This window comes from Gadus morhua, chromosome 22, assembly GCF_902167405.1.
Source record: "Gadus morhua chromosome 22, gadMor3.0, whole genome shotgun sequence".
Classification (NCBI taxonomy): domain Eukaryota; kingdom Metazoa; phylum Chordata; class Actinopteri; order Gadiformes; family Gadidae; genus Gadus; species Gadus morhua.
This window is the reverse complement of record NC_044069.1, coordinates 18,923,528-19,063,728: the sequence shown is the minus strand read 5'-3', so window position 1 is coordinate 19,063,728 and position 140,201 is coordinate 18,923,528. Positions and strand designations below refer to the sequence as shown.

The 140,201-nt window shown below is 46.3% G+C and overlaps 5 protein-coding genes, 1 long non-coding RNA gene and 21 other non-coding genes across 31 annotated transcripts; 26 read left to right on the top strand and 1 right to left on the bottom strand.

Moving 5' to 3' along the window:
- Nucleotides 1-722: 722 nt before the first annotated feature.
- On the top strand, nucleotides 723-794 carry trnap-cgg (transfer RNA proline (anticodon CGG)). The gene has a single exon. It is a non-coding gene; the product is annotated as a tRNA-Pro (tRNA).
- Nucleotides 795-1,843: 1,049 nt separating this feature from the next.
- Nucleotides 1,844-1,915, top strand: trnap-cgg (transfer RNA proline (anticodon CGG)). Its single transcript has one exon. It is a non-coding gene; the product is annotated as a tRNA-Pro (tRNA).
- Nucleotides 1,916-2,970: 1,055 nt separating this feature from the next.
- Nucleotides 2,971-3,042, top strand: trnap-cgg (transfer RNA proline (anticodon CGG)). The gene has a single exon. It is a non-coding gene; the product is annotated as a tRNA-Pro (tRNA).
- Nucleotides 3,043-4,097: 1,055 nt separating this feature from the next.
- On the top strand, nucleotides 4,098-4,169 carry trnap-cgg (transfer RNA proline (anticodon CGG)). The gene has a single exon. It is a non-coding gene; the product is annotated as a tRNA-Pro (tRNA).
- A 1,055-nt stretch (nucleotides 4,170-5,224) lies between these two features.
- Nucleotides 5,225-5,296, top strand: trnap-cgg (transfer RNA proline (anticodon CGG)). Its single transcript has one exon. It is a non-coding gene; the product is annotated as a tRNA-Pro (tRNA).
- Nucleotides 5,297-6,351: 1,055 nt separating this feature from the next.
- Nucleotides 6,352-6,423, top strand: trnap-cgg (transfer RNA proline (anticodon CGG)). The gene has a single exon. It is a non-coding gene; the product is annotated as a tRNA-Pro (tRNA).
- Nucleotides 6,424-7,478: 1,055 nt separating this feature from the next.
- On the top strand, nucleotides 7,479-7,550 carry trnap-cgg (transfer RNA proline (anticodon CGG)). The gene has a single exon. It is a non-coding gene; the product is annotated as a tRNA-Pro (tRNA).
- A 1,055-nt stretch (nucleotides 7,551-8,605) lies between these two features.
- trnap-cgg (transfer RNA proline (anticodon CGG)) lies at nucleotides 8,606-8,676 on the top strand. The gene has a single exon. It is a non-coding gene; the product is annotated as a tRNA-Pro (tRNA).
- Nucleotides 8,677-9,723: 1,047 nt separating this feature from the next.
- Nucleotides 9,724-9,795, top strand: trnap-cgg (transfer RNA proline (anticodon CGG)). The gene has a single exon. It is a non-coding gene; the product is annotated as a tRNA-Pro (tRNA).
- A 1,055-nt stretch (nucleotides 9,796-10,850) lies between these two features.
- trnap-cgg (transfer RNA proline (anticodon CGG)) lies at nucleotides 10,851-10,922 on the top strand. Its single transcript has one exon. It is a non-coding gene; the product is annotated as a tRNA-Pro (tRNA).
- Nucleotides 10,923-11,977: 1,055 nt separating this feature from the next.
- trnap-cgg (transfer RNA proline (anticodon CGG)) lies at nucleotides 11,978-12,048 on the top strand. The gene has a single exon. It is a non-coding gene; the product is annotated as a tRNA-Pro (tRNA).
- A 1,047-nt stretch (nucleotides 12,049-13,095) lies between these two features.
- On the top strand, nucleotides 13,096-13,167 carry trnap-cgg (transfer RNA proline (anticodon CGG)). Its single transcript has one exon. It is a non-coding gene; the product is annotated as a tRNA-Pro (tRNA).
- Nucleotides 13,168-14,222: 1,055 nt separating this feature from the next.
- trnap-cgg (transfer RNA proline (anticodon CGG)) lies at nucleotides 14,223-14,294 on the top strand. Its single transcript has one exon. It is a non-coding gene; the product is annotated as a tRNA-Pro (tRNA).
- A 1,054-nt stretch (nucleotides 14,295-15,348) lies between these two features.
- On the top strand, nucleotides 15,349-15,420 carry trnap-cgg (transfer RNA proline (anticodon CGG)). The gene has a single exon. It is a non-coding gene; the product is annotated as a tRNA-Pro (tRNA).
- A 1,055-nt stretch (nucleotides 15,421-16,475) lies between these two features.
- Nucleotides 16,476-16,547, top strand: trnap-cgg (transfer RNA proline (anticodon CGG)). Its single transcript has one exon. It is a non-coding gene; the product is annotated as a tRNA-Pro (tRNA).
- Nucleotides 16,548-17,602: 1,055 nt separating this feature from the next.
- trnap-ggg (transfer RNA proline (anticodon GGG)) lies at nucleotides 17,603-17,672 on the top strand. Its single transcript has one exon. It is a non-coding gene; the product is annotated as a tRNA-Pro (tRNA).
- A 1,054-nt stretch (nucleotides 17,673-18,726) lies between these two features.
- On the top strand, nucleotides 18,727-18,798 carry trnap-cgg (transfer RNA proline (anticodon CGG)). Its single transcript has one exon. It is a non-coding gene; the product is annotated as a tRNA-Pro (tRNA).
- Nucleotides 18,799-19,841: 1,043 nt separating this feature from the next.
- On the top strand, nucleotides 19,842-19,913 carry trnap-cgg (transfer RNA proline (anticodon CGG)). Its single transcript has one exon. It is a non-coding gene; the product is annotated as a tRNA-Pro (tRNA).
- Nucleotides 19,914-20,969: 1,056 nt separating this feature from the next.
- trnap-cgg (transfer RNA proline (anticodon CGG)) lies at nucleotides 20,970-21,041 on the top strand. Its single transcript has one exon. It is a non-coding gene; the product is annotated as a tRNA-Pro (tRNA).
- Nucleotides 21,042-22,122: 1,081 nt separating this feature from the next.
- Nucleotides 22,123-22,194, top strand: trnap-cgg (transfer RNA proline (anticodon CGG)). Its single transcript has one exon. It is a non-coding gene; the product is annotated as a tRNA-Pro (tRNA).
- A 1,055-nt stretch (nucleotides 22,195-23,249) lies between these two features.
- Nucleotides 23,250-23,321, top strand: trnak-cuu (transfer RNA lysine (anticodon CUU)). The gene has a single exon. It is a non-coding gene; the product is annotated as a tRNA-Lys (tRNA).
- Nucleotides 23,322-39,783: 16,462 nt separating this feature from the next.
- lrrc3b (leucine rich repeat containing 3B) lies at nucleotides 39,784-48,558 on the top strand. Of its 2 annotated transcripts, XM_030348024.1 has the most exons (3): nucleotides 39,784-40,227; nucleotides 43,761-43,970; nucleotides 44,309-48,558. In XM_030348024.1, exon 3 carries the CDS (start codon nucleotides 44,481-44,483, stop codon nucleotides 45,279-45,281), a length of 801 nt encoding a protein of 266 aa, XP_030203884.1. In that variant the 5' UTR covers nucleotides 39,784-40,227; nucleotides 43,761-43,970; nucleotides 44,309-44,480; the 3' UTR covers nucleotides 45,282-48,558. The 2 variants fall into 2 exon arrangements, with proteins under 2 accessions (XP_030203884.1, XP_030203883.1); XM_030348023.1 differs by lacking the exon at nucleotides 43,761-43,970 and having other exon boundaries at nucleotides 39,794-40,227.
- Nucleotides 48,559-57,655: 9,097 nt separating this feature from the next.
- On the top strand, nucleotides 57,656-83,604 carry LOC115535665 (septin-7). Of its 2 annotated transcripts, XM_030347065.1 has the most exons (15): nucleotides 57,656-57,805; nucleotides 59,285-59,286; nucleotides 61,577-61,679; nucleotides 66,613-66,719; nucleotides 73,029-73,129; nucleotides 73,462-73,596; nucleotides 74,502-74,619; nucleotides 76,003-76,095; nucleotides 76,507-76,603; nucleotides 78,786-78,837; nucleotides 79,081-79,206; nucleotides 79,968-79,988; nucleotides 80,612-80,747; nucleotides 81,486-81,631; nucleotides 82,863-83,604. In XM_030347065.1, the coding sequence occupies exons 1-15, from the start codon at nucleotides 57,745-57,747 to the stop codon at nucleotides 82,897-82,899; spliced, it is 1,335 nt and encodes a 444-aa protein (XP_030202925.1). In that variant the 5' UTR covers nucleotides 57,656-57,744; the 3' UTR covers nucleotides 82,900-83,604. The 2 variants fall into 2 exon arrangements, with proteins under 2 accessions (XP_030202925.1, XP_030202926.1); XM_030347066.1 differs by lacking the exon at nucleotides 79,968-79,988.
- Nucleotides 83,605-88,879: 5,275 nt separating this feature from the next.
- Nucleotides 88,880-105,096, top strand: eepd1 (endonuclease/exonuclease/phosphatase family domain containing 1). Its single transcript, XM_030347551.1, has 7 exons — nucleotides 88,880-90,282; nucleotides 96,663-96,714; nucleotides 100,669-100,779; nucleotides 102,749-102,877; nucleotides 103,781-103,916; nucleotides 104,260-104,454; nucleotides 104,582-105,096. The coding sequence occupies exons 1-7, from the start codon at nucleotides 89,429-89,431 to the stop codon at nucleotides 104,776-104,778; spliced, it is 1,674 nt and encodes a 557-aa protein (XP_030203411.1). The 5' UTR covers nucleotides 88,880-89,428; the 3' UTR covers nucleotides 104,779-105,096.
- Nucleotides 105,097-107,349: 2,253 nt separating this feature from the next.
- On the bottom strand, nucleotides 107,350-117,447 carry matcap2 (microtubule associated tyrosine carboxypeptidase 2). Its single transcript, XM_030347624.1, has 7 exons — nucleotides 117,186-117,447; nucleotides 114,948-115,837; nucleotides 112,782-112,925; nucleotides 111,035-111,167; nucleotides 110,610-110,915; nucleotides 109,419-109,516; nucleotides 107,350-108,391 (listed from the first exon to the last, which is right to left on the bottom strand). Exons 1-7 carry the CDS (start codon nucleotides 117,208-117,210, stop codon nucleotides 108,233-108,235), a joined length of 1,755 nt encoding a protein of 584 aa, XP_030203484.1. The 5' UTR covers nucleotides 117,211-117,447; the 3' UTR covers nucleotides 107,350-108,232.
- On the top strand, nucleotides 112,359-114,898 carry LOC115535984 (uncharacterized). The gene is made up of 3 exons (XR_003974591.1): nucleotides 112,359-112,808; nucleotides 112,902-112,954; nucleotides 114,152-114,898. It is a non-coding gene; the product is annotated as an uncharacterized LOC115535984 (long non-coding RNA).
- Nucleotides 117,448-117,928: 481 nt separating the features above from the next.
- On the top strand, nucleotides 117,929-138,388 carry anln (anillin, actin binding protein). 3 transcript variants are annotated; one of them, XM_030347277.1, is made up of 24 exons: nucleotides 117,929-118,077; nucleotides 119,406-119,556; nucleotides 119,881-120,516; nucleotides 120,857-121,131; nucleotides 122,132-122,465; nucleotides 122,627-122,820; nucleotides 123,007-123,114; nucleotides 123,200-123,287; nucleotides 123,632-123,963; nucleotides 124,460-124,596; nucleotides 124,936-125,086; nucleotides 127,033-127,168; nucleotides 127,277-127,474; nucleotides 127,701-127,827; nucleotides 128,670-128,718; nucleotides 128,798-128,851; nucleotides 129,267-129,299; nucleotides 129,446-129,464; nucleotides 130,945-131,057; nucleotides 132,107-132,160; nucleotides 132,710-132,799; nucleotides 133,627-133,734; nucleotides 136,909-137,081; nucleotides 137,322-138,388. In XM_030347277.1, exons 1-24 carry the CDS (start codon nucleotides 118,060-118,062, stop codon nucleotides 137,434-137,436), a joined length of 3,693 nt encoding a protein of 1,230 aa, XP_030203137.1. In that variant the 5' UTR covers nucleotides 117,929-118,059; the 3' UTR covers nucleotides 137,437-138,388. The 3 variants fall into 3 exon arrangements, with proteins under 3 accessions (XP_030203137.1, XP_030203136.1, XP_030203138.1); XM_030347276.1 differs by having other exon boundaries at nucleotides 123,629-123,963; XM_030347278.1 differs by lacking the exon at nucleotides 132,107-132,160 and having other exon boundaries at nucleotides 123,629-123,963.
- The last annotated feature ends 1,813 nt before the right edge of the window (nucleotides 138,389-140,201 follow it).

Here is a 140,201-nt window from a genome sequence, read left to right as displayed (position 1 = left end):
TTCTGCAATGTTGAAATACTCAAACTGTTCACTGGCAATTTACCAACCACAACGTACATTTAGACGCCTTAAAAGCACACTAAGGTTGCTCAACTTTGACTACTGCTTATTATCTAGCATTGATTCTCATTTACATAATTCACTCCAAAATTGGTAAGGGGCAATGACAGATCAACAAAATGAGACCTTCTGTAGGTCTTCAAGGAATGTTGTAGTTTGTTTGAGGGGATTCTATGTATTGAAGCGACACATTGTCAGTCGACGGTATTGCCTTTTGAGAAAAGCTTTTCAAAATGCTCCTTGGATGCAGGTTATCGACAGGCTGTGGTAGGATTTAAACCCACGCCTCCTAATCGAATGGAGCCCTCATCCAGTGCTTTAGATCACTGGGCCACACTACCAGAAATATCATTCTTTCTTAATTGCCTTTCAAAATGATGCTTCAATGCAAAGGGTTGAAAGCCCTTGCAAAGGCTTTGAAAAAGCGCCTCCTCGAACTGGAGCCTAAATTCAGCATCTTGGACAACTCGGCAACACTGTATCATATGACATCTGTACCTATTTTTGCATTACAAAATCTGAATTTATGGCAGTCCAAATGAAGAATGAATATTGTAAGTTGGTGGCATTGAGTTTGAACTAAACAATTGCTCTGAAACTGTTGCACCCCTGCTTATCGTTTGACCAACTGCTGAAATTGACTTATCTCTTTAAGATACAGTGGCTCGTTGGTCTAGGGGTATGATTCTCGCTTCGGGTGCGAGAGGTCCCGGGTTCAAATCCCGGACGAGCCCGTACATTTGAGCCAACTACCTCATGACCATGGATTGCTCCAACCTTTCTTGAAATGAAGTTAGAAATAATTGAAATCACTTAAACCAAGGAGTTTCCTTCGCAAGAATATATTTGACCTAGGTCAGACTTGGGACAATTCTGTATTCATGAAGTACTACAAGCATAGGTTTTGTGTTGTAATTGTTAGCACTCCTGCCTTTGAGTCCAGTGATCAGAGTTCAAATCTCATTGGAGGCATGTAGAGTTTACATTCTTCCTAACAAAACGTTATTCTGAGTAACCATCGTTTCTCTGACAAAATTTCAACAGTGTACCAGAAAAATACATTCTGCAATGTTGAAATACTCAAACTGTTCACTGGCAATTTACCAACCACAACGTACATTTAGACGCCTTAAAAGCACACTAAGGTTGCTCAACTTTGACTACTGCTTATTATCTAGCATTGATTCTCATTTATATAATTCACTCCAAATTTGGTAAGAGGCAATGAAGGATAAACAAAATGAGACCTTGTGTAGGTCTTCAAGGAATGTTGTAGTTTGTTTGAGGGGATTCTATGTATTGAAGCGAAAAATTGTCGGTCGACGGTATTGCCTTTTGAGAAAAGCTTTTCAAAATGCTCCTTGGATGCAGGTTATCGACAGGCTGTGGTAGGATTTAAACCCACGCCTCCTAATCGAATGGAGCCCTCATCCAGTGCTTTAGATCACTGGGCCACACTACCAGAAATATCATTCTTTCTTAATTGCCTTTCAAAATGATGATTCAATGCAAAGGGTTGAAAGCCCTTGCAAAGGCTTTGAAAAAGCGCCTCCTCGAACTGGAGCCTAAATTCAGCATCTTGGACAACTCGGCAACACTATATCATAGGACATCTGTAACTATTTTTGCATTACAAAATCTGAATTTAAGGCAGTCCAAATGAAGAATGAATATTGTAAGTTGGTGGCATTGAGTTTGAACTAAACAATTGCTCTGAAACTGTTGCACCCCTGCTTATCGTTTGACCAACTGATGAAATTGACTAATCATTTTAAGATACAGTGGCTCGTTGGTCTAGGGGTATGATTCTCGCTTCGGGTGCGAGTGGTCCCGGGTTCAAATCCGGGACGAGCCCGTACATTTGAGCCAGCTACCTCATGACCATGGATTGCTCCAACCTTTCTTGAAATGAAGTTAGAAATAATTGAAATCACTTAAACCAAGGAGTTTCTTTTGCAAGTTAGTGAATATATTTGCCCTAGGTCAGACTTGGGAGAATTCTGTATTCATAAAGTACTACAAGCATAGGTTTTGTGTTGTAATTGTTAGCACTCCTGCCTTTGAGTCCAGTGATCAGAGTTCAAATCTCATTGGAGGCATGTAGAGTTTACATTCTTCCTAACAAAACGTTATTCTGAGTAACCATCGTCTCTCTGACAAAATGTCAACAGTGTACCAGAAAAATACATTCTGCAATTTTGAAATACTCAAACTGTTCACTGGCAATTTATTAACTACAAAGTACATTTAGATGCCTTAAAAGCACACTAAGGTTGTTCAACTTTGACTACTGCTTATTATCTAGCATTGATTCTCATTTACATAATTCACTCCAAAATTGGTAAGAGGCAATGGCAGATAAAAAAAATGAGACCTTCTGTAGGTCTTCAAGGATTGTTGTAGTTTGTTTGAGGGGATTCTATGTATTGAAGCGACACATTGTCAGTCGACGGTATTGCCTTTTGAGAAAAGCTTTTCAAAATGCTCCTTGGATGCAGGTTATCGACAGGCTGTGGTACGATTTAAACCCACGCCTCCTAATCGAATGGAGCCCTCATCCAGTGCTTTAGATCACTGGGCCACACTACCAGAAATATCATTCTTTCTTAATTGCCTTTCAAAATGATGCTTCAATGCAAAGGGTTGAAAGCCCTTGCAAAGGCTTTGAAAAAGCGCCTCCTCGAACTGGAGAATAAATTCAGCATCTTGGACAACTCGTCAACACTATATCATATGACATCTGTAACTATTTTTGCATTACAAAATCTGAATTTAAGGCAGTCCAAATGAAGAATGAATATTGTAAGTTGGTGGCATTGAGTTTGAACTAAACAATTGCTCTGAAACTGTTGCACCCCTGCTTATCGTTTGACCAACTGCTGAAACTGACTTATCATTTTAAGATACAGTGGCTCGTTGGTCTAGGGGTATGATTATCGCTTCGGGTGCGAGAGGTCCCGGGTTCAAATCCCGGACGAGCCCGTACATTTGAGCCAACTAGCTCATGACCATGGATTGCTCCAACCTTTCTTGAAATGAAGTTAGAAATAATTGAAATCACTTAAACCAAGGAGTTTCCTTCGCAAGTTAGTGAATATATTTGCCCTAGGTCAGACTTGGGACAATTCTGTATTCATGAAGTACTACAAGCATAGGTTTTGTGTTGTAATTGTTAGCACTCCTGCCTTTGAGTCCAGTGATCAGAGTTCAAATCTCATTGGAGGCATGTATGGTTTACATTCTTCCTAACAAAACATTATTCTGAGTAACCATCGTTTCTCTGACAAAATTTCAACAGTGTACCAGAAAAATACATTCTGCAATGTTGAAATACTCAAACTGTTCACTGGCAATTTACCAACCACAACGTACATTTAGACGCCTTAAAAGCACACTAAGGTTGCTCAACTTTGACTACTGCTTATTATCTAGCATTGATTCTCATTTACATAATTCACTCCAAATTTGGTAAGAGGCAATGAAGGATAAACAAAATGAGACCTTGTGTAGGTCTTCAAGGAATGTTGTAGTTTGTTTGAGGGGATTCTATGTATTGAAGCGAAAAATTGTCGGTCGACGGTATTGCCTTTTGAGAAAAGCTTTTCAGAATGCTCCTTGGATGCAGGTTATCGACAGGCTGTGGTAGGATTTAAACCCACGCCTCCTAATCGAATTGAGCCCTCATCCAGTGCTTTAGATCACTGGGCCACACTACCAGAAATATCATTCTTTCTTAATTGCCTTTCAAAATGATGCTTCAATGCAAAGGGTTGAAAGCCCTTGCAAAGGCTTTGAAAAAGCGCCTCCTCGAACTGGAGCCTAAATTCAGCATCTTGGACAACTCGGCAACACTATATCATAGGACATCTGTAACTATTTTTGCATTACAAAATCTGAATTAAAGGCAGTCCAAATGAAGAATGAATATTGTAAGTTGGTGGCATTGAGTTTGAACTAAACAATTGCTCTGAAACTGTTGCACCCCTGCTTATCGTTTGACCAACTCCTGAAACTGACTTATCATTTTAAGATACAGTGGCTCGTTGGTCTAGGGGTATGATTCTCGCTTCGGGTGTGAGAGGTCCCGGGTTCAAATCCCGGACGAGCCCGTACATTTGAGCCAACTAGCTCATGACCATGGATTGCTCCAACCTTTCTTGAAATGAAGTTAGAAATAATTGAAATCACTTAAACCAAGGAGTTTCCTTCGCAAGTTAGTGAATATATTTGCCCTAGGTCAGACTTGGGACAATTCTGTATTCATGAAGTACTACAAGCATAGGTTTTGTGTTGTAATTGTTAGCACTCCTGCCTTTGAGTCCAGTAATCAGAGTTCAAATCTCATTGGAGGCATGTATGGTTTACATTCTTCCTAACAAAACATTATTCTGAGTAACCATCGTTTCTCTGACAAAATTTCAACAGTGTACCAGAAAAATACATTCTGCAATGTTGAAATACTCAAACTGTTCACTGGCAATTTACCAACCACAACGTACATTTAGACGCCTTAAAAGCACACTAAGGTTGCTCAACTTTGACTACTGCTTATTATCTAGCATTGATTCTCATTTACATAATTCACTCCAAATTTGGTAAGAGGCAATGAAGGATAAACAAATTGAGACCTTGTGTAGGTCTTCAAGGAATGTTGTAGTTTGTTTGAGGGGATTCTATGCATTGAAGCGAAAAATTGTCGGTCGACGGTATTGCCTTTTGAGAAAAGCTTTTCAGAATGCTCCTTGGATGCAGGTTATCGACAGGCTGTGGTACGATTTAAACCCACGCCTCCTAATCGAATGGAGCCCTCATCCAGTGCTTTAGATCACTGGGCCACACTACCAGAAATATCATTCTTTCTTAATTGCCTTTCAAAATGATGCTTCAATGCAAAGGGTTGAAGGCCCTTGCAAAGGCTTTGAAAAAGCGCCTCCTCGAACTGGAGCCTAAATTCAGTATCTTGGACAACTCGGCAACACTATATCATAGGACATCTGTAACTATTTTTGCATTACAAAATCTGAATTTAAGGCAGTCCAAATGAAGAATGAATATTGTAAGTTGGTGGCATTGAGTTTGAACTAAACAATTGCTCTGAAACTGTTGCACCCCTGCTTATCGTTTGACCAACTGCTGAAACTGACTTATCATTTTAAGATACAGTGGCTCGTTGGTCTAGGGGTATGATTCTTGCTTCGGGTGCGAGAGGTCCCGGGTTCAACTCCCGGACGAGCCCGTACATTTGAGCCAATTACCTCATGACCATGGATTGCTCCAACCTTTCTTGAAATGAAGTTAGAAATAATTGAAATCACTTAAACCAAGGAGTTTCCTTCGCAAGTTAGTGAATATATTTGCCCTAGGTCAGACTTGGGACAATTCTGTATTCATGAAGTACTACAAGCATAGGTTTTGTGTTGTAATTGTTAGCACTCCTGCCTTTGAGTCCAGTGATCAGAGTTCAAATCTCATTGGAGGCATGTAGAGTTTACATTCTTCCTAACAAAACGTTATTCTGAGTAACCATCGTTTCTCTGACAAAATTTCAACAGTGTACCAGAAAAATACATTCTGCAATGTTGATATACTCAAACTGTTCACTGGCAATTTACCAACCACAACGTACATTTAGACGCCTTAAAAGCACACTAAGGTTGTTCAACTTTGACTACTGCTTATTATCTAGCATTGATTCTCATTTACATAATTCACTCCAAATTTGGTAAGAGGCAATGACAGATAAACAAAATGAGACCTTCTGTAGGTCTTCAAGGAATGTTGTAGTTTGTTTGAGGTGATTCTATATATTGAAGCGACACATTGTCAGTCGACGGTATTGCCTTTTGAGAAAAGCTTTTCAAAATGCTCCTTGGATGCAGGTTATCGACAGGCTGTGGTAGGATTTAAACCCACGCCTCCTAATCGAATGGAGCCCTCATCCAGTGCTTTAGATCACTGGGCCACACTACCAGAAATATCATTCTTTCTTAATTGCCTTTCAAAATGATGCTTCAATGCAAAGGGTTGAAAGCCCTTGCAAAGGCTTTGAAAAAGCGCCTCCTCGAACTGGAGCCTAAATTCAGCATCTTGGACAACTCGGCAACACTATATCATAGGACATCTGTAACTATTTTTGCATTACAAAATCTGAATTTAAGGCAGTCCAAATGAAGAATGAATATTGTAAGTTGGTGGCATTGAGTTTGAACTAAACAATTGCTCTGAAACTGTTGCACCCCTGCTTATCGTTTGACCAACTGCTGAAACTGACTTATCAATTTTAGATACAGTGGTTCGTTGGTCTAGGTGTATGATTCTCGCTTCGGGTGCGAGAGGTCCCGGGTTCAAATCCCGGACGAGCCCGTACATTTGAGGCAAGTAGCTCATGACCATGGATTGCTCCAACCTTTCTTGAAATGAAGTTAGAAATAATTGAAATCACTTAAACAAAGGAGTTTCCTTCGCAAGTTAGTGAATATATTTGCCCTAGGTCAGACTTGGGACAATTCTGTATCCATGAAGTATTTCAAGCATAGGTTTTGTGTTGTAATTGTTAGCACTCCTGCCTTTGAGTCCAGTAATCAGAGTTCAAATCTCATTGGAGGCATGTATGGTTTACATTCTTCCTAACAAAACATTATTCTGAGTAACCATCGTTTCTCTGACAAAATTTCAACAGTGTACCAGAAAAATACATTCTGCAATGTTGAAATACTCAAACTGTTCACTGGCAATTTACCAACCACAACGTACATTTAGACGCCTTAAAAGCACACTAAGGTTGCTCAACTTTGACTACTGCTTATTATCTAGCATTGATTCTCATTTACATAATTCACTCCAAATTTGGTAAGAGGCAATGAAGGATAAACAAAATGAGACCTTGTGTAGGTCTTCAAGGAATGTTGTAGTTTGTTTGAGGGGATTCTATGTATTGAAGCGAAAAATTGTCGGTCGACGGTATTGCCTTTTGAGAAAAGCTTTTCAGAATGCTCCTTGGATGCAGGTTATCGACAGGCTGTGGTACGATTTAAACCCACGCCTCCTAATCGAATGGAGCCCTCATCCAGTGCTTTAGATCACTGGGCCACACTACCAGAAATATCATTCTTTCTTAATTGCCTTTCAAAATGATGCTTCAATGCAAAGGGTTGAAAGCCCTTGCAAAGGCTTTGAAAAAGCGCCTCCTCGAACTGGAGCCTAAATTCAGCATCTTGGACAACTCGGCAACACTATATCATAGGACATCTGTAACTATTTTTGCATTACAAAATCTGAATTTAAGGCAGTCCAAATGAAGAATGAATATTGTAAGTTGGTGGCATTGAGTTTGAACTAAACAATTGCTCTGAAACTGTTGCACCCCTGCTTATCGTTTGACCAACTGCTGAAACTGACTTATCAATTTTAGATACAGTGGCTCGTTGGTCTAGGGGTATGATTCTCGCTTCGGGTGCGAGAGGTCCCGGGTTCAAATCCCGGACGAGCCCGTACATTTGAGCCAACTAGCTCATGACCATGGATTCCTCCAACCTTTCTTGAAATGAAGTTAGAAATAATTGAAATCACTTAAACATAGGAGTTTCCTTCGCAAGTTAGTGAATATATTTGCCCCAGGTCAGACTTGGGAAAATTCTGTATTCATGAAGTACTACAAGCATAGGTTTTGTGTTGTAATTGTTAGCACTCCTGCCTTTGAGTCCAGTAATCAGAGTTCAAATCTCATTGGAGGCATGTATGGTTTACATTCTTCCTAACAAAACATTATTCTGAGTAACCATCGTTTCTCTGACAAAATTTCAACAGTGTACCAGAAAAATACATTCTGCAATGTTGAAATACTCAAACTGTTCACTGGCAATTTACCAACCACAACGTACATTTAGACGCCTTAAAAGCACACTAAGGTTGCTCAACTTTGACTACTGCTTATTATCTAGCATTGATTCTCATTTACATAATTCACTCCAAATTTGGTAAGAGGCAATGACAGATAAACAAAATGAGACCTTCTGTAGGTCTTCAAGGAATGTTGTAGTTTGTTTGAGGTGATTCTATGTATTGAAGCGACACATTGTCAGTCGACGGTATTGCCTTTTGAGAAAAGCATTTCAAAATGCTCCTTAGATGCAGGTTATCGACAGGCTGTGGTAGGATTTAAACCCACGCCTCCTAATCGAATGGAGCCCTCATCCAGTGCTTTAGATCACTGGGCCACACTACCAGAAATATCATTCTTTCTTAATTGCCTTTCAAAATGATGCTTCAATGCAAAGGGTTGAAAGCCCTTGCAAAGGCTTTGAAAAAGCGCCTCCTCGAACTGGAACCTAAATTCAGCATCTTGGACAACTCGGCAACACTATATCGTAGGACATCTGTAACTATTTTTGCATTACAAAATCTGAATTTAAGGCAGTCCAAATGAGGAATGAATATTGTAAGTTGGTGGCATTGAGTTTGAACTAAACAATTGCTCTGAAACTGTTGCACCCCTGCTTATCGTTTGACCAACTGCTGAAACTGACTTATCATTTTAAGATACAGTGGCTCGTTGGTCTAGGGGTATGATTCTCCCTTCGGGTGTGAGAGGTCCCGGGTTCAAATCCGGACGAGCCCGTACATTTGAGCTAACTAGCTCATGACCATCCAACCTTTCTTGATATGAAGTTAGAATTAATTGAAATCACTTAAACCAAGGAGTTTCCCTCGCAAGTTAGTGAATATATTTGCCCTAGGTCAGACTTGGGACAATTCTGTATTCATGAAGTACTACAAGCATAGGTTTTGTGTTGTAATTGTTAGCACTCCTGCCTTTGAGTCCAGTGATCAGAGTTCAAATCTCATTGGAGGCATGTAGAGTTTACATTCTTCCTAACAAAACGTTATTCTGAGTAACCATCGTTTCTCTGACAAAATTTCAACAGTGTACCAGAAAAATACATTCTGCAATGTTGATATACTCAAACTGTTCACTGGCAATTTATTAACCACAACGTGCATTTAGACGCCTTAAAAGCACACTAAGGTTGTTCAACTTTGACTACTGCTTATTATCTAGCATTGATTCTCATTTACATAATTCACTCCAAATTTGGTAAGAGGCAATGACAGATAAACAAAATGAGACCTTCTGTAGGTCTTCAAGGAATGTTGTAGTTTGTTTGAGGTGATTCTATATATTGAAGCGACACATTGTCAGTCGACGGTATTGCCTTTTGAGAAAAGCTTTTCAAAATGCTCCTTGGATGCAGGTTATCGACAGGCTGTGGTAGGATTTAAACCCACGCCTCCTAATCGAATGGAGCCCTCATCCAGTGCTTTAGATCACTGGGCCACACTACCAGAAATATCATTCTTTCTTAATTGCCTTTCAAAATGATGCTTCAATGCAAAGGGTTGAAAGCCCTTGCAAAGGCTTTGAAAAAGCGCCTCCTCGAACTGGAGCCTAAATTCAGCATCTTGGACAACTCGGCAACACTATATCATATGACATCTGTAGCTATTTTTGCATTACAAAATCTGAATTTAAGGCAGTCCAAATGAAGAATGAATATTGTAAGTTGGTGGCATTGAGTTTGAACTAAACAATTGCTCTGAAACTGTTGCACCCCTGCTTATCGTTTGACAAACTGCTGAAATTGACTTATCATTTTAAGATACAGTGGCTCGTTGGTCTAGGGGTATGATTCTCGCTTCGGGTGCGAGAGGTCCCGGGTTCAAATCCCGGACGAGCCCGTACATTTGAGCCAACTAGCTCATGACCATGGATTGCTCCAACCTTTCTTGAAATGAAGTTAGAAATAATTGAAATTACTTAAACGAAGGAGTTTCCTTCGCAAGTTAGAGAATATATTTGCCCTAGGTCAGACTTGGGACAATTCTGTATTCATGAAGTACTACACACATAGGTTTTGTGTTGTAATTGTTAGCACTCCTGCCTTTGAGTCCAGTAATCAGAGTTCAAATCTCATTGGAGGCATGTATGGTTTACATTCTTCCTAACAAAACGTTATTCTGAGTAACCATCATCTCTCTGACAAAATGTCAACAGTGTACCAGAAAAATACATTCTGCAATGTTGAAATACTCAAACTGTTCACTGGCAATTTACCAACCACAACGTACATTTAGACGCCTTAAAAGCACACTAAGGTTGCTCAACTTTGACTACTGCTTATTATCTAGCATTGATTCTCATTTACATAATTCACTCCAAATTTGGTAAGAGGCAATGAAGGATAAACAAAATGAGACCTTGTGTAGGTCTTCAAGGAATGTTGTAGTTTGTTTGAGGGGATTCTATGTATTGAAGCGAAAAATTGTCGGTCGACGGTATTGCCTTTTGAGAAAAGCTTTTCAGAATGCTCCTTGGATGCAGGTTATCGACAGGCTGTGGTACGATTTAAACCCACGCCTCCTAATCGAATGGAGCCCTCATCCAGTGCTTTAGATCACTGGGCCACACTACCAGAAATATCATTCTTTCTTAATTGCCTTTCAAAATGATGCTTCAATGCAAAGGGTTGAAAGCCCTTGCAAAGGCTTTGAAAAAGCGCCTCCTCGAACTGGAGCCTAAATTCAGCATCTTGGACAACTCGGCAACACTATATCATAGGACATCTGTAACTATTTTTGCATTACAAAATCTGAATTTAAGGCAGTCCAAATGAAGAATGAATATTGTAAGTTGGTGGCATTGAGTTTGAACTAAACAATTGCTCTGAAACTGTTGCACCCCTGCTTATCGTTTGACCAACTGCTGAAACTGACTTATCAATTTTAGATACAGTGGCTCGTTGGTCTAGGGGTATGATTCTCGCTTCGGGTGCGAGAGGTCCGGGGTTCAAATCCCGGACGAGCCCGTACATTTGAGCCAACTAGCTCATGACCATGGATTCCTCCAACCTTTCTTGAAATGAAGTTAGAAATAATTGAAATCACTTAAACATAGGAGTTTCCTTCGCAAGTTAGTGAATATATTTGCCCCAGGTCAGACTTGGGAAAATTCTGTATTCATGAAGTACTACAAGCATAGGTTTTGTGTTGTAATTGTTAGCACTCCTGCCTTTGAGTCCAGTAATCAGAGTTCAAATCTCATTGGAGGCATGTATGGTTTACATTCTTCCTAGCAAAACATTATTCTGAGTAACCATCGTTTCTCTGACAAAATTTCAACAGTGTACCAGAAAAATACATTCTGCAATGTTGAAATACTCAAACTGTTCACTGGCAATTTACCAACCACAACGTACATTTAGACGCCTTATAAGCACACTAAGGTTGCTCAACTTTGACTACTGCTTATTATCTAGCATTGATTCTCATTTACATAATTCACTCCAAATTTGGTAAGAGGCAATGACAGATAAACAAAATGAGACCTTCTGTAGGTCTTCAAGGAATGTTGTAGTTTGTTTGAGGTGATTCTATGTATTGAAGCGACACATTGTCAGTCGACGGTATTGCCTTTTGAGAAAAGCTTTTCAAAATGCTCCTTAGATGCAGGTTATCGACAGGCTGTGGTAGGATTTAAACCCACGCCTCCTAATCGAATGGAGCCCTCATCCAGTGCTTTAGATCACTGGGCCACACTACCAGAAATATCATTCTTTCTTAATTGCCTTTCAAAATGATGCTTCAATGCAAAGGGTTGAAAGCCCTTGCAAAGGCTTTGAAAAAGCGCCTCCTCGAACTGGAACCTAAATTCAGCATCTTGGACAACTCGGCAACACTATATCGTAGGACATCTGTAACTATTTTTGCATTACAAAATCTGAATTTAAGGCAGTCCAAATGAGGAATGAATATTGTAAGTTGGTGGCATTGAGTTTGAACTAAACAATTGCTCTGAAACTGTTGCACCCCTGCTTATCGTTTGACCAACTGCTGAAACTGACTTATCATTTTAAGATACAGTGGCTCGTTGGTCTAGGGGTATGATTCTCCCTTCGGGTGTGAGAGGTCCCGGGTTCAAATCCGGACGAGCCCGTACATTTGAGCTAACTAGCTCATGACCATCCAACCTTTCTTGATATGAAGTTAGAATTAATTGAAATCACTTAAACCAAGGAGTTTCCTTCGCAAGTTAGTGAATATATTTGCCCTAGGTCAGACTTGGGACAATTCTGTATTCATGAAGTACTACAAGCATAGGTTTTGTGTTGTAATTGTTAGCACTCCTGCCTTTGAGTCCAGTGATCAGAGTTCAAATCTCATTGGAGGCATGTAGAGTTTACATTCTTCCTAACAAAACGTTATTCTGAGTAACCATCGTTTCTCTGACAAAATTTCAACAGTGTACCAGAAAAATACATTCTGCAATGTTGATATACTCAAACTGTTCACTGGCAATTTATTAACCACAACGTGCATTTAGACGCCTTAAAAGCACACTAAGGTTGTTCAACTTTGACTACTGCTTATTATCTAGCATTGATTCTCATTTACATAATTCACTCCAAATTTGGTAAGAGGCAATGACAGATAAACAAAATGAGACCTTCTGTAGGTCTTCAAGGAATGTTGTAGTTTGTTTGAGGTGATTCTATATATTGAAGCGACACATTGTCAGTCGACGGTATTGCCTTTTGAGAAAAGCTTTTCAAAATGCTCCTTGGATGCAGGTTATCGACAGGCTGTGGTAGGATTTAAACCCACGCCTCCTAATCGAATGGAGCCCTCATCCAGTGCTTTAGATCACTGGGCCACACTACCAGAAATATCATTCTTTCTTAATTGCCTTTCAAAATGATGCTTCAATGCAAAGGGTTGAAAGCCCTTGCAAAGGCTTTGAAAAAGCGCCTCCTCGAACTGGAGCCTAAATTCAGCATCTTGGACAACTCGGCAACACTATATCATATGACATCTGTAGCTATTTTTGCATTACAAAATCTGAATTTAAGGCAGTCCAAATGAAGAATGAATATTGTAAGTTGGTGGCATTGAGTTTGAACTAAACAATTGCTCTGAAACTGTTGCACCCCTGCTTATCGTTTGACAAACTGCTGAAATTGACTTATCATTTTAAGATACAGTGGCTCGTTGGTCTAGGGGTATGATTCTCGCTTCGGGTGCGAGAGGTCCCGGGTTCAAATCCCGGACGAGCCCGTACATTTGAGCTAACTAGCTCATGACCATGGATTGCTCCAACCTTTCTTGAAATGAAGTTAGAAATAATTGAAATTACTTAAACAAAGGAGTTTCCTTCGCAAGTTAGAGAATATATTTGCCCTAGGTCAGACTTGGGACAATTCTGTATTCATGAAGTACTACACACATAGGTTTTGTGTTGTAATTGTTAGCACTCCTGCCTTTGAGTCCAGTAATCAGAGTTCAAATCTCATTGGAGGCATGTATGGTTTACATTCTTCCTAACAAAACGTTATTCTGAGTAACCATCATCTCTCTGACAAAATGTCAACAGTGTACCAGAAAAATACATTCTGCAATGTTGAAATACTCAAACTGTTCACTGGCAATTTATTAACCACAAAGTACATTTAGACGCCTTAAAAGCACACTAAGGTTGTTCAACTTTGTCTACTGCTTATTATCTAGCATTGATTCTCATTTACATAATTCACTCCAAATTTGGTAAGAGGCAATGACAGATAAACAAAATGAGACCTTCTGTAGGTCTTCAAGGAATGTTGTAGTTTGTTTGAGGGGATTCTATGTATTGAAGGGACACATTGTCAGTCGACGGTATTGCCTTTTGAGAAAAGCTTTTCAAAATGCTCCTTAGATGCAGGTTATCGACAGGCTGTGGTACGATTTAAACCCACGCCTCCTAATCGAATGGAGCCCTCATCCAGTGCTTTAGATCACTGGGCCACACTACCAGAAATATCATTCTTTCTTAATTGCCTTTCAAAATGATGCTTCAATGCAAAGGGTTGAAAGCCCTTGCAAAGGCTTTGAAAAAGCGCCTCCTCGAACTGGAGCCTAAATTCAGCATCTTGGACAACTCGGCAACACTATATCATATGACATCTGTAACTATTTTTGCATTACAAAATCTGAATTTAAGGCAGTCCAAATGAAGAATGAATATTGTAAGTTGGTGGCATTGAGTTTGAACTAAACAATTGCTATGAAACTGTTGCACCCCTGCTTATCGTTTGACCAACTGCTGAAATTGACTTATCGTTTTAAGATACAGTGGCTCGTTGGTCTAGGGGTATGATTCTTGCTTCGGGTGCGAGAGGTCCCGGGTTCAAATCCCGGACGAGCTCGTACATTTGAGCCAACTACCTCATGACCATGGATTGCTCCAACCTTTCTTGAAATGAAGTTAGAAATAATTGAAATCACTTAAACCAAGGAGTTTCCTTCGCAAGTTAGTGAATATATTTGACCTAGGTCAGACTTGGGACAATTCTGTATTCATGAAGTACTACAAGCATAGGTTTTGTGTTGTAATTGTTAGCACTCCTGCCTTTGAGTCCAGTGATCAGAGTTCAATCTCATTGGAGGCATGTAGAGTTTACATTCTTCCTAACAAAACGTTATTCTGAGTAACCATCGTTTCTCTGACAAAATTTCAACAGTGTACCAGAAAAATACATTCTGCAATGTTGATATACTCAAACTGTTCACTGGCAATTTATTAACCACAACGTACATTTAGACGCCTTAAAAGCACACTAAGGTTGTTCAACTTTGACTACTGCTTATTATCTAGCATTGATTCTCATTTACATAATTCACTCCAAATTTGGTAAGAGGCAATGACAGATAAACAAAATGAGACCTTCTGTAGGTCTTCAAGGAATGTTGTAGTTTGTTTGAGGTGATTCTATGTATTGAAGCGACACATTGTCAGTCGACGGAATTGCCTTTTGAGAAAAGCTTTTCAAAATGCTCCTTGGATGCAGGTTATCGACAGGCTGTGGTAGGATTTAAACCCACGCCTCCTAATCGAATGGAGCCCTCATCCAGTGCTTTAGATCACTGGGCCACACTACCAGAAATATCATTCTTTCTTAATTGCCTTTCAAAATGATGCTTCAATGCAAAGGGTTGAAAGCCCTTGCAAAGGCTTTGAAAAAGCGCCTCCTCGAACTGGAACCTAAAATCAGCATCTTGGACAACTCGGCAACACTATATCGTAGGACATCTGTAACTATTTTTGCATTACAAAATCTGAATTTAAGGCAGTCCAAATGAGGAATGAATATTGTAAGTTGGTGGCATTGAGTTTGAACTAAACAATTGCTCTGAAACTGTTGCACCCCTGCTTATCGTTTGACCAACTGCTGAAATTGAATTATCATTTTAAGATACAGTGGCTCGTTGGTCTAGGGGTATGATTCTCGCTTCGGGTGCGAGAGGTCCCGGGTTCAAATCCCGGACGAGCCCGTACATTTGAGCCAACTACCTCATGACCATGGATTGCTCCAACCTTTCTTGAAATGAAGTTAGAAATAATTGAAATCACTTAAACCATGGAGTGTCCTTCGCAAGTTAGTGAATATATTTGACCTAGGTCAGACTTGGGACAATTCTGTATTCATGAAGTACTACAAGCATTGTTTTTGTGTTGTAATTGTTAGCACTCCTGCCTTTGAGTCCAGTGATTAGAGTTCAAATCTCATTGGAGGCATGTAGAGTTTACATTCTTCCTAACAAAACATTATTCTGAGTAACCATCGTTTCTCTGACAAAATTTCAACAGTGTACCAGAAAAATACATTCTGCAATGTTGAAATACTCAAACTGGTCACTGGCAATTTACCAACCACAACGTACATTTAGACGCCTTAAAAGCACACTAAGGTTGCTCAACTTTGACTACTGCTTATTATCTAGGATTGATTCTCATTTACATAATTCACTCCAAATTTGGTAAGAGGCAATGACAGATAAACAAAATGAGACCTTCTGTAGGTCTTCAAGGAATGTTGTAGTTTGTTTGAGGTGATTCTATGTATTGAAGCGACACATTGTCAGTCGACGGTATTGCCTTTTGAGAAAAGCTTTTCAAAATGCTCCTTGGATGCAGGTTATCGACAGGCTGTGGTAGGATTTAAACCCACGCCTCCTAATCGAATGGAGCCCTCATCCAGTGCTTTAGATCACTGGGCCACACTACCAGAAATATCATTCTTTCTTAATTGCCTTTCAAAATGATGCTTCAATGCAAAGGGTTGAAAGCCCTTGCAAAGGCTTTGAAAAAGCGCCTCCTCGAACTGGAACCTAAAATCAGCATCTTGGACAACTCGGCAACACTATATCGTAGGACATCTGTAACTATTTTTGCATTACAAAATCTGAATTTAAGGCAGTCCAAATGAGGAATGAATATTGTAAGTTGGTGGCATTGAGTTTGAACTAAACAATTGCTCTGAAACTGTTGCACCCCTGCTTATCGTTTGACCAACTGCTGAAATTGACTTATCATTTTAAGATACAGTGGCTCGTTGGTCTAGGGGTATGATTCTCGCTTCGGGTGCGAGAGGTCCCGGGTTCAAATCCCGGACGAGCCCGTACATTTGAGCCAACTACCTCATGACCATGGATTGCTCCAACCTTTCTTGAAATGAAGTTAGAAATAATTGAAATCACTTAAACCATGGAGTGTCCTTCGCAAGTTAGTGAATATATTTGACCTAGGTCAGACTTGGGACAATTCTGTATTCATGAAGTACTACAAGCATTGTTTTTGTGTTGTAATTGTTAGCACTCCTGCCTTTGAGTCCAGTGATTAGAGTTCAAATCTCATTGGAGGCATGTAGAGTTTACATTCTTCCTAACAAAACATTATTCTGAGTAACCATCGTTTCTCTGACAAAATTTCAACAGTGTACCAGAAAAATACATTCTGCAATGTTGAAATACTCAAACTGGTCACTGGCAATTTACCAACCACAACGTACATTTAGACGCCTTAAAAGCACACTAAGGTTGCTCAACTTTGACTACTGCTTATTATCTAGGATTGATTCTCATTTACATAATTCACTCCAAATTTGGTAAGAGGCAATGAAGGATAAACAAAATGAGACCTTGTGTAGGTCTTCAAGGAATGTTGTAGTTTGTTTGAGGGGATTCTACGTATTGAAGCGAAAAATTGTCGGTCGACGGTATTGCCTTTTGAGAAAAGCTTTTCAAAATGCTTCTTGGATGCAGGTTATCGACAGGCTGTGGTAGGATTTAAACCCACGCCTCCTAATCGAATGGAGCCCTCATCCAGTGCTTTAGATCACTGGGCCACACTACCAGAAATATCATTCTTTCTTAATTGCCTTTCAAAATGATGCTTCAATGCAAAGGGTTGAAAGCCCTTGCAAAGGCTTTGAAAAAGCGCCTCCTCGAACTGGAACCTAAATTCAGCATCTTGGACAACTCGGCAACACTATATCGTAGGACATCTGTAACTATTTTTGCATCACAAAATCTGAATTTAAGGCAGTCCAAATGAAGAATGAATATTGTAAGTTGGTGGCATTGAGTTTGAACTAAACAATTGCTCTGAAACTGTTGCACCCCTGCTTATCGTTTGACCAACTGCTGAAATTGACTTATCATATTAAGATACAGTGGCTCGTTGGTCTAGGGGTATGATTCTCGTTGGGTGCGAGAGGTCCCGGGTTCAAATCCCGGACGAGCCCGTACATTTGAGCCAACTACCTCATGACCATGGATTGCTCCAACCTTTCTTGAAATGAAGTTAGAAATAATTGAAATCACTTAAACCAAGGAGTTTCCTTCGCAAGTTAGTGAATATATTTGACCTAGGTCAGACTTGGGACAATTCTGTATTCATGAAGTACTACAAGCTTAGGTTTTGTGTTGTAATTGTTAGCACTCCTGCCTTTGAGTCCAGTGATCAGAGTTCAATCTCATTGGAGGCATGTAGAGTTTACATTCTTCCTAACAAAACGTTATTCTGAGTAACCATCGTTTCTCTGACAAAATTTCAACAGTGTACCAGAAAAATACATTCTGCAATGTTGATATACTCAAACTGTTCACTGGCAATTTATTAACCACAACGTACATTTAGACGCCTTAAAAGCACACTAAGGTTGTTCAACTTTGACTACTGCTTATTATCTAGCATTGATTCTCATTTACATAATTCACTCCAAATTTGGTAAGAGGCAATGACAGATAAACAAAATGAGACCTTCTGTAGGTCTTCAAGGAATGTTGTAGTTTGTTTGAGGTGATTCTATGTATTGAAGCGACACATTGTCAGTCGACGGTATTGCCTTTTGAGAAAAGCTTTTCAAAATGCTCCTTGGATGCAGGTTATCGACAGGCTGTGGTAGGATTCAAACCCACGCCTCCTTATCGAATGGAGCCCTCATCCAGTGCTTTAGATCACTGGGCCACACTACCAGAAATATCATTCTTTCTTAATTGCCTTTCAAAATGATGCTTCAATGCAAAGGGTTGAAAGCCCTTGCAAAGGCTTTGAAAAAGCGCCTCCTCGAACTGGAACCTAAATTCAGCATCTTGGACAACTCGGCAACACTATATCGTAGGACATCTGTAACTATTTTTGCATTACAAAATCTGAATTTAAGGCAGTCCAAATGAGGAATGAATATTGTAAGTTGGTGGCATTGAGTTTGAACTAAACAATTGCTCTGAAACTGTTGCACCCCTGCTTATCGTTTGACCAACTGCTGAAATTGACCTATAATTTTAAGAAACAGTGGCTCGTTGGTCTAGGGGTATGATTCTCGCTTCGGGTGCGAGAGGTCCCGGGTTCAAATCCCGGACGAGCCCGTACATTTGAGCCAACTACCTCATGACCATGGATTGCTCCAACCTTTCTTGAAATGAAGTTAGAAATAATTGAAAGCACTTAAACCAAGGAGTGTCCTTCGCAAGTTAGTGAATATATTTGACCTAGGTCAGACTTGGGACAATTCTGTATTCATGAAGTACTACAAGCACTGGTTTTGTGTTGTAATTGTTAGCACTCCTGCCTTTGAGTCCAGTGATTAGAGTTCAAATCTAATTGGAGGCATGTAGAGTTTACATTCTTCCTAACAAAACATTATTCTGAGTAACCATCGTTTCTCTGACAAAATTTCAACAGTGTACCAGAAAAATACATTCTGCAATGTTGAAATACTCAAACTGGTCACTGGCAATTTACCAGCCACAACGTACATTTAGACGCCTTAAAAGCACACTAAGGTTGCTCAACTTTGACTACTGCTTATTATCTAGGATTGATTCTCATTTACATAATTCACTCCAAATTTGGTAAGAGGCAATGACAGATAAACAAATTGAGACCTTCTGTAGGTCTCTAGTTTGTTTGAGGTGATTCTATATATTGAAGCGACACATTGTCAGTCGACGGTATTGCCTTTTGAGAAAAGCTTTTCAAAATGCTCCTTGGATGCAGGTTATCGACAGGCTGTGGTAGGATTTAAACCCACGCCTCCTAATCGAATGGAGCCCTCATCCAGTGCTTTAGATCACTGGGCCACACTACCAGAAATATCATTCTTTCTTAATTGCCTTTCAAAATGATGCTTCAATGCAAAGGGTTGAAAGCCCTTGCAAAGGCTTTGAAAAAGCGCCTCCTCGAACTGGAACCTAAATTCAGCATCTTGGACAACTCGGCAACACTATATCGTAGGACATCTGTAACTATTTTTGCATTACAAAATCTGAATTTAAGGCAGTCCAAATGAAAAATGAATATTGTAAGTTGGTGGCATTGAGTTTGAACTAAACAATTGCTCTGAAACTGTTGCACCCCTGCTTATCGTTTGAACAACTGCTGAAATTGACTTATCATATTAAGATACAGTGGCTCGTTGGTCTAGGGGTATGATTCTCGCTTCGGGTGCGAGAGGTCCCGGGTTCAAATCCGGGACGAGCCCGTACATTTGAGCCAACTACCTCATGACAATGGATTGCTCCAACCTTTCTTGAAATGAAGTTAGAAATAATTGAAATCACTTAAACCAAGGAGTTTCCTTTGCAAGTTAGTGAATATATTTGACCTAGGTCAGACTTGGGACAATTCTGTATTCATGAAGTACTACAAGCATTGTTTTTGTGTTGTAATTGTTAGCACTCCTGCCTTTGAGTCCAGTGATCAGAGTTTAGATCTCATTGGAGGCATGTAGAGTTTACATTCTTCCTAACAAAACATTATTCTGAGTAACCATCGTTTCTCTGACAAAATTTCAACAGTGTACCAGAAAAATACATGCTGCAATGTTGAAATACTCAAACTGGTCACTGGCAATTTACCAACCACAACGTACATTTAGACGCCTTAAAAGCACACTAAGGTTGCTCAACTTTGACTACTGCTTATTATCTAGCATTGATTCTCATTTACATAATTCACTCCAAATTTGGTAAGAGGCAATGAAGGATAAACAAAATGAGACCTTGTGTAGGTCTTCAAGGAATGTTGTAGTTTGTTTGAGGGGATTCTATGTATTGAAGCGAAAAATTGTCGGTCGACGGTATTGCCTTTTGAGAAAAGCTTTTCAAAATGCTTCTTGGATGCAGGTTATCGACAGGCTGTGGTAGGATTTAAACCCACGCCTCCTAATCGAATGGAGCCCTCATCCAGTGCTTTAGATCACTGGGCCACACTACCAGAAATATCATTCTTTCTTAATTGCCTTTCAAAATGATGCTCCAATGCAAAGGGTTGAAAGCCCTTGCAAAGGCTTTGAAAAAGCGCCTCCTCGAACTGGAGCCTAAATTCAGCATCTTGGACAACTCGGCAACACTATATCATAGGACATCTGTAACTAATTTTTGCATTACAAAATCTGAATTTAAGGCAGTCCAAATGAAGAATGAATATTGTAAGTTGGTGGCATTGAGTTTGAACTAAACAATTGCTCTGAAACTGTTGCACCCCTGCTTATCGTTTGACCAACTGCTTAAATTGACTTATCATTTTAATATACAGTGGCTCGTTGGTCTAGGGGTATGATTCTCGCTTCGGGTGCGAGAGGTCCCGGGTTCAAATCCCGGACGAGCCCGTACATTTGAGCCAACTACCTCATGACCATGGATTTCTCCAACCTTTCTTGAAATGAAGTAGAAATTATTGAAATCACTTCAACCAAGGAGTTTCCTTCGCAAGTTAGTGAATATATTTGCCCTAGGTCAGACTTGGGACAATTCTGTATTCATGAAGTATTCTGTATTCATGAACAAGCATAGTTTATGTGTTGTAATTGTTAGCACTCCTGCCTTTGAGTCCAGTGATCAGAGTCCAGTGATCAGAGTTCAAATCTCATTGGAGGCATGTAGAGTTTACATTCTTCCTAACAAAACGTTATTCTGAGTAACCATCGTCTCTCTGACAAAATGTCAACAGTGTACCAGAAAAATACATTCTGCAATGTTGAAATACTCAAACTGTTCACTGGCAATTTATTAACCACAAAGTACATTTAGACGCCTTAAAAGCACACTAAGGTTGTTCAACTTTGACTACTGCTTATTATCTAGCATTGATTCTCATTTACATAATTCACTCCAAATTTGGTAAGAGGCAATGACAGATAAACAAAATGAGACCTTCTGTAGGTCTTCAAGGAATGTTGTAGTTTGTTTGAGGGGATTCTATGTATTGAAGCGACACATTGTCAGTCGACGGTATTGCCTTTTGAGAAAAGCTTTTCAAAATGCTCCTTGGATGCAGGTTATCGACAGGCTGTGGTAGGATTTAAACCCACGCCTCCTAATCGAATGGAGCCCTCATCCAGTGCTTTAGATCACTGGGCCACACTACCAGAAATATCATTCTTTCTTAATTGCCTTTCAAAATGATGCTTCAATGCAAAGGGTTGAAAGCCCTTGCAAAGGCTTTGAAAAAGCGCCTCCTCGAACTGGAAGCCTAAATTCAGCATCTTGGACAACTCGGCAACACTATATCATAGGACATCTGTAACTATTTTTGCATTACAAAATCTGAATTTAAGGCAGTCCAAATGAAGAATGAATATTGTAAGTTGGTGGCATTGAGTTTGAACTAAACAATTGCTCTGAAACTGTTGCACCCCTGCTTATCGTTTGACCAACTGCTGAAATTGACCTATAATATTAAGAAACAGTGGCTCGTTGGTCTAGGGGTATGATTCTCGCTTCGGGTGCGAGAGGTGCCGGGTTCAAATCTCGGACGAGCCCGTACATTTGAGCCAACTACCTCATGACCATGGATTGCTCCAACCTTTCTTGAAATGAAGTTAGAAATAATTGAAATCACTTAAACCAAGGAGTTTCCTTCGCAAGTTAGTGAATATATTTGACCTAGGTCAGACTTGGGACAATTCTGTATTCATGAAGTACTACAAGCATTGGTTTTGTGTTGTAATTGTTAGCACTCCTGCCTTTGAGTCCAGTGATTAGAGTTCAAATCTCATTGGAGGCATGTAGAGTTTACATTCTTCCTAACAAAACATTATTCTGAGTAACCATCGTTTCTCTGACAAAATTTCAACAGTGTACCAGAAAAATACATTCTGCAATGTTGAAATACTCAAACTGGTCACTGGCAATTTACCAACCACAACGTACATTTAGACGCCTTAAAAGCACACTAAGGTTGCTCAACTTTGACTACTGCTTATTATCTAGCATTGATTCTCATTTACATAATTCACTCCAAATTTGGTAAGAGGCAATGAAGGATAAACAAAATGAGACCTCGTGTAGGTCTTCAAGGAATGTTGTAGTTTGTTTGAGGGGATTCTATGTATTGAAGCGAAAAATTGTCGGTCGACGGTATTGCCTTTTGAGAAAAGCTTTTCAAAATGCTTCTTGGATGCAGGTTATCGACAGGCTGTGGTAGGATTTAAACCCACGCCTCCTAATCGAATGGAGCCCTCATCCAGTGCTTTAGATCACTGGGCCACACTACCAGAAATATCATTCTTTCTTAATTGCCTTTCAAAATGATGCTTCAATGCAAAGGGTTGAAAGCCCTTGCAAAGGCTTTGAAAAAGCGCCTCCTCGAACTGGAACCTAAATTCAGCATCTTGGACAACTCGGCAACACTATATCGTAGGACATCTGTAACTATTTTTGCATTACAAAATCTGAATTTAAGGCAGTCCAAATGAAGAATGAATATTGTAAGTTGGTGGCATTGAGTTTGAACTAAACAATTGCTCTGAAACTGTTGCACCCCTGCTTATCGTTTGACCAACTGCTGAAATTGACTTATCATATTAAGATACAGTGGCTTGTTGGTCTAGGGGTATGATTCTCGCTTCTTGTGCGAGAGGTCCCGGGTTCAAATCCCGGACGAGCCCGTACATTTGAGCCAACTACCTCATGACCATGGATTGCTCCAACCTTTCTTGAAATGAAGTTAGAAATAATTGAAATCACTTAAATCAAGGAGTTTCCTTCGCAAGTTAGTGAATATATTTGACCTATGTCAGACTTGGGACAATTCTGTATTCATGAAGTACTACAAGCATTGTTTTTGTGTTGTAATTGTTAGCACTCCTGCCTTTGAGTCCAGTGATCAGAGTTCAAATCTCATTGGAGGCATGTAGAGTTTACATTCTTCCTAACAAAACATTATTCTGAGTAACCATCGTTTCTCTGACAAAATTTCAACAGTGTACCAGAAAAATACATGCTGCAATGTTGAAATACTCAAACTGGTCACTGGCAATTTACCAACCACAACGTACATTTAGACGCCTTAAAAGCACACTAAGGTTGCTCAACTTTGACTACTGCTTATTATCTAGCATTGATTCTCATTTACATAATTCACTCCAAATTTGGTAAGAGGCAATGAAGGATAAACAAAATGAGACCTTGTGTAGGTCTTCAAGGAATGTTGTAGTTTGTTTGAGGGGATTCTATGTATTGAAGCGAAAAATTGTCGGTCGACGGTATTGCCTTTTGAGAAAAGCTTTTCAAAATGCTTCTTGGATGCAGGTTATCGACAGGCTGTGGTAGGATTTAAACCCACGCCTCCTAATCGAATGGAGCCCTCATCCAGTGCTTTAGATCACTGGGCCACACTACCAGAAATATCATTCTTTCTTAATTGCCTTTCAAAATGATGCTCCAATGCAAAGGGTTGAAAGCCCTTGCAAAGGCTTTGAAAAAGCGCCTCCTCGAACTGGAGCCTAAATTCAGCATCTTGGACAACTCGGCAACACTATATCATAGGACATCTGTGACTATTTTTGCATTACAAAATCAGAATTCAAGGCAGTCCAAGTGAAGAATGAATATTGTAAGTTTGTGGCATTGAGTTTGAACCAAACAATTGTTCTGAAACTGTTGCACCCCTGCTTATCGTTTGACCAATTTCAGAAATTGACTTATCAAACTAAGAATTAGTGGCTCGTTGGTCTAGGGGTCTGATTCTCGCTGCGGGTGCGAGGTCCCGGGTTCAAATCACGGACGAGTCCTTGCATTTGTGCAAAGTACCTCAAGGCCATGGATTGCTCCAACCTTTCTTGAAATGCTGATGGACTCACATTGAAATCAATTGAGATGATTACACACTAGAGTGTTATACTTCTCAAATGCTACACAGGATTCTTACTTATCGCAACGTACACTCAGACGCCTTAGAAGCACATTCAGTTAAGTCACATATTCAACTTTGACTACTGCTAGCGTTGATTCTCATTTTCATAATTAGATGCGAATGAAAGATAAATAACCTAAGACCTTGTCTACGTTTTCAAGGAATGACTTTGAGCGAGACATTGACAGTCGACAGCATTAACTTTTGAGAATTGTGTTGCAAACTGCTTCATGAATGGAGGTGATTTTTGGATGTGCAGGGATTTGAAGCCACGCCTCCGAAGAAACTGGAGCCTTAAACCAGCACCTTGGGACGCTCGGCCACACTACCAAAAATAGCGTCCATTCTGAATGGCCAAAATGACTAAAATAACTATTTTTGCATTACAAAATAAGACTTTAATGCAGTCCTACTGAAGAAAGAATAATTTAAGTTGGTGGCAATAAATTGTAACTGTATCTATATATATCTATATCTATATATCTATATCTATATATCTATATATCTATCTATATATCTATATATATATATATATGTATCTATATATATATATCTATATCTATATATATATCTATATCTATATATATATCTATATATATATCTATATATATATAGATATATATATGTGTGTGTGTGTATAGCCATTACTGGGGCTATTCAAGTCTGTGATTTTTCAGAATAGCTGAATTGCTGATTCGATTAAATCAAATTGATTAACTTAATTTATATAGTTTTTTTTCCATTGATAGAAACCACTAAGAAAAGCTTTTCAAAATGCTTCTTGGATGCAGGTTATCGACAGGCTGTGGTAGGATTTAAACCCACGCCTCCTAATCGAATGGAGCCCTCATCCAGCGCTTTAGATCACTGGGCCACACTACCAGAAATTTCATTCTTTCTTAATTGCCTTTCAAAATGATGCTCCAATGCAAAGGGTTGAAAGCCCTTGCAAAGGCTTTGAAAAAGCGCCTCCTTGAACTGGAGCCTAAATTCAGCATCTTGGACAACTCGGCAACACTATATCATAGGACATCTGTAACTATTTTTGTATTACAAAATCTGAATTTAAGGCAGTCCAAATGAAGAATGAATATTGTAAGTTGGTGGCATTGAGTTTGAACTAAACAATTGCTCTGAAACTGTTGCACCCCTGCTTATCGTTTGACCAACTGCTGAAATTGACTTATCATTTTAAGATACAGTGGCTCGTTGGTCTAGGGGTATGATTCTCGCTTCGGGTGCGAGAGGTCCCGGGGTCAAATCCCCGGGACCAGAAACCACTATTTAACCTAAACATTGCTGCAATATATGACCCATACAACGGGTCTTCAGTTTTCTAAGGCTGGTCTTTGTTAATATTTAAATCCCCTCTGCCCTTTCTCTCCCTCTTCTTCCTCATGCCATCATCCAACAGAATGGCTCCCCATTGATCTGGGACTCACTCTCACCTTTAGCCCGCCCTTCCCTTGGGCCCCCCCCTCTGGGTACCCCCCTCATAACGTATCATAGACCTCTGATGGCTATTGGAGTTGATGACTTTGATACATATCACCCCCCCTCCACCACCCCACCTCTTTTTTCCTACCCTTTTTTAACCACCATTGCCATCCAATTACGAGACATCCAAGAGAAATCATGCTCACCATGGCAACAGAGCCAGCAAGCATTCCCTTTGATATCCCCCTGTCCCGCTGGATAGAGGGTTTATCACTAGCTTCTAAAATTAGAGATTCCTTTTTCTATGGATGTGCGTGTGTGTGTGTGTGTGTGTGTGTGTGTGTGTGTGTGTGTGTGTGTGTGTGTGTGTGTGTGTGCGCATGTGCCTGTGTGTGTGTGCATGCCTTCATGTGCCTTCGTGTGTGTGCATGGTCACGTTCATGTGTGCGTTCCTGTTCATGTGTGTGAGTGAGAGAGCGTGGTCTCCAAAGGGGTCTTCTCCATGAAGAAGCTCCCAGAGCCCCTGTATGACTCCCCCACCCCCCTCCCAGTAAACCATGTACACCCAGGGCACCGGCCAGTTTGATCAGCTTGATGCCAGGAGGACGAGGAGCGTGCATGCTAAAAAGGCCACAGCTCAGTGATGGTTTGTTTGCCTTTTTGCGGAGAACACACTTCAAACACACACGGAGCCGTCAGAGATCAGGCTCATTGTTTGTGCCACATTGAGCTCTGATCACACATCCACTGCCCGCACTAGCCAGGCTCCATGCCAAAGGTCTGTCCCTTCTGTGGGCTTTGAGGATAGACAGGCCGGTGTAGATGCTCCAACCTTTAGTGACCAAGGGTATTTACAAGATTTTGCAAAAATCATGCAACTTCAAATTCATGCAAAAATACTTTAGACTTGATGTGGTTGTGTTGCCTTGATTATGTCTTGACATTTCTTGTGTGTGTGTGTGTGTGTGTGTGTGTGTGTGTGTGTGTGTGTGTGTGTGTGTGTGTGTGTGTGTGTGTGTGTGTGTGTGTATGTGTGTTCATGCGTGCGTGCGTGCGTGTGTGTGTGTCTGTGTGTCTGTGTGCGTGTGCGTGTCCGTGTGTGTGCATGCAGGGTTATGCTTTAGTGACTAATATCCCGACTGCCATTGCAGTGCTTTGGAAATGTCCCAGAGCTAACCCACCATCCAAAAAACGAGGTGTAAGTTTAGACTTGTCTGGCTCAATTACTGTACAAGACATTTCAATTTGCACATGCATTTACAGAAAGGTCTCTGCTAAGCTGATTTGAGGGAAAAAAGAAAACAAGGTCTATAACTGTGCCTGTGAACCTTTAGTTCTGAAATGATTGATTGCTTCATGACTGCTCCATCTGTGTGTTTGTAGTGTGTGCTCCGCAAAAAGACAAACAAACCATCAATGAGCCATGGCCTTCTGGTGCACTAGCTCCCCCTCCTAACCTGAGCTTCTGGTTCTCAAAACGTCTGATTCTCTTCTGGGATGGTCCGCCTGAGGACTCTGTGTTTGTACTTATAGTGTTAGTTATAGTGCTGTCAAATCCTATATCAACCTAAATATACCCTAGGCTATTGCAACCTTTGTTTCGCCACTTCTTTTCTTGCATGAGAAAGGCTGTGCCAGTTTAAACCATAAAATGTCCCTGCATAATGATGAATAAATATGATTAATTACTAAACAAATACCCCAAAACCATTTATACTCACATAATAACATTCCAGTGCTCCCATTCCCCCCGAAAAGAGGCGTTGAAAGAGAGAGAGCACAGCGACTTGAGTTTGATTTGCAGTAAAAGCAGAGGAGGTAAACAATAATGTCATTTGTCAATTCCAATCCATCCAAGGATAGCAGAATAATAGTAAAACTAAAATCCTGCCTTAAACTTAGTCAGGTTCAACTTTAATGGCATGAATTATCGCTTTACCAACATTAAGCATTCATTGTAAGTGCATAATCTTTGCACACAGACTTCAGTGCGGCCGAAGGACTTCAAAATGATGAAGAGGGAAGTTATTTGAAGAGCTAACAGCACTACACCAATTAGCTGAGCTGTTAATAAAAGAAGAGGATTCTCCCCTTGTTATGTTGTCATCTGCAGGTTTTGGGAGCTCCCATTTTATATCAAATATATAATAAATATAGTGCTTTTATATAATCATCCTCCATACAAATTCCCCAGAAAATGGAGACATAAATTGGCCTAAGGGCTCACTTTCTTTATTTGATTCATTTTATTAATGAATTAATTAATTGAATAGATTTCAACAAACAATGGAATTCATAGGCCAAACAAACTGAGGGGCTGGTATATTGGGCTTATGAAAATACTGTTTTCTGCCCTGCAAAATGTTATCTTTGATTGATCATATCTCCGGAATACTACAGTCTTTTTTCTTTCCTTTTCATGAAAGTTATAGTCTCTGGAGTTCTGGTGATTTGGTTTTGATGCCATCTGGGACTTCCCTGGACTGAGAGTACACACACAAGTATATAATATAGAGAGAGCCCACTGGTCCATCTACATTACATACATGTGTATGTGTGTGTTTGTGTATGTGTGTCTGCGTGTGTCTGTGTGTGTGTCTGTGTTCACTCGCACACACACACACACACACACACACACACACACACACACACACACACACACACACACACACACACACACATACACACACACACACACACACACGTATGTTATAGAGAACCCACTGGTCCATCTACATTACATACATGTGTATGTGTGTGTGTGTGTGTGTGTGTGTGTAGGTGTGTAGGTGTGTGTGTGTGTGTGTCTGTGTTCTCTCACACACACACACACACACGTATGTTACAGAGAGCCCACTGGTTCAGCTGTATTATATACGTGTGTGTTTCCTCTCAGCGGGTCACACCATGTGTTTTGAAGGGACATACGATGTTGCACATACCTACCTGGCCCATCACCGGTCTGCTGTTTCCTCCTCCAGCCGCTGTCATCACCCAGAGACATGAGGGACATGCGGCACCCATCTAGATTGGTGCTGCTATAATGGATACGACGGTGGGTCCACTGCCCACAGGACCATGATCACATGCTCATTGGTGCCGGGACTCTAACCAACCCTCATTAGATTGATTGTCGTGACACGCTCAGTGTTTTTCATTGCCATAGATCCTAACTAACCAGCAACCATCAGAAGAGCCACGTCACTAGAGGTCAGAGGTGAAGCTGTGTTAGTGTATCTGCCATATTATTAATTGATGATATGATTATCAATGCAGTGCTTCAAGGCAGGGGGCGGATGCATGGTGGTGTTCTCTTGTGAGTCAGATTGCTGCGAGAAGAGTCCCCTCTTACGGAAGATGGAAATGAAGAGCATGGTTTCTATAAGTGAACTTGAAGAATTATTGATAATATTGATTGATAATAACAGATGGTTATATGGTCCCTTCTAGCCTTACATAGATGAGGTGTAAATGAAGGAGCTTTAACCATTATTTGGACCTATGACAATATGAGAGGCTATGATGAAGGCAATATCGGCAATTTGCTCAGCAATTCTCCATGCAGGCCACATTTTAACAAACATTAGAGGCAGGCTGGTGTCTTTTCTTGTTTTTCTTTCTGCTAAAAATACATTTGTTAAAGTATTGTGTAAAGATAGACAGCAGGTGAAAGGAGTCTTCTCTGCTAAAAACCTGCCTTATGTCTCAGAACACATTATACTACACGGACACGTTGGAGTTTGCTATGGTCAGCAGACCCTTGGGACCAGGAAGGCCATCCTAGTTTAGCTGTCAAGAACCAATGAGGCAGAGGTGGTTAACCAGGTCCTTACTCGTTCACCTCGGCCTGACTGTGGCTGACCAAAGATGTAGGATCTTACTTTATATGCATGATACTCATCCATCAAATAAGGGATCGTACTGTCGTTTTGGAAACCCAAAAAATAAGGCCTCCAGACTGGAGACCATGCTAAGCTATAAAGGTCAGGGTCTAGCCCCATGACGACCACGGGTCACCATGAGGACCAGGGGTCACCATGAGGACCTCCTCCTCACCCAGACCACCATTGGAGTGGATTAGGTTTATTTACTAATACATTGCCACTCTAATATACAGTTGACTAGAGTTACAAAACATTAATCCTCTGACGTCATCTTTTCGTGTCACTAAACTAGCCCCATTTCTGAATCTCAGTAATTGTACGCAAGCAGTGTCGAAGACTTTGGAATGAATTGAAATGCAAGAAGGTTCTGTTTTTCCTTTTCCAATTGCACATTTTCAATTAAAGGTGCTGTAGGTAATATTGAAGAGCTATTATTTGGGTTCAATCTTCAGTAAAGGCAGAGCCATCTGTCAACTGTTATGGAGTGGAATGTGCTGTGGAAATATCTGGAGCGCGTCCACCGGCCTCTGAATGAAACCTTTTGGATTTGAGACCATGTCTTACCAAGCAGGTGTCATCTCTTGAAACACATGGGGAGGGAGGGAGCAGAGTGGGAGGAGCTCCTTCAGTAGGAGACACAGCATTCCACTGAGGACACCATTCCACCACTTTAAATGTGTTTTCAAGGTTACCTGGGAAGATATTATCGCTGCAAACACATTTGCGGTTGTAGCAGAAAGAATGTTTGACCACATTAAGATTTCCAATGCAATGAATCAGATATCCATTTTAACATTGAAAATCAAAATGTACAGGGGAGCAATGGTGTCTTGAGTGAAACCCTATTTTGTTCAGTTTTCTACTCCACATAATTGAGTTAGCGACGCAGAAGTAATTTGCTCTTTTCTCAGTTGGGTTGCGTGTTATGCCACTAGTTAGCAATTAGCTCTGCCCACACAGTGTTAATTGTTCATTGGTAATGAATAGGATGCTGTTGGTATGTTGCCAACATGGCTTTACAAAAATAGAGAGACACAAGGGAGACCCATGAAGATGTTGTTCCCCCCGAATCATCTCTCTCTGATTGCAGACGGAGGTCTTAGTTAAACAATGAGGAGCAATGATGGCGTTAAGAGGGAGGAAGGAACAGCAGAAGGCCGGGTTTAAGATACTGTGCTCTGTATGATTAATAATAATAATAATAATTCATTGAATTTATTTAGCGCTTTTCTAGACACTCAAAGACGCCTACAGTGAAGGGGGGGGGGGGGGGGGGGGGACCTCACTAACCACCACCAGTATGTAGCACCCATTTGGGTGATGCACGGCAGCCAATCGGCGCCAGAACGCTCACCACACACCAGCTTGAGGTGTGTATGTCTAATGCTAGGATGTACATATGCAACGCTACATACATTTCATATCATTGCATCACCCAAGTGGGTGCTACATATTGGTGGTGGTTAGTGAGGTCCCCCTTCACTTTAGGCGTCTTTGAGTGTTATTAATTATTATTATTCTTCATGTTTAACCTCTGTTTTCCTTTTATTCCTAGTCTGTTTTACATAGTTTTGAATGATGACTATATGCTCTGTAAGGTGACCTTGGGTGTCTTGAAAGGCGCCTCTAAATTAAATGTATTATTATTATTATTATTATTATATGTTTATCATATATCTGTATATTGAGATATTATGATATGCTATACATCCAATTATTTGAACACAGAGCCCACCCATTGGATCCTAACTGGAGATGTTAGTTATGAGTGCGTGTAGTACTGTTTTTTCAGGAGGTTCAACAGATATAGTTGTTAGTATGGGTAGTACTGGTTTGGGGGGGGGGGGGGGGGGGGGGCAGCCAGACTCCACCTCACCTCCGCACAGCTCCTTGTTGCGGGCAGACTCAATAGGAAATGGCTGCTGGAGCGTAGGCGGATGAAAAGCGTTTTTTCTCAACCTCATAATCCAAATGCCTTTTGAACGACTGTGACTCTCAGTTCTGAGGTGAAAGGCCTACGCTTCGACCGGTTTGAAGAGTCGTTGAGTACATTAAAGCAGCAATAAAGAAATGGCTGTGAGTACCCCTGGACTACTGTACTGCTGCAGAGGGCAGAAGGTGGGGTACGTTTTCCTGGACTGCTGAACGACGACAAAGCACATTCCTAGTGCCCACGAGTTCTCCACCGCTGCGCTCATCCATGTTGGTGGGGGTAGCCTTTTTGGCTCAGCTGTAGCATTGAAGCCAGATGATATATCTTCCACCCGATTGCAATGTGTGCGAATAATGTTTCACAGATCTATGCAACCATCTTTTCAATGGTTCGTTATAATGGAATCATGAGTAAAGAGAATAATAGATCTATGCGTGAAACATATTCAAACATATGTCCCTTGTCATATGGGGCCGGAGGAGCCAATGAAAAAACAATCTGCTCTCGTTTGCATTCAGTCTACCATGTATGGGATTCTTTTTAACCAGGTAGTTCATTAAATACACTACTAATCCTAATTTCCTGTTTGGGATTCGTTCCCAGCCAGGGTTTATTTCAGGCCTTCTACGTGTTAATGGACTGGAAATGAAGAGGAAGGTGTTCCTTAACAGTTAGGCTAAATATATTTGGGGTACTTTTGCTGTGAACGGAGAGACATCAGTGCTCTGGAGCAGAAATGGTTGATCCTGTCTCCTTTGTCCTTAGTGGCTGCCTGCATGTGAATGGATTCTCTTAAAGGTCGCTACACCATTCATTTCATTCTGGTTCATGGATGTTGGTAAAATCGAGTTGTTTTAACAAAAGCCCTGCTTCTAACCTAAAACATCCAAACAGAACGTTTTTGTGTGTGAGTGTGTTTGTGTGTGTGTGTGTGTGTGTGTGTGTGTGTGTGTGTGTGTGTGTGTGTGTGTGTGTGTGTGTGTGTGTGTGTGTGTGTGTGTGTGTGTGTGTGTGTGTGTGTGTGTGTGTGTGTTCTACCACTTGTATTAAGTGTAATTGGCTGCCGTGGCTATGCCCTATTCTGAGGTGTATAAAAGACATGAATGAATGGAGGAGTTAATGAATGGATCATGATTCTTTCAAACACACACAAACAGACAGACACAGGCACAGTCAAACATACACACACATACGCACACACACACACACACACACACACACACACACACACACACACACACACACACACACACACACACACACACACACACACACACACACACACACTCACTGAAACAAAGCGGTTGCGATCAAAAGCTGCTCTCTCTGGGCTCGTCAAACCACATCAATCGCCTGCGCTGCCATGTCCATCGACCCCTACTCTGCTCACCAGCTCCATCAGACCAGGGCCCTTATGGCGCGGTTCCACCAGCGGGTGCGCTTAGGCCCAGTACGACTAGGTCCGGTAGTGTAGGTGCGGATAGGCGCAGCTCAGTGACGGCTCGCGTTTCCACCGCCGACAGTAACCTTATGGTAGGGCGGGGTTTAAGCCGGATGGCGATAGCCGCAGGAGCTACGTAAGCATCATAGCAGACCAACAGAGTGTAGCCTGCTAAGAAATCCAATAAAAAAGAAGAACGTGACACATCAAACAAAGAGCAACGATGTAGGATGTCCAAGAAGGACGACAAACTTTTGCGTGACATTTTCTTCAATAAACGAAGCTTTCGCTGTGGTCCAGAAATACCTTGCGGGTAGGCCCTACTGTGTTTGTTTATTATTTTCCCCCTGTTGCACAGAAGTGACGATTCTTTCGAATAATCAACGGACGGCGTGTGGCGCCCCTCGAACTTCTTGGCACCCTTTAGACCCCTTGGTACCCCAACGGAGGAGCACTGAGAGATAAGTACAGCTAATCACGTACGGACCCCGCCCACTTTTGGCGGTGGAAACATGAACCGTTCCGCACCTATTCATACCAAACCGTTCCGCACCCGCCAGTGGAAACGAGCCATTAGTGTCCATCGACCCCAGGGCCCTCTTTGGCTTTGGGCCCCTCGTCTTCCCCGCTACAGGAGCCGCTTATTAGATGTGGCTACAATCTGACTGTAGTTGATATGGGTCTTGTTGGTCCTATTTGATAACATAGTTTATATCCCGCCGTCTGCTAATTGATCTCTCTTCGGGAGGACTCACCTGGTGTTCTCAGTGTTGTTATCTTTATTGGATACAGAAGAGCATTGTTATTTTTACACAATGTATCATTTATTATTCATTGTACAACGATACTTTTTACTAATTATTACACCTTTTGTAGGTACATTTTCCTTAAAGGGGACATAGTATGAAAACAACACTTTTCCTGGGATTTGGGTTGTTTTGGGTCTCTGGTGCTCCCACACGCATACAAACTTTGAAATAAGTGTGGTCATGTTCTTTTGAGTGAGATATGCATTTCTGAAAGTACCCCGCCTACAGTTACCAAACGAGCGTGTCAGTTTCGGCTCCCCCTCCTACGTAGGAAGGGGCCACAGTTGAATATTACCTCCCACTTCCCTACTCCCCTCCAATCAGAGCATAGCTAAGATTTTGTGGGGGGAACACGGCGGCAGCCCTGCAGCTCAGCTCCGGGAGAACAATCCCAGGAGGAGTCATGGAGGAGAAAGGGATTCATCGGCAGTCCGGCAGCTCCGGAGGTGTACTCCGGGAGCTGAACTGCCGCTGAAGCTTTCCGGCTTCTCCGGTGGGTGTAGCCTCCTCTGGTAGCTGAACTGCCGCCGAAGCTGGCAGGTCCGGCGGCGGCGGGGGTAGGTCTTAGCGGCAGTCCTGCAGCTCCGGCGCGGGGAGCTCGGCGGCAAGTCCGGCAGCTCAGCTCCCGGAGTACAATCCCTTTCTCCTCCATGTCGCGGTTCATGGACTCCAGAGAGTCAAGGCCAAGTTCTTTTCCCCCAATTCTTCTCAACCATGGCCGAGATATCCCCCACTACGAATCTTTACTTGTTGTGGAAGTGCCAGATACGTCAGACTCAGTCTTTATGATTCATAATATCATCCGAGGCGCACATAGCTTTTGGCCATGATATTAGATATAATAATATATAAATTCCCATACATAATATTATTATTATTATATTATATTGTATGATATAGATATAGAGCTCCAGGAGTCTGCAAACGGCAACAATCCCTTCTCCTCCATGCTGTGGTTCAGTCTTACAGCTCATTGGTCAATGGGCAGCAGCTCATTTGCATTAAAGCTACAGACACCAGAAACAGCGCATTCTGAAGGGACTGAAACAGAGGGGAATAGGCATGATTCTTTTTCCTAAAAGCTATTGCCTGCAAACAGCTTCAAAAACAGGTTTTCTGGAACTTAAATACTATGTTTACTTTCTGGGAAAACGCCATAATATGTCTCCTTTAAGGAATAAAATATTGTACTTAAAGGTATTATGCATCAGGGTATTAAGATATTACAGTTTTTCATAAAGGAATTATTGTTTAAGTAGTAAAGGAACACACTAAGGGGCAGGGCTGGATTAACACTTTCTGAGGCCCGGGGCTAATTACCCGGGTGAGGCCCTTCATATCATGATGTTCTGACGCATGACCTCACACAAACCCACTGACACATCAGCGTACACAGTAGGCCTACCAATCTATGACAGACTATTTAAAGTGAACTGGTAATATGATTTCAATTCAATTAAATTAATTTCAATTCAAGGGTAGCTTTATTATAATTGCAGTAGTGTTGACAAAGCTGACAGAATGAGGATGGGGAAACAAAATGTATCTGAATTGGCCTACTTGAAAATGTAGGAAAAAAGAAAGTATGAAATTGGTGATTTGGTGACTTTGGCAAATCATTACAGAAAAAGTAATAGGCCCTACAATGCATTTGCTATCAAGTACAGCAAGTTAGGCCCAGACAACATAAATGAACAGTTTTTTGAAAGTTACTTAATTTATAGAAATGCATCCTGTTTTTGTAAACTCATCAAAAACTATAAAACAATGTAGGGCCTATTGTAGGCTATTAAAGGTCCCATGACATGAAAATCTCACTTTGTGAGGTTTTCTAACATAAATATGAGTTCCCCTAGCCTGCCTATGGTCCCCCAGTGGCTAAAACTTGCGTTTGGTGTAAAACTAGCACTAGCTGTTCTGCTCGCCTTTGAAAAAACGGAGGCTCAAGCGCGCTGATTTGGAATGTCTGTTCTTCATGACGTCATCAGGAATCTCAGCTCCTCCCCTTACTCTGCCTGGCCCGCCCAGAGACGTTGGCCCGCCAATGAGACTCGACCGTGCGAGCGCCACATGTGTGTGTGTGTGTGAATACACACACTGTAACGCAAGTGTTTCTTGTCGGTTCTTTGACGTGTCTTGTGTTTCCACAACGAGACTGTCGTGGGGGTTATCTGAGCCATGGTTGAGAAGGAATTGGGGGAAAGGAACTTTGGTTGGACTCGCTGAAGTACATGAACTGCGACATGCCGCCGGTTGCCGCGAGGCACCATCGCCCGGCAGCGGGCAGCCGGCAGCAGGCAGCGCGCGGTTCAGTCGACTTCAGGTTGATGTGAAAGTGGAAGAACCAGAGACGTCGCCGAACCCGACAAAGTTGTTTGTGATTCATAATATCGTCTGGAGGCGCACACAATATGTTATATGATATAGATATCTATGTATTATATGATATTATTTAGATATAGAGCTCCAGGACTGTAACGCAAGTGTTGTACACTTCCTTGTTATTTGGATAACCGTTCTGCTGTTGGTGTGATGGCGCATAACAAGTCGGACTCTCGTCTCTGGTATTTCTACAACGAGACTCGTATTGGGGGTTATCTCAGCCAAGGTTGAGAATTAATTGGGGGGAAGGAACTTTGGCTTTGACTCAAGAACATGAACCACGACATGGAGGAGAAAGGGATCGTTGCCGGGCAGCGCTTATGCACCTCCGCCTCCGGCGGTGGTCCCTCAGCGGGGCTCAAGCGGGAGACATTCGCCGCCAACAATCCCTTTCTCCTCGATGTCGTGGTTCATGTTCTTGAGGGAGTCAAAGCCAAAGTTCCTTCCCCCCAATTCATTCTCAACCTGCGACGTCTCTGGTTCTTCCACTTTCACACCTTTGGCCCGGCATTTTCGCTCGTTTTTTTAAAAAAAAATTATGGATTTTTGTCATTTGACCTTCAGCGACCGGAGGCCCCCCTAGCGGCGAGGCCTGGGGCTACAGCCCGGTCAGCCCATTCGTTAGACACGGCCCTGCTAAGGGGTGGTATAATTATTAACCAGAAATGCTCAGGACCACAATTGTGAACAACCAAACAGGTAAGCCATTAGCAGGTGGTGTTGTTCATGATCAGGGAACTCACAATGTCATCAGCTTCAGTTTCAATCCCAACAAATCACCTGCTGAGGCTATTTTCTTTATTCTGATAGTTATGACCACTGATGGCTAATACAGTATATTATACATATTGATTAACGCTTGTAATGCTCCATGTTTCCAGGAACATCAGTTGAACAGGATCTTTGAGCGGGAACAATGAAAGGAGAGCTCTTATTCCATCATGCACAATTTGATTTGTAGGAGTGCCCAGTCTTCAAACTTGCTGATGCATCCGTTTAAGAGGAAGTTATTGCTATTAGATTCTAGAGTCGAATAAACGAAAGAAGCTCTGGGGAATATGTGCATGAATAAAAATGGGGAAATGTGCAAACAAGGTGAACACACGTAAGATTGTTTATCCAGTATCTTTGTATTATTATTATTATTTATTTTTTTATTACTGAATGTCACTTTAACCATTAGAATGGCCTGATACCTGGTAGAATTCCAAAGCCATTGAAACGTTGAACCTTGGTATAGACCTGCCTCTTCAACAGATGGTTATTATGCTGCTGCCTCTTCAAAAGGCTCAGATACAAGGCTTGTCTAATGCCTACTGCATGAAGGGTCAATTAGTATAATACTTTAGCATTATCTAAACGTCTATTAGAAGCCATTAACCATGGGATCAATATGCATTTCCTGCATTTGTACCTTCTTAAATAAATGCTGAAAGGGAATGCACACCAGCAAAGGCAAACTAAGAGCTAATGCAGCCTCTCTGATTCCAGGATAAGAGCTGATTCATGAATTGATAACCATGACTTTGACAAACAACACAACTCTACAATTACAAATGAAAACCCAGAAAACAGTCAGTGTATTTAATGTTGCATATTTGTCGCAGGTGAGTAAGAAAATAAGGTTACTTATGTTATTTAGTTAAAAAATAAAGTCAAATTCACAAAATGCTTCACAAAAGTACAATTCAAAAATAAATAAGACAGTAAAAAGAAACGACAAGAAACCTTTTCGTGCGTTCCACAGTGTTTACTAAACATCAGACGTCTAGGTGGACACGCCCACTCGTGATTTCACAAAAATACAGGAAAAGGCAGACTGTCAAACGGCTTGTAATGGCTAATCAAACTCACACCTGGTGGCACAATGTCACCCCTTTAAAGCAGAGATCTATGGAAAAAAATAGTCACACTAAATCCTTTGAATCTCATACCAACACCAGTCACGTTCACACATTCAGATTCCACCGTGGAGCAAAAATTGTAAATGAAATAATGTAAAAAAAAACATTAAATGCGCATCATCACAGAGCGAATTCCAGTGAACCTTTTTTACTTGATGTCGTCATGGCAACCAACCATGAGTAGATGCGCCCTCAGATGTGAAAGTCCATAAGTGACTGTCCAACATCTGAACTGGCGCTAACCTGCTCGCTGGCCCCCACATTGGATGGGGGCCCAATGTTTATGTTACGGAAACATTTTCATACCGAGCGAGAAGGTATTCGCCGGTGTTGCAAAACTACATTATGGTACCAGGTTGGACCATGAGGAGAGCCATTAAGGTACCAGGTTGGACCATGGGAGGAGAGGCATTAAGGTACCAGGTTGGACCATGAGGAGAGCCATCAAGGTACCAGGTTGGACCATGAGGAGAACCATTAAGGTACCAGGTTGGACAATGAGGAGAGCCATTAAGGTACCAGGTTGGACCATGAGGAGAGCCAATAAGGTACCAGGTTGGACCATGGGAAGGGACGCATTATGGTACCAGGTTGGACTAGGGGAGGAGAGGCATTATGGTACCAGGTTGGACCATGAGGAGAGCCACTAAGGTACCAGGTTGGACCATGGGAAGGGATGCATTATGTTACCAGGTTGGACTAGGGGAGGAGAGGCATTAAGGTACCAGGTTGGACCATGGGAGGAGAGGCATTATGGTACCAGGTTGGACCAGGGGGAGGAGAGGCATTATGGTACCAGGTTGGACTAGGGGAGGAGAGGCATTAAGGTACCAGGTTGGACCATGGGAGGAGAGGCATTATGGTACCAGGTTGGACCAGGGGGAGGAGAGGCATTATGGTACCAGGTTGGACTAGGGGAGGAGAGGCATTAAGGTACCAGGTTGGACCATGGGAGGAGAGGCATTATGGTACCAGGTTGGACCAGGGGGAGGAGAGGCATTATGGTACCAGGTTGGACCATGGGAGGAGAGGCATTATGGTACCAGGTTGGACCATGGGAGGGGAGGCATTATGGTACCAGGTTGAACTAGGGGAGGGGAGGCATTATGGAACCAGGTTGAACTAGGGGAGGGGAGGCATTATGGTACCAGGTTGGACCATGCGAGGGGAGCCATTATGGTACCGGTCCGTTCAGGCTGCGACCTGATTGGTCCTGGATGTCACATCGTGACGTCAGAGAACGCAGCTCACACTTCAGTACTTCTTGTGTCAAAGGTGAAGCTTTGAAGTATGAACTCTGGCACTAAAGTTGTAGATGCCACATGCCATATATCTTCATTAAAGAGCCATGAGAGCAGGTCTCTTGTTACCCCCCCTTGAAGAAAAGTGTATTTTGAATGGTGCCATGACCACGCTATTTATAGACAGCTCGACCTTCCCTTGGTGACATAGTTCACCACAACACGGGACCACATTCTAAATAATAACGCTTGGTTTATTTTCTCAAAGAAAAAAACAAACAGTAGGTCCATATGTAGTACTGTTGCTCTATTAACGGCAGTGGGTGTGTTCCGGTGAGAAAGCGGCCATGCCTTTTAACGGTTCATTCATTTTCGCGGGTATCAGCTGCGCGCGCTGCCGTCGTCGGTGAGCAGAGCACGCGCCCGTCTGAACCCCTCCCCGGTCCTCAGAGCCGCTCTGACTGTGGTCCAGGAGGGACGTGGTCCGCCGTGTCTGGAGGGACGTGGTCCACGGTGTCTTGGGGACCTGGTCCGCCGTGTCTTGGTGGTCCACCGTGAGCCCGGCTCCCTGTCTGAGAGGCTGCCCTTCGGAGATGTAACTGCACTGTTTCTGTCCGTGTCGTCGCAGGTAAGATCGCCTGTTGCTCGTCCACCGCCGCCGCTCGGTGCCCGTGTTCACGTCGCCAAGCAGAGTTCCATTACGTTATGCTATGTTATGTTCTGCTCGATGGTTTAATAGCCCCAGGTTGGTTTCTCGTTGAGCCGGGTTCTCCGGTGTGTTGTGTTGTGTCTCATTGTTTGTAGGTTAATGTTGGCTGCTCCCCACCTTCCTCCTCCTCAGCGTTACATGTGTCGACGGTTCGCTGAAACCTTTCCATGGAAAACCCTAATCCCCGTTGTTCTATGATTCTACATTTATGCATCTAATCAGGACCAACACTAATGCCGGGTCCACCTGATGGATATAATTCCACATTTATACACCTAGATCAGGATCAGCACTAAGGCCAGGTCCACCTGATGGAGGAAATACCTTCTTAATTACACACTTGTGGAATTTAGGAGGCATATCTTTCCAATGCATGATTGTAAATTGAAATGTTTTTTCATACATCATATGTATGTATATGTAGAATAATATATACAATACAATATATATATATATATATATATATATATATATATATATATATATATATATATATATATATATATATATATATATATATATATATATATATATATATATACATATATTGTATTCGACGGTTGAGCCCTAGCTGAAGGACTGCTCTGGACAAAGTCCCTGTAGCCGTCGTTGTAGGTTAGGACTCACTAAGGCTCCAACAGCTGTCCCTGGTCACACTGTGGGCCCGGTCAGGGGCCCCTGAGAGGAGTCCCTCACTACATGTCTGGCCCCAACTAATTATATATTTTTGTAAAGATGTATTTTTGAATTAATTAATCGGGCAGTGGACATGCGTGATGGAGTGGGATTGATAAGAAGCTATGGGTGATTGAGCAGAGGAAATGCTGCAACGGACCACAGGCAGGAATCAAACCCGGAACGCAGAGATCAGGATTGTACCGTACTGGTACATGCTCTATACCCGTTGTAATATAATGATATTATATAACAATCAGTAATTGAACAAGTTTCAATCAAACAACATTTTCTAAAGAGCATCTAGCCCTCATGATATGATGATCTTTAAACGGTCGGATCTCAAACAGAGGTCCATTATAACCTCACGCTCTCCTTCTTGGATAAGTATCAGCCACAGGTGATTTGCTTTAAATCTTTCGTAGCTCATGATAACAGAGTGGTATATATCCCAAAGTACAAGACGCTATCCTCTCCTGATAAGGAAACAAGCGTTAAGTTACTGGCTACGTTGCCTCTTCTGTCTATTGGCTCCGCACATTGGTCAGTAATAAACACACAACCATAATATAATCAAAAGCTAATTGCTAGAAATATTTTGTGAAAGTCTCTAAATTTCCTTTAGCCCTAAAATCCTTTCCAGAAAATTCACGTTTGATACCATACCAGCCCATGTATTACAATAGCAGCAAAGGGGTACAGTTCATTATTGCTTTGTTATGGTAGCTTTGAAGTTGCCATGCATGCTTTTTTTTTAGGTATAGGTATTGGATTGCAGGCCTACTTTGAACAGTTTAGTCACACACTGGCATATATGTTAATAATCTTACAGCATTGGTTGTGTCTTCAGAGGCTAGCCTTGGCCACTACTTTCCAGGTAAAAGTAAAAGAAGCAAGCTAATGCAGCATCTCTGACTATAGGATGAATACTGAATTGTAAAAATACGCTCAACAAACTCCAACATAGTAACATTGCTGTTTGTGTCATCAAGGTTGATTTGATTTGTAAAGCAGTAATACAATGACAGTTTAACTGTAGGCCTTCCAAGACCCCTTTAGGAGTCAGCATAACACACACAGGGATTACTAACCCCCAATAGCACATGCAAACTTCAGGAAGATGACTTGACTGGACTGGATGCCTGGACTCTCCTCATGGTTAACCGGCCAGAACCCCATCACCATTTTAATAATATGTGCATGTATTTACCTGTATGTCAATTGTGGCACCCATTGCACTCCTGACCATCCCTGGAAGAAGGGATCCCCTACTATGCGTTTCTTCTAAAGATTTCTTCCTTGCTAATTTCAAGGGAGTTTTTTCTTGCCCTTGTGAGGGCTTGGGTAAAGGGGGTGTCATAAATATTTGGCCTGTTAAGCCCTTTGAGACTGTAATGGTGATTAAGGGCTATACAAATAAAATTGAATTGAATTGAATGAACCCTGAAATCAAATATAATGAAAGATGTTAAAATGTTAAAGAATGGCTGCTATTATAGTGCAAATTGATAAGTTCATTTAGTATCAAACAAATGTTCCCAAACCTCTAAGAACAACAGCTCACCTGTGAACCATCTGCAGGTACCTTCTCCACCCATGCTACGATACGAGCTAGGCTACCTACGGAACCCTGGCCCTCTACCATACGAGCTAGCCTACCTAGGGTACCCTGGCCCTCTACCATACGAGCTAGCCTACCTAGGGTACCCTGGCCCTCTACCATACGAGCTAGCCTACCTAGGGTACCCTGGCCCTCTAGCATACTAGCTAGCCTACGTACCTAGGGTACCCTGGCCCTCTCCGATCTGGTGCATGATTCATCCCAGTGAATAAACAGCTCATGAGGCCTTGAAGGAGCTTTCCACAGGCAGCCCTCTATGATTGGGAGGTTTCCTCCAGCGATTGCCAAGATTTTAATTGCGCAGGCGTTTCTGATTGCAGGTCATGTTTCTTCACTTACAAATCAAATGGACGCACTTCAAGGGATGTATCTTAGGTCAGGACTTTGGAATGGCTCAAAATAGCGACACTGTTTCTGGTATTTTCTTAATAGCAAGTATGTTGTTAGTATACAAATAATGCTGATAAGTATAAGACGATTGTACAGATATTCCTGACATTTAATGTAGAACGAGTAAACCTACTCAAGAGGCACAACGGTCAGGGAATGGATGGGAATTATCTATCATTTCATCTGCGTAACAAAAGTGATTCTAAAGCCTTCATCTGTTGTCTGTTCAACTGGTCACTTTGACTCCATTATTAAAGTGGAACTGTTAGCTGTTTGCTGTCTACTTGTGGTGGTAAAACGTTTCACTTAATTTCACACTGAGGGTTTCAGCACAATTATCCTTTCCACGTGAATCTACTCCACTACCCTTTCCCCCGCGTACTTAATCGTGTTCTAACATGCGTAAAAAAACAAAACAAGCAGGTAGACCATTTTAAATCAATTGTTTAGTCTGTGACTCGAATCCATGATGAAGCGATATATTTGACTCTGTCTGTTTACCGAGCACAATATCATTGGCAGCACAATTATAATTAGTAATGTTAATATGGTAGCGCAGCAGCTAAATGTTTTTTCAGAAAGATGGTTGACGTACCTGAAAAAACAGCCTCAAGGAAAGCACACCAATTAAAACGTGTCCTTCTCCCATTACCAATAACCCACACAAAGCCTGGGAATCAAATCAATATTGACTCAACAAGGTCATCAAAAGGAATAAATGCTCCCTTCTAAATGAAAGATGAGTCTTTGTGTAAACCGCTCGCAGCACACGACATAGAACACCGTGCACCGCCCCCGCCCCTCTTCAGACCTGTCGTGTGCTGTGGGACCGGTCAACGGAGCCTCCTTCCAGGGACCATCACAGAGCAGATGAGCCATCGCTCTGGGAGACGTGCTCCTTCCTGTGCAGGATAGGGAGCATCTTGTTCATCTGTAGTTGACGGCCTCATTCCTGTTACTAAGTTACGTTTTCTCTGTAAGTCAAGAATTCTACCTTTTGTCTCTGCGTTCTGTTTCTTTTTTGTGTTCTGTGCTAAAGGACATTTCAGTGTTTCATATGTTTTCAGTTTGCGTTGTACAAATGACATGGTGGTGTTCCTTTCTATTTTACCGAGGTATTTGTTTCTTTTGTTTGTGCGATGCTCACAGCCATATTATCCCATGCAGTCATGCCCTGTAAGGGTCCTTAAAACAACACTGTGCCAAACACCAGGGCTCTGCTGGAGGTGAGGCCGTGATTAACGAGGACTGTTACTGGTTACAGCTGGAAGTGACTCCCGTGCGGCCCCTTCTCCTCTCTTTGTTTGTTTTCAGAGCGCTGGCCGTATCATGACCCAACCCAGACGTGATTCCGCCGTCGTCGGGCCCAGAGCGTGAGGCGGCCCTCTCCGTCCGGCACCATGGGGTGCGTGTGTGTGCGTGCGAGGGACTGAGTGGCGGCGGCGGGGGAACCCCCGGCGCGGCATGCTGCAAGCGGCCGCTCAGCATGACTCTGCTGGACGTGTGGCTGTCTCGCTCGCTCCCCATGTGGCTGCTGCTCCAGAGCCTGGTGCTCATGGCTCTCTGCTTCCCCTCGGCCAGCATGTGCCCCAAGGGCTGCGTGTGCCAGCGCTTCGACCTCCACCACCTCCACCTGCACCACCAGGGCCTCAACGTCAACTGCAGCCAGTCCCGTCTGAAGGAGATCCCCGGCGACCTGCCCGTGGACACCGTGGTCCTCCGGCTGGACCGCAACCACATCGCCGCCGTGCCCGACCGCGTGTTCCGGGGCCTGGCGCTACTGCGGGAGCTCAACCTGTCCTACAACGCCGTGGAGACGCTGGGCGAGGGCGCCTTTAGCGGCGTGGAGGCCACGCTGCAGGTGCTGGACCTGTCGCACAACCGCATCGCGAGCGTGCACAAGGACGCCTTCGCGCGGCTGAAGGCGCGCGTGGTGGTGGACGACAACCCCTGGCACTGCGACTGCGCCCTGCAGCAGGCCATCGGCGGCATGGCGCACAACCACGAGGCGGCGGCGCGCGTGCTCTGCCGCAGCTCGGAGCTGCGGGACCAGGAGGGGAGGCCCTTCCTGGCGGTGGACACGGACCTGTGCAACCTGGCCAAGCGCACCACGGACTACGCCATGCTGGTCACCATGTTTGGCTGGTTCGCCATGGTCATCTCCTACGTGGTCTACTACGTGAGGCAGAACCAGGAGGACGCCCGCCGGCACCTGGAGTACCTCAAGTCCCTGCCAAGCAAGCCCAAGAAGCCCGACGAGGCGGACGACATCAGCACGGTGGTCTGACCCCCTGGTGGTACGTACGTACGCACAGACGGTGACATCAGCACGGTGGTCTGACCCCCTGGTGGTACGTACAGACGTACAGACGATGACGTCAGCGTCGTGGTCTGAGCCCCTGGGCGTACAAACGGACTAACCAGGAAGGATGTTGATGTGATAGGACTGGTTTTTAGTGTCTGTCTTCAAGGTGATGTGGGTGAGTCTCAACCTGTCTTAGAGCCTGTTTTGTAGAGCTGTGGTCTCACGTGGTTTACAGTGTGTCTCAGTGGGGGGTTACTAGAGAACAACTCATTACTCCAACTCGGTTTTTTCCTACTTCGCCACAAACTGCCTCCACCGCTTGGAAAAATTTGAATCTCAGGTTTAAATTTTTGATAGGAAGTAATGTATTTTTTAAGAAACTAATTTGGAAAATCTGTATAGCAAAATTATTTTGTCTGATATGAACAGACATAAGAATGACCCTATAGCTGAACGTTTCGACATTGGGAGATTGAAACTAATTCTGTCAAAAGACACAAAAAAATTGTATGATAGAATGACTTTCTTGCCATTTCAAATATATTTTTATTTTTATTAAAAAATGGTCCATGACTCAACGATACATTTCTTGACAAATAGATGTCAGTTTTTACAAACAATGTTACTCGAAATGCATCATATATTTCCATGCATGCAAATCAAAGTTCAACACTCTGATGACAATGAGTCAACATATCATTAAATTCCTATTTAGCGAACTGAATAATGCAACAAAGTGCATATCAAAAAAATGAATACTTTGGAATATGGGTCAAAACTATTTTGAACTTTATTCATCCATGGATCAACAAAGCCGACCTTGATGATTTGAGATACAATAATTAGTTATATTGTATTTTTGGTATCCTTAGTTCTTTTATTCAATACAAATGAAATAAATGTGTGAACAAAACTGCCAGTAACTTGGGTATTAAAAGAGTCGGTAGTTATTTTATGGGTCATTAACAAATACTTACATATCATATATAAATATAAACTAATTCATTATTGTGATCTAACTTAGTGGCAACTCGTAGATGGTTAAAAAAAATGCATACATTGATTTCAAATGTAACACGCCCAAAAGGAAATATTCTGAACCTGAAGGATTCACAAGAAAACGCCATCTTTACTGTTTACAGGATGTGGACCTCCACAGAGACTTCTTCCATTACTTTATGGTGTCACCGTGTGTATTCACCTTGTCAACTCCTAGCAAATAAGCACAATGACGTTTTCTACCTGCTGAAATGGTAGATGTTTTGTTAATATTGCCCAAGCCGCCGGAAGGGTCAATGGTTTTATCAAAGTTGTTCACCCAATAGACATATATATACGATATACTTCTGCGTTGTTGAACTCGACTTCCTAGTAGAAAACCAACGCGGCATTAATACTACAGAGCAGATGACAGATGATGTAGAGAAACAGGGAGAAAACAGGCGATCCGGTAGTGTTTGGTGTTGCTGGTAGACAGAGGTGATCTACATTAATTATAGATCTGGACGCATGCCAGCGGTGGCCATCAGTGATGTCATGAGGAGAAGCCCCTAGTTCACTCTGCAAAGTTGAAGTGGTAGTGTGGGGTAAAGAAGACAAACAGTCCCTTTTGCCACCACCGTGGAGACCATAGGTCTTGGACTCAGTCCAAGACCTATGGTCTTCACATACTACCACTTCGACTTTGCTCGATTACAATGCTTACCCATAACTAAGGGTGCAATGATTGAATGATCGATGGACTCCAATACAGTATACTATAATTAAAGCTTTAAATATAATGAAACTATTTGTGTTTCAGAACCCAAAAGAATCACTGCCGGGCGTGGAGATTACTTTTATTTGCTTGTTTTAGCCCAAAATTGTAATTTGTCTGTGGATTCACGTGTGTGTGTGGATGTGTCTGTGTGTGTGTGTGTGTGTGTGTATGTGTGTGTGTGTGCGTGTTTGGATGCACATGTATGTGTGTGTTTGTGCGTGCATGTCAACGAAAGCAGGACAAAGGGAGAAAGCGCTGGAGTGACAGAGTTTCCATTCCGTGGCCAGCCTCTTGTGCGTTGTAATGAAGCATTGTAATCGGCCTGGCCCCATCACAGAACCAGTGGCAGGGTGTAATCATTTCAGCTAAACCAACCCGCCGCCGCCCGCGTCTGGTGCGGTGCACGCCTCCTCATCATGGCTTTAGTAACACGCAGCGCTGTCATGTGTACCACACACAGGGTGGAAGCGGTCACATGGTTATTACCACATGGATCCCCTGCCCGGGAGAGAGGGGCGTGGATGCGCTGATAAGAAAGAGGCATGTTTATACAGGAGGCCGGAGGGGGGGGCATGGGTCGGAAAGGAAATGAGTTTTTTGATATCCCAAACGACGACATGTGTCAATACGAGCCTCTCTACTCCTGTTCCCTGTATGAGACACAAGTGCTCTCCTTCCATGTGCTGGTATTTGTGTGTTAGTGAGCACATGCTCAGACATTTCGTTTCAAACCCTTGCTTGTTATCCTCTTATGAGCAGAACGTCGTACATTTTGGTTCATAACATTTAAAGAGGGGCGAGGACAACACAGATTGAACAGAGTAGGATTGTACTGTAAATAGGAATGTCAGTGTAGTTTGAAAATACTTGAAGTCCCTTTAAACACTTTGTGATTGAATGTGCTACTGCCCCTGAAGTCGTCCTACTACTCGTCCTCTTAGGAATGTTTAGAGACTAGTGTTTCACTGCATGTCCGGTGTAATGAAGAACCGTGTAGCCAAGGACCCGAGAGAACTTCTAAGTGCCTGAATAATTCTCTCACTTGCTTTTCTCCATTTCTTTCCTCCAAGTCTTCACAATGTGCTGTTTCTTGCCACACAAAAACAATGTTCTCAGTTATTTTATTTTTATTTTGTTCTTTTTGATGTGTTTTTCTTTAAAGTTACCGTGTAAAAAAACTAATAAAAGTGTGTAGAGAGCTGAGAGTTGTATGTTAAAGTTGTACAATGTCAATATTTTCATGCACATAATCGGGGTGATTGTTGGAATAAATCAAACTTCCTTTTGTAGACCAGTCAACGCTGTGTGTCTGTGGGTGTGCGATTTTTTGTGTGAGTGTGTGTGCGTGTGTGTGCGTGTGCTTGTCCATGTGTATGCGTGGGTGTGTGTGTGTGTATGTGTGTGAGTTGCGGTGGAAACACAAAGTTCAAAAACGGCAAATGACTTTCATGCTTAGGCTGTAAAAGGCATGACATAAATAAAGAAAATATGCATTTTTAAGTATCGTTTCTTATCGCCTAAAATCAATGACGCAATTGTATAATAACATTGTATAGCAACACAAGTCATTCGGCTTATGTGTTTAAGTCTTTCACTGCTAAGACATTAGGCCCAGGGGGAACAATTGATAAACACACAAAATAATGATTTGTATATAAGATCTAATTAAAACATCAGAACCTTGGACCTTTGCTCTGTATATGAGGGGGGCACCGGTTATTGAGTTCATCTGTTTCTACCTTATTTCTCATAACGGCCTTGTGGTTCCTGCATGTATTCACTGTGTTTCAAAAATGATGCATGGCCTTCTCCATAGGATTATATGAAGTCCAGGAAACTTCTGTATTTGCAAGGCTCTAATCGTATTCATACCAGGGAATGATATACACCCTCATTACTTGTGGTTTGGATCCAAATACATTTGAGGGATTAAACCATCACAGACGAGCCAAATCATCTTTTTTGTGATCTTCAAATGATCTTCTCATCCCTCGTTATTAACAGCATTAATCAGTTCTGCAACGCTATCTATAACTCGTAAATGGTTTTACATATTCTGCTGAGCAAAGTCGGTTGGTAAAAAGAGATGAGAAAAAGCCCACATTATAAATAAAGTATGTGGCCGTGGGTAAGGACTCAGCCAATCAGTCTGCAATTCCATAAACAGGACTGGTCTGAGATCAGTATCCTCAGACCTTCCTCTGTCCCTCCTGTAAGACATCTCTCAGGGACATCCTCCTGAGTCTCCCAGACCTTCCTCTGTCCGTCCGTCCGTCCTGAAGAACATCTCTCAGGGACACGGTTGTAGCTCGTCCCTTGCTTTAATGAATCATGAGGGTGATAAGGATTTATGATGTGTTATAGATAGTGTGCAGACTGTATTTCACCATTGCATACAGTATGTAAAAATTTTATAAATTTTTAATTAGGGGAGAGATTGATCATCATAGCCCACATAAAAGTCCCAATATGAAACATGTTCCTCATCTGAATGCTTATGACAGCAAAATGACTTTGTTCAGGAAGTGATTATCAGTCAAAAAGATCACGATGGTAGGGCTATAACGAACTTACCTTCGGTTTTTTAATTTGATTTCACAATTTGAATGTGCTTCATGGTCAAACGCCAAAGGTAAACGATTTATTCAGACACGGACGTGCTTCAACGAAAGACCTGCAGATGTTTTAGTCATCACAAGGACGCTTAATTTCTAAAGATTTCAGCTTTATAATATATATATATATATATATAAATTCTAGATAAATGGCTTGTCCATTGATATACAAACACATTTATTTTATGTCAACAGTTATTATATTTACAAAAAGTACAACGCCATCATCTGTTATTTTGCCTACTGATCACTGCAGTTATTCCCTATGAGATGCTTTGCTACGGCCCTCCTGTATCATCGAGATGGTCACATGGTCTCAAAGATGTCTAAGTCAACCACTCTGCGGCACTCGCTTCAACAGACGTAGCCGGTGTGTAATGTCCCACTGTCTTGATGCTGGGGACTTGATGAAAGAGAAGGCATTATTGAATACAGCCACAGGAACCCCTGAATTCACTGGGCTTTTGTAAATCCCAATGGCAATTTAAGACTATTTCCAATCCCAACTCTAAATACCAGCTGTTGCTTCCTAAGACCCGTGCCGTGTAGTGTGGACACTCCTAATGGTCCTCCAGTGATGTGTGTTGCCCTCCAGAGGTGCTGGTGCTGACAATAAAGTCACTCTCAACACACATTGTGCTCAGCCCCAGCTTCAGAAGTCTCCCTCACGGCAAGGCGTGGCTCTAACTACTAAAGACAAAAGGTTCCTCTGCATCCATTTCATTTAAAAGGCCTGAAGAAGACGGGTAACAAACCCTAGGTCTGCCCCTGTAGGGTGATGCCCCGCCCTACGAGCTGACGGGACTTCCGCACATGCTTGGGAAGGAAGTATATGGGTTTCTCTGTCATGGGTTTAGTGCTGGGAGGCCAGAGAGATTGCGGGCCTTATCCATTGCCATTTCCGTTAAATGTTTCCAATATTGCTTTGTCTAATTATTTCTTAAAACTCTATATTTAGCTCCCAACACCTGGTCTTGGTCGAGGTTGTTCTTGTCATGTTCTGATTCTTCTTGCTGTTGAGTTGGTAGAGTGGACACAGCTCATCTTATAGTATTGATGTGGTTCTGGACCTCCCAGCATTGAGATAGGAACCATTGTCACAAGACTTTAGATTATTATCTGAAGTCTGGTTCGCAGACCAGCTCTGGGTGAAAGGGGTCATTACTTCATGTTCTTTCAACCAATCATTTAGCTGGCGGCGGGGATCTGTTAGCACTTAATCCGCAAACAGAAACACACAAATCCTTTTCTGAAGCTTCATCCACCTGGCAAATGAGTTACCTAAGTAGAATCGATCATAGATTAGAACAAGCGTGTGCGGTCCTCCAGCCTTTATGATTGATTGGTGCTGGCCTACAAGGCGGTCAATGCAACTGCCCCTGCCTACCTCCAAGCGTTAGCCAGACTGCAGTCAGTGTGCAATGTAAATGTAAAGATTGCTCTGTACATTAGTTTTAACCAGGCTGCTTCTTGTTAAAGGTTAAAGGTACAAAGGTTTTGTTTACCTGTGTGGGAGGTTCATTGGTTCCATTTCCATTTCAGACGTCCCTCAGTGTGTGAAAGAGTTTGTGTACATTGATGCACATGATTCCAGCTGACATGCTTCGACCCTGTGAATCCATGGAACAATGCCTTGACAATGGCTAGAGATAGGTCATATATACTTGAAAACCCCATATATTAGTGTTCTTCAAATTGCTTTATTTTTATTTATTTATTTTTATCTGTAAAGCAATGTATCTGAAATAACAAAATGACTCGATTTTTTATTTTTCAATAATAATCCCTACAAATTATTGACACCTTTCCAAAAACCTAACCCAGGCATGTCAAAGTAGACGAAGAGCCACCGGACCACGTCGGAGCCAAACGTTCATTCCCTTTCATTTGGTGAGGAGGATAGACAATGATAGCGATGAAGAAGCGACGCTGTTCAGAACGCCTTATTTTATTTAAAATATAAATACATTGATATTTGGCGCCATCGTATCGATTCTCGTCTCGCACGAAGAAGGGCGACGATATATGTGACTGTGAACATGTGCTAGGGTTTATGTTGACTACGTTTACACCTCAACATCTTCAGCAGGACAATTTCTATCCTATTCCTCACGCACTTTTTCACCTTTTCATCAGCACAATCCATCCAGGGGTCTCCAGGGCTTCCATCGCTGGCTGCTGTTGGAGGAGGGTCCTGCTGGGTCAGGGGGTCATGTCCACTGGTAGCTGATGATGCAAGGGTAGCAGACCTATCGTCACTAGTTTAGTACCCGAGCCCTGGTACGTAAAGAAGCAGACCTTTTACTAGTGTTATGAGTGAGACTAGTAAAAGAAGCAGACCTATTACTAGTGTTATGAGTGCCACTAGTAAAAGAAGCAGACCTATTACTAGTGTTATGAGTGAGACTAGTAAAAGAAGCAGACCTATTACTAGTGTTATGAGTGCCACTAGTAAAAGAAGCAGACCTATTACTAGTGTTATGAGTGCCACTAGTAAAAGAAGCAGACCTATTACTAGTGTTATGAGTGCCACTAGTAAAAGAAGCAGACCTATTACTAGTGTTATGAGTGCCACTAGTAAAAGAAGCAGACCTATTACTAGTGTTATGAGTGCCACTAGTAAAAGAAGCAGACCTATTACTAGTGTTATGAGTGCCACTAGTAAAAGAAGCAGACCTATTACTAGTGTTATGAGTGTCACTAGTAAAAGAAGCAGACCTATTACTAGTGTTATGAGTGCCACTAGTAAAAGAAGCAGACCTATTACTAGTGTTATGAGTGCCACTAGTAAAAGAAGCAGACCTATTACTAGTGTTAAGAGTGAGACTGTGTTTGTTCTACGATGACACCTCTTTGAAGGTCAGTCTGACAGGGTGAAGGGGTTCCAGCTGGACTGGGGTGCCTCCGATGGGCCTGTGTGTTTGCTAGCACCCTGGGTTGGTTTAGTGGCTGTGGTCAGAGACTGCCAATGCTTGGCCAACAATAGACAATCCTCAGGACCCATAAAAACGAAATGAATTATTTTCAGTTAATTCCATTTCTCCATTTCTCCGTCTCTTCCACCGGCCCCCAGGTAGCATTGAGATTGCATTTCGATCAAGTTTTCAAGGATTTCCAAACGATTCTAGATAGAAGGCTTCCCCTCTCCAATTATGACAATATGGCCTCCAGGTTAATAAGGTGTCCTGCTCTTTCAGCACCCCTCCTTGTCCTCTGCCCAGCCCGCCTGTCTGGATGTGGCTTAGAGAACGGAGCTATGATTATTACCAACATGTTGTCTCCGCCAGCTTCTACATTTCTGCCGTGATCATGAGTAGAGTGAGTATTTAAAAGCTTGCATGGTCGGTGGCAACAACTCAGATAGCAACAAAGAGATCAAATGTTTGACGATGATTCGTCACACACTAATAATTTGCTTGCACTGTAGTTGCCTGACAAAGCAATGTCCTCCTCATTAAGGATTGAGGCTTCGAAAGGCACCTCTTATTTAGAAAATAATCTCAGTTGGCAGGCATTATATATTATATATGTACTGAGAAAACACTGTATATCAATCAATGCGCAAAGCTGTAACTTGCACATTATGATATTAATTATAATTCTCAACATTTCTTTGTGAAAATACGCTGTTATTTCAGGGTTTATTACTAATGCTGCTTCACAGTGTCCTACATTACTAAACACAATAAAGACATTTAGCATTAAACATGGAAAGGCTGAGTAATAGTCAAGTCTGTGGTTGCACAGAGTCGTGTAGATTGCCCATTTGCTATGAATTTGGATATGGGTGAGAAAAGTATTTTATTATATTAAAATTCTGGTGCAGTCCATCAATTCCAATTGTAAATGTGAATGTAAGATTGAATTATCTTAAAAAAAAGATCAAGCAACGAACATTGGTTCTAATGTCGTTGAAATATGAATCACAGAAAGTGATTACCGCCCTGGGTTCCCTTATTCCCTTGTACAACTTGGGGATTGGACCACCTGGACCCTGTCTTCACATAGTGTTGTCTAAGTGACCTCTGAGTGGTCCAGTGTCGACATGGACCAGTCCACGGAGGTCCTCTGCAGTGGTCGTCTTTGTCCACAGGCTCAGATTGTTATAACCTGTCTGTCAACGCTATGGAAAGGATCCCTACAGAGAACCTTTAGTAACCCTTCTCTTGATCCGGCCGCTTTGGGGCTGAGCCTAACGACGTCTCGCTAAATGTGAAGTCTCCCTCTGTAATCTCATAGTTGCCTCATTGCAGGAAATGTCTCTATTGTGATTACAATCCCAACCATTTCTCACCCAAATATTTGAGGTCACACTAAGCTGTGTTTTCATTATTTGGTTCATTAGTTCCCAATAGGAGAGGTAAAATTGAAATGAGAACACACATCGGGTCACACACATCCTGAACATAGGCATCCATTTTGAGGGGTTTTCACCATCCGTCCTCCTTCCTATGAAAGATGACCTTTGGCGACATTTCCTCCTTGAGAGAGCTTTGAATTGGCATCTGTATCCAATATCAGCTTATGTAAGATATTGCTTCTCTGACCTGGAGCAACTTAAAGTAATGGTGTGGTGATGGATGTACACCCACTGGCCCTGCTGTTTTTACCTCTGCTGCTCTCCGAGGTTTTTTCTCGACGAGTTATTTTAGCACGTAAGGTTATCTGACGAGTGGTTGTTGTTGTGGTTTGGTTCCTTGGAAGGGAGCCTACTGTATGTGGGATGGCCAGCCAGGAAGAAGAGCAGACTGGGAATAGCAGGACTGAATGCGGAGGAACGCTTTTAGTTATTTTCACACTTTTTTTCAGCGCGACTGCCGAAACACACCGCTCATTTATCTCGCTATCTTCGTTTTCTAGCACGCTCAGAATTGACTGCAAGGTGTGAAACCTCATTAAAAGAATCAAATCAGCGCCTCCATCGACTCCGCTCTGCAACAGGGTAAACATTTGGATCACAATGTGCGAGGCCTGGCCAAACGCCCCCGCCCCCCCCCCCTACGGAGCGCTGGCTGATTAACACATTGTATCTACAGCCATGTTTCCTGTGTCTGAGGGATATGTACATCCATGTTTACAGAAATTACCATACGCCGTTGTAATAAACAGATAAATGGCACAATTACAGAGAGACGTTTGCTCCATGAAACTCATATTCTACTGAAGTGAATTTTAAATGAGGTCTCACAGCAGAAAAAGTAATTCTCAGTAAATTGCAACACCTTTGTGTCAGTGTGAAAAGGTCATTTCATTTCAGATTTCTAAAGATTTGACATCGCTTCCTTTTATCCCTTCAATTTGATTTTGAGTTTTGACAGCATGAAACCTTGAGATCTGTAGGCCTCTCCACTCAGCTCACAACAAAAGCACACATTCGCCATTGGTCTCTGACAGTCTGTCGGCATCAGGCCAGGGCCGACGTGCATCACTTCACCAGCACTCTTTGCTTTCCGCTAGTTAAGCATTTGTCCCGGCACATCATCTGCTCCTCTTGAGATGTGTAGGGGACAGGGTGTCGGCCTACACAGTATAAATACACAATATCTCCACAATGTCACGGCCATCTCCCTGGCTGAGAGCTTGTGTTGTTTCTGGCCAAATGTTTTTTTTCCAGTGTGCAAGACATTTGTACCATAGCCTTCAGTAGATAAAGTGAAAATCAATGTGCGTTATGTGTTGGCATGTATCCATTAAGCTTTCCATTTTTCTCGTGCTTATGCAGGTCTCCCATCCGGACCCAGAGCGTCATTAAGGAAATAACATAACATGTGCAACTCAATTTAATTTGCGAAGCAACAATCGAACCAAATCACATTTGCAGTTTTTCAGCCGCAGAATGAATATTTATCCTGCATGCTTGTATGATTATTTTCGTAATTTATGCCTGCCATTCCCTGCTCTTTTATAGCCACGACTTGTGAACGTGTGGTAATGTGTTTTATTGTGATCACCTTCTCCTAAGTTGTCATGGGAGATACTTGGAGAACATACCGTGCTGCAGAATGCTGCTGGTGTCCAAGTCCCCACACATTGGTTTACTCCATGACTGCCATGAAGCCAGAATCAGGCAGAGATGTTCTTTATCGCTTCTATCATTCTGGTCACAAGTTCCAAGAGAAGATTGCGTTATGTCTGCACCGTGAGCAACCTCCCAGAGCTCCTTTCAGTGAACACATGTCAATAAACAAGAGTTTGATGTGTATATCACACACACACACACACACACACATACACAAACACACGCACACAGACACAGACGTGTGTGTGTGTGTGTTTGTTTGTGTGTGTGTGTGTGTGTGTGTGTGTGTGTGTGTGTGTGTGTGTGTGTGTGTGTGTGTGTGTGTGTGTGTGTGTGTGTGTGTGTGTGTGTGTGTGTGTGTGTGTGTCTGCCTGCATATAATTTTTCCTCACTGATCCTTTTCAGAAGAGATCCTGCGATCCTTGCTGGAGTAATCCTGACAACACATGGTATGGTTACATGGAAGTGGGGCCTCTCGCGTCTCTCACTGGGCTACAGCAGCCAAAGGGTTAGGACAGTGGGAGATACCATGAGCTACAAAGGATAAAGACAGGGAGAGATACCATCCCAACACTGCATTGAGGGATATGTTCGAATCTTCTTTGACAAAGAACAAAATTGTTATTTTTTCTTATATGGCAGAGATCTCATAGCAGTGGGAAACGTATGTGTATTCCCAATACATATATCCTGTACTAAAGAAACACCACAGTATTATATCAATAACATGAATTTTTCTGTGTAGAGATAGACTTTGTTCAAAATGATAAATATGCTACTGAATCAATGAGTCACTGAATGAAGAAGGGGTTTTAGTAATCAGTGGGTGGGCAGTAAGGGTGAGAGCACAGTTGCTTAGGTAAAAAGGGGTTTTAACTTTTAGCCCTTGGATAATTCAATGGTTGGGCGAAAAAAATAATTCTTGATGTATTCCTGCTGAATCTACAAATCCTTACTGCCCTCTGCTCATGAAGGGTAACACTGGGGTTGAAACTTCAGGATCCATCTTACACCCAGAAGCATATTTAGCAGTACAGTGACTGGAGGCCAGGCCTGCTCATCCGTAGACCCCCACCCTCTCATCAGCCAGCAGATATCTAGTGCCATACGATTTGCATTTCGGCTATATCGAGACGTGGAACACTGTTTCATCATGAAACGGGTTAATGTGTTAATGAATGTGTTCAAACATCCTCTAGATGGCGCTATTGGTCCTATGTTCCCATGAGACCGACTGATGCATTCATGAATACTGAAATAAAAATGTGGAAGATACGATGCCTGCCTGTACTTTACGTGTGTGATGTTGTGTGTGTGTGTGTGTGTGTGTGTGTGTGTGTGTGTGTGTGTGTGTGTGTGTGTGTGTGTGTGTGTGTGTGTGTGTGTGTGTGTGTGTGTGTGTGTGTGTGTGTGTGTGTGTGTGTGTGAGAAAGAGAGAGAGAGAGAGAGAGAGAGAGAGAGAGAGAGAGAGAGAGAGAGAGAGAGAGAGAGAGAGAGAGAGAGAGAGAGAGAGAGAGAGAGAGAGAGATGGCGTACTACACGTTTGTTCAAATAGTTCTTTTTAGCTTGAATGAATATTGAGATTGAGAATGAGCTAAACTCTTCGCAGCTCTTCGTCAATTCGAGATGCTTTGTAAATGACAAACCAGACCAATAATAATCGACTTGAGCTGAACCAAGAAACAAAAAAAAAAAGAAAAGAAAACTTGACAATCAAGTCTATCTATAAAAAGCATAAGTCTCTTAATCCGTATCCCAACCTCTTTAAGCTTTCGTAAATTTCTCTCATTAACCTTAAATAATAATATGAACACATACATATATTATGTATTTATGTACGTATTTAATTATTTATTTATTTAGTTAGTTGTTTTGCTAGTTGCATTGTGCTGGTATTCACCAACGACATTCTACGCAGTTTCCCTGAACTATTGGAAATATCAGTACGAACGGAACGGTGTTCTTCAGTCACTCACTACGCTAAAATATCTACGTGTGTTCCTCTCCCTCTCCTAACCGACGTTAGTAGTACCGCCGAGCGCGAGAGAGAGGATGTCGCACGCGGAGAGGCTTGAGGGCAGCAGCGAGGCGGACCGGAACAGCAGCATGATGGGTAAGCGCACTAAAATCCCCAATTAGAACAGTTACCTCACTAATCTGATAACTAAATAAATTAATCTACAAGTTTACGATGTATTTGAAGGGTGTATAGCCCCACCGCCTCTGGTCGGTCTGCTGTTTCCTGGGACTCACAGATCAGTTCATAATGTGTTCCTGGAGTAGGGGGATATTTCATGTCCGTACTAACATGTTTGAGTAGTACTACTACATGTAGTACAACTACAGTACTACTTGTAGTACGGGTTGTTTGAGTTTTTCGGTTTGATTGTGCAGCTTGGTCGATACAAGCTCATCAAGTGTTTCTTTAACTTTGTGCCATAGCAGTGAGTGACTACAGTGTACGCTATCTACGTAGCTAGGTTTAAGTTACGCTATATACACGTATCTAGGTTTAAGTAAGGCTAGCCTGTCAACAGGTTGTCAGTCTACGTAGCTAGGTTAACGTTTGGCTAGCCTGCTAGCCTGTCAACAGGTAGTCAGTCTACGTAACTTGGTTAATGTTAGGCTAGCCTGTCAACAGGCAGTCCGTCTACGTATCTAGGTTAAAGTTAGACTAGCCTGCTAGCATGTCAACAGGTAGTCTGTTATGGTTGGTAACGTTTGCCACACTTTACAACGAGATTACATCCAGGTTTGATCCCCGTTCGTCGTGTAGGATGTCCCGTGTGCGTTTATGTATGAATCATCATTACATTGTCATTTACTCCACTAGCCCTAGCTTTATTTCTTGTAATTGTAATAAAATTAAATTGACAATCAACACAACTTATTATCTTTACGCACTGGGCACCTATAGAGTAGATGAAGCAGACACTTTTAATACTAGAGTTTAAGGAATATAGAAGCTTATGGCATTGCAGACCTACACAATTTGCCTGTTAAGCTCTTTAAGACTGTAACTGTGATTAAGGGCCATACTAATCCATTTTACTTGAGTTAAAATTGACGGGAGGGGGTGGTAGTCTATTGAACAGCAGAGCCAGAGTGCATGTTGAACATAGTGCTGCGTGGTGTGCATGACATTCAAATACCACTGTGAGCGGATGAAACAGCTGATACTAGCTGCACATACTACTACTACTAGTATGTTCATGCGCCTTTTTATTGATATATTTGACTAGTCAAGCTCCCAAACTTATCCAAAATGTCCATTGACTAGCAGCACTAGCTAATATATATTTTCAAAGGTATCTGGTATTAGGCATACTAACATTCTTTCATGATGAAGAATGTTGATTAGTCTGATTTATCTGGGAGCGGTCAGCTTGTCATTAGTTAAAAGTGACGTCGTCTTCTCTATCCCTTTTTGTCTAGTTGTAAAAGGAAGTCTGGTAGAAGTATGCAGATAGACGTCCTTGCAGCCTCTGAATAGGGAGAAACTATCAAATGTTGTGATTCATTTGAGATTGCAATGCCATTTCTAGAGCTCAATTCTTGTTACATTTTGAAGTATCCCATTGATAACGTACAGCTGTATAAAGCTTCCCCCCTCATCATCTCCCCGAGATGAAGAACAGTTCTGATTGTCAAAACGTATATATTTACATTAGTTTAGTTGTGCAGCTTTATTTTCAGATAAACAAGTGAATCACATCTCTGCAATGCTGTGCGACCGATGGAACGTTACGGTACCATCAGTATATTTCTTAGTCAGAAAATACAACTCTTCCAGCCATTTCTGATATTATTAGTACTCTGGCAGTGTAAGATTTGCTCTCTCTTGATTTCACGTGAGGTCAGAAACACTTTGCGGTGGATGAGCCAAAAAGAGGGACTATAGTTGTTCTCAACATGGATCAATGAGTTGATCAATGAGTAACTCTGCTGTAAGCTATTATTCAAAGTTGTTTGGAGCTTGGAGAAATCATTTCATTTCCTACTGCAGGTTCGCGTTGAATTGAGAGAAAGAACCGATTTCATTAATTTTATGAAAGTTTAATGGTAAACCTGGTACCCCATTCAAAGTTATACAACTCTTGCTATTCCGCCTCCTAAAGCATTTGATCAACTCTATTTAGTCTATTGGGATACAGGCAGGCTGAACTTGGTGTTTTAGGTTTTCATTTGTTGTACTTTAGCAGCTGGTAGTCGTTCACGGATACAATTAGAAAAATCCCACGAGAAATAGAGGGTGCTTAAGTTAAGATGTTCTGAAAATAAGAATGGTTTTGTGAAACTGCGTTTCTCACAGCCTTGATAAACATCTTGTTCAGCTCTCTGCTGGTTTCACAGCCAATTCCCTCACTGTGACTTTGCTGAACATTCAAGTGATCTGCGATTCGTCACTTGTCTTCAACACAGGAAGTGGTGGGGAGACGGTGTGAGCTTGCTTTAACAGCAACATTTCCAAGAGGCTGTCACATTTCTGGATTTAGTCTTGTCAAGCAGAGGATGCATACGCCCAGAGGATAATGGTTTCTCGTTGCATCACTGTGTAGAGTGGTCTCTTCACTGAGCTCATTCTGATCGCTTGTCAAAATACTAGACTTGTGTTAATCAAAACTACTCCCACCAACGCAAATGTTAATTTCAAAGGGTATTTTTAAACCAACTTGACTATTACCGATTCAGTATTGCTTGGAATATAAAGCTAGTAAAAGCATACACTCACCAAATCTGGGAAATTGTTGCTTTAGTAAAACAGTAAATCTAAGCTGTTACTCAGTGCACAGACGTGAAGACAATTGGTCCATGTTTACATCTCATTCACGGTATAATCCATCCGACCAAGGTACGGGGAACTGAATGACATATACGAAGTTAGGCCCACATATACGAAGCAGGCCCACCTAACGAAGTTAGGGCCTGCCTGACTGTTATTATTACTAGAGCTGTCAGTTAAACGCGTTATTAACGGCGTTAACGCAAACCAATTTTAACGGTGTTAAAAAAATTATCGCGCAATTAACGCAATTATTTTATTTAAAATAAAAAAAAAAAATATATATATTTTTTTTTCTTTGGCTCAAAACAAAGAAGCAGTAGCCTGACTGCTATGTTCAAATGACATTTGTTCAAAGCAGTCGTTTAATTGCACTATAGGCTCTTTTTTTGTATCGTCCTGTTTTGATCAGTATATGCCAATGTTGTTATCAATAAAAAATCATTTGCAGAAGGCAAGCCGATGCACTTCACCATGTTGATAAGAGAATTAAAATGAGAAGAATTATGGGACAAAAAAATCGAGGGATATTTAGCATAGATAATTTGCAATTAATCGTGAGTTAACTATGACATTAATGCGATTAATCACGATTAAATATTTTAATCGCTTGACAGCTCTAATTATTACAGTCTCTCTTCTGTCTCATATTTGTACTCCAGTGATTTGTTTGGTGGTCAGAATCAGGCTGGACAGCTAGACGGACACCAGATCATTTAATGTATTTTTGACTGTGATTGTAATATTTACTATAACTTAATGTGCCTTTTGCTTTTTTCCTGCTTCATTCATTCACTTGGATCACCTCCTCTCTGCGTCACCCTTGCGCTGACAACCTTTCCCTTTGAACAGCTGTAAGTATGAATAAACTACGTTCATTACATCGGCAGCAGCTCATTTATTGAGTATCAACTATACAGCATTAACCAAAATATTGTTTCTGTCAATAGGCCTTGTAACATGAGACTAATGACTATTTAGCTGTGCTTACAATTGACAATGTAATCTAATATCCCGCTGCTGTCTGGCGCTGGGTGATGCTTATCTACTTGTGTGTATTGTGAGTCGGTGCTGAAGCTGTTTGTCTTGGTCTTGGTACAGCAACAGAAGAACCTGGAGGGCTATGTGGGCTTCGCCAATCTGCCCAACCAAGTGTACCGGAAGTCGGTGAAGAGAGGCTTTGAGTTCACACTCATGGTTGTGGGTGAGTGACTCCCTCAAACCTCATCTTTACTCCTCCCGGTCCTCCAGCCAAAGTCTTGATGTAGTATGCAGCTGTGTATAAACTTTCTCTGTTGAGTTTTGACCAAATTGCACCAACAACTTGTTGGTTCACTAGTGTAGCGATGGGACACATTTTGGCCAACATATCGCTGCATCTCCTCTGACCAGTGTTCCAATCTGTCCTGGCACACAAATAATGATAGCCATTCCTTCTTTACGCTTCATTCATGTCCCTGGGCGTTGAGTTTCACCGACACAGTGGGCCTGAGAGCCCAGGCAGCTGGCTGCTCCACCACATTAGCGATGGCTTTAGCTCAGCAGCATCCAGCTGCATGCGGCGGTACTGAGGAACCAGGGTTATAACACACATTTACACATTCCACAACAAACTGAAACATCACAGGTTTCCTTAGCCTTTCAACTTCCTCCGTGTCACGCTTGAGAACGGGCCTCAATTTTTTAATGTCTGTGGTTCTGTGAATATCACGCCAAGCTTGAGTCTAGAAATCTAATCATCGTGCAAACGGTTTGGAAATGTTGGAAAATTGACTAAAAGTGCATGAGATTGTCATGGCAAATCCATCTGCAGCTTTGATCACAGAATGCAGTCTTGGATAAAGTGTCCATCTGTGATCTCTTTCTACAGAATGCTGTGATGCTCCAGGCTGACAGTAAGGTTGGCCCTTCTGATGTGGGCCTTGAGCTAGTGTGGGTTCTAGCTGTAGGACATGTAGAGAGACACGTTAACGATAAAGACATTTAGAATACTAGACACTTTAATCAGGCAACTGGGAATACTACGCCCTGTTAACTTTAATGTATACAATGTATATTAACTTATCTCAAATGTTCTCTGCTTGAAGGGATGTTGTAAGCTAATATTGACGAGAACTAATGTTGACATTATCATTCAAACCCCACATGGCCAATGCCATGCTACAATCATGCGGTCACTCAGTCAGTGATTGGTTAATCAAATCATTTGACCAATTGAATAAACGGGTAATATATATATATATATATATATATATATATATATATATATATATATGAGATGAATATATGTATAATCCAACTATAAAATAATGTTGCATCATATAATTGTAACATCATGTGGATGTTTTGGAAAGCTATAGTACATGACGCACCAATGAAATGTTGTCTCAAAGTGGATATGGCTTCCCTCCAAAAATAACTTTGAGGGTAAAGGTCATCGTGGAGGAAATGTAACACAATCTGTTATGCTTGGATCGGTTAAAGTAATGCTTAAATTCACTACTATGCTTTGGATATACATCTCTAGGAGACATATTCCTCCATTAAATCCAACAGGGGGGTAATAATAATGGCTATGATGGAGGTATTGAGATGCGTTCCTCAAACGAATAAGTAGCGCATACGATTGTTTGCTACTTCCCTTCGTGACTGCACTAGAAATGGATGACTACGGTAAACATGAACTGCTGTCTCTACAGTCGCTCAGGCTCAACACAGCGTCTGAGGACTGCGTGTTTACTCACATACAGCCTCACATTCCATTCACCCAGCTGCCCTCGGCCGCCTGTCAGGCAGATAGACCCCCCAGCCCAGTGCGGCACAGAGCTATAGGTAGGCGTAGTAACAAGCCAGGCGTGATGTCACTTCCTGTGCCCCGTCATGACTCCTGGTGCCCATGTTTCCTCCACTGCATTCCTGTCCCTCCTCTCTGTCTGGGATAGCCGTCACGCATGTCCGTCTGCCTCCTCTCACTCGAGCAGTCAGGAAATGCCGTCGCACACGGGTTTTGTGCAAAGCATGTAATTAGAATAGCTGTGTAATTGGCAAACGTCAAGTGCCAGGAGGAGATGAGGCGTTGGGATTGTGCTACTTGCACCCAGAGTTCAGTGGGAAAGCCTTGGTTCATATGAAAGATAGTGCCCCAGTGCCATGCTACCGTCCCATGATGCTACCGTCCCATGATGCTACCGTCCCATGATGCTACCGTCCCATGATGCTACCGTCCCATGATGCTACCGTCCCATGATGCTACCGTCCCATGATGCTACCGTCCCATGATGCTACCGTCCCATGATGCTACCGTCCCATGATGCTACCGTCCCATGATGCTACCGTCCCATGATGCTACCGTCCCATGCTACCGTCCCATGCAGCACCAACCTTGTGGTGGGAGCAGCAGAAGCTCGTCTAGGGTCCTTGAACTAAATGGTCAAAAATGTCTGCTGTGTAATTCCCCCTTATTTCTTTAAAGAATTTCGCTGCGAAATCACTCCGGACTTCTGGGACAACTAGACTGTCTACGATGTTAACTGCTCTATAAATATACACACGATAAGAGTTCGCATGTATTTTATAAATAAGAGTCCTGTTTTCCCTTATCCAGATTATTGTCAAATGACCCAGAGCTCCGTGGAAGTCTAATCAATCCCCCGCTGTCGACCCTTTTGGATGTTTACAGTTTCCACGACTGCAGCAACACAACACTTTGACTTTGGCAGTGTTCTGTGAGGGTATGAATCAAACGGCATTCAAGTAGCCCGTCGGATGTCTCTCCCCCACCCCGCCCCCTCTCTCCCTCAACCCACCCCCTCTCTCCCCCAACCCACCCCCTCTCTCCCCGCCTCTCTCTCCAAGCCAAGCGTTTCCTCCTTCCCCTCCGCCAGCGCCCCTGCCTGCACTGGGGAAGTTCCTCTGGAAAAAGCCCACATGGTTTATACAGCTGCTGGAAATCTCCTTTAAAGGAAGTATGCAGACCGCCCCGCCGAACCGCAGTGGGCACGCCGGCGCCCCCCCCCCCCCCCCCACCTCTCTGGTGGGCTTTGGGCCCCAGCAAGGGCCCGGGCATCCAGGGCCTTCAGGAGGCTCAGCCCCGGGCCCCCAGGGCCTTCAGGAGGCGCAGCCCTAAGGAGGATGAGCCTCCTGAGAGGGAAGGATCCCTGTATCTTCCCCAAGCCGGGCTTTGATTCTAGTTGAACCGTCCATTGTGGAGGTATGAAAACAGCATGACAAACTGTTTGCAGACTCTTTCCCAAACGCCCGCACCACCGAGTTCATCACAACCCATGGTTAGAGAAGCTGTTTTCTGGCTCATAAACCTGCAGAACATTGCATCCTCCCTTTCTGCACTATGTGCCTGAATGTATACCACACGGCCAGCTCCCTGTCCCCTCTCAAACGGGCAGCCGTCTGCTCTTGGCCTTCTTAATTCAAGCTGACATCAATTTTAGCCAATGTTTGCACAAGACCACCCTTTACCCCCCCCCCCCCCCCCCCCCCCCCCCAGACCATCCTGTCAAATAAAGGGAAAACAACCTTTTGAATTATGTAGTGTAGATCGTGGCTCCTCCACAACAGACCGTCAACATGGTTTGATGTCGGGCCCATTTGAGTTCAATGTGTCTGTACCCTCTTGGGGAAATATTTATGATTGTGGTAGAACATTGAGATGCAGCGTGTTGAGAGAACGGTCCCTTTTGTGCAGCTCTCGTCTCCTCTTTCCATTCCCTTCCCACGTACCGCCGAGCCCAGTGGCTCGATGCCGGGCGTGGAACGTAGCTCAAGAATCTCCGCCCGGGAGCGGTACCCTGTGCGCTTCAGGGCCCAAACCCTCTTCATTACTTTGACACTGGCTTTATTTCACAGCAACACACAAGCAAACATTTAGTCTTGCAACATGCGGAACGTCAACACGCGGATGTCCACCAGGAGTTACTTATGATAGGATCATGAAATTAATCTAATAATTCCCAGCTGCTGTGAAATGAGCGTCTGGTACCAGGAACCTCTGCTGTAGTGCAGGGGTCTGACGTGGTATAGGAGGACCCCCCCCCCCCCTGCTGGGGCAGCTGTGGTGTGATGTCACCGGGCAGGGCCGCTTCTCCCTCTCAAAGGTCGGGAGCAGCCCAGTGCACCGTGCCAGGCAGTGGGCCGCCTCGCCCAGCCACACACTGCTCCCTTTGTTTGGCCCCGGGGTCCTCCCCGCTGGCCCCCCAGGGTCCGCACCGTTGGCCCCGCTCTCTCCACACACCGTGGCAGTCACACTGTTGCGGAGGTGTTAGATTTCAGCCCTTAGACACTAGACACTCCCACCTGGGAGCCATCACCCCCGTCCCAGTGCATTTCCTTGAGCCGAGAGGGGAGTTTATGGGGGAGGAGGGAATGTCTGGTGACAACATGTCTTGAGGTCAACTCTACAGTTGTTTCTCGTGTATAAGCGTTGCAGATTTGAATAGCAACCTAACCCTAAAGTCCAAAACGTGCAGTGAGTCATTCTGATTGTCTGGTCTCATTCGGTTCATTGTGTTTCATTGAGGAAGTGTCTGTTTCCACCTTAAGCATATGGATGTAGCTCGATAACTGCGGGCTCATGGGGAAGCATGTTCCCCTCCCTGTGGTTGGCTTGAGTGTTCAGCACGGTGGACTCCCAACAGAAGTACCGTGCACTCCCAACAGAAGTACCGTGCACTCCCAACAGAAGTACCGTGCACGTGCACACACAGGGCTGTATCCTTCCAGTGTCTGCTCCCACACTCCCAAAACACCCAAAACCACAGTGATTGAGTCACGGCTAAAGCCTTCCCAATCTAAAGCCTTCCCAATCTCCCCACTTCTCCCTGATTGGATTCCTGAAAATGCAGACACGGAAAAGAATTTGGGGGAGTATAAACCTGTCTTCATCTCATGTTAAAGCTTGTCCGCCTTAAAAAGAAAAGGGGAAAAAACAAGCTTAAAGAGAAGGAAATGAAATCCCCTTAGTAAAATGTTTGCGTGTCAAACATGCAAAGAATGTGACATGGCGAGCCGTGTCTTTGGAATCTGCCCCAGATACACATCTGGACGTTGTGTTGTATCGTTCCACCTAGGCCCAGAGCCTCCCACTCACGCCTCTCTCTCTCTCTGTGTCTTTGTTCCACCAGGAGAATCCGGCTTGGGGAAATCAACGCTGATCAACTCCCTTTTTCTGACAGACCTGTACTCGCCCGAGTACCCTGGCCCCTCCCACAGAATCAAGAAGACTGTCAAGGTAAAGCTCCTCCTCCTCCCACCTCGACCCCTCCTCCTTCCACCTCTCCTATTGTTATGTATCCAGCTGCTTCTTCTGACAGAAAACATTCATTCCTCTGTAAGGATAAATTCTTCATCCCATGGCCATTATGACCCGAGTTTCTCCTCTTGGTTCGTTAGGGAAATGGGGGGAGGAGGGTGTAAGTCTGTGTAATGCTAAAACACAAGCTGTGGACCTGGCATTGGGTTGAGCCGAGGCCCTTCCCTCTGCTGGCTCCGTGCTGTGTGACTCCTCCTCAGTCCAGACCCAGTGTCAGGGCCCGGGGCTGTCGTAATACAGGTGTGCCCTCTTTCTCTAAGGCAGGTGAGCCTTCAGAATGTTGTAGATGCGTCACGGCCCACTCTGACATCTTGTCTCTTGGCTAGGCTACCCCTCCTAGATGTTACCACCCCTGATGTAAGACAATGCAAACCAGTTGGTCCACATTTACTGAGCACGCCTCACAATGCAAGAAAGGTTCTTATTGCTGACATCCGTAATGACTGGATAGGAAACTGCAGAAGGGATGTTTCAATTCAATTCACTGTACACCAAACCCTTGTTAATGACATTCAGGCAGGCTTCAGGGGGGTAGTGTAGGTGTTCAGTATCAAGTGCAGCCTCTTACGTGCTCAGCTCTATCATGCTGCTTAGGGAAGTCAGTATCTTCTAGAGGAACTATGATGGTTGTATGAATAATGATCGATTAGAATGTGGGAAGATTCTGCTGACCACAAAGGGAAATCATACCAAAGAGGAGCAATATATCGGAGACATTGTCGAGGAGAAAATCATAGAACTGCTCTTTGTTCAATTTGAAGTCAAATGTTAATAATATAATAATAATAAATGCTAATTGGCTTTCACCAATTATTAGCCTCAATTAGCATTATTCTGTGTAAGCTCATTTCCATATTTCATATTATGCAGATATTTGTTTTTATTTATTAGTTTTTACGTAACAAATGGATCATTTTCTCTTTAAAGTTGCATGTGTTACTATGCCATACCGCCCATATTAAACTGCTGAGCCATGGCTGATGTCATTGGTGATGAGCCTGACTGTACTTGTGTAATATCTACTTTTAGTTCTATCTTTCCATCAATAATCAGAAATAATACATATTCTCATTATAAGGAAATACAAAATGGACCAAATAGACGCAGTGTGTTTTAACTTGGGTGCAGTAACATCATGGTATTTTGATCCTAGACCTTCCGCTGTCAGCCAAAAGGAACTGGGTTTGCTTCTTTAATTTCTTATTTAAGCAATTTTCTCCTTTTGAGGGGGGCATCTGACATGACCTGCTGCTGTAGAGGGCCCATAGGGCGTCCTGGTCCGAGGCTTCACTCTTCGAGAGGGCCCCCTAGGGGTCCTGGTCCGAGGCTTCCCTCCTGGAGAGGGCCCCGTAGGGGTCCTGGTCTGAGGCGTCCCTCCTGGAGAGGCCCCGTAGCGGCCCTGGTCTGAGGCGTCCCTCCTGGAGAGGCCCCGTAGCGGCCCTGGTCCGAGGCTGCCCTCCTGGAGAGGGCCCCGTGGCGTCCTGGTCCGAGGCTGCCCTCCTGGAGAGGCCCCGTAGCGGCCCTGGTCTGAGCTCCCTGCAGCAGGGTGACCGGGGCTTCCCTTGGCTTTGCTGCCGGTGATCTGCAGCCTGGCACTCCCTGTGAACTTAATCCCTCTAATCCACCCTACGCCACCAGCAATTAGTCCACCTGCCCATTACAGCCCCTCGCTGGCCTTCAGAGGTGAAGTAAGCCGTGGCGTGTGCGAGCCTGCGGCACAGTAGTAGGGGTGTTGGGCCCCCAGTAGGTGGCCTTCCTCCTTCAGCTCCACCACAGTGTGCTCTCACACAGGAGGGCCACTGTTCAGAGCGCTGATGATAAACTGTGCTTGTTAGTTTAAGATCCCGGGCGGTTTGGGCCGAAGGAAAGCTGCTGAACAATGTTTGTTTATCCTACAGAAGAACAAATCGCTGTGAGACAGGGCACAGAGCTTCTCCCTCCCTCCCTCCCCCTCTCCCCCCCCCCCTCCCTCCAGGAACCACATACTGATTGCATTTTAAATAGTTGTGGTCCCCATTGGTTTTCCGAGTCATGCCATTGCAATACAATAGAGCACTTTGGGATGTCCTCTGTAACACTTGCCCTTGTTTTGATTCAAAGCCTGCAATAGAAGCGGAGCTTTTTGTTAATCTTGTGTAACGTCACTGACAGGTGATGAATCAGATCCCGGCTAGTGGTTCATCTGGGGTAGCATCACTGAAGGTGATGGCTCAGATCTCTGCTGGTTGTTAAACTGGAGTAACATCATTGAAGGTGGTGGCTCAGATCTCTGCTAGTGATTGTTCAGTTGGAACAGACAGACATGGCCCTTGCCAGAAAAGCTTTGTGTATAATCAGCAGTTTGTGTATAAATTGTTCCGATGCAATTCCCTTTTCAGGAATTTATGGTTGCAGGAATAAAAAGTGGAACGGGATTCTGTTCATTTCCAGTTTAATAAGCACATGCTGTGCAGGCCAGACAGTAATGCTGAAGTGGTCCGCCGATACTAATTGAATCAGTAAACTGATGGTACGCTCATTCTATAGAGCTGAAGCGGGCCATATTGTTCATCCTATTCCCATGAGCTCACTGACTTTGGCCAGCCTGTTGTTGAAACAGACGAGTCTGTGGCTGGGCTCATTCTGTGGTGGAATGCCAAGAGACACTCAAAGGATCCTCACAAAGCGTGGATAGTTGTGGAGCGTTCCATGTTAACTTGTGCCAAACCAGCATTGTTCCAAGTCAAGGCAGTGGGAGTCTGAAAGAAAAGCCTTCTGTATTCGTCTTCAAAGTGGATACCAAACTCTGCCGAAGCCAACATAACAATGCTATACAATGTATGGAAAAAATACTTCACAGTGAAGCAAAACAGATCTTCCTTCCCACTTATTCCCACAAATACTGGCTACATCTACCATTTCCTAAGTGGACATGTTTTCTATTAATATTTTTAAGCAGAAATGCCGGCTGCTCTAAATAACTTCCCAGCACTGCCTTTTAGCCCCTGCCCTTATTCCTTAACTCCCGTCCGGCCTTTCGCACAGTCCTGACCCAAGGTCCTGGATTGAACCCCTGTGTGTTCCTCATGGTGGAGGTGACTGGGGTCGGAGTCGTGTCTAGAGCTCCAGGCAGTGTGTGATGAATGCTAGTCTGGCTGCTCAAGGTAGATGGTGGGTAGGCTTTACCTTCTGACCCAGACCACTGTGTTTGGGTAGGCTATACCTTCTGACCCAGGCCACTGTGTTTGGGTAGGCTATACCTTCTGACCCAGGCCACTGTGTTTGGGTAGGCTATACCTTCTGACCCAGGCCACTGTGTTTGGGTAGGCTTTACCTTCTGACCCAGACCACTGTGTTTGGGTAGGCTTTACCTTCTGACCCAGACCACTGTGTGTTTGGGTAGGCTATACCTTCTGACCCAGGCCACTGTGTTTGGGTAGGCTTTACCTTCTGACCCAGACCACTGTGTTTGGGTAGGCTTTACCTTCTGACCCAGACCACTGTGTTTGGGTAGGCTTTACCTTCTGACCCAGACCACTGTGTGTTTGGGTAGGCTATACCTTCTGACCCAGACCACTGTGTTTGGGTAGGCTTTACCTTCTGACCCAGACCACTGTGTGTTTGGGTAGGCTTTACCATCTGACCCAGGCCACTGTGTTTGGGTAGGCTTTACCTTCTGACCCAGGCCACTGTGTTTGGGTAGGCTTTACCTTCTGACCCAGGCTAGTGTGTGCAGGTTTGTTTCTGAAGTAGGGGGCGGGGCTAAAGTTGGGGCAATACCGTCCTAGCCAATTCAAATCTAGCAATCGTTCGAGCACACTGATTGGTTCTCTGGGAACATTGTTGAAGGGTTTCTGTTTGTCCTTTTTATTATAATGATTTAAAGAGTACATAGTGATATGTTTTTATCTGTGTGTAATGGCCAAATTCAACTGGTTTGTTTGATTCCAGATTCCTCTTTCAGCTTCCAGAAGGAGAGTTGGTTGGCTAGCATTTGCTTTCCATTAGCCGGTGTTACAGTAGCCTAGCCCCTCCTCATGCGAGGGAGTACTTTGATTTACTCTTCAAACATTGCCCATTTGTAGAGAGAACAGTCTCTTATTCAAAATAAATGGCAGTAATAATCCCACACGGTGGTAGTCAGTCAAGCATGGTGATGTTCCCCCACTGTCCTGGAACCTGTGATTAGAAGACTGATCACAGGTTGCTGACCGGTGACCCTCGGCGACCCCCCCTATCTCCTTAATCCCCCATATCATGTGTGAGTCCCCTCCAGGAAGGTAGATAACCTGCTAATGAAGTGGCCTTTTAAACGGGGAGTCCTCCATTGTGATAACCTGACGCCCACGCAGGCCTACTTAAACAGGAGTGGTGCTGTGAGCACACTGGCAGCAGTGCTTCTAAAGGAGTCGTGTGTTTTCAGCTGCTGCGCCAAAGTCTCCATAATGTCTTATTTCAATGTAGAAATGCCCTCAGTGACTATGGGCTTTTCCTGTCCTGCGACCAGTAGTGCCTTATAGCTGGCTCTCTACTCTTCCTTTTGTGGGAGCAGGCGCTGCAGGTTGCTATAACAGGAGAGACGGGTCCGGCTGTCCTGATATGAAGGATGGGCTGAAGGTAGATAAGGGCTTTAATAAGACGCTGTCTCCCTCCTGTTATTGTACCACCTTTCTCACTACAGTGGCGGTTAGCTTGGATGCATTGATATTTCTACATCAAAAGAAATGTATAAACAATGATAGTCATTTGCATTTTTCCCGTCAAAGTATAACCATTTGCTTATGTAAATATTGCCAGGTCTGTGCAATATACACAACCACATACCGTTGAATGGGATGGAGAACACTCGAGTCACTGGTTTCCATGACAACCGAAGGGCGCTGTTTAAATTACGGTTAACGGCTCAATGTGATAAAATTCAGTGTGTGTGTGCACTACAAGCTATGATAATGTGGTCATCTGGGTCTTCCTCAGCCTCCCATTATGGCTTTTGAAATGGCCTCTTAATGTGTCTCCCGTCGGAGACACTCCAAATGTCTCACGGTGGTCCTGACCCTACAATGTGCTGGTTAAGCTGCTGTGGGCCTGGCACTCACACAGTCCCTCTCTGTCTCTGGGAAACACACACACTGGGGCTCAGCGGTCCATGCCACACACAGGGACACCTCGGCTCAATGCTGTGGTTGTTCACACCTCACATATACATCCCATTGTTTGTTCTTCGGAACAGCATGAATGAGTGTACACTGCTATTGGCAAGGGAGCAGTTTTACGTGGGCCGACGGCGTGTTGTGATTGGCTGGGAATAATCTGTTGGATTGAGTTGTTGCATGTTTCCACGTAATGAGAGCCCTGTGTGTCACAGGGTTTCGCTCTCCTCAAGGTGGAGATGGAAAACGCTCCAGCGCGTGCGGGGGTTCTGCTGCTGGAGTCAAGACATGGATGCTTGTTCGGTCTGAGTCGGATCTACTCGGCCTGTAGGCCATTTTGTTTTTGACCCACCCAAAATGAATATCCCAATCACAGGTTTACTCTCCAGGGGCAGAACAGCATGGAGTTGGCTCAAACTCCTCTGCATGCTGTTTCACTAGACTAGAGGAAAGACAGGGTGGGCTGGGGTTAGCTCTCACTGTGAAGAGTGACGAGGCTCTAAGTGCTGAGGTCAGCTGGTGGTTACATACGTGTGTATGTGTGTGTGTGTGACGTTTGTCTAACGTGACACTGTATATGAATGGAGGTCTCCCACGTGGGGGTGGGGGGGGGGGGGGAACCAGGGTCTCTCTGTGCGTTGCATTACAGGAATTCTACTCAGAATTCATGTAATTCTTCTCAGAGATCTATGTTGTCGTTTGTCTATAGACAGACTCCCTGGGAAATGTCTATACCATATCGCTTTCTTAGCTATATCTATAGAGCTGTCATTGGATCTTCAACACAATAACTGAATTGAAAGTAAACTTCGAGAAGTAGGTGTTGGGTCTCGCGCTCCAAAACGACCCGATAGCCGGAATTGTAGGGACAGAGATGTCTCAAAAACGGTTCCAAACGGTTCTACCCAATGGAAACACTTGTTCTTGCCAACATTACCGGTGATGATCCCGGTACCGTAACGAGTTGGTGTCTGGGCCAAATGGACTGTGTGGAACTGATGGAACAAGGGGAAAATAAAATAAGGAGGATGATGCTGTTCCTCCACTGCTGACACGGTCCTCCCCCCCCCCCCCCCCCCCCCTCCTTGCATGGCTCCAGGTGGAGCAGTCCAAGGTCCTGGTGAAGGAGGGCGGGGTCCAGCTGCTGCTCACCATCGTGGACACCCCCGGCTTCGGGGACGCCGTGGACAACAGTGACTGGTAAGGCTGGCCGCCGCGGCCGAAAGCTGTGAGACACCCTTTGGGTGCAGTGAGACAGGCAGTAGTTATTATTTGATTTGTAGTAAAGTAGAACCATGAACAGTGCCTGCAGTGCCGCTCTGTTCTGGCCTTGCCCTGATGTGAAGAGGGCAGTGTCTTGTTGGGTTCATGTCGTGGACAGTGTGGTTTCCCTCTCGGTGGATACATCTAGTTATCAATCGTTCTATTAAATGTTTGAGGGCTCTACAGTTGATCGCAGCGGGGTACAGCTTCCATGAAGGGACATCCTTCCTGGCGGCGTCTGATCTACTCCTGTCTTGTCCCCCTCTCAGCTGGCAGCCGGTCATCGACCACATTGACAACAAGTTTGAGGACTACCTGAACTCCGAGTCGCGGGTGAACAGACGCCTGATGCCCGACAACAGAGTGCACTGCTGTCTCTACTTCATCGCCCCCTCCGGACACGGGTAGGTGGCCCTCTCCGATGGATGAAGGCTTTGGTTGTCCACCATTACATGAGCTACTAACATTAGCAGAGCCAATGCAGGGGGGGACAAAACGTTGAACCAAACCATTAGAAACTCCATCACAGTAGAGGCAATGACATCCGACAAACAACCATTGGTTCTCATAATAACTAATGTGTACTAATGCGACCTTCCTCGTGTATAAAGTACAATAGGGTCTGAGTATATGAAGCGTCTCCACAGCAGCCTGTTCTGTAGAGGTAGACAGGCTGCTGATGGAGAGTAGAGGGCATCTCTCTCTGCTAGCTTGGCCACCTTCTGGCAGTACTAACATTGGTCTGAGCCCGCTGACCTGGAGAGCCCCTCTCTGACCACACACACGCTCACACCTGGCCCCTGTGACTGTGTGGTCTCCCCTGCTCAACACGCACACAAACGGTCCAGCAGCTGCGTTGTGTGGTTCCTCACGTTGGCCCTGGTCAGCCACACGCCTCAGGGTGGTGTAGCCTCCAGTGGTTCTGTGTTAGGGCCTACTCTCTGTTCGCTGTGGGCTAACGCAGGGCCTGATTGGATAACGGAAGGCATTTACGACGCAGAGCAAATTTTATAATTATTCCTAATTGAATAACATAAATTCCTTGCTTATTTTTCTTTCCTCTGAGGGGTGGGCGGGGAAGGATGCAATGAGGGTTAGTTCAGGTAAATCAGTGGTAACACTGCTCTGAATGAATGCCCTGAATGTAAACCGCCAGCAGCATAAATCCAGGAGAGACGGTGACCTTGGTTTAGTCACCGAGCGGGTTCTTATCCTTTATAACCTAACATTGTTCTAATGTTACGCTTGGGTTCAAATGTTAAGCTAATAAAACCGCCCTTCCCCCCCCACACGCACTGCTTGTCCCCAGGCTGAAGCCCCTGGACATCGAGTTCATGAAGCGGTTACACGAGAAAGTCAACATCATCCCCCTCATCGCCAAGGCCGACACCATGACACCCGAGGAGGGCCAGCAGTTCAAGAAGCAGGTGTGTTGCTATGTCTTCCAGCAACGTTGTTTCTGGATCCTCTTTTTCGTGTGTGTGTGTGTGTGCATGTGCGTGTGCGTGCGTGCGTGCGTGCGCGCGCACCTCCCCTTCCTGGGTGTATCGACTGGCCTCTGTTGGACTATTGACACGCGGTATTGATTGACAGCCAGTCCTCCAGGGCTGGGCTATATGTATTGGCACATTCGGCCGTGCTCAGTCAAACCACTGCGCGTTGAGTTGCGTTTCCATTACCGTTTTAAACTCCGTTGAGTTGTGGTGATTTGGGTCTGTGAGGCGAGTCCAGTCTGCTGGACAGATTGGGAGACCGTTTCCCCTGCAAAGAGCAAGAAGAATGGCAAGACCTCTGTCTGCTGACGAAACACAAGCTTCTGTGAGGAGCGAGCAGACGGGCACTGAGAGATGATCATGGAAATCTGACAGTACAAGAAGTGGTTGACACCAAGACTTATGATAGTAGTAAGTGTAATCATAGTAACAATATAATAATACTAACCAGTGGTTAACCATCATCAGTTAAAGACACGTTCATCAATCTGTTAAAGAGAGTATAACCCCAGCTGCGCCAACTCGGACGTCGTCAATACAAGAGGGCATGACCCTACTCAGAGGACCTATCATGACCCTACTCAGAGGACCTATCATGACCCTACTCAGAGGACCTATCATGACCCTACTCAGAGGACCTATCATGACCCTACTCAGAGGACCCTGTCCTACTAAGAGGACCTATCATGACCCTACTCAGAGGACCTATCATGACCCTACTCAGAGGACCTATCATGACCCTACTCAGAGGACCTATCATGACCCTACCAAGAGGACCCTATCATGACCCTACTAAGAGGACCTATCATGACCCTACTCAGAGGACCTATCATGACCCTACTAAGAGGACCTATCATGACCCTACTCAGAGGACCCTGTCCTACCCAGAGGACCTATCATGACCCTACTCAGAGGACCTATCATGACCCTACTCAGAGGACCTATCATGACCCTACTCAGAGGACCTATCATGACCCTACTCAGAGGACCCTATCATGATCCTACTAAGTGGACCCTGTCCTACTAAGAAGACCTATCATGAGCCTACTCAGAAGGCCCCATCATGAGCCTACTCAGAGGGCATTTAACATGAATCTCACGTTTTAAATTAAATTGAAATGCATGGAAAATCATATTCTGAAGATTTTGTTGGGTTGTATGCTTTCAACATGAATCATTTTGTTGTTGGAGTAGTTCTGTGATTAACAGAGCCCTTAATCTATTGAGTTGACATGATGCAGTTAGGATGTGTCTACTACAGCCAGCCCGACGTCACCGCCTGCGTCGGTAGCTAAAGACCCCGCTTGTCATCTGCAGATCATGCGGGAGATCCAGGAGCACAAAATCAGGATCTACGAGTTCCCCGAGACGGACGACGAGGAGGAGATCAAGCTGGTGAAGAAGATCAAGGTTGGTTGTGCTGGCAGTCCCCCGGCCGCCCCCTAGGGGCATCTGTGGGAGCGTGTGGGTGGGCTGGCTCTGACACTGGGCGGCCTCACCCACACATATCGACCCATTTGTAGATGGGATGTAGGGCAGTGCATTCCACTGCTGCCGTGGGCCCACCGTGCCCCCACACACTCTTGCATAAGGCCGTTCCACACCTGGGCTGGTCCATTTAGTGGTCATCTCAAACTCTTGCACACATTTAGTTCACACAACCGAAAGCTTCTAATTGTGTCAACACGTACACGCACACATTTGCATATGTGCGTCATGTTTGTTTGCATGCTGGCCAGTGCTGTTCCAGTTTTGCGTTGTGTATCCGTTGTGGTTCAGCTGTTTAACACCCCCCCCCACCCCCCTCCCTTGGCCCCGCAGGAGCGCCTGCCCCTGGCGGTGGTCGGCAGCAACACGATAATCGAGGTCAACGGGAAGCGCGTGCGGGGACGGCAGTACCCCTGGGGCGTGGCCGAAGGTGAGAGGCCATCGATCGATTCCTAAAGTGGACCAAAGGCTTCTCTTTTTGGCCCAGTCTATATCGCTCGTTGATTTTGCTCCATTTAGCTAAATCCATAGGGCTGTCTGTTTAGCCAACTCTCCCTTGTTCTGTTATAGCAACTGTTCTACTTAGCTGTTTTGCACCCTGTTTGCCAATCCTACGTCTCTGTTTTACCATCTCTACAATTCTCTCTATTTTGCCCAAAGTCTGTTGATCTGTCAGCCGACCTGTGTGACTGTTTAAAGGCTGTTGAAGCGTCAGGTTCTGCTTGGCTGTTCCCTAGGCTTCAGGTCCCCCTAGTGCTGGGCTGTTCTCTAGGCTTCAGGGGGGGGCGGGCTGTAGAGGGCTGACACGTCTGTCACAGAGACGCTAACCGTTCCAGATGTGAAGGGCTATTACAATTTTTGCTGTGCTCCAGTGAGCTGAAACCGACATGTGAACGCTATTTGTTATCTGATCTGAACTCAATGCTATGCTTGGCGTAGCGCGCGTTCTTGTCTGAGCAGAACCGCCTGCTAAGCACTCGCTACCTCCCTTCCCTCTGCCTCATGGCCATAGAACTTCTGTACCTCCAACTACCACATCCACCGTATCACTCAACACGGTACGAAGCAAACAACGAACCACTACGTGAATAATGCAAACATCAAGACGCTGTCATACGTGTTCACACGCTGCCTCTCAGCACACAGGATGTGAGAGTAGATGGTTGGTTTGGCCCAGGAAGCTGCGTCAAGGCCCGATACACGGGCTCAGATTTACACGACCGATATGTATTGAATTAAGGGCACCGCATCAAGGCGTGACTCAGAAGAAACGCTCTGTAACTAATCTAGACCCAGCCACCAGAGCAGCTCTCAGAGGACGGCCTGTTTGGGATTACAGAGGGAGTGGGAGGTGGAGCTGCACCATGATGAGCACATGGATGAGCCATAGGGGGCTTCCTAGCCACAAGAGGGAGTCACTAAGGAGAACGACTCTGTGGGACTGGCTGTCACTGTGTATCTTTACCTCTGGAAGGTGACGCTCATTTCCAAGTAGAACAGGATATTTCTGTGCTACGAAACCCGAGGACGAATGCGTTTCAACCCCCTTTTTTTAAGGATTTAAGGATTGGTTCACACAAAAGCGACTCAACACATGTACTGGTACGAGCCAGCTGTGTGGACAGGAAGCGTAGAGGATTCAGGAGATGTCGAGGAAGTTAGTGTGACCTTTTGATTCTCAACCGTTTCTGCAGATAGTGTGGGCTGTGAGCGTTGTTTACTGGGGACACCAGGCAGTTTGTTTCTCCTCTACGGCACGTAGCCTCCAGCCCTGCCGGAGTGGGCTAGTACAGCCAATGCAGGGTGGACGAGGGGAAGCGCTGTAACTCATTGAGCTCGTCCTTGTCTAGCTGTCACACCTAGTGGTTGGTGACATCAGTGGCTGAGCAGGACACTCTGCCCCCCAGTGGAAGGTCGGTGGTATTGCAGCTGCCTGGGGAACTCTCACCACCAGCATTTTTTCCCGCCCTTGTGGGGAGTGACTATTTCAACACCAAAAACATTGTTTGGCCCCATGACAGCACAAGAGTGGCGCAGGGGTGGGAGAGAGGCCAAGGCGCTCTGAAAGCTATGCAAGCCACAACAGTCTGTTTGTGGGGCTTTCTGTGAGGGAGTTCTGTAAATATGTTGTGTGAGAGGAAGTGACAGAGGCCCTCTGCTGACGGTCTTCTGTACTGCAGCCTTCCAACTGACTCCCGTTTCCTTAATGAGCAACAATTGCCTCGTGTTGGCAGTTTGACTGAACCGAGGTCTACTTGATCAAACGCATGACAACGGACCGGTTGTTGGACGAAGAAATTGGTTTGGCCGAAATAAAAAAAGCATATAATGGGATATTTAAAACGGTGAGGGCGTAAGGTAGGGTGGAATCCAACTGAGGGTCTTCCCGGACCGGGGAAGGGCTTCCTGTGAAGGCTTCAGGGGTGAACGGGAAAGAGGGTGGAGACACGGCAGGCAGCACACACACCAGGTCGCTCTTCTATAGGGTCCCTCTTCATTGTCCTGGTTAACGCCAGGGCTCCTCGTCTGGGCCCTCCCGATATCTGCTCCCCCGGGGCTCCTCACTGTGTGAGACCTCCTCTAACCCCTCCACCTCTCTGCCCCTGCCTCAGTGGAGAACGGGGAGCACTGTGACTTCACCATCCTCCGGAACATGCTCATCAGGTACGCCCGCACCTTACAGCCACAGCATACGCCGGCTTCTGCCAAGGCCTTCCCTCGCTGCCTGGGGACCGTGGCGTTCACGTCGGCTCCCGTTAAAGGGGAACCACCGCACAGCACTTGACACAATTCATCGAATGATCTTGATTGGCCGAAATCGGCGGCATGACCAATGAACCCATTGCATAATCAGGGATTCAGCCGTGCGTTGAAGTTGTCAGATTCTGAGCAGCCGCCTGTTTCCAGAACCCACATGCAGGACCTGAAGGACGTGACCAACAACGTCCACTACGAGAACTACCGCAGCCGCAAGCTGGCGGCCGTCACCTACAACGGCGTGGACAACAACAGGAACAAGGGCCAGCTCACCAAGTAGGTCCTCACCGCACACCTCTCCAGAGGAGCGCTGCTCTGGGTCTGGGGGTCAGGGTCTGGAGGTCAGGGCCACACAGAGACCTCACTCCAGAGGCTCTCAGTCCAGGGGCTCTCAGACCTCATCCTCTCTGCGTTTCTCCACCACTGATGATTGCATGTTGCATTCAGGCATCTGTGATTGCCACCCAAGATGGAATTCCCAAACCAATTTGGGAGGAGATGATTGGTCAGGGATCAGCCAGGGGCCGGTTTCCTACAGAGGCAGGCACAGGAAACTCAAATAAATACATTTTACAGAGGTCCAATTCTCATAGCTGAGAGTTGGCTGAGACCTTCCTGTCAAACTAGACTCTATTATTGTTATTTGGAGACGGATGCCCATAAGACAATGTTTCTATAATTTGAAAGAAAATAGCTCTTTGTTTTCAACCATTGGAAGCTTAAATCAAAGCCCACCATAGCCTCAGTGTCCAAGGCCCTCCACTGTCATGAGAGGTACTTAGTGTTCAATTGTCCACCGCAGCTTAACACACCTTAACAGCACCTTAACAACACCTTAACACACCTTAACACACCTTAACAGCACCTTAACAGCACCTTAACAGTACCTTAACACACCTTAACAATACCAAAGGCTGGAGCACCCGTGTAACTCTATGACCAGCTCCTGCTGACATGCTGAGCTGTCTTCACGCATGGGGCCATTTGCAGCATGACGAGAGCCTGTGTGTTTTTCTGTTTCTGTTTCTGATCTCTAGAAACCAGACAGATGACGGCATGTAAGTTTGTTTTGGGTTCATGTTTTTATCTTGCTTTCTCTTGGCCGGTTTCCCAGAGCTATGCCCCCTACACCTTCTCCCTGCCCCCCCCCCCCCCCCCCCTTCCTCTCACGTCCCAACCCGTCTACTCCAAGCCTCTGAAAGATCTTCTGACCTTCTCAATGAAACATTTGTTCAAATTGAGGAGATGGCTGTTTTTAAATGTGTCGATTTTAAAGGAACTGCATTTCTCTTATTTCTCTGTGCATCCTAGCAGCTATTCTCACCGCCCCGTTGGTGGTCTATCCTCTCCTCCTGAGCCCGCTGGGGTCTTCCACACCTTGTGTCTTTCCTAGACCTGCTCCTGCGGCCTTAGACCTGCCCTAGTGCACAGTGCCTAGTGTCAGAAGCTTAATGCACCTGGTGTTCTGACTCATGTTGAACAGTGGCTCTCCTGGTTCACAAAGTGAAAGTCCTCCCATGTTCCTTTGCTGTCTCTGTATGTGGTGCGTTACTGTACCACTGGGTCGTTGCTAACCGTCCATTCTGACAAGCAGCTCAGAAACACAGGGAGGACTTTTAGCTTGTGGAACGGGCTCTTCCCGAGGTCGATATGAATGCTCCTCTCCCCTGCGTGTCCCCAGGAGTCCTCTGGCCCAGATGGAGGAGGAAAGGAGGGAGCACGTCTCCAAGATGAAGAAGATGGAGATGGAAATGGAACAGGTGTTCGAGATGAAGGTCAAGGAGAAGATCCAGAAGCTCAAAGACTCAGAGGCTGAGGTGCGCTTGATATACCATCAGTGGGGGGAGGAGGAGGGATTGAATCCATTTTAAATCACTCTAATGCAAACTCTGACTGAGCTGCTGTAGGTAATATTCCAGAGTTGGAAAGAGACTACGGCAGAACTCGAATGTGCCGTTCTCTCTCTCTTCCTCTCCATGTTGAGGGAGGAAGTCAGTGTTGCACTTCAAGCACCTGTTATTGACAGGCAGGATGGATTCCCTAAACAAATCGAGTCCAATCAGATGTCCTTATTAGTCTGGAATTAACCAGGATTAGTCTCACACAGACGCAGGCGTGCGGTCAACCAAAACAGATCTTTTCAGAACATTTCACTCACTTATAGCGGAGCAAGTATCACTCAAATGATGGCGCTTAACTCCTGCCTACTGCCCCTTTTTAAAACGTGAAGCCCTTTGAGCTGAGCCTGCAGAGCCTCCTGATCACCTGACCTTCTGTTTCGCCACACTGATCAGTTTCCTGAAATGCCCATGTACTCAGGGACTGCGTCGTAATTGAAGGAAATACAGGCAGACGCTGGCTAAACAGTGTTGGCGTGAGTTATCTCAGTCACGCTCAAGTAAGCATGGCATGGAGTCAACTCAGCCAAACAGGATGTGAGCTCTCGTGATCAGGATGCTCTCCAGGCTGCTATTTCCTGCATGAAGGTCGCTGTGTCAATAAAGTTAGGATGATCACTAGAAGGTGCTAACGGTTAGCATGCGGTCCCGGTGCAGCTCCAGCGGCGCCACGAGCAGATGAAGAGGAACCTGGAGGCGCAGCACAGGGAGCTGGAGGAGAAGAGGCGCCAGCACGAGGACGAGAAGGCCCAGTGGGAGGCCCAGCAGAGGCAGCTGGAGCAGCAGAAGCTGGAGGCCTCCAGGTAATCCGCTCACAGAGCCACCCTGCACACTGCACTCATTCTGGGGGCTGCTGCCCTCTTAAGGGGGAGGTGATGAATCACAAGGGGCCGTGAGGAGGAATCTTACACTGGACTCGACTTAAACTGGGGTTTGTTATTGTTTGGTCAGCTTTCCTAAGCCTAAACCAAATCAATAGGCTGAATCTCATTTTGATACAACATGACATTGTCTTCTTTAGACGAGTTCAGACCGGATGTGTTGACACCAGATGTGTTCAGACCGGATGTGTTCAGACTCGTTTATTTTGAGATAGATTCAACTAGGGATGGGTCAGAATATTATATTATTTGTCCCGAGGGTAAAAGCCGATTTTTTTTTTTTTTTTTTTTTTTTTTTTTTTTTACATTTCGCCCATTAACCTTTTTCCCCATTAAAATAAACAAAAGTTAACGGACAGAACTAATATTGGTTCTCTAGCACTATTAGTTTTTTTTATTATTATTATTCATGTACAGAAAAACAATGTACACAATACACAAGCATAAGTAAGGGATGAGGTGTCCATGATCAGGGATTAATGGATGACGAGGAGGCCTGCCTCCGTGTCCACGGTTGCCTCCGTGAAGTCCATTAATTCTTGATAATGATCAACTCTGAGGGCATTATGCCGCTTATTCCACGGTCAATTGCCAAAGAAAATAAATGAAGACCATTTGTTTAGATTTTCATGTGTTTTACAATCCAAATATAACGTTTTTCACAAGCCATGACTTTGTTTCCCTGGTGACGCCTGAGGGTTTGACTAATACCTGGAACAATCATTACCCTCCCGTAAGGTTCTTATGCAACGGAAACGTTGTTCACTCCTCCAGTAAATAGGACGGGCCTAAACTACAAGTTGGCAATGGGAGGTATTCTAGTCCGCTCAGCTGTGAGCCAGAGAGCTAACCTTATGCATTGTACATCTTTATAATTTGAAATTCGTCCCTGCCTTTATACCACAGATACTCTAGGGTCTATAGCATATAACCGTGTTTTCCATAATTTACCAGCTCTCGTTTTGAAGGCTGAACAGTCAATTTGACTGGAACTACTTGGCAGGTAGTTGTTTTTTTGCGTTTAAGAGATTCACATCCCTAGATTCAACATGGGGATGCCGTTGCGTTGTCGGGGTGATGGGTGATGGGTGATGGCTGGGGATTCCATGGTCAGGGGACGTTCCTGAACCCTGGTCTTCATGATCCTTTGCAGGACCTTGGAGAAGAACAAAAAGAAGAAGATATTTTAATTCCCGGCGGGACGGCCTCCCGGGTTCCATCGCCCTGTCCCGGGGCCGGTCCACGTCCCGCCCCACGACCCCAGCGTCTGACTGCAGCAGCACGCCACGGAGCGACGAGCCAAAGACAGCGGGCTGGGGGCGGAGCCCAGACCTGCAGACCTCAAAGCCACCCTGCTCCCCTCCTCTCCCTTCAGGATCCAAAGAAACTCTTCACCAGATATTCAGAGACTGCTGCGAGAGAGTTGTACAATCGTTCTACCGCCTCGGCTCATTAGAGCTGTGTCGTCTGTTTGTTAAATGCCAAATGTCAAAAGACAAAGAGAAAGTTATAGAGCTTTCTTCACTTTATAGCCCACCGGTGACCGCAGTGGACTTCCTACCCTCAGGCATTGTTTTTTAATGTTTTTTTACCTTTTTACCTTTGACTCAGTTACATCGCTATCCTTCTTCCCCAGCCAAGATATTATTCTCTTCCTTGACTTCCATTTAAATTATATAACCTTGGACATCGGTGTTTAACTCCAGGTCCTCTGATGTCTTCATACTTCTGTGCAATCCTTTTTTCTTTCTTTATATACTGTAGCTCTCATAATGTTAACCCCCTGCTCCGTTTCACAATACCCATCACTGTCCTTCCTGTAACTCCTGATGTGCTGAGTGTAAATAAAGAAGAGGGTCAGAAGCAAGAACGAAGACCAGCGATATCAATCAGCACTCATGTTTAAACCCTTCTGGGGTGGGTCTTGGAACCCCTGCGCCGAGGCCTGGGTAACCCCTGCCTTGAAGCCTTGCTAACCCTTTGTTGAGGCCTGGGTAACCCCTGCGCTGAGGCCTGGGTAACCCCTGCGCTGAGGCCTGGGTAACCCCTGCGCTGAGGCCTGGGTAACCCCTGCGCTGAGGCCTGGGTAACCCCTGCGTTGAGGCCTGGGTAACCCCTGCGCTGAAGCCTGGGTAACCCTGCCTTGAGGCAGGATTACCATGCCGCAATGAAGGCGTGGGAATCCCTGCCTCGTCTTCATCAAACTAGTATTTTCGCTGCTGTCAGTTAACTCCTTTTTATTGAACCGTCTTTTTTGCTAAGTTTTTACTCTACAGTCACAGAAATAAAACTGATGCGGGAGATAAAAAGTTTGACCTATATTCTTGAGTCAAACTTCTAACGTCCAGCAGAGGGCGACATCACACAGCCTTTATCAACAAGGTGACGCTACATTGGATGCGCTTCATTAGTTACGCTAGTTACTTATGTTATGAACACCCTCCAAAACCATCTCACAATAATGGGTTTGTTGCTTCAGGTTATAATGATAAAAATGGAAGGAAGGAAGTGCGGGGTCAACCTCGAGATGTGGGTCATGGTGTCCCAGAAGAAATGCTCGACGGCTGCCTTCTCGGTAAACGAACGCACCTGCCCAGTAGGCACAGGTCAGGCACCCTCTGAACTTTAAACCGCGGTCTTTCGCAGGTGATAGCACAGCCAGCATTTGTGCAGAGTGCATTATGCCATCTCATGTTTTTCACTGTAGCGTAATCACCCCCAACCTTTCGCCCACTTCTGGGCTCTTGCAACAGCAGACACAAAAAACGAAATAAATGCATGGAAGGTCACTGAAAGCTTGAAAGCTTTGTCTCTAGCTCTGCTGACACCGAAGGCGGGTTGTGCAAAATATAACATACCGTGTATGGGTGTAGACATAGTTTGGCCTGTGTGTGTGTGTGTGTGTGTGGTCCAAAATTAACAATTAACAGCCAATGATCGATAGATGAAGGTAAAATAATTATATTATTGAAACTTTTGCCTGGCTGGTATATTTTTCCAAAATCAAATTGTATTGATATTTAGTGAGCATGTGAGGCCCTGGCTTGAGTTACTGGTTCTCCTCCTCCCTCTGAGGGGCCCAGGGGCCCTCTGAGAGGCCCCTCTCCCTCCAGTGTGCTCTGGCCAAACAGAGCCTTTGGACCGGTGCTGCTGGCCTCCTGCCACGGTGCTCAGGACCTCTCCGACTCTCCTCGTCTGATTGGCCTGGCGTGGTGTCTGGTCACCTGAGTCAAGAAGCACCTCAACCAATCGCTTGGAGATGGAGTGGGCCGCCGCCGCCACGGACCACATGGGGAGAGATCTCACGTGGTCCGAGGTAGCTGGGGGGAAACCAATCGAATTAGTGCCCTGTTTCTCAGAAACTGTTTACAAAGATGTGCATTGTTGAGTTACTGGCCAGTCGGGTATCCAGGAGCTGAGAGTAACACAAACACGGGGACTTTAGGACAGGGAGGCCGGTGAGTTTGTCCTTTTGTGGTTGAAATACATTGCAGGTCTTAATGAAGGAGACAGACAGTGATGTGAGATCAGAGGACCAATGTGGACACTGCCCTGTTGTATGTCGACAATGGCAGTTCTGAGGCCGCAGTCCATGAAGCGCTCAGTCAATTATGGGCTGTGTTGTAAAGACCCTTTGGACTCCTTGCTGAGACACAGGCCTGACCTTAGATCCTTTCTCCAGCACATCGGCTGAATGCTAATGAGCAGGGTGCCAAACTCCAGCCCTGTGGCAGAGTGAGTTGGCTGTCCCGCGGTTCAGCCATCCAAGGTGCACCCAGCCACAGTCTGTTCCCTAACCAACCACTGGACTATGTTCAACTCGACCGGCAGCACCCTGTTCAGAGCTTAATGTAATATCAGGGAATGCAAATCTAAAGCTCCTCTGAAGTGTACTTTTGTATGTGAGTGGGGAGTTTGGATGTAGACTTTATACCTTCCCTCCCCCTCTACCTCTGCGTCTCCCTCCCACTCTCTCTCTCTCCCTCTCTGTCTCCCTCCCACTCTCTCTCTCCCTCTCTGTCTCCCTCCCACTCTCTCTCTCCCTCTCTGTCTCCCTCCCTCTCTCTGTCTCTCTCTCTGTCTCCCTCCCTCTCCTTCTCTGTCTCTCCCTTTCTGTCTCCCTCCCTCTCCCTTTGCGTCTCTCTCCCACTCTCTGTCTCCCTCCCTCTCTCTGTCTCTGCCTCTCTCCCTCTCCCTCCCCCTCTCTGTCTCCCTCCCTCCCTCTCCCTCTCCCAGTGAGCCTCATCGTATTGTGGAGCTGGTGACAGTGTGGATGTGCCCTCTCTGTTGGCACATCCACACTCGACATTCATAGAGTAATTGCTCATCTGACAATGACCCCCCCCCCCCCCCCCCCTTCTGGTGGTGTTGGAAGCCCTCCAGCACTGGCCGGCTGACAGGGGGCCGACCGTAGCGGTGGGCTGCTGTCAGGGCCTGCTGGGGCTCTCAGTGAAGGAGGTGTTGTAGACAGAGAACTTCATTGATCCCCAAAGGGAAATCAAAGTGTTGCAGCAGCCGTTCACACAAATACAAAGGACGCACATGACTTGGAAAAACACACACAACAAGATAGGTTCAAAGACACAGCACAGAATGACTATATATATAAATACAAAAAGTACTGATATTTATGTGTGGGTGGATTAACTTTACAATGTTTATACCGCTCAGAGGAGAAGGACCTCACTGCTGCAGTGAGGACCTAATGGAGGACCTCACTGATGCAGTGAGGTCCTCCTGCAGGTCAATGCTGCAGTGAGGACCTAATGGAGGACTTCATTGGTGCAGTGAGTGACCTGAAGGAGGGACCTCACTGCAGTGCAGCTGAAGGTTGTTTCCCAAGTGGGTTATGGGGGGTCTGTGGTGTCGTGCATTACGTTGAGCCGCTTGCGCGGCGTCCTTCTCCTCTGAAACAACAGCAGGGGCTCCGGGCTAGCACAGAGCCTGCTGCATCACCGTTCAGCGGCTCTGACGCTGCTGCCTCAACAGATGGCTGCATAAAATAACTCCCCCTGCCACAACAGAGTGAAGAAGATCTGCAACATCTTCCCACACACACACTAAAGAACCTAACTTTCCTCAAGAAGTAGAGTCTGAATATTTAAATGGAGGCTGGGAACGTGATTGGGCTAAAGTAGAACCCGCCAATCACTGAGTCCCAGAGGTTGTGGTGTCTCCCTGTGAGATGCTCAGTGTTTGGGTTCAGATTGGGAGGCGTGGAGAGACAGCATGGAGTGGCTGGGACCAGGACCAGGACCTGCTCCCAGCCCCCCTGAGACCCCCACCTCCCCGGTCCAATGCTGCAATCAAGATTCAAATGAGGTAAACCATGTGATGCTCCCTGGGGCCGGAGAGGGTCACCATGCTGGTTCAGGGTACTTTAATGCCACATGGCAGTGGGGATTACAGTCCGCTGTAGAAGGGATTTAACAGCACATTAAACCCGGGATGTTAAAGTGCAGACAAGACAGACAGTCACACGCTGCACATGTTCTCAGTGCTCCTCCTCCTACCATTCCTATTGCTCTGGGGAGGTTTCAGCATGGCCGGACGGACGGACGGACTGACAGACCGACAGGGTGACTGGCGGGCGGACTGACTGACTGAATGACAGGTTGTCTAATGGACAAGCTGACTGACTGACTGACTGCAAAAGGGGGAGAAAATGAATGAACAGGATCATGCTGCAGCGATGTGGCTGGTAAAGGACCTATCAAGTATGCTTCTCACAAGATACTGAGTGCCCATCTTCTAGAATAAATAATCCAACAACATGTTCTTCATCAGTAATCCTACAACATGTTCTTCATCAGTAATCCTACAACATGTTCTTCATCAGTAATCCTACAACATGTTCATCAGTAATCCTACAACATGTTCTTCATCAATAATCCTACAACATGTTCTCCAATAGTAATCCTACAACATGTTCTTCTTCAGTGATCCTACAACATGTTCTTCATTAGTAATCCTACAACATGTTCTTCATCAGTAATAACATGTTCTTCATCAGTGAACCTACAACATGTTCTTCATCAGTGATCCTACAACATGTTCTCTATTAGTAATCCTGCAACATGTTCTTCATCAGTAATAACACTGTTCTTCATCAGTGATCCCACAACATGTTCTTCATCAGTAATAACATGTTCTTCATCAGTGAACCTACAACATGTTCTTCATCAGTGATCCTACAACATGTTCTCTATTAGTAATCCTGCAACATGATCTTCATCAGTAATAACACTGTTCTTCATCAGTGATCCTACAACATGTTCTTCATTAGTAATCCTACAACATGTTTTTCATCAGTGATTCTATTCTTCATCAGTGATCCCACAACATGTTCTTCATCAGTAATAACATGTTCTTCATCAGTGAACCTACAACATGTTCTTCATCAGTGATCCTACAACAAGTTCTCTATTAGTAATCCTGCAACATGTTCTTCATCAGTAATAACACTGTTCTTCATCAGTGATCCTGCAACATGTTCTTCATCAGTGATCCTACAACATGTTCTTCTTCAATGATCCTGCAACATGTTCTTCATCAGTGATCCTACAACATGTTCTTATTCAATGATCCTACAACATGTTCTTCTTCAATGATCCTACAACATGTTCTTCTTCAATGATCCTACAACATGTTCTTCTTGTGGATCTACTGTGTTGTCCTGTTTTGCTCTCAGGTTCCCCGTCCAGTGGGTGGTTGATTTGGTTCTGAAGTAGGAGGCGTCGTCTTCCCCATCTCAGTCTGCTATGTTCTCTGGTTCATGAAGGAGCAGAGCCATCATTAGTGGAATGGGCCATCCGGTGTTTGTCCTACATGACACCTCTGTGGAAGGGTTCATAAACAGGTAGGCTATACTAGAAGATAGCTGTAGATAGTGGTCGAACAGTTGTAGTTGTGGTTTGATGAAAAGGATTAGATTTGAAGAAAAGTTAATGACACAATGTTATATCCTGACTGACCGTTGTGTCAGCGGCAGCCTATCAACGTGCTGATGAGAAGGCTTTCAGGCGGACGGTTGTTTCATTATGAGGTTTATAGCGCTCACTTCAATTCAGGGGGAAGGTTCGTTCAAATGAACAGCGGTTCCTGTTTGTGAGCGGAAATTAACGAAGAACAACCATGAGTCTGCGGGTAATTCGACAGGCTGTGGGCTGCAGGCTGCAGTGGTTCCAGCGGTCCTCTGGGCACGCAGCACGCAGCATGACAGCCAGACAAGCAAGGAGGACATGGGATGACGTTGCAGGATAATCGTTTCTAAACGTTGCCACACACCGCAGGACACGCCCCCTCTGCCTCCAACTACTAGACCGTCCGCGAGGAGCGGTGGTGCAGCAGCAGTCATTTGTGTGGTGGTGGACACGGTGGGCGTTGGAAAACAGCGCACACGCTTTCCTTCGCGTCGTTTCGTATCTGATTGCCCGGGACAGGGAAGGCTGTGTGGATTATGCGCCACGCGGGGCAGCAGGACTGGTTGTTGGGTTTCTGCTCATCTTTGGACTACGACGCTACGGTCTGAAAAGAGACCTCAACCTCCACCTCCACCTGCGTGTGGGGTCGTGCCTGACGGAGGAATGCAGACTACATAGCAAGAGAGGAGACGACCTACTACCACCGAGTACCTCTCCACCCCACATGCGACCCCAGGTCGGTGTGCAGCGGTCTGGAGTGTCGAGACCCGGTCTGGGGACCTGATCGTCCCGGACCATGGGGGGGAACCTAGGCTGCCACAGGTCCATCCCGAGGGACCCCACGGACTTCAGCTACGGCAGCAAGCGCAAATTCAGCGCCGCGTGTAACTTTGGCAACATTATGGTGAACCAGGAGCGGCTGAACATCAACACGGCCACGGAGGAAGAGCTCATGACCCTGCCCGGGGTCAACCGCCCCGTGGCGCGGAGCATCGTGGAGTACCGGGACTGCATTGGGGGCTTCAAGAAGGTGGAGGACCTAGCACTGGTGAGTGGGATCGGCGCCACCAAACTGGAGATTATTAAAGTGGAGATCTGCGTGTCGAGTAGGACCAGTTCGTCGCAGCACTCCCCGTCCTCCCTGCGGAGGGACCCGGAGCATATGTCCTCCTGCAGCGGCATGAACATCAACACCGCCACCCCGCCGCAGCTCATGAGCATCCGCGGCATCACGGAGAAAATCGCCCGGAACATTGTCGCCTATCGGACCCAACACGGCCCGTTCAAGAGCATCGAGGACCTGGTTCGGGTCGAGCACATAAACTGCTCCCTACTGGACAAGATCCGTTTCCAGGTGTTTGTGGAGCGCTCTAGAACTCCGTCCACCAATACCAACGGCGGGCTGACCTACACGGGTCGGTCCCATCCGAGCCCGACCTCGTTCAGCCTCCGGAGCGAAGACCTCGACCTCCCGCCGGGAGGACCCACGCAGATGGTGTCCCTGCGGCCCCGCGTGGAGCCGGCCCCGGGCCCGCGGGACGGCCGGACCGCGGTGCGCCTGGCCACCTGGGACCTTCAGCGCTGCTCCAGTGAAAAGGCCAACAACCCTGGCGTCAAAGAGGTCGTGTGTATGACACTACTGGAGAACGAGTGAGTACAACTAACGTGAGGGTTTTGCGCTGAACATGTTGTGTCTTCTTGGGACACGTTGTTTCCTGTGTATAAACACGCTAGTGTCAGGGGATTTCATGTACGATAACTAAACCGACTAGGCAACGCAAACTAACATTCTGAGCCAAACTGAACACAGAGCCCCAGACCTGCATGTCTATCCTGGGTCTGGACCCCCAGACCTGCATGTTGGTCTAGACTCCCCACGCCTGCATGTCTCCCCTGGATCTAGACCCCCCAAGACCATATGTCTCCAGCCCATCTCCAGTGAGTGCAGCCGTTTGACTTCCAGGCGTCCGGCCCAGCAGCCTGTAAAGGTTGCGTGGAGGCGTGTGTGTTTGCACAGCACTAGCTTGCAATCAATCACAAGATCCCATGATGGTTGTGTTGAGAGAGGGAGACGTTCTACACGGACACGCCCACTCGTCTGCAGGCTGTCGGAGGAAGCCCAGATCCGTGCTGGCGGTGTGAGGCAGCGGGGTTATTACAGGTTATCAGCTCAGACTGGGTCCACTCATGACAATGCAAAACAAACACACAGCCTGCGGACTGTAATGGGTTCACATGCTGAGGGCTCTAGAGCGCTGGTGGTGCAGGGTTTGGCCCTTCTGATCTGGTGACTGAACTCTGTGTTTTGTTTCAACGGGACAGAACTCTTCTCTCGTTCTGTAATTGTTTCTTTCAAGATTTGTTTTACATGGACCATCTGAGCAATGCCCGGTCAAATGTCGACAGTTCTTTTTGTTTCAGAGGTCGCACCAATGTATATAATATAATATAAATAAAATCTTGTTGTGGCTGTACTTGATAGAACTATTTATTTCCCAGCTGACCGTAAGCAAAGTAATTTGTTTTGCCACATTACAAGGATTTCGTTTTTAACTTCAACATCTGTCTCTAATTAACCCTTGACCCCTGAGAACCTTCTCTGGGAGACAGACGTGTGTGTGTGTGTATCTGTCCGCTCCTAGAGCTAAAGGTGCTGTAAAGGTTCTGACCTAGGGTAGATCACCACAAGCACAAAGGACGGATGTCCCCTTCCTCGGCCAGAGCGAGAACGCTCATAAAACAAACACAGAGAGATGGAAGGTCTGGTCACACTTCAGTGCTCTCAGAGGGCAGGGTTTGAGTTAACGTAATCACAGAGGGAGAGAGTGAGGAGGCCTCTGCTCCTCCAATCACTCAGTCGTTGATGGCCGCTCACAAAGCTCTCTATCACTCTCTTAATGTGATCACCACCTGCAACATCAACACGCCTGTCTCTGAATACAGTGGGCACGCACGCACATGCGCCCATACTTAATGGTTTAAAGTGTTAAAAATCAAAAAAGTAGAAGCCCCTATTCAATTACTCAGTTTCAGCATTGCAATATAATATTTCAAATGTCTATATTATCAGCAAATTTGTCAAGCTTTACACGAAGCAAAGATTTAATAACAAAAGGCTGCTTTATAGACGGACAGACAGACAGACACTATTGCTGTCCTTGGTTAGATCCTCAAACGTTCCAGGAGCACAGAGGTCAAAGCCTTTGTTTAGAAGCATCTTCTTGAGCTGCAGCATTGGACAATGAAAACTGTACACCTTCAGGGGGAACATTGTTCAAACCCATTGGTGTCAGGGGTCACTTGTCACAGCACGCACATTACCTGGTACCAATCAATACCCTGTCCCTGCTGGTGTCTTGACCAGGACTTCCTGGTCTGGGACAAGGCCTTCTGTCAACAGGAGATTTTAGCAATGCTTCGGGCAACAGCAACATCGCCTTAAAACCATGAGCTAAAGGAACCAATGACCTGCAGGGGGAGGAGCTACTGACCTGTAGGGGGAGGAGCTACGGACCCCCACACAGAAGTTGAACAGGATGTAGAACTGTTGGAGCGTTTAGATGGACGTGCTCGGTTAAAGCGTTTAGAAGTTCAGTAAAGGATTTATAAATGAGTCATTACATTTATTAACCAACATCATTACTAAAGTTTTCATATCGGCGCATATCGGCAAACCTATACGCTGATAAGCTATACTGTATCTGTGATGGACCAATAGTGGACCACCAATAAATCGCTATGACTCTAATCTCATTCACAATGTTGCAGTAGAAAAAAAAATCTTTAACCAGACTGATAATCAGACAGATCAAGTTCCTCTTAAATCTTAACCCAAAACTAAACTGTGAGGAGACTGGTTTAATCGGTGCCCTAGGAGTTCTCTTGCCAAACGCTAAGTAATCAGTAATTATGATTTGGCTGGTTTGCTAAGACCAGGTTAATGGTTGACATTGCCTCTGATATAGATGTGAGGGATGTCAATCAGCCAAGATTGGTGTTCAACAGTCTGGTGTCGGCGTTCAGATCGGGCAGTGGGCTAGCCAGCGAGACCCCTTATACTAGCACCTCCCATAGACACACAGTGTATGTATACATGTATCCTCCATACGTTTAGATATATCTGTCCCTAGACCACTGCAGGGCCCGTTGGAACGCGGGTCCTCTGACATTGGAGCCGCTGAAGGACGTGTACGTGTGAGCCATGGAAGGCGAGCCTGCTTCATAACTCCAGTTCACAGCTCCGGGGGCTGTTGCTAAAATAAGTCACTTGACATTAATTCATAAATGTTGGATGTGTGCTGGTGTTACCGTTCCTGTCACCTTGAAGCCTCAGACTTCCCTCGTTAGTTTCTGGGAGCTTGACTCTGTCATTAACTCATGAATGTTGGATGTGTTCTGGGGTTACCGTCCCTCCACCTTTAAGCCACTTCTTCATACTTCACTCTATGGTTTCTAGGCGTCTGAATGTGTGGTGGTCGGTCCCACCGTGGGCGGTTGCTGGTTGAGATCTCAGTGAACGACTGCGTGGGGGGGGGGGGGAGACTCTGTGGAAATAAGAGCCCAAAGAACGGGTCTCAAGTGCAGCTATACCCCCGGGTCCCCCATCCATGACCACCTTCTGACCGGACGAGTGGCAGGAGAGAAGAGGAGGGTAGTTAACTAGGACTTGTAAGTAAAACGCTGTAACAGCTCAGTATTCAGGGCCCTCATGCTAACCCTAGCATGGCAGGTTGGTTTGCTGTGGGGGTGGTTTTGTTGAGTGAAAGGCCGGGGTAGGGAGGGCTGCTTTAAGACCAGGTCTGGTCAGGGCAGTGGCTCAGTGATTTGTAACCTCGCAGTCTGATGAAAACAAATGGACACATTTCACCCTGCGTTACTGTTGTAATCCCCTCGTTATGCAAGCGACAACTCCCAACACCAGTCTTGCATCAATTCCAGATTAATCTGAACATGAGACCCAACCCTCTCACCCAACTCTCACCTCTCTAATCCCCTGTCTGCCCCCGCCCGGTCGCCCGGTCCCTGGCCACGCCCGGTCCCTGGCCACGCCCTGTCCGGTTCTCTCCAGTCCGCTCAGCTCCTCTCTGGAGCCGCTGAGCCGCGTTATGCAACACCTTCCAGAGATCCGGATCACGTAAGGCAGTCTGATCCCGGAGTTGTAAATAGCCCGGTGTGGGAGATCCTGTTTTCAGAACACACAGGCTCCGGAGCCCCAGGCCTGGGACCGCCCTTCCTACTGCCCGGGGTCAACCCCAGAAAGGGGCCCTCCCATTGGGTGATTAGCCGTCTCGGAGGGCGTCGAGGCCTCTGGTCCTGCTAAACATGTCCAGCGTCTCCCAGAGGGGACGTTTGGAGCCCGGAGAGGGAAACAGACAAAGGAGTTAATCAGGGCCCTATGGGGCCTGTGTGTGTGTGTGTGTGTGTGTGTGTGTGTGTGTGTGTGTGTGTGTGTGTGTGTGTGTGTGTGTGTCTGTGTCTGTGTCTGTGTCTGTGTCTGTCTGTCTGTCTGTCTGTCTGTCTGTCTGTCTGTCTGTCTGTCTGTCTGTCTGTCTGTCTGTCTGTCTGTCTGTCTGTCTGTCAAGGCTTGCAGCAGCAGCCTTGTTTCCCCTGATCCAGACTGTGAAGTGAGCGCTGGGGGCAGGCAGGTTGCTGTGAGCTGGTGCAGCACAGCGTGACCTTGGCGGTGCGATGTCCTCCTCCTCCTCCTCTGTCTCTCGGCTTGTCTCTGCTGCTGTCTCGCCATCCCTGCATATCTCCCTGTGGCTGTACTTCTCTCTTTCACTCTCTCCCACTTCATCAGAGGCGGGTTTGGCTACCAAAGCGCGGGTGTTGCTGGGTGGCTACGGGGCGTTGGGGGGCATGCTTTGTGCATATCAACTACCTGGTGGTCATGGACCTAGAGATATTCTACAGAGGCAGCAGAACTGGCAGCGGCTAGTGCCTGGATGGCACTCTGAGTGCCAGGGACTCACACACTCACACACACACACACACACACACACACACACACACACACACACACACACACACACACACACACACACACACACACACACACACACACACTCCAACACAGACGCTCTAACTCAGTGTCCATGCACAATAAACTGCTGCTCAACCGGAATTTTCCACATGACCGCCTTCTTTACCCGCCTACCCCCGCTCTGCTCCTAACTCCTGTGGCAGCACCAGGCCCCCAGGCTCCTACCCTAGGGCACCCAGGCTCCTGCCCTAGGGCCCCCAGGCTCCTGCCCTAGGGCCCCCAGAATTCTGCCCCAAGGCTCCTACCCTAGGGCCCCCAGGCTCCTGCCCTAGGGCCCCCAGGCTCCTACCCTAGGGCCCCCAGGCTTCTGCCCCAAGGCTCCTACCCTAGGGCCCCCAGGCTCCTACCCTAGGGCCCCCAGGCTTCTGCCCCAAGGCTCCTACCCTAGGGCCCCCAGGCTCCATGCCTAGGGCCCCCAGGCTTCTGCCCCAAGGCTCCTACCCTAGGGCCCCCAGGCTCCTGCCCTAGGGCCCCCAGGATCCTGGCCTAGGGCCCCCAGGCTCCTGCCCTAGGGCCCCCAGGCTCCTGCCCCAAGGCTCCTGCCCTAGGGCCCCCAGGCTCCTGCCCTAGGGTCCCCAGGCTCCTGCCCTAGGGCCCCCAGGCTCCTGCCGTCGGGGGGCCCCCAGGCTCCTGTCGTCGGGGGTCCCCCAGTCTCCTGCCCTAGGGCCCCCAGGCTCCTGCCCTCGGGGGGCCCCCAGGGTCCTGCCCTGGGGGTTCCAGCCCTCAGGCCCCAGTGCTCCTGCCCTCGGGGGGGCCCCCAGGCTCCTGCCCCAAGGCTCCTGCCGTCGGGAGGCCCCCAGGCCCCCGTCCATCCATAGGTCTGCCTCTCCTGAGAAAAGAAACCGTTGTATCTGAGAAAGACTATTTTGAAGCCCAAGAGGTTGGAGACGTCCTACCGAGCAGGGCCAGGTGATGGGCGTGACCCCATGGCCACCCCTACTGGACTACCCGCGCCTTCCTCCATGGGATGATGAGCATTACTCATGGATGTTTAGTTATGATGGAGCTTTATCAAAGGGGGAGGCGGTTCAGCTGCTCTGCACACTAACCTGCGTTACCACCCCCCCCACCCCCCCACCCCCTGGTCCTCTCTACCAGTCATGCGACTATGCTCTGTCGGTCTGACTGAAGGGCGGAGCGGATTGGTCGATTGATGCCCAGCCTGGGGTTGGCAGCGTAGGGAGGAGAGAGAGGAGGATGGAGGAGGAAGAGGAGGAGGAGGGAGAGGAGGAGGAGGAGGAGGAGAAAGTTCCCCTCGCCATGCTCTTCGTCTGAACTGGCTCAGGGTTTTTCGACCACATATCCCCCGAAGTCCAGATCCCAACAGGATTGTGTGTTTGTGTTCTCGCGGGCCAGATACGGAAACACAGATCAATGTTCATCATAGAGTTTATTAGTATTTATTACTTCCTATTCACGGCTTCATGGAGCTCCTCCCTCCTTTGCTGCGTCGCTGGATCGTTCCCGTGACGATGTTGACCTTTGGCCTCTACTACTTCACAACCATGCAATCCATGTTCGCTATTGCCAAAGCAAACGTTGAATAGGCTGTAATGCTCACTGCACCGAGGAAGACAGATGAATACCGCAGACAGCAGGGTTGTTTTTGTGTGTACGTGTGTCTTAAGATGTTTTCGAAATGTTTTTAAGCTACACCAATTCTACATAATCGATGACAAACCTCCTTAACCTCCAGCCCTCTTCTGATCAGGCAGCCCGCTGGCCCCTTCTCTCCTCAACATCAAGGTGCTGCTGGGTGACCGTAACCATGGTGATCTGTCAGTGACCGCCTTTGTTACACTCTTCTCTCTCTCTCCTCAGCATCAAGGTGCTGGATGACCGTTACTATGGAGATCCGTCAGTGACTGCCTGTGTAACACTCTTCTCTCTCTCTCTCTCTCCTCAGCATCAAGTTGCTGGATGACCGTTACCATGGAGATCCGTCAGTGACTGCCTGTGTAACACTCTTCTCTCTCTCTCTCCTCAGAATCAAGGTGCTGGCGGTGCAGGACCTGCTGGACCGCGAGGCGCTGGACAAGGTAACTCAAACACTTCAGGACCCAGAAGGAGTCCTGGGCTACACACTGGGAAGGGATCAGTCACACCGAACCATGTTGGGATACAAATTTGGAGTTATGATCATGTCATTTATTGATGGGATATCGTCAGTAACATTAACTGCCCGCTATCATGACCTACTGCGTTAAAAGTAAGCAATTGAAGCGTTTAAATCACACTAACCACTTTAATATCGCACACATTTCTGCGCATCTGAACCAATTTCCGAGGGGGGGGGCGTTTGTGGTTGTGTGCTGGGAGCTTGGAGAGCTGTAGCTGGGGCTGGATCTAGAGCAACACTGGCCTGGAACTGGGTCATCTGGAGGGTGTCCCACATACAGGGACCTCCATGGTGAAGGGGGGGGGGATGTCCCAGATACAGGGACCTCAACGGTCCGGTGAAGGGGAGGTGTCCCACATACAGGGACCTGCATGAGGCTGGGGTTGTCCCACATACAGCCGGTTCCCTTCAGGGTGCCCCCCTGCCCCCCTTCTGTCTTTGCATCAAACCCTTTCTTCTTTGGGTCTTTATAAGTAAGGCAAAACAATATCTGCACACAAATCTGCAATGCATGTGTTAATATGTGTTTTGCACACATAAACTTAATATTTCTTTGCAATGCAAATTCCTATAAATATGAATCATTTAAATATAGCCTTTGTTAAAAGGTTGTTTTCTTTTGTATTACCCACAGTGCTTTGCTCTTTAAACTATCACATTTAAATGAACACATTGTCAATGCAAAACTCTGACGGATAAAGATCAGCAGCAAACAGAACGACAGAACACATGTGAGTTATGTAAGCATAATCAAGTGATGACAGCCTATCATTTGCCTTCTTTATGACTGTAGATTGGAGTGTGACTGCTCAACAGTGGGATCATGTTCTCTGTGTATCAGACACTTCACTATACGCAAGGCCTGCTTCTGCCATCATGATGAACCTTTCTCTTGTGGACGTTTGTGCTATCACTAAATCACGAGTGACAGGGGCCCATTTGCGGTAGCAGTCTCTTCTTACAGTGTTTGTCAATGTATCAGCTGAACCCTCAGAGGCTAATCTATGCTAAAAATATTCCTTCAAGATGTCTGCCCGCGGTAGGCTGTCTCTACACACTGTGTGTGTGTGTGTGTGTGTGTGTGTGTGTGTGTGTGTGTGTGTGTGTGTGTGTGTGTGTGTGTGTGTGTGTGTGTGTGTGTGTGTGTGTGTGTGTGTGTGTGTGTGTGTTTGGCGGATACACAAGGGCAAACTTCCTCGCCCACACACACACTCCCACACATGCACTCTGTTTCTGCATGCTTCTGCTAACACACACACACACACACACACACACACACACACACACACACACACACACACACACACACACACACACACACACACACACACACACACACACACACAAATCCATTCTTCTAGAGTGCTGGTACGCACTTCATCTGCATAGTTCTGTGGCGGTGGCCGCCCGCATCAGCAGCCAACCCTGCCAGAGCACCTGTCATTGGTGCTATAGCATGTTAGCTCCTAGAGGACCCGTCATTGGTGCTATAGCATGTTAGCTCCTAGAGGACCTGTCATTGGTGCTATAGCATGTTAGCTCCTAGAGGACCTGTCATTGGTGCTATAGCATGTTAGCTCCTAGAGGACCCGTCATTGGTGCTATAGCATGTTAGCTCCTAGAGGACCCGTCATTGGTGCTATAGCATGTTAGCTCCTAGAGGACCCGTCATTGGTACTATAGCATGTTAGCTCCTAGAGGACCTGTCATTGGTGCTATAGCATGTTAGCTCCTAGAGGACCCGTCATTGGTGCTATAGCATGTTAGCTCCTAGAGGACCCGTCATTGGTGCTATAGCATGTTAGCTACTTAAGGACTTGTCAATACTGCTATACATGTTAGCTCCTCAGTGCACCTGTCATTGGTGCTATAGCATGTTAGCTCCTAGAGGACCTGCCATGCATGTTAGCTACTCACATTACAGACGTGGCTGAGCTGTACGACCTGACCTCGCTGAAGGGCTCAGATAGCAGTCGTGCCATTGCCTCTGAAGGGGAGGGGGTCCGACACCGGGTCCTCTTGTGCCCCCTCCCTCCTGAGGAGCTGCTTCAGGGCTCGTTGGCAGCTTCCTAACAGTGTCATTAGTGTTCTTGGGGTTGTGTGGCGGGGGGACGGGAGGGAGAGGAGCGTGGGACAGGTGTCACTCAGGTGGGGTTGGTTTGTGATGAGAGGGAACCCTGCAGGGGGGTTTGTGTGTGACCCCTCCCTGGCCCAGTGTACCCAGCAGCAGTGGGGGCCCCCCAGTTTGTGACTCCTCCCCTCCCAGTGTACCCAGCAGCAGTGGGGGTCCCCCAGTGTGTGACTCCTCCCCTCCCAGTGTACCCAGCAGCAGTGGGGGTCTCCCAGTGACTGACTCTTCCCTGGCCCAGTGTACCCAGCAGCAGTGGGGGTCATCTGAGGACACTCACTTCACTGCTCGGTCACCCCGGCCTGTCTCTGGTCACTGGTTTGACCCGTGTTGAACCGAGACGCTGCCGTCAGCCCATTCTGAGTCATAGCTTTTAATATTTTGCCCTTACAGCAAATGTGGTCAAAAGCTGATGAGCGGCGTGTTTCTGGGTTCCTCTTTGAACATTACTACCCAGGGTTCGCTGAACTCTTGAGTACTGACGCCACCTTTCTTCAAACATATCGGACCTCTGATCCGATATGTTTATCTGATATCTGATAGGTGACCTTGGGTGTCTTGAAAGGCGCCTCTAAATTAAATGTATTATTATTATTATTATTATTATCCATGATGGGGGGCTTTGGTGCCTCGTCAGACTGCCCTCCTTCAACGCCTGACTGATCGGGAACCTTCGGCTTCTGAACTCTCCTCAACTCTGTCACTCTTCCTTCCTCTTGATTTGTATGCTATTAATGGGACGTGATTGTTATCTGCTTATTGGTTTGATTTTACTTGTATTTTTGAGTTTTACGAAAACGAAAGGGTTGAGTCTTTAGAAAGCAGACGTGGTGAGGGTCAGTGGCTTTTTGGCTAAAAGTGGCATAAAGTTAAAAGCATCAGCACCACTAACCAGACGTGTAGCCGCATGGGTATTTTCTGAAGAAGACATGTTTGGTCATGTGCACAATATTCCATGAGCGTGCTGACATGTTTATGGAATATGGCAAAGCTAATAAGCACGCACGCCAAGTTTCAAGTCCCTAGGCCGCTTTGAAGCGAACTGGTGACTGATCACACATTGGGGAAGAACGTTTGTTTGATTGCGAGTTATGACGCCCCCAGTCGCCTAACGCCCCGTGCCCACTACCTCCGTCCGTTGCGTGATCCCCATTGACTTTAATGGGGACGGACGCGCAATGCAGTGTTTCCCCCAGCACTGTGTTGTTAAGGCGGCCGCCTTATCAACAATAGGGCCCCGCCTTGACTACCAATGTATATAAAATAAATAAAAAAAATTATCAAAAAAAAAATATATATATATTTTTTTTTTTATTATTATGCATTAACAAAGTAGAAAACTCTCGTAGGGAAAGAAAACATACTTCCATCAGGTGTAAAAATAAAGATCAATAATGCATCGGTGTTCACAACAATGGTCGTGACATTGTTGTGAACACCCCCCCGCTCCTTGACCACCTTGACTAAGACATTTACTGGGGGAAACACTGCAATGCATTGTGGATCCGTCCGTTCCGTTGGAGCCTTTGGCTCAGTCAAGAAGTTGAAAAATGCCTCTGCAAAGACTACTTCCCCATCAGTCAGCCACGCCTTCCCACGTCCGTTGACTGAAGGAGGTAGTGGGCACGGGGCGTAAGAGGTGCTTCACTTTTTTAATTTGCAGACCACATTTTGGCATAAATCCGAGAAACTGCTCGAAACTACTTCAAGGGTTTGCTAACGCTGCTCCCTCTGTCTCTCCTCTAGTTCTGCGTGGAGCTGAACCAGGGCACGCTCGCCAGCGTGCGCCAGTGGAAGGGCCCGCGGGGGCTGTGGAAGTGTGCCGTGTCTGAGAAGCCCACCGCTCAATCCAGCAAGGTATTGTGAAACCCCCCCCACTCAGTCCAGAAAGGTATTCTAGATCCCCCGAGGTCAATCCAGAGAGGTATTCCAGAAAACCGACCGATCATTCCAGCAAGGTGTTCTAAACCCCCTGCTCGATCCAGCAAGGTATTCCGGAACCCCCCCGGTCAATCCCGCAAGGTACTCTAGCACCCCCCCCCCCCCGCTTGATCCAGGAAGGTATTCTAGAAAACAGACCGGTCGATCCAGCTAGGTGTTCTGGAGCAGCGATGACGGAGGGAGCCTGCAGACAGATGTTCCTCACCGCCCTTTGCCCTGTGGAGGCTTTCCGTTCTGAGAACAGGAAGTCAAAGCAGGACTTGTTTACTCTTGTTGCTAAGCTGCTGAGATTGAGTCATCTCCCCTATTGAGACAGGAAGCGATTACCGTTTCAGAAACGCACCATAACTCTTCATGCTGCGTGTGCGAGGTGGTCTGGTGACATATGGATGCACTGACGCCGATCGATGCTATGAGGCACCGGCCTGAGAACAGATCAAAAGATTCGGTTGTGTTATTGAAAATATCCACCACCAGTTTTCCATCTGCTTGTTCTTCAACTTCGGGAATTGGTATTGGGAGCTAAAAAGTAGAATTGGTGAAATCCATTTAAAGTGGATTTTGCCATCTGTATCAAACTCTTAATCCCCCCCAGCAGAAAAAGAAAGATGTTAAACAACAAGCCAGCTTTATCTACAGCGAAGTGCCCTCGTAGGAGTCCCTCCTCCTCCGATATAGAACATCATTACGGTGAACTAGGCCATCTGGCGCCTGGGCAGCGCTGCCACTCCGGCTGTCCTCACACAACGCGCGGTCACCTCTAAGACCCTGTGGCTCAGCTCAGCTCCTACTGCCCACTGATACCCCAGCTCCTACTGCCCACTGATACCCCAGCTCCTACTGCCCACTGATACCCCAGCTCCTACTGCCCACTGTTACCCCAGCTCCTACTACACAGATACCCCAGCTCCTACTACACAGATACCCCAGCTCCTACTACACAGATACCCCAGCTCCTACTACACAGATACCCCAGCTCCTACTGCCCACTGATACCCCAGCTCCTACTACACAGATACCCCAGCTCCTACTGCCCACTGATACCCCAGCTCCTACTACACAGATACACCAGCTCCTACTGCCCACTGATACCCCAGCTCCTACTACACAGATACCCCAGCTCTCTTAGACTTGGAGGATCAACCGCTACAAAGGGCAACGATACAATGGATGAAGTATACATAAAGTGGTGGTCAAGTGGATCAGGAAACGTTAAATAACCATTTGAAAGCACAGAGGGATTTGTCCACTGCACACCAACCTTATCACAAGGAGTGCCCAACAGTGAAACAATATACATCTCAGACAGCTAATAAACGTAGTCTTGGGTTGTACGTCTGAATCCCCCGCCCCCCCCCCCCCCCCCCGCCGTCACTGAGGAAGTACAATGTACACAAAACATAGTCTGAAAGCGTCATTCAGCTTGCTCTGTGCGCCATAAGTGAGTCACTGCGTTGCCCACGTGAGGATGCATTAATTTTTGACAGCCGGCAGTGAAAATAGACTTCACCCACTCCTTCCCCAGCGTGAAGCTGGAACAGGGAAGTGAAACTAAAGTAGATTATATTGGATTTCATGGATCATTATTTTCATTCATACCTTGATAGCTCTTAATAAATTAATAATTAATTGGAAGTAAATTGTACCACTCCTAGTGGAGCTTAACCTCCAGATGGTATGTGTGGTGTGTAGTTGCTCTTCCTGCCCTTTTCCTTAAAATCGTATGTAAGTCTATAATTTACAACATATATCTTAATAAAAGGTTAAGTTAATCAGCGTCACAATAATAACATTTTGTATATCAATAGTTTTTGATGAACCCAAAATATCAGCTGTTATGTTGAAGATGAGACCTTTTATAAACCCTTCATTTCTCTGTTTTCAGGGGAGCAGCTACTCTGGTTTTCTCTGGGAGAGCTCCTCTGGTATCGACCTGAAAGATGCTGCCGTCCTGGGAACCTCTGTTGGCAACGGCAACGGCACCCACGCGCTCCCGTTCCTGGCCCACTTCCTGGTTAGTATTCCGGCCGCTGCTGGTTTTGTTGGGTTGTCTGCGTGTGTTGTCGTCGTGTGTGAGGATGGTCAGCCCGGCTGAGATGAGATGTGTTTGTAGGCTGTAGTGAGGATTCAGGATCATTTGGGTGTCATATGTTAGAGATCCGTGAGTGAAATCGCTCTGAGGGAACATCAGTTCTGGTTGCCTGCACTTGCCTCTGTTTATATACCGCCCCTGGCTCATTTCTGTCCAATATGGGCATCTCTTCCATGGTTGTTTCAGGGGTTCCATCTTGCCTGTCATCACATTTGCACACACAGTGGGAGTGGGTGTTTCTTTTCGGTTATTATTAGAGCTGTCAGTTAAACGCGTTATTAACGACGTTAACGCAAACCAAATTTAACGGCGTTAAATTTTTTATCGCGCGATTAACGCAATTATTTTAGAAAAAAATAATTGCGTTTTTTCTTTGGCTCAAAACAAAGAAGCAGTAGCCTGACTGCTATGTTCAAATGACATTTGTTCAAAGCAGTCGTTTAATTGCACTATAGGCTCTTTTTTTGTATCGTCCTGTTTTGATCAGTGTATATGCCAATGTTGTTATCAATAAAAAATCATTTGCACAAGGCAAGCCGATGCACTTCACCATGTTGATAAGAGAATTAAAATGAGAAGAATTATGGGACAAAGAATCAAGGGATATTTAGCATAGAAAAATAATTTGCGATTAATTAGAGTTAACTATGACATTAATGCGATTAATCACGATTAAATATTTTAATCGCTTGACAGCTGTAGTTATTATATAATCTTGCTATCATGTGATCTCATTCTTTAAGTCTATCAGATCACCTTTTACGGCCCCATCCCCCCGTTCCCCCAACAACGGACCCAACTGACCAACACTCCCTGTCCTCCTAGATCGGCTCGTCCGAGCTGGCGCTGGTGAACCTCCAGGCGACCCCCCCCGCGGGCGGGGAGCCCGGCGGCCGGAGCCTGCCCTCTGATGACTCCAAGGCCTGGTCGCTGTCGGCCAGCCTGCAGGAGGCGCTCCGAGGTCAGTCCGCAGCCCTGCGTCATCGGCCTCGAGCCGCGACGAGACCTGCTTCCTCAGCACACGCGCTTCTGTAAAACTAAACCAGATCCATCCTTCCTTCTTAACGGAGGGGTTTGGAAACTCGCGTGACGTCTTTTTTTTACATGGGAGAAAGAAACGATAGAAAACATGCTGGATAACCCTGGGTTTATGTGTGTGTGTGTGTGTGTGTGTGAGAGACGGGGAGAAGGACCTGCTGGTGGTAGTGGTTGTGGTTGTGGGGGTGATGATGGGTTTTCGGGACCCAGTGACTGTAGTTGTTGCGCTGAATAAGTGGTATTAAAGTCTGTGTCTGTGTGTGAAGGGGAGAAGAACCTGCTGCTCCTGGGGGGCTTCGGCGCCTCGCCGCAGGGCTGCGAGCCGGACGCCCTGCGCAGGGAGAAGCTGTGCGCCCTGGTGCCGTCGGGCCAGTTCACCGACATCAGCACCAGCTGCCCCCAGGGCTCCCGCTGCCTGGACAACATCTGGGTCAGCCGCTCGCTCAAGAAGATCCACTCAGGTAAGGGAGGTGACTGACTGACTGACTGACTGACTGACTGACTGACTCCTTGATACAGGTCTAGCTTTGGACCTGTCCTCGTGCTGATGAGAGAGTTGTGTTGATGTGCTCCCTGCTGCCCCTGCAGGCCGCTGCCTGGTGGTGCGGGAGGGCCTGACCAACCCCTGGATCCCGGACGGCTGGGCCTGGGGCGGCGTGGCGTCCGGACACTGCCCCGTGCTGGCAGAGTTCTTCGTGGACGTGACGCCCAAGGAGGCGCTGGGCAGGACCAGGCTGCCGGGGTTGGACCGGGGGGGGGACGCCGCCCCCAAACACGAACGGTGACCCCCCCAAGGTGGAGGGGGGCGGAGTCAGACCGCCGCCCCGGAGCAGAACCACATATCACAGACGGTCCCAGCAGACCACCCTGGTCTGGGATCAAACGGGTTTTCCTGCTCAATGTGACAAGTGCCAAGATTGCCTTTATTTTGAGCTTGCCTTTTATCGATGTACATTATTAGTATTATTAGTATTGTTATTTTTATCCTAGGATAGGACGCCATGACACGGAAATATGCAGATCACATTTTACAGGTTTCAATTCTTCTTAAAATGACTGTGCCAATCATTTTTGTAAATATGAAATAAAAATGATATAAGATATATATATATATAAAATAGATTTAGCCTCTTTGTGTTTGAGAGCCTGTTTAATAGTGTGTGTGTGTGTGTGTGTGTGTGTGTGTGGGTATGTATTTGTTAGAGCAGACAATAGCTGCTCTCACTCAGTGAGCGTCAGGGGGCAGAGATGGTTTCACAGGGGAGGGCTGCGTTGTGCACATCGCTGCTGGCTTGTCCTCACACTCAAACACAGTCCCTCAGCGATGGAGCATCCTGTTGAACACATGTTCTGCGCTAGAGAAGCCCCGTCAACAAGAGGAGGGCAGCCTTGGTCTTGCCTGAGATGGAGCAGCAAGCAGTCCCCGTGTAGCTGTTATTCGTCGAAGACAACGAGGCAAACTAGCTGGTGATGCACTCACATTCACGACACTATCTTACATAATGCATCTTTTGTCCTGCATCTCAGGCTACAGCGATAATTTATTCTGAATAATTGATTTAGTGTCTTTTAACGAGGTCTGTGGAGCAATGTGCTTCCTGCGCAGCACTTTGGGGGAGTTGAGGTGAGCGAGGCCGGCGCCCTGAACACTCAACCGCTGGGTTACATAACCGACCGATGGTGTCTCCCCCTCACATGAGGCTGTGTAGGAGGTGAGGCTCATCCGTGTCCAAGGTTGTGAGGTCATGGGTCCCCCATCCTGGGTAGAGGCTAGCTCTCTGACATGGATGGACGTTAAAAGGCTGGACGCCATAGTGGAGTCTCACCTACCGCCTGTTACATAGCAACGCGACTACTTTCCAGTTGCCTTTTACTGCCCCCTGGTGGCCACCAAACGGCACTAGGGTTAGTGACGCCAGGACTGATAAAGGGGAATGCGGATGATTCATATGGAATGCAATCTCTCGTTAGTAACTCGAGAATAGTTAATGAAAACGTGAGGAAACACAACACATAGCTAAGTAATACCTAAACTAACCATATCTAACTAGTACCCCAACTAAGCACCTCTAACCCAACATCTAAACTAACCGTCTCTAACCCAGAACCTAAACTTAACCATCTCTAACCCAGTACCTAAACTAACCATTTCCAACCTAGGACCTAACTTTAACCATCTCTAATCGAACACCTAACCATAACCTTTAATCTAACACCTAATCAAGTCACAACTCAAAACTCACCTGTTCAAACTCGCACACAACGTCTAACTGATCACTGTTTTGATTGTTTTTTTGTTTTGTTTTGTCTTGTTTTTGTTTTATTTATTTCTTATTGCTTATGTTTATTTATTTTTACACTGTCTTTTTTTTTTTAAATGTATGATGACTATATGCTCTGTAAGGTGACCTTGGGTGTCTTGAAAGGCGCCTCTAAATTAAATCTATTATTATTATTATTACCTAAACGTAACTATCTTCTAACCCGCTAAAATGAACAATGAATAAATGTTTTCCTTTTCGTAAAATTGCAACACCATCCTAGGAAATAGGCAAAAGATGTGCGGGCATTGCAGTAACATGCGGCTGCTTGTATGACCATAATACAGGGTAAGAAGTCTAAGGCTCTAGTATATACTGTAGCACGGGGTTGATTGACCCTGGTGATTAACGCATCTATCAGCCTAGAGTTCTGCATCGTGTCCACAAAGGGAGATCGATGTGTGTCGTTCATATTTAGTTACAGTAGCCGTGGTGGGTGTGAGTGTGTGTCGAAAGAAGCTTTTTGTGCAGCATGTCCACGCTTGTAAGTTGTCCAACAGGGACTTGAAGCTTCCAGTTTCCCTGTGAAACCGGAGCTTGATCAGTTTCCCTGGCCGGTCACACCTCCGGGTCAAGTGTGACCGCTTTCCAACAGGTCAGTAATGGATCGCACTCCTGAAGAGCAGGTCCTGATCCTCTACTGTTACCAGACCTTCTGAAGAGCAGGTCCTGATCCTCTACTGTTACCAGACTGGAGCAGACCTTCTGAAGAGCAGGTCCTGATCCTCTACTGTTACCAGACTGGAGCAGACCTTCTGAAGAGCAGGTCCTGATCCTCTACTGTTACCAGACTGGAGCAGACCTTCTGAAGAGCAGGTCCTGATCCTCTACTGTTACCAGACTGGAGCAGACCTTCTGAAGAGAAGGTCCTGATCCTCTACTGTTACCAGACTGGAGCAGACCTTCTGAAGAGCAGGTCATGAGGCTCTACTGTTACCAGACTGGAGCAGGCCTTCTGAACCCTCAGACAGCTCCCCTTAGGCAGGCCTTTTCAATGTGTTTTGTTGTGACCTATATCAAACACACACCCACTTCTTTAGGGAAAAATACACTTTATAGAGTTTTTATCTGACATTGATCACAAAAACGTAAACACTTAATATTATACAAAACATGTCACATAGGAACACCATACTTTAGGAACCCCCTCAAGGCCTGGGTACCATCTGAAGTGTCCACAGTACACTGGGGGCTGACAACAGGAGATCCGTTAGCCATCTAGCATCAGCAACGTCAACAGGCATTTGGTTTGCTTCAGAGTCCAGGGAAGTCAAACCTAAACTACAAACTCCTGCTACATAGTTTAAGTCAAAAAAGTCAAAAAGGTAAGAAAGTGCAAGTAGTGAGGCAGGGTAAGGGTTTGACATGACCTTTAACCTCTGAAGAGGCCTTGTGAACGCCTGTCATAGAAAATGTCTTAAGTATGTAAATGCATAAGGGTAAATATAAGGGTTACTCTTATCGGAGCAGCAGGACTACTCCTTTCCTATATTTATAGTACTTCCGTCAACATCTAGAAGGATCTAGCAGCTACATGCCCTTATCTTCATGTGTGCGTGTGTGTGCGTGCGTGCCAGCGTGCAGGTGTTTGTTTGTGTGTGTGCGTTTGTGCGTGCGTGCACACATTAAAACGGTTCTTATCAGGGTGAACTCTGGGAGGAGGTAGATGTTGCCGCGTATTTTTCTGGCCAAAAAACAGTTTCCATGACAACGTTGCATTAACCCGAGTTGGGCCTGAGTAGGACTGTTCAGGGGCCCAGGGCCTTCGTCCAGCTGGCCAATCACAGCCGGCGGTGGTGGGACATACAGGGCCTCTGTCTAGCGTCCAGCGGGCCAATCAGAGCGGGCGGGGGCAGGACATGCTAGGTTCCGTCTGACGCGGTCCCGGCGCTGTAATGGGGGGGGGGGCTCCCGGGGCTCAGACGATGAGGCGCAGCTCCGGGTCACTGAGCTGGTTCACCTCCATGATCTTCTCCAGCCGCTGGGCGTAGGCGGCTCGGTCCTGCAGGAAGTGGGGGATACGCACCTTCTCCGTCCGGCCCGAGGCGCGCAGCCGCTCCACGTCCTCGAAGGACACCTGGGGAGGCAGAGGAGCACCCAGGGGGCCGGTCACATTAGACCGCCGGTGGTTCTGAGGGATCAGTCCTCGTTGCCGTCACTCCGCCCGTCTCCTTTATGAGTCCCAGTCGTCTATCTACGGAGCTTTGAGTCAATCGCTCTGAGTTTGTTTCTCCTTCGACCATCCTCTCCACTGAGTTTACGTTGTTACTTGAGGAGAGGCTCACAGGGCCACACGTACTGCAGGAGGCGCAACACGCTAGAGACAGCTACACCATCCGGCCCTCTACATGAAAGCAATTAATGAAAGGAGGGTGCTTCCACAATGCCGTACTCATCATATAACCCAGTCTCACGGAAATACGTGACACTGTCACGTCATTTAATCTATTCATTCGTGATCTGGGACACGTAATTTCAAATTTTTCTTGCTGAAAAGCACACATTTCTAACAATATGACAGCTTTTGGCCAGCCGTTACTACTTTCACCTTTGATTCTGAGAAATTGTGACAATTCATCGATATATTTAATGCAGGTGCGCTGCTCCTTAGGCAAACCGCGACGGAAAAAAGGTAGCTGCTTCATCTCTTCTTTTTAGAATGTGTTTGAAATTTGTGCTTTTGGCACGAAAAAAATGAAATTACGTGTCCCAGATCATGAATGAATAGATTAAATTACGTGACGTGACAATGTCACGTATTTCCGTGAGACTGGGTTGCATCATAAACCCGTACTCTAGTATAATATTATCAATACACCATGAAACAACCAGGGGGACCTCTGTTTAGGAACCTTACGGAGCAGGAAAATGGCCGCTCTGTGGCTTGTGAAGTGGCTTCATGAGCCTTATGCAGCCTCCCTGAATGAGATCATGTTTTATGACCCTCTGTGTTAACAAATGGATCAATGTTTCATGATTAACAGTGATCATGTTCTCTCATCCATCATTGTAGCTCATGCTACAGATGCTGCAGTTTTAAGCAGTCTGAACCACAGATGGAGATGGACTTCTTTTCTCTCTGAGATTGAACGAGGTGAGCTCACCTTGCCGAGAGCCATCAGCATGGGGAAGTCGATCTGCTCCCGGTGTCTGAGGATGTTCAGGATGCCCTCCAGATAGACCTGGTCTTTGCTGAAGCAGCCTGCGACACAATACAGAAATCATACATGAGATTCCCCCCAAAAACCTTGGACACACGGCTCACACTGACGGATGGGCTGACAAAACATCTAACGCCTCCCTCGTCTTCTGCATCAATCTCAATCAGAATCATAGTTCATTCTACTTTAAAGTGGAGCATAATGCATCATGGGATTTCTTCTATTATGTCCCACTATAAGGATGGAAGATGACCAAGACACACCAAAATAGTAAACAAATAAGATGCCCTTTTTAGTATTATTTCTTCTTCTCATTGTGTAAATATATATAGTGTTTCCATCTTTTTATTAAAAAGGCTGTACCCCTTATTAGTTATCTTCAGAGAGGTACTGAACATCATCATGCTTATGGTTTATTAGCCAATCGTTTCTAGTATCACCCATATAGCGCTCCAGGAACATTTGTGTTAGTCAGTGAGTGACTGAGTGAGTGAGTGACTGAGTGAGTGACTGAGTGACTGACTGACTGACTGAGTGAGTGACTGACTGAGTGAGTGCGTGAGTGAGTGCGTGAGTGAGTGAGTGTGTGACTGAGTGACTGAGTGAGTGCGTGACTGAGTGACTGAGTGAGTGCGTGACTGAGTGACTGAGTGAGTGAGTGAGTGAGTGAGTGAGGGACTGTGTGACTGTGTGACTGTGTGACTGAGTGAGTGCGTGACTGAGTGAGTGCGTGACTGAGTGAGTGACTGAATGGCTGAGTGACTGAGTGACTGAGTGCGTGAGTGACTGAGTGAGTGACTGAGTGAGTGAGTGACTGAGTGAGTGACTGACTGACTGAGTGACTGAGTGCGTGAGTGACTGAGTGAGTGACTGAGTGAGTGAGTGACTGAGTGAGTGACTGACTGACTGAGTGAGTGAGTGAGTGAGTGACTGAGTGAGTGAGTGAGTGACTGAGTGAGTGACTGAGTGACTGAGTGCGTGACTGAGTGACTGAGTGACTGAGTGAGTGACTGAGTGAGTGAGTGACTGAGTGAGTGAGTGACTGACTGACTGACTGAGTGAGTGAGTGAGTGAGTGAGTGACTGACTGACTGACTGACTGACTGACTGACTGACTGACTGACTGCGTGCCCACCTGGCTGCGCCGTGTCGGTCTGGCCCCTCTTGGCGCGGACGCAGTAGTCCCAGCGCGTGTGGGGGTCCCTAAGGAAGCGGGCCAGGTCGCTGAAGAGCTGGGCGAAGGAGGCGCGCGCGGCACGCTGCACCGTGACGTACAGCAGCGCCGCGCGCCACAGCGTGGGGTCCCGGCGCAGCAGCACGCTGTGCAGGCTGGCCAGCCCCTCCTCCGTGGGGTTGGGGGGCCTCAGGCCGTGCCGCCGCCGGCCCGCGCTGCCGCTCCACGGCTGCTGGCTGTTGTTCAGGCTGCGCAGGTAGTGGGTGCCTGGGGGGGGGGACACAGGATGTAGTAGCACACACACACACACACACACACACACACACACACACACACACACACACACACACACACACACACACACACACACACACACACACACCTACCGATCTCGTGGCGCAGCATGCCCTCCAGCCAGTGCTCGCGGGCGGTGCAGAGGTTGATGGTCAGGGTGGGCCGGCCGCTCACCACCGTCATGGAGGCTCTGGAGAGGAGGTCCTCCGTCACGTGGACCACGATCTGGACCAATCAGAACCACGGTCAGCACGCACAGCCAGCTGCATCCAGCCTGAGGGTCACTTTCACCACAGGAGTTCAGGAGTCGGAAGTGTGCGCATCTTATTTTTATAATACCCAGTATTAACATTACCATACCCTATTATTTTTTGTGCGTATTGTTTATTTTCATGCGTCAGCATTTAGGACGTTCATTACACATGATGAAACCAAAAGGCTGCCCACTGAAATGAAATTATAGGAGACTAAAATAGGCAGAGGAAAGGGAATCCATGTCAGAAAGGTGAGGCATCTGCTGTTAATGCAATACAGTGAGACACACACTCACCCCAAGCTGTGTAATTGTGTGTGTCTCTGTGTGTGTGTGTGCGCGTGTGTAATCGTGTGTGTGCGTGTAATTGCACATTTGTGTTTGTGTGTATGTTTGCAAGGGTGTGTGTGGGTGTAATCTTGTGTTGCACAAGGCACAGAGAGCCAGTGTGCTGTAAGATGTTCAGTGAAACGTTACCAACACTGATGTAATGGTCCAGATATAAGGGTTACATAAGAGAACAGTTCTATGCCCAGGGACTACTACCGCTTTCTCTTTTGGCTGAACTCAGGTCCCGTGTCAGGGAGTACGTTTTATAGTACTGTAGCACTTCAGTGACGGATGAAGTCAGTCAGGGGCAGAAACCTCAGGGAAAGGAACACATTGCCATCGCTACTGTTCTAAATGAAAGGTTCTCCATATTCTCAATGCTCAAAACATTTCCCATGTTGGGCTAATTAAAAGGTGCTGTAGGTAAGCCTCAAGACCAGCTTTAAGTTGAGTATAATTAGTTTGATTCCTGAGCCGGCATAACCAGCTGTCAGTCTGTGAAATGCGCTGAGAGAATGTCTGATCCAGTTCACCGTGTCTTCCTCTGTGTGACCCAACCAAAATGACAGGATTATGATTGGTTTGGGGAATCCTTCATGTCTCGCCAACCATGCATCATCACAGCTCCACCACAGGGGGGTAACAGAGGAACATAGAAGAGGAAGGGGCAGGAGGTGGGTTTGGTTCTGGGCTGTTTTCTGGGCTGTTTTCAAATCTTGCCGTCTTCTCTTTCCAGCCCTGTATGAAGGGAGCTAGCGTAGCTTTAAGGACCTCAACCAAAGCGTCCTGCTGAAGGCCTCACTTGGCCCACGCAGCTTTAAGGACCTCAACCACAGCGTCTGAAGGCCTCACCTGGCCCACGCAGCTTTAAGGACCTCAACCACAGCGTCTGAAGGCCTCACCTGGCCCACGCAGCTTTAAGGACCTCAACCACAGCGTCTGAAGGCCTCACCTGGCCCACGCAGCTTTAAGGACCTCAACCACAGCGTCTGAGGCCTCACCTGGCCCACGCAGCTTTAAGGACCTCAACCACAGCGTCCTGAAGGCCTCACCTGGCCCACGCAGCTTTAAGGACCTCAACCACAGCGTCCTGAAGGCCTCACCTGGCCCACGCAGCTTTAAGGACCTCAACCACAGCGTCCTGAAGGCCTCACCTGGCCCACGCAGCTTTAAGGACCTCAACCACAGCGTCCTGAAGGCCTCACCTGGCCCACGCAGCTTTAAGGACCTCAACCACAGCGTCTTGAAGGCCTCACCTGGCCCACGCAGCCCTCCTTCTCCAGGTACCTCCTCACGTTGGCCCCGATGCGGCCCCGGCTCAGCAGGCTCCCGCCGGTGGCCTGCTCAAAGTTCTCATAGCTGCCGTACTTGTTCAGGGCCAGCTCCAGGATGCGGACCGCCTGGGAAGGAGGGAACACAAGGTCCTCAGGTTAGAGGAGGCCTGAACTCAGTGAACAGCAGGACCTCAGGTTAGAGGAGGCCTGAACTCAGTGAACAGCAGGACCTCAGGTTAGAGGAGGCCTGAACTCAGTGAACAGCAGGACCTCAGGTTAGAGGAGGCCTGAACTCAGTGAACAGCAGGACCTCAGGTTAGAGGAGGGCTGAACTCAGTGAACAGCAGGGGACCTCGTGTTAAAGAAGGGCTGACCTCAGTGAACAGCAGGGGACCTCGAGTTAAAGGAGGCCTGAACTCAGTGAACAGCAGGGATCCTAGAGTTAAAGGAGGCCTGAACTCAGTGAACAGCAGGGATCCTAGAGTTAAAGGAGGGCTGAACTCAGTGAACAGCAGGGGTCCTCGAGTTAAAGGAGGCCTGAACTCAGTGACAGCAGGGGCATCCAATTAAGGGAGGCCTACACTAAGGAGAACAGACCCTTCTCATCGTAGGACAAACATTGGTGTCTTTCAATACCAGTTATTTCCAGGGCAAAGGCAGCATACTAAACTAAAAAAAAATAAATAAGGCAAAGTTTACCAAGTAATTCAGTAAATATTTGCTCAATTCTAACTGTACCTTGATCCTGGACAGATGGTTTGCTGCATTTTAAAAGTTAATCTTTTATATGGTGGATTATAAAGGAATCAAGGCTATTGATCATTAATTGTAGGTAGCTGGCATTATTATTGGTTTTATTTCATTAGAGGAACTCTGATGTAAAGTGGAGGCTAGTTTGATCCACCGCTGTTTGATTAGAGGAAACTTAATGTAAAGTGGTAGATTAATCAACTGCTGTTCATTAGAGGGACCTTAATGTGAAGTGGAGGGCAGCTTGATCAACTGCTGTTCATTGTTCAGGAGTGCTCCGTCTGGTCTCAGTAGCCTAGATCCCATAATAGAGGACTGGTAATTCAAGTCAACCTTATAATTAAGAAAAGGCGAGAGCGGCACACAACAGCAGCTGTCCCAATGCACATTATCGTACATCTCCGCCTCATCTCAATTACTGCTTTTTATCGCCCCAAAAATATTCCAGCGCTATTTATACATTTTTAAAAGTGTGGTGGGGGTGGGGTAGGAACAAAGTTCTTCAAAATTGAAGTGTCAAACCTGATCTGCCTCTGGCGCGGAGAGGTGGGGTGGGATCAGTTTACTGGTTAACCTGTTTGTGTGTGTGGCTCCCTCAACAGATCCTGCACACTTCCTCCCTGCACCGTCTGGAGACTTGTGTTACCCCAAGTCGCTCTCGCAACACAACACCCCTACAGCATGTGTGTGTGTGGGGGGGGGTATTAGTTCCACAGGACCTTAAGTAGGATGGGTCACTAGCAGCCATGTGGAAATGAATCCTCTTTTTAAATAGGAAATTAATTATGCATGATGGTCATACAAATATATCAAATTATTACTGTCGTGTATCATTATCAATCTAAAATTTACAAATAAATGTGGTTCCTCCAAGCCTTACACGAGCTGATGTAACTGGGTACAGTTAGCCGTCTGAATGCTCTATGTCTATTAATGGAGAAAATTACAACGATTAATTAATTTCCTTCATCCCTCAGTACCAGATCACTCTTCAGCCTGTAGATGGCGGCAAACTCCCCACTGCAGCCTACTGTGCAGACGCTCTTTAACTACAGCATCGTCAGAGACTACCACACTGAAGAGAATGAACTGCGCAAACTGACAGATTTACGTCCCTGAGCCCTCCACAGTAATGAGGTTCGGCCTGGGGGGCACAGCTTTGGCCACAGTGCAGGGCCTGACTTGGCTCAGCCATCTTAAAGCAGTCAGCTCAGCAGACCGCCCTGCCACCATGTGTCTAGCTGCTTTGTGATCAATGGTCGCATCCTCTGGACCTGCGGCATACGATCAACATCTCTGTTTATCTGCTTCTAACGGCAACTCCCTTCCATAAAGGTGCACTTTGTTTCAGGAGGGTTTGGCAAGGGCAGGGTGTAAGTCGGGGGGGCGGTCCTGTACCTGGGTCAGGAAGCGGTCCGAGGCCTGGCTGTGCCGGGCCAGCACCAGCGGGGACACCGGGTTGCTGTACTCAAACTGGGGGTTGTAGGTGAAGTCCGACTTGAAGAACTTGAGCTTCTCCTTCTCCACGTTGGACGGCTTGATGGCCGCCAGGATGCAGAGCTTCCTGCCGCTGTCCACCCTGAGGGCCGCGCCCGTCCGGGGCTGGGGGGGCGGCGGCGGCGTGCTGCCGGGCCGGGCCTGGGCCTTCTCCCTGGGGCGGGCCGCGGGCCGTTGGGACATGCCCATGGTGCTGCCCCGCACGGCGATGGCGCCGCGGGCGGGCTTGGTGGCGGCGGGGGGGCCGCCGGGCAGCCCGCAGTCCCCTGCTCCGGTGGCGGGCCTGCGGGGGGCGAGCGGCGCCGGCGCGCCCGATGGACGCTTCTTCCTCTGCGGCGCGGAGGACGCCGACTTGGCGGAGGTCCTGAGCCTCCGGCGGCGAGAGGGGGAGCGCTTGGGGGTCCCGCCTCCTCCACCCAGACGCTCCTCCACCACCCGTAGCTCCGCCTCCTCCGCCTGTAGCAGGACGTTGTAGCTGCTGCTGCCGCTGGTGAGCAGCTCCTGGAGCACGCTGCTGGGGGTGGAGGGGTGGAGCACGCTGCTGGGGGTGGAGGGGTGGAGCACGCTGCTGGGGGTGGAGGGGTGGAGCACGCTGCTGGGGGTGGAGGGGTGGAGCACGCTGCTGGGGGTGGAGGGTTGGAGCACGCTGCTGGGGGTGGAGGGGTGGAGCACGCTGCTGGGGGTGGAGGGGTGGAGCTTCTCCAGGTACACCTGGCTGGGGCTCAGCACCTCTGGCCGGGGCTTCAGGAAACTCTGCTTGGACATGTCTCTCTGGGGCCAGCGGAGCAGCTCTGGGGACACGGGGAACACGGACAGAGAGCCACGCTTCAGTCTAGAGGAGGAGGCATGGCTCGCCCTCGCCCTGGTCTGAGTCACTCCTCTGCAGACGGCCGATTCTGTATTAGACTAATCCTCTTAAGGAGGGGGAATCTAAAAGGGATCTCTTGTGCTGACCAAGTGAAAATAAATAATCACTAACATCGCTGTCACCGTGCCCTGTTTCAGACTCCAGCATTTACTTCCATTCCTTTTCAGTAAGAGTAGAATCAGCACTGACATACCCCACTGGGTATATATAGATAACTATCTATATGTGTATGTGTGTGTATGCCATGAGCTAATGCGGGCTGACTTTCTCTTTAGCGTCAGGGCCGCTCTCACAGAGGTAATTACTGTCTCTGTGTGGACGGACACTACTGCAACCACAAGCAGAGTCCGTCGTGGGAGAGTTCTGCTGGGAGGAGCCCAGTTTGAAACCGAAGCCTTGAGCCTCGTCAAGACAAAGAGCAGCACTGGGTCAGACAGGAGCACTGATGCAGAGGGTCGGATAGGAGCACTGCAAGGAGGGTCAGACAGGAGCACTGATGCAGAGGGTCGGATAGGAGCACTGCAAGGAGGGTCAGACAGGAGCACTGATGCAGAGGGTCGGATAGGAGCACTGCAAGGAGGGTCAGACAGGAGCACTGATGCAGAGAGTCAGACAGGAGCACTGAGGACCCCCCCCCCCCCCCCCCCTCCACCACAGTATACAGCACTGGATACCAAAAAAACATCGGATAAACTGATGTTTTTTTGGATGAAACATCTTTAGACTGCGTTAATTAAATTGTAAAAATAATATCACAAATGATATAATATTCTGCTTTGTCTGGCCTACTATCTAATTGAGCAGTAGACGTTGTATGACTGATCCACCTGGTAGCACCTTCTGTCTACATATAAAAGGGGTTTGGATCTACCTTTTGCTATTCAGAAATCAAACCTAAATACCCGTCTTTCTTTGGATCGAGTGATGCTTTATGAACATTCAAATTTGGAACGTTGTATATGTTTGGTAAATGATGTTAAGAAGTGTCTAATTCTGTCTTTTCATCCCTGGTGTACAATGTTGGTTCATCCACCAATGATGAGATATTATGGTTGGATAAATTGAATAGTTAAAACATGCTGCATCATGTGTGTATGTTCATGTGATGGCTCCGCTTTTAAGTTTGGGGTTTGAATTTTACATTTGAAAACAGTATATAGAAACGGAATGACCACGATATCCTTCCAACTCCGAACATCTGCGTTTCTATGTGCAGACCAACAACATGCTGACAGTCCCCAGAGAGACAGTGATCACTGTGGGGTCCTCACCTGTTACTCGTATTGGTCCCAGCATCCCTGGTTTCCTCCCAGTGGAACCAGCAGAGCTGATGTTGACGAGGAGGAACAAACTAAAAGACCAACAAAGAACGCAGTTATTACTTTATCTAAAAAGTCCCGTAAAGCTGACAGATAATGCTTTATTCACAAGTGCCGACTTCAAACGTGTTCCCCTTTCTTCTACCAGCGACTAAAAGCATGCAGAACCAACTGGACGCCCCCAGCTTTTGCTCGTCCCCATGGCTCCGTCTCTTGCTACGTAATGCGCAAGGCTTCATGGGTGATGGAGTTTAATGCGACGTTAATGTCTGACCCATGCATCTTATATTAATCGCGAGACCACGTCTGTTTACATGAATGAAGACGCTAACAAAATGAAAGTGCTTGATTTTTTAATGTGTTGATGTTATTGTTGCAAATGTAATGGCTATTTTAGAAGACTTTAAATTAATTAAGGGTTTCAAGCCTTATTTTGAGTAGCCCTATTTGAGAATCGCATATTTCGAAAAAAAATATTACCAGCAAATATGCAAAGCTTTAAAATAAAATATGAAATACACACGCACACGCACACGCACAAGCGGTCGCACACACAAACGCACACACACGCACGCACACACATGCATACACACGCACGCAGATAGCACTTGTGACACGCCCATTTTGTGTGATTGGTTCGCGAGCGCTTCCTCAACCGTTGGAGCATGCGCAGTGGGTGCACCGCTGAAATTCAAATTTGAACCCAAGTATCGTTTGAGAGCAGAGGAGCTGAGGAGCGTCTACTTCAACAGCGGTCCGTTCTTTGTGGACGAGCCGAACACATTAGTAAAGAGTGGATAGATATTAAGTGTAACGTTCCTCCGAGATGGACCCCTTTACCGAGGTGAGCAACTGTTTTTGTATTATATTATTATATTATCGTAAAGTGAGAGGTCTCCTTGACGTCAGCAATCAATACAATACCGTTGTTCCTTTATTCATCACCATCCCAACACCATCATGGTGTAGGGATTCTTAGGACCGGCTGTTCTTAAAATATAAACAAGTCATTTAATTGGTTTATATTATTTGATTGTATTATGTGTTTGTATCCTTCTCCTCTTTTGAAAAAGGTTTCCCAACCGACGATCAGATATAGATGTGCCACATGTTGTCTTCCTTTAACCCTTAATGATGACAGCCACAATTCGACTATGCGGCAGTAAACTGACATGAGCACGAAACATATGACGTACAATAAGTTAGCAAAGCAAAGAGTCATGAAGTGAACTTTGGTTATGGCCTCAACGTCGGAAACATGATCCTTATAGCTAATCCTCACAACTCGATGTGACATTGGTTACATGTGGGTTCAAAAGATCCCCACCGACCACATCAGACGATAATGCTCTTATCACCTCAAGTTGAGGTAACCAACCTGGACCTCTCAAGCACCATGACCTCCACCGGTTAACAACATGCCGACCACCCCATGGAATACCTTCTAGTGTGGGGTCTTTTGTTCATGAGGTCCCATAAATGTCTGCATTATTTACATACGTGGAGAATGAATCTATTTACAGGTTGTATTTGAGAGGACTTGCCATTCCTTGTCCCAGCCAATAGGATTTGAGAGTTCAAACCTCTTGGCTGGGCCTCCAGGCAGGAGTGGCTCATTCCTGTGGAATGACATTTACACTCACACATCTGCAAATTTTTCCAAGCGGTGTGGAAAACGACCGTTGAATGAGAGGAATGTGTTTGGTCTTGCACAGTTACTGGGCTGTAAATCAGCTCTCATGACGTGTTCCCTGTGAGGCCAAGGGGCCGGGTTTTCAAAGAAAGACATTGATTACATGGCAGTGCCTATGTAGGGTCATGTTGTCAAAGCTTATTTACATTTGGTAACGATTACGCTACCATTTCACCCAAAGGAATGCACATATTTTGCACTGGTTTTGTCTCCACTAAGACGGCTTTATGTTTGAATGGCAGTTGCTTACAGCCATAAATGTAGAACTAAGACCTTTTAGTGAAAGTCATGTTTTCTTTCTTCCTCTTTTATTTCTTTGAGACTTGCGGGTCCGGAAGTCAGATTCAATCTGCTCTTTAGTCGTACATGGATGAAAAAAAATCAACATTTTACAAAATGATGGCTACTTCTAAACTGTATGGCTGCAGTTGCATGTACACGATTCGCATTACAATGACCTTTCCTGTTTGTTTTACCAGAAATTGTTGGAGCGCACACGCGCCCGGCGCGAGAACCTGCAGAAGAAGATGGCAGAGCGGCCCACAGCCGCGAACAGACCCATGGCAAAGAGGAGCAGGGAGCCATTGGCTGACACCAATAGCCTGTTGACTGAGCCCATCATGGAAAAGGGTAGGAAGAGGGGCATCGTGCTTTTAGACAGATTGAAATTTTGCATTGGATCTCTGTGATGGTTGAAAATGTAATGATGATATGGTTTTGCCATATGATGAATACTACCGGTAAATCGTTATTTGATTATTAGTATTTTTTAAATTACTTTTATTTCAACAACACATTTAGTCAACATCGCCTCTGTTTTGTATGATGTTGGTTTGAAAGAGCATGAATTTAAATGATACATCATGGTACCAAAGCATGGTGGTCCCCTCCCCACCAAGACCAGTCCAGCAGGTCCTGACTGGTCTGACCTCCTCCCCCCCGCCCATCGTACAGCGCTGCACCCCTCCTCCAAACCCTCCCCCTCCAAGCGGCGCTGCTCTGAGGAGAACCCCCAGCCGGCCCCCTCCGCCGGGGCAGAGGAGGCGGAGAACCGGGAGCCAGTGGTGGTGCCCCCAGCCGCTCCCCAGGACCCCCCCACAGACAGGAAACCCCCCGCGGGCCCCGCCAGCGTCCGCTCTGCCGCCTCCCTGGAGAGGAGAGCCGGACCCACTCCGTCCAGTGCCGTGCGGCCTCCTGTCCAGCCGCCGCCCCCAGAGCCGGCGAGGGGCGGCCGGGCCCAACCCGAGGCCATGGTCATCGCTTCGGACCCGGGGCCAGAGATCGCTCCCTCCAGGAGCGTGGAGAAGCCTGCTCCCTCCAGGGGCCAGATGGAGCCCGCCCCCTCCAGGGGCCAGATGGAGCCCGCCCCCTCCAGGGGCCAGGCAGAGCCCGCTCCCTCCAGGGGCCAGGCGGAGCCCGCTCCCTCCAGGGGCCAGGCGGAGCCCGCTCCCTCCAGGGGCCAGGCGGAGCCCGCTCCCTCCAGGGGCCAGGCGGCCAGCGAGGGGCCCGAGGAGGCCCCTGGTCTGACGGCCGCCGGCATGAGGTCGCGCCTGCAGAAGCTGGCGGCGCAGAGGAACTACTGGGATAACGGTACCTCATGTCTCCATGTCTTCATTAGATCTACAAAACACTAGCCTGAACGATTGCTGCACACAGATTAATGAAGGAGTTTTATTTTTTGGAGAGAGCACCTTATTTTAGGGGCCACTTTGTACCTTATCCAGGATGCATTAATACAACGTAGGGGATGAGGGGCAAAGCCAACGGCCTCATTAGGAAACGTAATGTCGTTTCGGCCATTTGGTATTAACTTGCATCCTCCGTTTCATCATTTGAATGCACTGATAAGCAGGACCATGGTATTGTCTCGGCAACGAAATGGGCTATATATTATTATGAATTCATCATTTTGTTTTTTTCTTGACTCCAGACACATCCGACGACGTCCCCCTGTCTCCCGTCAAGAGACAGCCAGAAGTGGCCCCTCAGGTCACGGCCACGGCTCCTTCAGGGGCCCCGGTTGGGAGGAGGGGACGCCTGGCCAACCTGGCCGCCACCATCGGCACCTGGGAGGACGACCTGAGCCATCCCGCCGTCGCCAAGGACCCCCCACCAGCCAAGCCCGCCTCCACCTTCATGTCCAGGAAGCCCCCCCAGCAGAGCGCGGCCCCGTCCGGCGGAAGGCCCCTCCCCAGCTCTGCTCAGGTAGGCACAGTGAATGATCCAATAGTGGGTTGTCATCGGATGAGACCTTGGTATGCAACCCAAAGGTCTTCTACCACAGGAAGGGTGTCCGCGCATCCTTAAAAAGTCTTAAATTCAGGTTTCTAAATTGAAGGCCTTCAAAAGTCTTAAATTCGTTACAAATGTCATGCTGGTCTTAAATACTGTAACTCAAGGTCTTAAATTTGTCGGGGCAGGAGCTTTTCAGGAAGGACATGTAGACAGGCTTCTTTCTTGCTAGCTGCATATATATAAACGATTATCTGAGTGCTGGCTAGCTAATCTGCGACAATGGGTAGGTGCAAATTCAAGGACAGTTGGCTGGAAGACGTCCGTTTCCAAAGTTGGCTCGCGTCTGTTGCCAACCCCCACCATTGCGTGTTTTAGGCCTTAAATTTCATTAAAAAGCTCTTAAAAAGTCTTAAATTTGACTTGCTGAAACCTGCAGATACCACAGGAGCAACATCAGCAAAACCTTTCATTTAAACGTTGTTGGGAGAGAGTTGAATGGAGATGGAGTCTAGTGAATTCACCGATGTGTGCATTTTAATGTATGCTCCTTGTAAATGTTATTGGTTATGATCAACTGGCTTTTCTCACTGCCCTTCGTCTCCGCAGTACGGGACGGACTAGTCCGTTGAATGGATAAGAAGAACCGTCGGGTCCTTAGTGGAAATTACATTAAACTTTAGTCCGAACGTTCTTCTTATCCATGAGACTGAAGTATAATCAGTGCTTGGTTTGCTTGTAGTAGGTCTACAACATACTGCCATCCACTGGCCAAGAGGCCACATTGCACTCCAAACCACTTCACTTGAAGATTCCCATTCTTGAAGATGACTATATTTGACTCCTTCTCATTAGCTCCTATTTACCGGTCAGCATAATGCTTTGGCGGACCATCAAATGGCTCTGTCCCCCGCCACTGCTTTATGAATGTCGGAGCAACCCTCTAACTCCCTGTACCTGTGACCCCGTCCAGATGGGCCCATCACCAGTCAGGTCCAGCAGAGGGGCCCCGGCCAGCCCCCTGAAGTCTGACGTCCTGAAGCAGACCCCTGCAGTGTCTCAGTCCTCTCCGGCCCCCAGCCCCCAGAAGGCTCTGAACAAGGCCCCCATGTCTCCCAGTCCCCTAAAGAATCAGGGCCCGTCCAGGCGTCTGGACTCTAACGCGCCGAACGCCAGCCCCAGTAAGTTGGACCTCCCCGCCAAGCCTGCCAGAACGGACCCTTCCATCCCCTCCAGAGAGCGGGTCTGTGTGGCTGCTCAGGCCTCCACTACCCCTCAGCACCAGAAGGCCTCCTCCGGGACCCCGGGTAAGATCAAAACAATAATTATTATACAATTAGTAAATCCAATAGAGAAACGTCTGAGGGGTTTTGAGCAGCAGTGATCCCCAGCTGTCGACTTTGTTTATTTTGTGTTGATGGAACGGTCTACTTATTGCGAGACCTCCTGCATGTTGTTGACCTGTCAGGGGCGAAGTCCTTCCTTGAGCGCTTTGGAGAGAAGTGCCAGGAGCGCGCTCATCAGGGCACCCCCACAGGGACGGGGGGCACCCCGGCCAAGAACCTCAGTGTGACCCCCAACACACGGCTGGTCCAGGATAAGCTCCGCGCAGCGCAGGCTGCCAGCACCACCACCTCAGAGCTGACGCAGAGACAGAAGCTGGTGAACACCCTTTCTTAATGCCCTCCTTTTATTATACTATATCGTCCTATCTCAACCACCGGCTCATGGATGGATTTTGTAATCTGTGTCATTTTGTATCAAAAATATTTGATGTGTATGTATGTGATGTATGATATTTCAGCCGGGTGTTGTAGATCTTTTCTGACCCCCCTTTGTTTACGACAGGAACGGGAAACGGAGCTTGCTCAAATCCGCAGTCGCTTCCAGAAGGCGGGCAACCTGTGGAAGAACAAGGAGGAGGCGTCCGACGGCCAGAGGAACAGGGAGACCAAGGTGAGGGGAGGAGCCCGTGCTGCTCCACGAGACAATGCTGAAGGAATCATCGGGATCCTCATGACCTCGTGCGTTTGCTTTACAGACACCCGCACAACAGCCCTCCGAGTGTGTGAGCGCCACGTCTCAGGGAGGAGCTGAGTCCAGCACCCTCTCCAGCCTGACCTCTGCAGGTAGGACCATCAGGATTTGAATCATGTGTGCATTGCAAGTCCACAGTTTGTAACTTATGACGAATAAGAAACTTGATGAAAAAATACTCTGTGTGTGGTGTGCATGTTCCCCAGCCCCACTTTCTTTGACCCATCGTGTGCGATATGTCAGCGTTCTTCATGAGCCACTTTGTGCACATAGTAATGTAAACAAGGTGTAAATATATACATAGACATATTCTACTTGCATACATTGTTTGGCACATCGCTATGTGCTTATAATTGTCCTATAGAGTTCTTTTTGTTTTCAAACCTTTACTTCTTATTCTCTTGAGTAGCATTGTAACGGGGTCTGTCTACAGCAGGTCCCGGGCTCTCCCCGCCCGTCTCCACCTCAAGCCCGATGAGGAGGGAGGAGTGGCCCGCCCCACTGGCTGACCCCCAGCCCCGGATGGAGCAGGAGAAGAGTGAGGAGGAGGAGGTGGAGACGAACGTGGACTCTGGCTCCATCAACTCTGCGGTGATCAACGAGCTGTTTGAGGGGGTTCTGGAGCAGAGCGACGACACATCCAGCAGCACCGGGGAGGAGGGGGACGAGGAGGAAGATCCACTGAATATCTCCTCCATGTCCCTCCTCACGCCGCTGGCCGAGACGGTGGCGTCTGTGATCCGCAGTCCTGACAGGAGGGAGCTGATGGTACGCTAGAGGGGTCTATGCAAAGAAGGGTTCCTTACATTTGTCTATGACGCATCATAACCAAGGCCTTGGCACCGAAGCCACATGGGGGTCCAGGTGTCAGACCCACAGACATGCTTGTGGGCCGCTCGTTTGATGCGAGTCGTGGTCAGACGTGAGGTGATCGTTCCCGTGGTTTGGGCCGGGATGCACTGTATTGGGGTGTTGGAATCATTCGGAACATGCTAATTTAGATATTTTGTTAGCTTATCGGGGCCTCTACAGTCTCCAAAGTCTTCATATGCAACATTATACAACACCCTCTAAGGTGTAAAAAAGTAAAGCAAAACACCTCTTATTCAATGGGAGAACGCTTTCAAAGGATATCCCTCCTTCCATGCACAGTGAGCCAAGCTGGGCAGATGTATGATATACAATGGCACCATCGAGGAGCAATGCAAAGCTTGAGTACGACCCAACATGCCTCCGTTGGTCATCTTCTTCTTCTGCACCTCAGACGTCCACGCCGGCCGGCTCCTTCCTGGAGAAGAGCGACGCCTCCAGCAGCAGCAGCCCCACGCCCAGCAAGTTCCAGAGGGCCCGAGTGTCACGGGGCCAGTCCACAGACGACGAGGGCCACAAGCTGCTCTACAGGTGGGGGGCCCCTCCAGCACACAGGATTCTGAGTCTTAGGCCCAATCCCATTTCTACCCCTTACCCCTAGGGGTAGAAATGCGATTGGGCCTTAGTAACGTGTCTAAACGAGAAGGTTAAGCTGCTTATGTGTATGTAGCGGATTGAAATTTGAAATGTACGTCCTTGCACCTTATGGGGGGTGGGGGAATGGTTTCTGGGATGGTAAAGGTCAATTGAGGAAGCGTGATGCATACATCAAGTAGCAAAATCACGTGAAGTTGAAAAAGGAGCTGCTCCACCCAGCGTGGTGAGCCGGTGGCCCGTGGGATGACGCCGGTGTCCCTCCTCTCTCCCCAGCGTGGACGCGTACCGCTCCATCCGGGTGAAGGAGACGGAGCGGCCCCACGTCAAGCAGGTGATCGTCAGGAACGAGGACGTGTCCCTGCGGACCGCGGCTGCCGGGCCCAGGGCCGCCGGCCAGGAGGCGGGCCTCAAGCAGAGGCTGAAGGTGAGGGGTCGCGTGGGTCTGGGGCTCTCAGGTCAGGAGGCGGGCCTCAAGCAGAGGCTGAAGGTGAGGGGTCGCGTGGGTCTGGGGCTCTCAGGTCAGGAGGCGGGCCTCAAGCAGAGGCTGAAGGTGAGGGGTCGCGTGGGTCTGGGGCTCTCAGGTCAGGAGGCGGGCCTCAAGCAGAGGCTGAAGGTGAGGGGTCGCGTGGGTCTGGGGCCCTAAGGTCAGGAGGCTGAAGGTGAGGGGTCGCGTGGGTCTGGGGCCTGCCGTGTTCTTTTGGAAAAAGTCTGCCAAGTCAGGATCGCTTTAACTCACTTTATTTAGCAAAGGTTTGGACTAGCATACATGAAGCAAAAGGAGGGGAATTGTACGTGCTCATGTGGAGATACACTTAGTAGGTTATTCCAAAGGATGCTTTACCTGGAGCGTTCTAACCCCCTGGGGCCGGTTGCACCAACTGGGCGTAAGCCTGGTCGTAACTACGCCTGGTCGTAACTTGGCGTTCTAAGTCCAACCTAACCGTTACGCCGGTTGCACCAACTGGGCTTAGCGTTCTTTTCACTAAGACCAGGCGTAAATCCTACGCCTGGTCAGGGGCAGGCGTAGAGTTGAAATTCCAGGCTGTTTCTATAGCAATTACATCCAATCCAATGCCGCTTTACCACCATCCTTGCAACGCTTCGCTAAACTGCATTTCAAAGCACAGCCGGCGATATGATCAGTGTTCACAGATCGACTGCCTGTCGGGAAGATATCGCTGGCCGATTAGTCCGTTCTCAACTTATAATCAGTTGTGAATGTTGTTTTAACTATGTTTATATGTTTTATATAGGCCGACACATTAAACAAATCTCTCCTACAGAACCATTCCCGTCTAAATGCCTGCTCGTCGTAAACCAGACATTACAAATACATATTTTAATTATATTCGTTTGCAGTGTTTTATTGTTAGGCATTAACACAATTGATGAATGACAATGAGTGAACGAATGATTTATTTATTTCGGTGTCCAACAGCATGTCAAGTAAAATAGTAAACAGCTGTTGTCACGAGGTATCCTAGCAACGCGGTGATATGCGCATACCATGGAACATCCACATGGCCGCGCATGGTTAAGACCGGGCGTAGTTAGCGTAAGTCCCGTTGGTGCAACCGTTAGTTCCATTCTAACGCCAGGTCGTAACTAAGACCTACTTAGCAGTTACGACCAGGCTTAGTTACGCCCAGTTGGTGCAACCGGCCCCTGGGCTATGGGTTGTAACTTTAATACTGGGCAGGCGTGGACATAGTTATGTGCTCTGATTGGCTAAGCATGGTGCTGAACTCCCGCCTCTCTGGATGTTGTATGTGTCTCTATGCTGCTCCCTTGTGGCTATGTGTTGGCATTGCAACTTGCTTTGTGGTATGGTGTTGACCCCTTGTGGCTATATGTTGGCATTGCAACTTTGTTTGTGGCTATGTGAGGGAATTACACTTGTTCTTGTGGCCTTGAGCGTCTGGGTCTCTCGAACATCTTGACCGCTTGTATCTCTAGAATTGACACATGATGAATGGTCTCCTTTATGAGCTGGACGCCTCCCTAGGCTCCGGATCCCTCCTTAGCGTGCTAAAGAAGACTCTTTAATTGGTAAGGGCATATGTGGCCTTGGTATGAATGTGTGAATTACGTTACAGGCCCTCAGGTCAGACTTCAGGGTCATACCTCAGCTCTGATGGCAGACAAACACATCTGGTTTTGCTTTTCTTTCGTCCGTGTTTGTTACGACCAATCATGAGGTGTTGATTTTGGGCAGGTAATTGGCTCACGGCAAGCACAAACGTGGGCACCACCAATAAGTTCTCCCTGTGACGAGTCCTTTCACAAAGTCGTGTGTGTGTGTGCCTCATGTCTGAAGAAGCCTCTAGTCCAGATTGAGTTGCTAATGCTGCTCCTCGTCGCCCCCTGTAGGCCCTGACCAGCGACATGAACATGCAGCAGACGGTGATCCACCAGGCCAGCCAGGCGCTCAACTGCTGCACCGACGAGGAGCACGGCAAGGGCTCCCCGGTGGAGGCTGAGGCCCAGCGGCTGCTGCTGGTAGCCAGTGAGTCCCCCCGCCCAGCGCTCCATTGGTTCACATTTGTGCTCAACGTGTTTGTTGGTGTGTGTCTGTAGACATGTCATCCCCTCCCGTTCTGCCCCTGTAACCCAGCTGAGAAGAGGTTGGCGCTGAAGGCCGAGCTGGAGCGTCTGAAGGGGGAGGGCCCGTCGGGCCAGAAGAGGGGGGCTGCCGGGCCCTCCAGGGCCCCCCTGAACACGGGGGTCCCTGCCTCCAAGGGCTCCATCACCCTGCAGGAGCTCCGGCTGCCCCTCAAGGCAGACTTTGTTTGCGCTGCCGCTAACAAGCCAGGTGCATTTATTTGTCTTCTTGTTACATGAAGACGGTATTGAATGTTTGAATTAGAATCAAGTAAACAAGCTTGGATGTTCTCTCTGTTCAGACAAGCCACCAGGTCACTGGGCTTGAGCCTATTGGCAGCTTTCATTACTCAAAGAACAACCAGTTCAAGCTGCAGCACCCGGGCACCTGAGGTTAAACGGCCCGCTAACTCTCTCTCTGTCTCTGTCTCTCTCAGAGTCTTCCAGTCACTTCTTCTTCATCCTGATCAGAGCGGGGGCCGAGAACATGGTGGCCACGCCCCTGGCCAGCACCCGCAGCGGGCTCAGCGGGGACGCACTCTCCTTCAAAACCAAGTTCACCATGTGAGTCCATCACCCTGGACCATAGTGCATCAAGACAATCAATTCAGACTTCTGATTGTCAAAATTGTAATATTGGCTCCATTATAGTTCCTTTCATAAATACACTACTTGTTATCTAACAATGATCAAGTAAAGGAATCCTTTGTGATTGATAGTTTATTATATAGAACAACTAAAGCCCTAAAGCTGCTTTTAGTATTTGTTGCGGTTAGGGATGGCGAAGATGTAAAATATTCTTGACCGACCACCGAGCCTCATTAACCGTCTGAAACCGGTTAACCGATCAGATTAAAATGTGCCATTTGAAATAACAGCCATTACGAGCCGCGCCAGCCGCCTGCTATTTTGTTACTCTGCTCTCTCTCTCTCTCCCGTTCTGCCTCCGACTCGCACACACACACTCTTTCGGAGTGTGAGGCAGCGGCTCTAACCGCGGTACGACCTGTGTTTGAATTGAAACACGAGGTATGCTTTTAACTGCAAGTTGACTGTGTGTAGAGAGTGGGCTCAAACGCCCACAATGGTCTGAGATGGCGGGGACCACCTTGAGACCCTGCGCGATTCACCAGGGGCCAATCGGAAGAGGGCAACGTTAGGAGCTCATTTTAAACATTACCACGGCTCATTAAGAAAATGACAGTTCCGAAGAGACGCCGCTTGTTTTCGCTAGTCTTATAGCGTTTAGTCTACTGTCCATAATAATTTAGAGATCATATTCTCCGCCGCTCGCATACAGGAATAATTAAGACTTGAGGAGAAATTAAACAGTGGGCTAGAGACGTGGTGTCAGTCCATTTTGTAGTATGTATTCAGCTGCTCAACATGTCTCCCTTCATTTGTAGGTCTGATGTTTCCAATGACTTTGAGGTGGATATCCAAGTCTACTGTCTGGTGAGTGGCTTATTCATTATTCATTGGTTTTGAACATCTTTAGATATATCTTTTGGTATAACGGTGGTTTGATGTTTAGGTGATGAAGCGGGAGGCAGCCAATGACAAGAAGAAGAAGACCAGCAAGTCTAAGGTGAATTATGAATTACTGCTGTTGAGGTGTGTGTGTGTGTGTGTGTGTGTGTGTGTGTGTGTGTGTGTGTGTGTGTGTGTGTGTGTGTGTGTGTGTGTGTGTGTGTGTGTGTGTGTGTGTGTGTGTGTGTGTGTGTGTGTGTGTGTAACTGGGGTGTGTGTGTATTCAGGTAATCTGGAGACAGGTTCTTGACGGCCATGATTTGTGTATGTCGGTAAGGATCAGTTTCAGTACCACCTCTCACCTGGTGGGGGTGCACCATGGGTGGGGGAGGATACATACTAGTGAATGGTGATGATACTGGTAGTGAACTGCTGATAATCCCAGTGCGCTGAAAGACATCAGATTGGGTTCAGGATGATGGAGTAGAATTGCATAGCATTGAAATCTGTGTTTGGTTCTTCATCTTTTCTAGGCTATGACACCAAAGAGATTCCTTGCCATTACAGTAAGCCTTTTTTTCAATTATGGTTTGGCAAATTTTAGTACCAAAATATAAAAACTTTGTGTCAGCATTATAATATTGCATTTGTAGTACTTTTAATGGTACCTGCTTTTACATTTATTGACGAATTCTTCATTTTTTCTTTGCAGAAGAGCAGCCAAGCTCCAGGTGAGTCCTTAAGGCAATCTAAAGAAGAAATGCTTTCACATGGTTTATGACTTAAGTGATCTCAAGGTGAACAGACCTGGAAGAAATGGATTAGAAGAGTATTATCCCATGAAAGTAAGACCTTAGAATGAGCCCTTTATGTCCACGGAGCCCGCCATTTTTCGACGGTTGCCCAGAACGGAAAGAGGACTATAGGGAACGCGTTTTGGGTTAAAAGTTGTAGGAAGGAGCGGTACTTGTTAGCCCCATGGCTACCACCCATGTGAAAAGACCTCTTTATTCTCTTTTAAAATGATGACACACAAATCCTGTCAACCATTGGTAACTGCAATCATCAGTATTCATCAGTATTCAGACCCCCAGCTTGGAGGAATCCACAGTGCACGAATAGGAACACTAGATGCAGTTGCGCTATTAACTCACCAGGTGGCTCTTAGTCTAAAATGTACACGTTTACAAGAAAAAACATTCTTACTCTGTTACTCTGTATCTAGTATAGAGGATTCGGTTTCGCACACTTTTAATCTGCCGTAAAATAGTATAGTGAGTGTTGTTTGCTTTTGAGGGGGTTAATGATAAGGGGGTGTGCATTCTTAGGTACATGTTTTGGAGACGTTAGACTATGAGTTGGTTTCCCTGTTCGATTCGTTGGATTGTTCATATTGGGCTCTGAGACTGCTTATTTTCTGTGACCGCAGTTCAGACCGTTGTGCTTTGTCTCATAGTGACATGCACATTGCCGGGAATGCACATATTCGATTGGCTGGGTAGCATCACGTGGGATGGCTTAACTCGAATGCAATTGGTCAATGGATTTCCTGATTCACTAAACCAGTACCGTAATGTCTAGAAACGCTGCGCCGGTCAAAATAGAAGCGCCCCGTCAAAATTAAAAAATACTTGAATAATTTATTGACCATAGGTCCGGGTCCGTATAGGACGGCGTCTGGGTCTGGACCCGGTCCGCCTGTTAGTGACCCCCGCTCTAGATGTAAATGAAATGTAAATGTAATCCGTCGGGCTGGGTCTTGAGGGGCCTCTGTCGTCTGGCTGGGTCTTGAGGGGCCTCTGTCGTCTGGCTGGGTCTTGAGGGGCCTCTGTCGTCTGGCTGGGTCTTGAGAGGCCTCTGTCGTCTGGCTGGGTCTTGAGGGGCCTCTGTCGTCTGGCTGGGTCTTGAGGGGCCTCTGTCGTCTGGCTGGGTCTTGAGGGGCCTCTGTCGTCTGGCTGGGTCTTGAGAGGCCTCTGTCGTCTGGCTGGGTCTTGAGGGGCCTCTGTCGTCTGGCTGGGTCTTGAGGGGCCTCTGTCGTCTGGCTGGGTCTTGAGGGGCCTCTGTCGTCTGGCTGGGTCTTGAGGGGCCTCTGTCGTCTGGCTGGGTCTTGAGGGGCCTCTGTCGTCTGGCTGGGTCTTGAGGGGTCTCTGTCTTCTGGCTGGGTCTTGAGGGGCCTGTGTCCTTGTGTCTAATCGTCCCGTCTCTCTGCAGTGATGGCCAGCCCCGGGGGGCCCAATGCGGTCCACACCAGCAGCTTCGTCCTGGTGGGCTCCCACAAGCTGACCCTTTCTTCCGTCGGGAAGAACAAGTTTCCCCTGGAGAAGGTACCGACCTGACATATAATGTTTCTCTTTTGTTGTCCCCCTAGCAAGACTGTTTCTTTAGTCCCTTTATCCTTTTATCCCAAACAAAGACTAAGGATTGAATCCCTCTCATTGGAAAAAGGTTTGGTTATGATGGACTTGTTTGAATTAAAAAAGATGTTTCATGTAGAAGCAAAGAAGGACATTTCAAGAACTTGGTCTTATTTAACAAAGAAGTGATATTATTTTGCTGTGACTAGGTGCCAAACAAAGTGTAAAGCTGGAGAACATTTGTCGAGGAGTCACACAGTTCTGCAGGCCTTTTTGAAAGAGCAACTCGTTCTTCTCTGTATGACAGCCCTGGGCTGCAGACAGTGGCAACCGGAGCCCCCATTAGCTTATGGCGCGTTTCCACTGCAGGGTGCGGAACGGATCGGATCGCAAAGGTGCGGATCGGGTCGCGTTTCCACCGCCAAAAGTGGGCGTGACCCGGACTTAGCCGTACCCGTTTTGGCCTCGTTTTCAGGACTCCTCCGTTGGGGTACTGGAGACGAGACGCCTGAAAGGGTCCCGGGAAATTCTAGCTACACAGTACACCCCCTCCGTTGATTGGTCGACAGAATCATAACTTCCGGGTGACGCGTGGATAAAAACAAACAAACAGTAGCCTTGAGGTATTATTCTTTACAATTAACATGTCGCGTAATACGCTTGCTTGGGCGAACAAGGAGGTGGAGACGTTCGTCTGCATTCTTGGGGAGGAAGACGTTGTTTACGATGTTTACGTAGCTGCCGCAGCGATCGACATCCGGCCTACCACAAAGGGTACTGTCGGCAGTGGAAACGCGACCTCGGAACTGAGCTGGGCTATACTGCCCCATCCCTACCGCACCTTTGCGATCCGATCCGTTCCGCACCCTGCAGTGGAAACGCGGCATTAGGTGCTGCTAGTTCTTCTGGTTACAGGTTCCTCATGTGCTCACAGGCCCACCACCGTCTTTGGTTGTCCCTGACGATGTGTGATCCCTTAGGCGCTCACTCACTCTTAAACCGTCTCTCCCTTTTTATAGGTCAAATATGAAGGAAGGGAAAGGGAACTTCTCAGTGACATGTTTCATAAAAAGGTTATTTCTTGTCTCACGGACAGATTTGTTTTCTTCATTTTATTTATGTTCAGATTTGTTTTGGGGAAAGTGTGGAGCAATCAACATCACCACCAGATGAACTGAATCAGTCTTGACGCTAACATTAAAATCCCGATCAGCCTGCCAGTCTGTCTGTGGCTGTGGAAACCAAGTCTTTGTTGCTACCCTAATTTGGCCTTCTGAAAACGTACTAAATAGAAACAGACTTGCAATGCTGTTCATCAGGATTACCCATTTTCTTTAACCCCTTTCTGCACATGGTGTTTGCATGTCTTGAAACATTGACCTGCATCTTGGCCAGTAGACCCTGTATTCACGGTGGATCAACGTGTATGCATGCTCCCAAAGGATTGGAAGTATTTTTTCAACGGCAAATTCAGGACTTGGGGCATTGCGGTTGCACTGTATATGTTGTTAAGAGCGTACAGCTCTTTGTAGCCCTGCTGTAGCTCCCTGCTGCAGGCCCCCAGGGGTCAGGTGGAGCAGACGCTAAGGGGCTCCTCACTAACCTGTGGCCGTGCTCTCTAGGTGCCGTTCCTGTGCCCTCTGGAGGGTCACATCCACCTGAAGATGCAGTGCCAGGTGGGCTCCAGCAAGGTGGAGGAGAGGGGCTTCCTGGTGAGTGCAAGATCGTCAGGAAATCACATGTTCAGTTTGATTTGAAGATGAAAGGGAAGTGCTTTTACTGACTGCAGGGTTCAGTCCCTGCACCAGCTCTGGTGCAATGTGAAATGAAGCAGCGAATGCTCTGAGGGAAATTGTAAATGTTTCCATCAGAGTGATTATTTGATTTCCTCCAGAAGTGATTCAGGGCAGGTGCTTTACAAACTATCAGACCAGTGCTGTGTTCCAATAGCCATACTTCCATGAGCACACTTAAACGTAGTACTCTATCCGCACTCACTAAGTGCGCTAATTTTCAGATGTTAGTGTTGTTCCAAATCGAATACTCCGTGGTGCACTAACCGGAAATTACGATCACGTCTTCCGCCGCTGCTACTCCTCTGCAATAAACATCCTGCTTTACGCCTAGCAGCTAAAAAAAGCTACAAAAGCTATAAAAACTACAAAATGACTATTAATGCAGGCTATGTGGAAAATGCGCAGAATTTGGCTTAGCCGGGCTCCGCCCTCTTCCGCTACGTAGCTAAGATGGCTTTGAGTACACATCCGGGTCCTTTCAGTACACTTATTTTCGCCCCATCTGAATTGGAACGCCCTACGTACTGAAACTAAGGCTAGTAAGTACGGATAGTATGGATTGGAACACGGCACAGGAGTGTGTCGTTGTGTGTTTTGAAAGGGTTAGACAAGCCAGTCTGACTAAGATGACATTATAGTGTGCCTAATTATTTTAACCTGAAGTGTTAAATTATAAAATGTGTGTTGGCATTCCCTCTGAAGTGGTAGCGGAGTCATCCTGTGTTTGTGTCTCCCCCCTCCAGACCATGTTTGAGGATGTGAGTGGTTTTGGCTCGTGGCACCGCAGGTGGTGCGTCCTGTCAGGGTACTGCATCTCCTACTGGACCTACCCAGACGACGAGAGACGCAAGGTAGGCTGGTCCTCCTCCACACCTCGCCCTGCCTACACCACACCTCACACGCCGGGCTTCTGTTGGCTGGGGGTTTAGACTGCCCGCTCTTCCTAGTTCGTCAAAAAATGCTCACATCCTGTTTCTCTCTGATCAATGAGCGCCCTGGGAAAGTTTTATTTTAGGACACAGTATCTGATTTAATAGAGCCTGATAATAGGAAGGCACATCAATGACTTGTCCAGCTTTTTCAACTACTAGACAGAGCAGTTTTTATCAAATGTAGGTTGATTCACGATGTTTAAAGATGAACTGAAATCTGCATTGAAGGTTTTTCTCAGATTAAAATGTTTTAGCTTCATGTTTTTTAAATCATGTACCATATTTGGAAATCACTTTCCTTCCAGCCAGGGCCAGACTGATATCCACTGAGAAATGTACTAGTTGGCTGAGCCACCATTGATCAAACGGTTTTGACAGAAGCTTTTTTAACTTATCAAAAACAGAAATTACAATAGTTTCAAAGTGAGAGTCAGCTTTAATGTCAATTAATTCACATGTAGACATACAAAGCAATCGAGAAACCGTTTCTCACTATCCTACGGTGAACAGATAAAGTGCACGTGCACAAAAGATAAGATGACACTAAAAGTAAACAATAGATAAGACAACACTAAGGGCCCTATCTTGCACCCAGCGCAATAACTTTCTACAACGACGTATGTATCGTTGCTAGTTTGCACCCGGCGAAAAGCTGATTTTCCCCCGCAGCAAACTACACTTGCGCCCTGAGAGGCGTGTCGGCAAAAAGCAGAGGCGTGTTCCAGCGCAAATGATACATGGTGCTATCTAACAGATCGATTTTGCAATTGTGCCACAGACCGAAAAAATCCTGGTTTAAGTGCCTAATTTAAATATTATGATGTCATTGTTCATATGTGTGAAACGGCATAGAAATAGCATGTGGATTGTGAAAAAAAATGTTACACAGAGGCTGCATGAATGTAGTGGTTCTAGCCTACTGTAGTAGGCTATGCCATGCGTTAAAATAATAATAATAACAATAACAATAATAAACTCGAGGAAAGTATATCTGAACATTCAAAAACAAAATCTCGTTTAAGGGTTAATGATGACGTTAGTTAAATTATTTAGGAAGGAACAGTTGATACAGCTTTAATAAGTTGTACTTTTAAATCAATCACATATTTTCTTGGTACAGACAACGTGAACTACCTATAACTTAGGATTGATGAGTATTTGATCGTGAGGAAACAGTTTTACCACGAGTGTTTAAAAGAATGAATGAATTCGGGTGATGCTTGGAGCACGTGTGTCTGTTTAAACACACGCAAACTAAACACGTAGGCTAACGCATAATACAGTCCGTGGCAATGTATATTAATGGGGGGACAAATGCATATTATGAACCCAAGTTGATAACGATAATTTATACAATACTGGTAATAAATTATGTTTGTTAATGTATTGCCGCATATCATTAAAAAGACCGTTGCGGCCATGGTACCGCATATCATATACGTGTTAAGTTCTCTTTGCTGAAATTGAAATGACGACTCAGTGTTTCTGAAGTTGTAGAACAAAACGCTATTCCATGTGTGAATTAGGCCACATTATTGGGACATAAACTGAGCCATTTGAGTTAGAAATTAATGTGGTCATGACTCATGCATCTGTCTCAGGGGAGAATCTCATTGATTTATTGCATGTATCGCCCAAAACACACCTACAGGTATTCCGCCCAACCCATTTTAGATATGCGTATGGCGCAAGAGTCACTTATCCGCCGGTATAATAGCAACAGCACCAGAGACTCGCCCACAAAGCTATTTCCATTTTGTTAAAATACGGCCCTAAAAGGAGACATTGAAGTGCACAAGAGATAAGAACATTACTAATATTAAAAAGATAAAACTATAAGACAATAAAATAATAAAATCTAAGAAGTAGCATACGTTTTTTTTTTTCATGAGTTGAGTTGTGGTAGTGCAAAAAAGGCAGTCAGTAATGGCAGCAAAATTTCTGTAATCTATGTTTGTAATAGTAATGGTGTAAATGGGAATAGGGCAAAAAGGGGGGGCTGTGCTGAGTGTGATGCTGCTCAAGGCTTTGAAGTTTGGTGACTAGCAATAATTATTAAAATAATAACAAAGATAAATGTAAACCAAAAGTACTATAGCTTAAGTTCTGTACTCGCATGTCTCAGGGATGAGTTAAAGAGGTCTGAACACCGGAGAAAGACTGTCTGTGCTTAAGGGGGGGGCTGAGGGAGAGTCTGGCACAGCTCCTTTTACGGGGATCTGTCCCTTGAAGAGTCTCTTAACACCCTATCCAGGATGGTGAGTGGGGGTTGGAGCAGATGGGCTGGAGCTGGTGGAAGGTGTGACAGGGGGAAGGGGTCAGAACTGTCCCGCTGTTCAGATCATTGGCCAGGTGCATGGCGTTGGTGGGGGGTCTAGGCTTTCATAGTCTGTCAGTGCGTTTACATGCACTGCTTAATCCGATTGCGGTGGGAAAATCTATTAATTGGCCGAAGCATGTCATACTCTGGAACGATAAGTGACATTGTTGTACCCACTTCAACTAATGGTAATGGAGCCACCAGCCACAACAAACTCAGGCGGCATTCGAGAAAGATGTTTTCAGTAGACAGCTGTCAGTTTTGGCGCGGCGCAATGGATGAGTTAAGATCGTAAACATGTCGGAGGTAAAAAACATTTATTTTGACTGACGTGCCCGAAGTTGCTTTAGAACCTTGTTGATCACCAACATTTAGAAAAACCTGTACTTTTAATTAACCCAAGTCGGAGCATGCCTGCACTGGATGCAGCCTGGGGTATCGGGGATAAGTGGTGCAAAGGATCAACCATGCAAGGCGACACCCAGCTCGTCAGGAGCAATTAGGGTACCTTTTGGTTACAAGACATCTGCTCTACCTTTCTGGTTTGTCTAGGATGAAATAATATTTTAGTTTAATATTGGTCCTGTCTCGGGTATTTGGCTCATTTAGAATCGCCCCTGCCTGCTTCAGAATGGCTGGCTACGGGCATTCACAAACCTGTCCTTAATACAACCCAAAACGTTTGTTTTTTTAAATGTGTGTCTTTTATTTTATTGTTCTGGGGGTTTAACAGGTAAATTATAAATGCAAGTGTTTTATTTTCCCGTTCAAAGAACCCAATGGGCCGCATCAACCTGGCCAACTGCACCAGCCCGCGAGTGGAGCCCGCCAACCGCGAGTTCTGCGCCCGACCCAACACCCTGGAGCTCATCACAGTCCGGCCCCAGAGAGAAGACGACCACCAGACCCTGGTCAGCCACTGCAGCAACACCATGTGTGTCACCAAGTAAGTAGACCAGCCTCCTCGTAGACCTCTTCTTCGTCAGTAACGAGCCCAGCGTATTGCCAGATAACCCTGTTTTTAGGGTCCTGCATGTCAAGATGTTTGTGTGCCATTGTGATTGGCTGATGCCAGTATGGTAGCCAATGATGGTTACAATACTGCTAGTTGAGCCCCAGCCCCTGAGTGGTGGTGGTCTTTACGTGTAGTACTTGCTGTAACCCGCCCTCCCATTGGTCCGCTTAGGAACTGGCTGAGTGCTGACACCAAGGAGGAGCGGCTCCTGTGGATGCAGAAGCTGAACCAGATCCTGGTGGACCTGCGCATGTGGCAGCCGGACTCGTGCCTGACGCCTCCCTGAGGAGGCCCTCCCAGAGAAGGCCCTCCCAGTGGGGGCCCTTCCCCCTGGACCGTCCTGCCGGGGCCGCTGTGCAGACTGAGGAGCCGGTGGTCAGAGCGCTTTACGGGGGGATGTAGTTGAGAGAAGGGGTGTCTGCTGTAAAGGAGGACGCATGAGAAGCACCAATAAAGCCATACTGCTAACATTTCAATACAATATTTTAGCGGCTCTGGTTAAGCCTATATTTTAATAATTTTTAAGCTTAAATGTGTTTAAGCAGCCAGCGTTTGACTATTTAGGTGCCACTGCCCAAGACAAAACTATACGTTTTTATGAGCATGGCTTTCATATTGTAATCAAGACGTTTGAGATGATGCATACTGCAATGGTGGCGAAGCACAAAATAAATGTAGGTATATATATATATATATATGGAGCAAGCTGAACTTTACTACTGCATGACGGCACTGCCTGAGGCCCTAAATGCACAACCTGTTATTTCTACTATATATGTCATGGCTTGCTGTCAGGTTTTGTAATGCCTTTGTGTTTTTTGTATCCTGTCTAGTTAAACACCATTTGTGTGCCAAACATTACACAAGTCTTCTTTGTCTATTTTTGTCTTTTAATTGTATACATGGTATTTGTTTACGTGAGTGATCTGGTGAATGTGTATCAATGCACCGTATTCTTCTGTACATCTATCTGGTCGGTTGGACACTTCTTATGTGCCCAGTGATACGGTAAACATGTGGTGGCCTATTGAGCGTGACGTGTATGCAGGTGTATTGCTGTATCACACTCGGTCTAATTGTTTACTTGTACCGTCTACTTTAAAGCACTCCAGTTTTCCTCAACACAGTGTATCAGGTATTTGTAGAACAATGACTTTAATAAATGCCTGCTGCGACCGAACATGTCTTAGTTCATCTAGTAAATGCAGAGTTGAATAAAGTAATGATTTGTCCTGAAATCCAAAGTGTCTGCGGTCCGAGTTAATCTGGACCTCTGTAATCTGAGTTTGGTGGCGAAAGGGTTTCCAGGTGCAGGAGGGCTAATGATTAACCTTTTGGATTACCTCCCTAGAAAGCGGTCAGGTTCTGCTTTTTCCTTGAGCTCCGGTCATCGCTTGACTGCTCAGGTGTTTGGAACACTATGCGGCCATGAAGGGGTCTCGTCAGGTGACCAGGGAGCCATGAAGCTCAGTTCTGGGTGCACGCCTCCCACTGAACAGTTCCTACTGAGTCCTTTCCCTGAGCCCAGTAGTGTACTGGTTAATATACCTTCAGGGGTTACATGAAGGGCGTTTCACCCCTTCGTCCCCGGTTGCCTGGGCGACCCCCTCTTCCTAACTAATCAACAAACATGCTGATGCAGATTAACCAGACGTGTTGGCTGCTGTTTTTCTCCTATCTTCACAGCCGTCCTGTGGTTGTGTGTCAGGGGACAAACTGGGTCGTGCTGTCGCGCTGTACCATTATCTGGTGGCTGTGTTTACAGATTCAATCTGAAGGATTGGGATCTAGATTTTAGAGAATTTAAAAGTACAACTATATACATCCAATATCACTTTTTTTAATGAACATTTTCACATTCAATATAGAGGACAAAGCAATAACATGAAAACAAGAAAATTACAAATAGTAAACTAACATGAGGTCATGTGATGTTCAGTCAATTCAAAACGCTAACTATTGATGGAGTGGGTCATCTTTTCTAAGAGATGGATGTTATTGACAAAGAGCCTTTTATGGCATTATTACATGCTGCCAACAAGACCTTTAGAAGGTAGGTGGGATCTTTACTTAGCTCGTCAGAGATATAGTTCCAAGATATAGGGATGTGAATGTTGTACCGAAGCAGTTTTTTTTTTCTTTTTTATGATTTACTTCCTTCCAGAAAGTCTGAATAGAGGGGCAAGTCCAGAAAACATGACCATCATCAACCATAAATTCTCCACATTCCATTCAGCAACAAAGCTGGGTTCCAGTTTGTTTGGATTTCTGCTTTGGAGTGATAAAAAAGGGAATTAGGTTTTTCCAGTCTCTCCAGGTCCGGAAGTTGATTGACGATGACTGTGTTTCCCATGCATTCCGTCACACATCCTCAGTTATTTCAAAGTCCAGTTATTTTTCGCTTGGTTGTTTCACATAGTCTGTGGGGTCTGTATTCAGCAATGTGATGCCATGTTATAACTTGCCTATAAGACCTTTTGTACTTCCTGAGTTATAAGCATAAATTAATATAGGAGTAATAATTGGTGGCTCTCTTGAATCAGAACATTTTACCTCTTTACAGAAATAATCAAGTTGTAAATATCTGTAAAAGTCCTGCTTAGCCAAACCATATGTCTGAAACAGATCATCAAAACTATTAACCTCCCACAAATTAATTATCTTTCACATGGAAGTGATACCAGAATAAACCCATTTTCTAAACCTAAAATCTTGCAATAAGTGGCGTAAAATTGTAAGGCGGCCGTCTAAGCAGTTTGATGACTCTGGAGTTGAAGACGTTCAACCACTAATGACCCCTAGTATACAAGAGGACCCCCTAAGAGGACCCCTAGTATACAAGAGGACCCCTAGTATACAAGAGGATCCCTAGTATACAAGAGGACCCCTAGTATACAAGAGGTCTCTACTTTGCTGATGGGAGGGCCATGCCCCCAACTTCTCCGGCAGCCGAAGTGTAGGAGATATCACCCATGGCCTCTTTTTGCCCCAAATGAATCGTGATGTTTGCTTTTTCCATTCACTAAATTGTTTTGGAGGGATCTCTACTGG

Excerpts from the sequence above, each read along its gene's own strand:
- lrrc3b (XM_030348024.1), top strand. The coding sequence starts at position 44,481 with ATGACTCTGCTGGACGTGTGGCTGTCTCGCTCGCTCCCCATGTGGCTG.
- LOC115535665 (XM_030347065.1), top strand. The coding sequence starts at position 57,745 with ATGTCGCACGCGGAGAGGCTTGAGGGCAGCAGCGAGGCGGACCGGAAC. Across the intron at positions 61,680-66,612 it reads GTTCACACTCATGGTTGTGG|GAGAATCCGGCTTGGGGAAA; the intron begins GTGAGTGACTCC and ends TTGTTCCACCAG. Across the intron at positions 81,632-82,862 it reads CAGAAGCTGGAGGCCTCCAG|GACCTTGGAGAAGAACAAAA; the intron begins GTAATCCGCTCA and ends GATCCTTTGCAG.
- eepd1 (XM_030347551.1), top strand. The coding sequence starts at position 89,429 with ATGGGGGGGAACCTAGGCTGCCACAGGTCCATCCCGAGGGACCCCACG. Across the intron at positions 90,283-96,662 it reads ATGACACTACTGGAGAACGA|AATCAAGGTGCTGGCGGTGC; the intron begins GTGAGTACAACT and ends CTCTCTCCTCAG. Across the intron at positions 96,715-100,668 it reads ACCGCGAGGCGCTGGACAAG|TTCTGCGTGGAGCTGAACCA; the intron begins GTAACTCAAACA and ends TCTCTCCTCTAG.
- matcap2 (XM_030347624.1), bottom strand. The coding sequence starts at position 117,210 with ATGCTGGGACCAATACGAGTAACAG. Across the intron at positions 115,838-117,185 it reads GGGACCAATACGAGTAACAG|AGCTGCTCCGCTGGCCCCAG; the intron begins GTGAGGACCCCA and ends CCGTGTCCCCAG. Across the intron at positions 110,916-111,034 it reads CATGCTGCGCCACGAGATCG|GCACCCACTACCTGCGCAGC; the intron begins GTAGGTGTGTGT and ends CCCCCCCCCCAG.
- anln (XM_030347276.1), top strand. Across the intron at positions 123,288-123,628 it reads CTCCAGCCTGACCTCTGCAG|CAGGTCCCGGGCTCTCCCCG; the intron begins GTAGGACCATCA and ends GTCTGTCTACAG. Across the intron at positions 127,169-127,276 it reads GCGGCTGCTGCTGGTAGCCA|CTGAGAAGAGGTTGGCGCTG; the intron begins GTGAGTCCCCCC and ends CCTGTAACCCAG.